This window comes from Schistocerca gregaria, chromosome 5 (assembly GCF_023897955.1).
Source record: "Schistocerca gregaria isolate iqSchGreg1 chromosome 5, iqSchGreg1.2, whole genome shotgun sequence".
Lineage (NCBI taxonomy): Eukaryota > Metazoa > Arthropoda > Insecta > Orthoptera > Acrididae > Schistocerca > Schistocerca gregaria.
Window position 1 is genome coordinate 343,935,232 of NC_064924.1, and position 144,179 is coordinate 344,079,410.

General features: G+C 40.9%; 1 protein-coding gene and 1 non-coding gene across 2 annotated transcripts; one reads left to right on the forward strand and one right to left on the reverse strand.

The window, feature by feature from the left end:
- Window positions 1–492: 492 nt before the first annotated feature.
- LOC126272916 (class E basic helix-loop-helix protein 23) lies at window positions 493–91,137 on the reverse strand. Its single transcript, XM_049976204.1, has 4 exons — window positions 91,058–91,137; window positions 83,612–83,893; window positions 45,106–45,394; window positions 493–2,530 (listed from the first exon to the last, which is right to left on the reverse strand). Exons 2-4 carry the CDS (start codon window positions 83,866–83,868, stop codon window positions 2,330–2,332), a joined length of 747 nt encoding a protein of 248 aa, XP_049832161.1. The 5' UTR covers window positions 83,869–83,893; window positions 91,058–91,137; the 3' UTR covers window positions 493–2,329.
- A 27,740-nt stretch (window positions 91,138–118,877) lies between these two features.
- Trnas-cga (transfer RNA serine (anticodon CGA)) lies at window positions 118,878–118,954 on the forward strand. Its single transcript has one exon. It is a non-coding gene; the product is annotated as a tRNA-Ser (tRNA).
- The last annotated feature ends 25,225 nt before the right edge of the window (window positions 118,955–144,179 follow it).

Genomic DNA, 144,179 nt, shown 5'->3' on the forward strand with positions numbered 1-144,179 from the left:
AAAAAATATCATGAAAGGATGAATTGCTACTCAATGTTTAGTGGAGATTTTTATTCGCAGACAGGCACAATAGAAAGACTGCTATACATTTTAACTTCAGCCAAAAGGCCTTCACCTGAAGTAGAACACACACACATGTTCATACGAGTGAAGCTCACACACACATGACCACTGTCTCTGCCCACTGCGGCCAGACTGAGTTGTAACTGCACCTGATGGGAGCAGCAATTCAGTGATGGGTATAAGGTGGTGGCATGGGGTGGGGAGGGAGGGGATAGCTTGGTGAGATGGGGGAAGGCTTTGTGCTGCTTGTGGGTGTGAGAGGGCGTGGTCAGGACATGGTAGGGCTGCTAGGTGCAGTAAGGAGGTTTTCTGGGGGGGCAGTGGGGGGGGGGGGGGCGGCGGAGGAGAGGAGAAGCAGTATGGTGGAATAGAAGGCTGTGTTGTGCTGGAGTTGGAACAGAAGGGGGTAGATAAGTGGAGAACAGAGACTATCTCAAGTTGAGGCAAAGAGGGTTACAGGAATGAAGAATATATTGCAGGGAGAGTTCCCCATCTGAACAATTCAGAAAAGCTGGTGTTGGTAGGAAGGCTCCAGATGATGCATGCTGTAGAGCAGTCACTGAAGTAAAGCACATTGTGCTGGACAGCATGTTCAGAAGCTGGGTGGTCCAGCTGTCTCTTGGCCACTGGATAGACAGTTCATTATTTATCATGCCCCTATAGAAAGCAGCACAGTGATTGCAGTGGAGTTTTTAGATCACATGAGTGCTTTCAAAGGTAGCCCTGAATTTGATGGGATAGGAGATGCCTGTGACCAGGCTAAGTAGGTGGTGGTGGGAAGATGCATGAGACAGCTAATGACTAACAAGCAGACTTTCCATTGTTTGATTAGTTAATATCACAGTTTAAATATAGTTATTGATACATCCCCACTATTACTTTCATCGCGGTTACTGTGATGAGAGAAAACCATGTGCACAGCAGGATTTCGACTGAGGAGCTACTGTAGTAAATTGCTTGTTACTTTGCCAAGAAAACAACTGTCACTAATAAAAATATGCTGCAAAGTTTTTGACAACAAGCTCATTAAATAATGAGAAGCTGTGTTATTGTTATATTGATTATGTCAGTATTATTCTCTCTATATCTTAAACAATAGCAGCCATATTGCTGGGAAAAGTGGTCAATTAACAGCAATCAATTATACCTTTCCACAACACTCATTCGGTGATTGAATGATATCACATTCTAATGTTGAAATAACTCTGTGAACCCATGTAAGCCATTCATAATTTTATCTGCAAATTGAACTTGTATTATAACTGGATGTGTAATTTTATACTGTACGGATGAAGAGAAGTTTTGCATTTAGAACTAAATCTCATTAATTAGAAATGTTTTAGTAGTGGTGAAGGCAATGAATAAACAACATTTTTTTTCCTTTATTCTACTTACTTACTTAATGAACCATTACTAGTTTTGAGACATTTAATGGTCTATTGGATAGTTCTATTTATCCACTAAATCATACAAGTATCTCTTTCACCAATCGTAATCCACTTTCAGCCACCACCATTCCCAGAAATCAGTCTGTCATCAAACCATCATTTTTTGCATAAACAGCAAAATGCAAGCTATGGTTCATTAAATTAGTAGTAAATTAATTTAAAACTACAAAAGAGGTAACAGGTTGTTTTTTGTATTCTGGCTATATTTTTGCAATGTTTACTGTACCAGGTACATTCATGACAGTGCCAGGCAGTTACAAAGACTTAAGCAGAGCATTACATTGTATAGAATACTGCAATTGAGTAGGTACTAAATATTTACATCTTATCTAAAACATGTGCGACAAAGTCACAGCCAGTGCCCTGACAGTAATTTTAGAAATTATCATAGTAATACACTACCAGCTTATAGACTGACAATAGTGCTTTCAGAATTTTCTGAGCACAGTTGAGGATTCATTAAAGTGATAACACAAAAATAGCTGTCCCATTCTTCACTCCTACAAAGTTATCAGATTTAAATGATGTCCCACATAGGCTTCAGCAAAATATGAGTGTATCAACTGAACACTTCCTAATAAAAATATACCTACCACTATTTTATTGCCTCCTAGATGTATTCCATTTCGATAGTTTTAAAAATTCTATTGAGAGCACCATGTCCTGTGACCGCTTACAATGGTACTTCATCATACAGCTATCACTGCTATTTGCCAACATTACACTAAATTCAAACTGTCCTTCGTATGAGCCTTGAATCCAAAAAGAAAGTACTGTGCACCACCTATGAGTCCACTTAGATCCACTTATATTGGGTCCTATCCACTGACTGCTGGTCTAGGAGCAGGTGAGCCTGATGAGGTAGAGACGGCAGCTGCTGCAGCCGCAGCTGCTGCTGCTTGCCTCTGCAGTTTGTTGTCAGTGGGTGTTGTAGGGAATCCAGGAGGCAGCTCATACAGGCTCCCAGCCTGAGCCTGAAGCCATGCCACCAGCCGTCGAAGCTCGTCAAGGGCATTTGCCTAAACACAAGATGAGACACTTGATTACTCTACACTTTTAGCTACTCTCTGAGTAATGTCCTTTCACTATGTGTGTGTGTGGGGGGGGGGGGTCTGTGTGTGTGTGTGTGTGTGTGTGTGTGTGTGTATGTGTGTGTGTGTGTGTGTGTGTGTGTGTGTGTGTAGAGAGAGAGAGGGGGGGGGGGGGGGGAATAATGGATGCAGATGTAAAGGTTGTTATCATGTGCAGAAGTACAATGTGTGCACTTGTGTAACTTCAGAATGCACTGTGTATCTTCAGAACAACTATTTACTTTTTTTGATGCCAGTTCAGTAGTGAGAAATTTGCAAGTAATATGTGCCAAATTTATGATTTCACATCCAACAACAATGTATGCAAAAAGCTATGAAATCAGAAGTAAGCTATTAGTTACTGCTGATACAGTCCTGACAAATATGGGCAGGATTGTGAAAGTCTTACTCTTCTCTTGAAACTTCATTCACTCATTCATTCATTCATTCATTCAAGGAGAGGTATGCATTAACAAAAGACAAGGAGATCATAGAAACATAATCTATCACCTTTGTTAACAATAAACTATCACTGAATTGCTCAATGTTATTTGTAGTTACGCCAGCTAAATGCAAGTAAACATTATAAATAAATCTGCTACTTTGGGGAGAAACTGGTGCCTACCCAGTTACATTACACAGCTGCTGTTTATCCCCAACTGGTAGCTTTTGTATGTACTTGATTACAATGATATTTTTCAAAGAAATACTTACATTCATTAATGCAGTGTCCTGTTTACAATATATTAATAACTGGTCTGTTCATAATATGTTACTTTTCGTCATGTAGCTTTACAATGAGTACTGCTACTTCCCATTTGGCTAATAGAACATTTCGGTCCTTGGATCAAGATAAACAAATAATTTGCAGAAGGGGTGACTAATGAGGTATGTTTCTAGTTTTTAGCTAGGTGGGATTTCCAATTTTTTGCTTTATGTTAGATGGAAGCCTGTTGAGTACCTTGCATCAGAGTACACAACACTACTCTGAACCCTCCACAAAGAAGCAAAGCCTACATTAGAATTACTTTTGCTGTCTTTTACTGTGTTTGTGCTGATCCAGTTCAGCTGAAACTGATTTTCCCTGACAATAAAAAAAAATAGTAGCACATTTATCTACTTTACTGCTGGATGAAATAGTTTTTTACTTTAGATACACTGCCCCAGACTTCCTTCAGAAAAGAGGATCTGAAAGTATTATTAACAATTTAACACTTTTGTGTTTAGGTCAGTACAATGATAGATATTTCTATGGGCAATACTTCAGCAAATGAGATTAGTTTATCTATGTATTGGTTCCATTTTAATGGGTTGGCAATTACACCCCAAAAATTTTACTCGTAGTATTCCATTTTATATGTGATCTTAAATGTCTATTTCTGCTATTAACAGCTCATTATTGCTCATATAAGTCATTTGGAGATTAAGGCTTAAACCATTATCTGTGAACCAACTATCATATGAGCAATGCCTCCTAAGTTTCAGTTTGGGACTATAATTAATATGTTTGTGTCACCAGCAAGAAAAAAATGTAGTTTTTGAATTGCTCTTTTAAGTTGTTGGAAAACATTTTTGTAAGTCAGGAATAAGAGTGGGTTCAGTACTGGCCCTTTTGGCATCCCACACATTATGTTCCCCTCCCTGAGGTTAGTTTCATGCCTATGACATACGCTGTTTACATGATCCTTTACTTTCTTTTATGAAGATAAGACTCCACCCATACAAGATAAATTCTAATGACACTACAAAACATTTTTTTTCTAAGTAGAATTTTGTGATTCATACACTCAAAGGCTTTAGAAAGGTCACAAAAAAAAAGAAAAAAAAAACACCACTCTGAGCGGCAATCAACAGTCTTCTCAGATTAATTAATCCATGTACAGCATGCTATATAGATCACTTTCTCAAAATCTTTTGAATAGACTGATAGAGTTGAAGGAATGCAAAGGTTTGTAATTAGAGGTGTTCTATTTACAGGTGATTATTACTAAGGCATGCTGAAATCTTTTGGGAAATATTCTTGGACCCATTGTTTACAAAAATAGCTTAAGTGTGGTCTTATCAAGTCAGCACAATATTTTAGTATTGTACTAGAAACACAGTCATATGTAGCAGAACTACTACTTTTTAGTGACCTTATGAATACTGTAATCTCCTTGAAGGTTATGTTTTTTTGAAAATAATATATGTTGATAGTTCATGTAGTGTCTGTGTAAATAAATTTAGTGTAGTTGTATTCTATTTATTAATGGGTTTAATGTTTGCTGCCACTGAATTTGTTTGACAGTGTTTTAAATGTTTCAATACATAAAGTAAGGGAAAGGCCTTTTGCCTTCTTCCTATTTTATTTATTCTTCCATTCAGGAATCTCTATTATTGTTGCACATTGTCAATTTGGCTCTCTTCCATCCCATACTCTTTAACTTTTCTTTACCTATGTACAATCAATTTTTGCCTTTCCCTTATTTTACATATTCTTCCACCCAGGAATTTCCATTATCTTTAAATGTGTCACCATTTCTGCCAAAGCTATACTGTGAGTGATCAATTTCTTTTGTACTGCTATTATAGCTTGTTTCTTTTTCAGTAGTCTTCTGGTAGGTTTCTGTCTTACTTGTAGTGTTTTAATTTTTGACCATATTCCGTGTACTTCACCTTTCTTCAATAACAGAATTTTAGAACAATAAGGTTCTCTGAATTAAACAAAACTTGCTCATCCTAGGATTAGATACTATAACACTAGAAGTTACGATCCCTTATAATTGCTTCTATTCAATTTTACCCTTGTTTCTTTTAGGGGAACACAAGACAGTTCTCTAGAAACATGTCTAAGAAAGAGATAATTTTTCCACATAGGCTATATGCTTTATAAATCTCTTGCCAGCATTGTTCTTGTTATTTCTCTCTAAATCCTGTGGTGGCATTATTATTTACACTTTTGGGATACAACACTTTTCCACTATGACCTGCAGCTAAAAGGTCATTAATTTTTATTGTTAACTTTTGACCTTCATTGACTATGATTTGACATTTGAATTACTGAAGATTGTCAGGGGAGAAACAAATTGTCAAAGACTATTGTACTATGTCTTTCAGTCCTTGTGGTGAATTTTATTGTGGTAAACAGTACAAAACTAAACTTAACCAACTTGAAGTGCCCTCAATCAGTACTGTCTGATAGAAAATTAACATTAAAGATTCAATAAACAATGATTTTTCAGTTTGATCTGCTTACGTTATTAAAATTACTTCTAATTGCTTTATGAAGATTAAGATATTTCATGCTGGCGGCCTTCCAACTGTCTGATCTACAAGCATGTGTGTTTCATGAGCCAGTATTGTGGCACAGCATTCAAAGAGTTTTCAACACAATCTTCATTGACCAGAAGGGTGTGGGACTTCACACAATTTTTTGCATATACAACCACTCATCTTTTCTTTTACTGGTACTATAGTAGTCCAATATTAGCTCATGGCCATTAAGTTGGATATGTTCAATTTCAGTAATTTCCTCAACAAGCTCTGATATTCACTACATATATGCTGATTTTACATTTGTCCTTTCATTCTTCTGTGAAGATTATGAGAGTTGAACCTTTATATCAATGAGCATTCAAAAGTTGTAACTGAAGGCAACAAATATGTTTTCTTTAATATCTATGGTTTTGTCCAGGCAACAATAGTTTGTTTTGCAAGTATCTGTTTCAAATGTACTGTATTTGTCGTGCAATTCTTTCTTACAGGTAAATTTACCCACTGCTTTGGTTAGCCTGTTTCCTGCATCCTCTACAACTGTTGCAGGATCTTTTTTTTGAAGGGCCTTCCCCAAAGACCTAAATCACGGGTGACACTACTAAGCCCTCCACTTGGTTTAAAAATATTAGTTACCTGGTAATCATTTCCTAGAGAGTTTTGTAACAGTTCTGTCATTCCCCTCCAATGATTCTGGCCACACAATAAGACAATCTTAAGACTTTGGTTCCTAGCCTTAACTTACACTTCGAATCCTGTACTTGTCAGACTGCTTCTAAATTTTTGAGTGTCTGGATGTTTTGTCCACAGTATCCAAATCACAGAAGCTATGAGTAATAGTAGCCTGTAACTATCAGACTTCTCAGTCTCCTGGAACACTTCACTGATTTTAAAGATTTTACTGTTATCCACACTTACGGTCTATCATAGACATTATTACTGCAACTTGCAGCTCACAGTCATGCTAATTCAACTTGCGCTACTGCCAAGGCAGTTCAAAATTGCAAGATAAGATGCTATTTTTCCTGTATTGCGTAGCAGTAGCGATAGTCTCTGGGTCTCTAGAAGTTGCTAGCGTCATTCCTCATATTGATTGTAATACAATACCCCATACAAATACTATGCTGCCATTCATCACACTGATTGTCATTTCTAGTGATTCTGCAGTGGTTCCTTAAAGCACAACTATATCCCGCCTGTCAAATGTCTACTCTCAGATATGCAAAATTTGCCAAGCTCTCTTTACCCTTACCTTTGCGCTCCTAATCCCATGATTACCTCGTGCTATTAACGTCGAAAGTTTTAAGAGCACATTATTTTCTGGCTTGGCTATGATTGAAACATATATCTTCTTCTCAAATATATAAATTGAAGTCACTTGCTGATGTTCATCCTTACATGCAGGCTAATTGGAGGAACTGTCATAAGGATTCCAATCCAGTTTTGACTAATAGATATGTTGAGTGATGAGAAACATTTGTGTGTATAATGTATAAATATTTCACACAATTTGTCTGACTTATGATGGATTAAAGTGAAGTTGTTAAAATGACGCCATTGCTACCACGTCAACAACCACTATAACTTGAGACAGAAGCACTGCATTGAGAGAGCAGCAGGCATGGTCAAATTTTCATCTGGTGTTGTGGTCTAGTGGTGACTGGATCAAATACTTGCTGGGTCCCTTTTTTTACTCTGTCTTTTAACCTAGCATTTACCTCTCAGTGATATGGAGATATGCATTTCAAAATAAGATGACAATTTCAGACTGCCAATTTCTACTTCTGTCAAATTAGCAATAACAACTTGCACTCTCTTAATGCACTGCAAATTCTTTGTAACAGTGGGCAGTAAGTTACTCAACTTTGAAGTATCATAATAAAAATAACCAATAACAAAAAGGTAATCACCTCATCATCAGGCTATGATACGAGATTTAGAGTTTGAAAGAACAAAATATTTTTAACTAATAATTTTCCTGCAATCATTTGAGAGCAGTTGGATGGTGAAAAAACATGTGAATCCAAAATATGTGAAGTTTTGTTTTTTATGCTATAAGCAAAAAAATTTCAGCAACTTTACAAACTCTGTTTCATTTACATACAGTACATTCTTCTGGAAACAGCAGATGACTCAACATTCAGCTTTCTGCCTTCCTTGAATCAAACCTAGGTGTACATATGGTTTTTTTGCATGGCACAGTGAAAACGTCTGCCATAAAGAGTCCTTGACAAAGAATTGTGGCAATGAGTTTCACCAGTGCATCACAATGTGTACTAAGCTTCATAAGTAGAATGGTGTAACATGAGCTAAACATGTAAATCATGCTTATTTTTTTCTTTTATCTCTGTCAGCTCATCCAGCCTCTGATACATATGCTGATACCCATTCTCTGTATATATAAATTGAAATTGCCTGCTCACTTCTGGCTGTAGATCTGGGCTAATTTCAGAAACTAATGAAGGAATTCTAATCTAGTTTTTACTGCTAGATTGATTCATGAGGAAAGTTCATGTATATGATTTACAAATACTTCATGGAAATTTGCTGAACTCTGATGAATAAAGCTCACCACTGCTGTGCAACTTTTGCTATGGCCATCTAGTGGTGAATGGTCAAACTTGGAAGCGCAGCTCCATGTGCCTGGATGTAGCCACAGCCGAACAGCACCCATGAATGCTGCAGCTGCTTTGATGTACTGACAATAGGTGGTTCATGTTTGGCATGGTGCAGTACAGTCAGTGTGGATGTGACTTAATTGTTCACATATTATATCTTTGGATACTTTGAAATTGTACATAGGACTGGTAAATGAATCTTCACATTTACAGGCTTATAAACATTGAGGGATCTGTGAGCTTCTTGAAGAAGGAAATAGACATTGGCCCGATCTTGACACCTTAAATTCATAGGATGAAACAGGATTCAGAAATTCCTTGTAGATGAAAGCAGACGACTTTTGGAAAAAGATGACTGTTTCATAATGTCAGTGTCAATTTACATTGTTTTTGTTGTTGTCTTCAGTCCTGAGATTGGTTTGATGCAGCTCTCCATGCTACTCTATCCTGTACAAGCTTCTTCATCTCCCAGTACTTGCTTCAGTCTACATCCTTCTGAATCTGCTTAGTGTATTCTGCATGCCCTTGGGATAAATTATGGCTGTAGTTTCCCCTTGCTTTCAGTCATTCGCAGTACCAGCACATCAAGGCCATTTTGTTTAGTGTTACAATGCCAGATCAGTCAATCATCCAGACTGTTGCCCCTGCAACTACTGAAAAGGCTGCTGCCCCTCTTCAGGAACCACACGTTTGTCTGGCCTCTCAACAGATACCCATCCATTGTGGTTGCACCTATGGTACGGCCATCTGTATCGCTGAGGCACGCAAGCCTCCCCACCAACGTCAAGGTCCATGGTTCATGGGGGTAGGCAATTATCAATCACAATTCACTCTCATAATTCACTGCACATCCTTCAAACAACAGGAAGTACCGTAACTTCGAAATGCTGCAAGTAATTCATCATGAGCAATTGCACAGAGAAAAAACTTGACATTTAGCGGCAAGACATGGTGAAAAAGTCAGCCACTAAGAAAGAATTGTAACTATGAGTCTCAGCAATGAATCATTGTGCACTAAAGTTTACAAGAGGAATGCTGTCATGGGCTACGTACCTAGATCAAGTGTGGTTTTTTTCTTTTCATTTTCATTTTTTTCCTTTGTGGCTTTCAGACATAATCACTCAGCCAGCCTCAGATATATGATACACTACAAATTAAAAGATGTATACAATAACACATACACACACATACAGCCATGAGTCACACAGAAAACTTACGTTGCTTGTAATGTATTAATTTCATCACATTATGCGTAAACTGACTGAACTATGATGAACTGAAGTCCCCTGCCATGTTTTTCTGTATGTATATGAAGTCTGGTCTCTACTGTAGGGATTTTGACATGGTTTCCATTAGTATATAGACTGAGACACGAGGAATGCTTCTGTACATCATTATTACCTCTACAATGGACAAGTCATCAATGTGCAAAGCTGAGGTGGGTTGCTGGTATTCCATAAATTGGTGACCTAAATTTATGCTTCACAGTTTCATATGTCACCACTGACTTCATTGTCATTAGCACTGGTGAACCAGAAGGGGCAGGAAATTGGTTGTGGTCTTTCCGAAGACACTACTTCTGTATTACCATAACATGACTTCAGAGGACCATGATAATCTTGATCAAGATAGTCACATGAGAACTGGAGCTCAACTCCTCTGAATACCAGTTGGTAAGGAAGATAAAGCAGGGACAGAAATTTGCAGAGGTCAAAGTTTTGGACTAGGGTAGGGTTGGGCTGATATACTGTGAAGGAGTCAATGGGCTTTATGGACTAGTGAAGAAAAGTGAAGCGGAGTACTCCAGATTTTCGAAAAAGAATTTGGAAAAATACAGCATTTTTGAAACACTTTATGGAGATAGGTTTTAAGCCATCATCATCATCATAATGTGCCCCCCCCCCTCTCCCCCATCTGCCTGTGCTGTTCCCTTTTAGCTGTGGCTCTGTTTCCATTTTTCCACTGGCTTATGAGTATACAAGCATACTCCACTAGAAAAAGTGTGATATATACCACAGTCTACCTGATAAAACTGCCATTTATTGTACTTCTTATTTCATCTTGCTTCTGATTCTTCAGATGTACTAAGAGAAAAAAGGGTTGGTTTTAAAATTATTAATTTGCCTCAATCTCTCAAATTTTAGTGTTTTGATACCTAAATAACAGATAAAACAATGGGGAATAACATATGTTTTGAATACTCTGTAATACAGAATCTCAGACTTTTAGTGTAGTCATTCACATAATCCAAAACACTTTAGTTGCATCAACTGCCAGTACCTTTTGATAAGCATTTCAACAGATTTTTCACCTTGAACAAATGATCATATAAACAGCCATTTCATTTCTTTGAACCTGATTTTGAAGCATCTTTCCAGCCTGTTTTGAATAATAGACTGAAAGCAATGGGTTGCACATATTTTTTGCAGGCAAACTTTTTAATAGCTTTATCTGACATTATATTAACTCCATCAATGAATCAAATAAATGAATGAACTCTGGCATTTGGCTCATTTATTAAACTCTTTAGAAAATTTTGGTCTGTACTCCAACATATACACTGAATGGGCAAAACAAGCATTGGTCGACAAAGAATGCAATACAGCAGCAGTTCTGCATGGCGTGAATTCAAAAAAACTTCGGAAAGTTTCTGGAGGTATATGCCACCATACATCTATATGCAAAATTAGGCAATCAGTTTAAATTACAGACCGACAGTTTTTGTGTACAGAGGTGGTGTCTACTAACACCATACTAGATGTGTCAGGTTCAGATCAAGCGAATTTCATGGCCGTGACAACCTCATAAGTTCACTATCAAACTCCTCAAACTGGCCTTGTGACATGGACAGTTAGTGTTCTGAAAGATGCCAATGCCATCAGGAAAGACATCAATTGTCAAGGGATGCAAGTGGTCTGCAATAATGTTTATGCAGTTCACAACTGTCAGTGTGCCTTCGGTTCCTGTCACGGGTCCCATGAAAGCTTAGATGAATTGGGCAGTCATTTGCCTTGACAATAGTGTATCAAGACACAACCACTGATCTTATGTAACAAGAAATGTGATACATTTGTGCATCCAACACATTTGTGCTTTACGGAATGGGAAGCCTCTGACCTCAATGTTCTGTGATAAGGCATGGACATCTCACACTACATCACCTACCTGTCCTTAACCACTTTCCCTTGATCCTCAAGACAATATAAAGTGAAAAGAAACTAGTTTCACCTTTTCCCAGACCCCTGTTCCAAGTTGCTGGGCCATAACAATCTGCTCTTTGTCAACGTCACTTATGTCAGTGTATTTCCCCATTTGCTAGAATGATTTCCTATTTGTCTCTGCTCTGCTTGTACACTTTCATTACTAAATCACATGTGTGCAATGCTGCCAAACAACATTCAAACTCTTGGTGGGCTGTGGTCCTAACATTTTGACTCATCAATATGTGTTGCCTTGATTAGGAAAGTAAATATACGTGGCTAACGAACAGCCTCAAGTAGTTTTTGATTTATGCTTTACTCAGTTAATATTAAGGCTTTTTCCTATTTATGTACATTACGTCGTATTGCATCAGTTTTTGTACTATTTTGGTTACAATGTTTTATTTATATATGCTTCCTGGATGCATTTTTTTATTACTAATATTTTGTTGTTTATACAACTCTTCTTGCATTGAATTTCACATGTTTAATTATGTTTATCATATCCAAAAATGAGTCAGATGAATCAGTAACTAAAAACTATTCTCATGGAAAGAAAAAACAGTGTAAAGCAGTATGTGAAAATTTGTAAAAGGCTACTAAATATTTCAGTGCACAATGCATTTGAAAAGGCAGAGGAAGATGCACATGTAAAATTGAAGCTGTGTATCATAACAGAAATCCTGGCAACTCATGGATAGAGCAGGACTTTGTTTCAAGATTTTCTCAAGGTATATTACACTGAAAGATAGTTTTTACTGATCATTTATGTTTTAAAAGTAATAAAGGTCTGTCATGAACAATTTCTAAAAATTCCCTAATTGTTGGCAAATAATTCCTGAACCAGTGCTAAATGAATAAAATGTTGCATTCCTATACCAGTCAGTCACAAGTACCAGCAGTAGACTAGCCATGAACATGGAAACTACCAGTTTGAAGGGTTAAAACAGTGTACCAGACTGAGATTCAAATTCTAAACCTTAGTTTTTGCAGACAAGTTTCTTACTAACTTAGCAGTCCAGTCACAGCTTAACACACACTCTCTTAGTTTAAGTTGTCCCATTCCCTCTCTCCTATTTTCAAACTTCACACAAGCTTTCCTGCATACACTGCTGTACAAGCAATGTCTTCTAGTCAACACACTGATAGGTACTTCAGTCTTTGTGGGACTCTATATTTTGTATTCTTCTGTTTCCCTGTTATGAGTGGTTGCATCAACAAGGCATAGCCTTTTGAAGAAATGAATGTGTTTAGTTTTCTCCCATGGTGCAGTTTGTTAATATTGACCATGCTTTATTTTCAGCAGGTAATACTCCATCTATATAATGGAATATGATTAATACTACTAACATTTTCTTTTTCTGAGCAAAATTTTATAGTCTACACAATCAAATGCTATAGTGCATACAAACAAATATTTTTTGTGGCTTATCTCTGCCAGAACTTCACATGTGAGGCATTTAATGATTTTCTATATGAAATATCAGACTAGGAGATACAGTAGTCCTGCTCTGAAAAATAAGGTAGCATCATATTGAACCCAAAATTCTCAAGAATTTTTTATATAGCTGGATGGAGTCAGATGAGCCTGTAAGCGAATATGAATTGCTGTATCTCAATTCTGATATATAATACAATGATAGCATATTTTCTCTCTCAGAAAGTGTGTTCTTAGACATTGACTGGTTACCAAGATTACTTTGTGATTACTCTTTCAAGCAAGCACAAAGATTTTAAGGTCCTGATACAAACACTGTCATAACCAGAAGTATTATCACTAGATAATCTCTTTATCTACAACTTCTGTCCCCTTGCATTCATCAGTAGCAGTGTCAGAAACTTCATCTGCTGATCACTTTCCATCAGTGGCTCAAGACCTTTCATCAATATTAGACCCTCCACAATCTTCAGCACTCCAAGCACCACCTGATGTGTCTTCACAATAATCAGTAGTAACAGAGGTATGCAGAAGAAGCACAAGAACCAGGAGATGCACAGCACTACAGGATTATTATAATCTCTAATTGCAATTTACGACAATACAGTGGCATCAGAACAAAGAGTTTAGGATACGGAAAACTTTGTATTTTTCACCAAAACATAATGGGCCTAAGAAACAAACTGAACCAGTTGTCTGTCTGCATTAATTACCATGATGCAATAGACAATGCCCATATACAGGGTGTCCAGAAAAGGGCTCCCTGATTTCAAAATTAAATATCTCGAAAACAAAGATTGATGGAGGAATGCAGTAAACGGCATGTTTATTGTGAAAGCTGTAAGAAGTTTATACAGCAGTTTTAAATAATAGTTACAAAAGCTGCCAACAGATGGCGCTGTAATCGCCATCCGTAATGCCTAGTATAAATTGTGATCTGAAGCCCAGAGTGATCAGTTCCACTATTGAAACGTGAAAGTAGGTTAGCGTACCAAAGGAAGAGATTAAAACCATGTACTCCATTGAACAACTTGTTTTTGTGGTGCTAGAGTACCGCAGGTTAGAAGAGAGTCCTATGGCAACAAGGCAAAGTTTTCAAGCACGATTTAATGTTCCAAAAGGACCTGATGCGAAAACCATTCGTACACTCTTTGCAAAATTTCAATGAATAGGCAGCTTAACTGATGATCTAGTGGGGCATGTTGGCCGCAAGCAAACCACAGTTATGCCTGAAAATGTCGCCACAGATTCTGGAATAATTCAGCGAAATCCAATGTCATCCATGCGTAGAATTGCATCTGAGACTGGTTTGAAGCGTTCTAGCATGCAGAAAATACTGAGAAAGAGCTGTACATGTTTCCATTCAAAATTCAAACGCACCAGGCCATACCCGTATGAGCTGTGCAACAAAGGGTTGCCTTTGCTAATCAGATGCTCACAATGATTGATAGTGAAAGATTTGATGTTGGCTGCATCTGGTTTACAGATGAAGCACACTTCCACCTGAATAGATACATGAATAAGCAGAACTGGCGATTTTGGGGTTCTGAAAAGCCATATTGGTGTGAAGCGAAACCCCTGTATTCTCCTAAAGTTACTGTGTGGGCTGCAGTATGCAGCAGAGGCATTATTGGCCCTTTTTTCATTCGAGAAACGGTGACTGGTGCACATTACATTGCAATTTTGGAACAATTTGTTGCCACACAGCAAGCATTAGAGGATCGACCAGGTACTGAATGATTTATGCAAGATGGAGCTCGACCACATCGGACCGAACAAGTGTTTCGCTTTCTTGAGGAATACTTCAGGAATCGAGTCATTGCTTTGGAATATCCCAAATTTACTGGTGCAGGCATGGATTGACCTCCATCTTCACTGGATTTGACTCCCTGTGACTTTTTTTTGTGGGGCTCACTGAAAGACATGCTGGACGAGCTGGAATCGGTGATCTCTGTAGCATGTGAATCCATTTCAGTTGAGACACTATGAAATGTGATGGCGAATTTCATTCTTCATTTGCGCCACCTCTGTAGTGCCAATGGTGAACATTTTGAAAACATTGTGATGTGATTGTTTGCAAAGATTGTTTTTGTAGGATTATTTCACTTATGTATGCTGATATGAGCTGTACGGCGTACACCGCCATCTGTTAGCAGCTGTTGTAAGTATTATTTCAAACTGCTGCATAAACTTCTTACAACTTTCACAATAAACATACCGTTTACTGCATTCCTCTACTGATCTTTGTTTTTGAGATATTTAATTTTGAAATCAGGGAGCCCTTTTCTGGACACCCTGTATTATGTTTTGCTGAACACCATTTGAAGGAAAGGACTGAAATTATGTAACTATACAAGTACAGCTTAGCAGCTTATTACACTAGGAATACAATCAATAAAGGTAGAGTAATAATGTGTGTTAAAAATAATATTGAAAAAAGTATTGTGCTGGTCAATCCTTTGAGGCTTGCTGCATTTAACTCTATGTTAATACCCTGGCTATTTATGTGATTACTGTTTACAGAGCTCCTTCAGGAAAACTTAGTATATTCATCAAGCAAGTAGAATCACTTATAACTCATGTGTTCTCAAAAACCAAGGAAATAATCATGCTTCATGACTTCAATGTAAATTTTTGTACTTTTAATAATGATAGAGCAGATTTTGAGAATGTAATCAACTCTTTTAACATGAAGATTGTTGTTGACTTTTCCAAAAGAGGAACAAAGGACTGCACAGGTCTGATTGACAAGATTTTTGTAGTCAGTAACAAAACTGATAACATATGTATAACAAAAATCTAAAATGGCCTTTCTGACCATGGTGGGCAGCTGTTGAAAATGCAACATGTATGTCCTGCTAACAACAACAGTTTTTATTAATAGATCTTTTAGACTAATCAACAGTGAGAATCTGGAAACCTTCAGCAGACATTTGCATCTGCTACAATGGGGCACAGCATATAATGTCAACAACAAATTTGACCTATTCCTGAATGAATTTATTATCATTTTTGAAGCTGTATTTCCGAAAAGAATGTCAAAAAATTCCAGCCTAATTGATTACAGGAGACAATGGTTTACTAAGGGAATCAAAACAGACTGTAAAACAAAGAATATGCTTTGTTTTTCACTCAGAAATTCTAACAAACCTCAGGATAGGGAGCACCACAAATTATAGTGCCGTATCCTAAAGAAGGTAATTTAAAAAAAATCAAAGAGCATGTTTGTTAAATCAGAAGCCGACAGTTCAAATGATAAATTAAAAACAGTATGGAAGGTGGTCGAAAGGGAGACATGAAAAATTTCAGAAGATACAGTGTCGAAGTGTGTCATAATGGAAGTGTGGCAGAAGATGATGATATAACTGCCAATATCTTCAACAACCATGTTTTGATAGAGTGTATCAAATTGATTGTAATGGGTCTATGCTCGAAGCCACTAACCTCCTACAAAAAGCAGTGCAGAATGAAATTAGTCAGATGTGTCTACTCTATTTTACAATTAATGAGACTGAGAAGGTTGAAAGCTGAATGAAAAATAAAAATTCCATTGGTGTGGACAATATGTCTATGAAATTACTGTAGCACTGCTGAAAATTTATTCTTAATGTTCTCTGACACATATATAATGAGTCTATAAATCAAAGTACTGATTCAAATATGCAATTGTTAAACCATTGTTCAAACAAGGTGATAAAGCTGAGGTTTCCAACTACCAGCCAATTTCAATGCTAACAAGTCTTTCCAAAATCCTAAAGAAATTTGTGTTCAAGAGAATCATAGATCATTTTAATAAACATAAAAACCTCAGTACAAATCAGTTTGGATTCCAAAGGGCATTTCACCTGAACTTGCCATTTTCTCATTTGTCAAACAACTCCTCAAATCCATAAATGATGAAATTTCAGCAGTTGGAATTTTTTGTGATCTGTCTAAAGTATTTGACACCATAGATCACAAAATTCTACTTACAAGGCTGAGCATTATGGCTTAAATGGTAAAGTAAGGATGTGGCTCGAGTCTAATCTAGAAGTCACAAGGCATAAGGTAATATTGAATAATTTTGCAGTGCCACCTGTCTGCTCTTATTCAGATACAGTGACATGTGGAGTACCACAGAGCTCAGTGCTTGGTCCTGTATTTTGCTAATCTTCATCAATGATTTGCAATAGTATTTGACACAAAAAGCAAACTTCTCCTTATTTGCAGATGACACACCCAGCTGATTGACAAAGCACCCAACTGCACAAGATAACTCTGTGACCACTACATTCAAAGAAGTTCTCCATTGGTGCATTTCAAATGATCTGTACCTCAATGTTAACAAGACTCAGTTCATTCAGATTCAAACAGCAAACAAAAAGTTGGAAAATATTGAAACAAAATGTGGTAACTAAGAAATGTTATGAGCTGATTCTTCTGAATCAATCTAAACTGGTCAGTTCATGTCACCGACCTATGTAAAAGACGGAAATCAGCAGCATTTGCCATCTGCTCGGTATAATCTGTTTGTGACTTAGAAACAATCAAAGTTGCATACTTTGGATATTTCAATTCACTTATGGAATTTGTGGGGAAAGCAATCATGAGCAAATAAAGTCTTTATTGCACAGAAGAGAGTCATCAGAATTATGGATAGAGTGCACTCTAGATGCTCTTGCAGAAAAACAGTTAGGGATCCTCACCATGCCATGCTAGTACATTTTTTTCACTAATGTGCTTTGTGAACAATAATCATACAATTTACAGAACAAATACTGAATACTATGATCATGATACAAGAAGTAAACACGATCTTCACAAAGATATAAAAAAATCTCAGCATGTTAAAGAAAGCAGTACATTATTCATGATAAAAGTATGCAATAAACTTTGAGTTTGGTTTAAATCAGTCACTGGGGATAAGACTAAATACAAAAACAGCTAAAATTTTATCTTTTGAATAGTTCTTTCTATTCTTTACAGGAATTTTTGACAGTGTGTAATAACTAGTGGAATGGGTTTAACTTTAAGCATTCCTATAAGAAATGACTATTAGAAATTCCTATAAGAAATGTCACACTGGAATATTAATTATTGAAAGAAAGCTTTTTATATGAATACAGTGTAAGCCTATAATTTTTTTGTGTAACCATTGGCGTTCTTATTTGAACACTTGAACCTGATGTATCAATTTACATTTGATTTAGATTGTAAGCCTCATGACCATTTACATATGGTTATTACTGTAATAATGTGACAAAGTCCACATCCCAGTGATACAATCACATCAAGGATCCATGGATGTCATAAATAAATAATGAAATAAAAATAAATCCTTGTTGTTGTTGTTGTTGTTGTTGTTGTTGTTGTGGTCTTCAGTCCTGAGACAGGTTTGATGCAGCTCTCCATGCTACCCTATCCTGTGCCGGCTTCTTCATCTCCCAGAACCCACTGCAACCCACATCCTTCTGAATCTGCTCAGTGTAGTCATCTCTTGGTCTCCCTCTACGATTTTTACCCTCTACACTGCCCTCCAATACTAAATTGGTGATCCCTTGATGCCTCAGAACATGTATGACCAACCGATCCCTTCTTCTGGTTAATTTGTGCCACAAACTTCTCTTCTCCCCAAACTTATTCAATACTTCCTCATTAGTTATGTGATCTACCCATCTAATCTTCAGCATTCTTCTGTAGCACCACATTTCGAAAGCTTCTATTCTCTTCTTGTCTAAACTATTTATCGTCCATGTTTCACTTCCATACATGGCTACACTCCATACAAATACTTTCAGAAATGACTTCCTGACACTTAAATCTATACTCGATGTTAACAAATTTCTCTTCTTCAGAAACAATTTCCTTGCCATTGCCAGTCTACATTTTATATCCTCTCTACTTCGACCATCATCAGTTATTTTGCTCCCCAAATAGCACAACTCCTTTACTACTTTAAGCGTCTCATTTCCTAATGTAATTCCCTCAGCATCACCTGAATTAATTCGACTACATTCCATTATCCTCGTTTTGCTTTTGTTGATGTTCATCTTATATCCTCCTTTCAAGACACTGTCCATTCCGTTCAACTGCTCTTCCAAGTCCTTTGCTGTCTCTGACACAATTACAATGTCATCGGCGAACCTCAAAGTTTTTATTTCTTCTCCCTGGACTTTAATAGCCACTCCGAATTTTTCTTTTGTTTCCTTTACTGCTTGCTCAATATACAGATTGAATAACACCGGGGACAGGCTGCAGCCCTGTCTCACTCCCTTCCCAACCACTGCTTCCCTTTCATATCCTTCGACTCTTGTAACTGCCATCTGGTTTCTGTACAAATTGTAAATAGCCTTTCACTCCCTGTATTTTACCCCTGCCACCTTCAGAATTTGAAAAAGAGTATTCCAGTCAACATTGTCAAAAGCTTTCTCTACGTCTACAAATGCTAGCAATGTAGGTTTGCCTTTCCTTAATCTATTTTCTAGGATAAGTGGTAGGGTCAGTATTGCCTCACGTGTTCCAACATTTTTGCGGAATCCAAACTGATCTTCCCCGAGGTCGGCTTCTACTAGTTTTTCCATTTGTCTGTAAAGAATTCGTGTTAGTATTTTGCAGCTGTGACTTGTTAAACTGATAGTTTGGTAATTTTCACATCTGTCAACACCTGCTTTCATTGGGATTAGAATTATTATATTCTTCTTGAAGTCTGAGGGTATTTCGCCTGTCTCATACATCTTGCTCACCAGATGGTAGAATTTTGTCAGGACTGGCTCTCCCAAGGCCGTCAGTAGTTCCAATGGAATGTTGTCTACTCCTTATTCCTCATATTTTTGTAAGTAATGTCTGCCTGTGGTGTAACCTGAATTTGTCAAAGTATGTTTGATACACTTCTACTTGGTTGTTTATTAGCAAGGGCAATGTTTGCTGCTGCTCCTTTTCATGACTAATGATGTCCCATTCCCCCTCCTCGTCCTTCTCTCTCAATACCTTTATCTTTCTTGTAACGTCCTTTTCCTTTTTTATTTATCACTTATTTCCTCTTTGTGCCAGCAATAAGGAATAAAACTACAAGTGGGTACAACACAAGGGAAGTTCTAGCCAAAACTTGTAGTGGTCTGGTTTGGCTGATAATTATAAACAAGCTGACACCAAATCTACAGAACAAGAGCTTCTTCTTCAATATTTTAAATGATAATGGTGAAAAGAAGAGACAAAGCAGAAATTAAAACAGAAAGAGTACTGAAACTGGGACAACAGAGCCTCAGAGTACAGGAATCAAATAAAAATCATGCAATGAAACAGAAAGAAAGAGAATGTAGCAATGTAAACTCTTAAGTAGGAGGCTACCACTCATTAAAAAAATTAAGCAAATAGCAGTGGGCTAGATAAACATAATTTGGAACTAGTGACATGAAATGCGAGAATAGTTATTAAAACAACAAATATAAGGAATGAGAAAAAAATAAATCCATGATGAATCCATAAATAAGACGTTAGTAGCTGAAATAGTATTAGTACTCTATGATTTCCATGGACCTGAATGAATTTATCAAAGAAGAGTGTTCATTACGGATTTGAGGATATTCACCAAAATATACAAATTTAGGAAGCACTTTAAGAAAATACTGAACAGCATTTCTGGATAAGCAGGAATTTTTCAGAACATTTAGAGTTACTACCTCAGGCACATTGTCTTTGTTATTATTTGTATATCATTGACCATTGTACCCTTTACATACTTAATTATGTCCACAATGCATTAACTGTATACAATAACTGTGAATATCAGTTCAAGCTGATTTACAACTTTTTCAGAACATGTAAGGTTTGTTGTTTCTGTTCTGTTTCTTGTTTCAAACTAAAGACAATTTTGCAAAACTTTTTTTTATATTTAATCAGTTTCATTATTGTACAGTGGATCCATAATTTTTAATGGTTACAAGTAAATCACATGCATCAATATTTTTTGGTGTAGTGATTCAGTAAAACTGAGAACACACACACACACACACACACACACACACACACACACACACACACACAAAGACTAATTCATCTTCGGAAAATAAAGCAACTCTCATGAATAACTGGTGTGAAAATGGGTTCTCAACTGCAAGAAGAGAACCAAAGTGCGTGAACAACAACCAGTTTATGGCCAAAAACCAATTTGACATTCTTTTCCTGAGTGAAGCAAATGGAGTGGAAAGTAGAAACAAACCTTTAAAACAATCGTAAAGTAAGATCTCTAATAAACAAAGATTAAAACAACACTGGTTAGAAATTATGATGGGCAAGTACTTCATTTGTCAAAAGATAAAAACAGCATCAAAAACACAAGTGCCCCCCCCCCCCCCCCCACAGCAAAAGCAGTAGCTTCATCAGAGGCAATACCATCAACAACAAACAATACGGACATGGAAGCTTGATTGGCAAATTCAGTATCAACACTAGCAGCAGCTTCATAGTCATCAATAGCAGTGCAGCGTCACATATTAATGGAGTGGCACACATGGGAAAAGAGTGCCCCTTCCCATCTGCTGAATTCCTTAAATGAAGCCACCAAGATAAGTAGCAGTGACTACAAGGCCAAGAAGGCAGGACACAAAGTAATACCAAAAATGTACAATGAATTGGGAAGGGGGGGGGGGGGGAGGAAGAAAAAAGAAAATGAAATAGAATCAGAACTGAAACTAAATTTGATTTTTAGATATTTGATCAAAATGTTCAATATGCTAAAAAAAGCAGAGGATGTAGAATTTACTGGGTTAGAAAAGTGTCATATTTTTGCAGAACTGAGCACAAAAGTGGTCCACCACTGTAACTGAGTGATTATATTGTCTGACTGCCATGTGGAGGTCCCATGCTCAATTCTTGGTACTGCCATGGATTTTTCCATGATGGGAGGACTGGAACAATGGGCCCTCAGCATCATAATGCCAATTGATCAACTATGTGATTCAGAGGTAGTGGTTCCTGTGCCTGAATGTTGACAATGACTGAGAGAGCAGTGTGCTGACCCGTGTCCCTCCATACCACATCCATGTGATTCCACATGGCAGAGGGGGTAACATGGTGGCCACCTAACATTATGTGGCCTTCAGGATTCGATTGTTGAGTTTAGTCTTTTTAGAACATAAAAGTGGTGGGTTAACATTACATGGGGGTAGTGGCATTAAGTCAGTGTGTTCAATGGCTAATAAAAATTTGTAAAGAAATGTGTTGTTAAGTAGCAGTAATTCAAACAAATTTTCAGAAGGGAAGAGTCTTGTTTTTGGTATATTTTGCACTTGAAGCTCTAGGATAAAATATTTTGCTACAGAACTTGAGAGTATTACTTGACAAAACTATTATAGAATGTCCATACTTAATAGTAGCTGATAATGTAAACAAAAATACCTGTACATTGAAAGGAAGCAGTGGTACAATATGTTTTCATCATATTGTAAATATACATAGTATGAAGCTGCATATAAACAGCTCACAAGGTGCACTGAATCATCAGACACATTAATAAGTTTGTTTTTTACAAAACTTATTCTTAAATAAATCAAAATGTAATTAACACACTCATTTCAGATCGCTATGATCAGTTAATTGAGCTACAGGATAAGAACATGAAACTGGTGAAGTAGTTGTAGAGTGTAGGCTGACATATGCTAGAAATCTCAACGTACTGAATATGTTATTCACATCAGAACACTGGAAGATTGTCTACAAAAATAATATAGAAGAAATCAGAAAAACTTTCATTTCAACTTTAAATAACCTTATGATTATAATTTGTACAAAGGTCTAAGGAAATATAAATGAATGACTTAGTAAGAAATGGACAGAGATCATAGATGATAGACTGGAACGATAGAGAGATAGCTTGAAGGTGGTTCGTTGAACCCTCTGCCAAGCACTTTATTGTGAATAGCAGAGTAATCATGTAGATGTAGATGTAGAACATTTAAAAGATTTCTATGGAATATATCTGGAATTTAACAGTCAAACAAACTGTGCGATGTACAAATGTAGGAAGAAAGAAAGTATCAGGATAAGGCAAGTAAAATCCAGACATTATAAACATCAAATTGGAATCTCTTCAAATTTGTTTATAAGACAGTTGGGTCATAGATAAATACAAACAATAATTAGTCTCTTGTAATGCCTCCTGACATATCAGTGGATCAATCAATAAAACTATGCATACGTTCAGTGGGGTCACCAATTGTGGCATGAAGTGATATATCAACTGGTGCCAGGTCTTGTTGGTAAAAAACAGAGACAGATTTACGGACTTGTCAAGGATCATCTTGGCTTCACTTGTCTTAGATTGCTGATGTGCACTACATGCTTTCTAGTGGCTTTATTTATGATGATCTTGTGATACTTGGCTATTTTCTGGAGACTGATTTTTCAGTGTCCAAGAGCGATTCCTATTCTCTACCAAGCCCTTCTATATACCTTGATACTTGCCACTCAATTTCTTGCTAGTCTTTGAGGATGACTTTAGTAACTTGCCACTGAACAGTAGAGATTTGACCTTGTCTCACTTACTTTTGTGATTTGAATTGCTCCCTGGACTGCTGTACTCGTATATGCTTAAGATGACCTTGTCAAGCTTTCCACTTTTAGAAAAATGGAAACAAGTACTTTCTCACAATGCATCTATTCCAGTAAAGCATGAATCCTGAGTTTCTAAAATTGTGGCAACAGCAACAACAACTGCACCCACAGCAACAGTTACAAAAACAGTGGGAACTCCAGCAACAGCAGCTGTATGAATAGTAGTGGGATTTCCACCAATAAAAGCAAGAATTCCTGTTACAACTGTAAGAAAACCAACAACAGGCTGCAGCTGGAGTTTCCTCACCCATTCATTTGCTTTGACACTGAAAAGGAGTGATGAAAGATATATTTATGTCATTTTGTTCTTCACTGCAAGGCAAGTCAAGTAACTGACTGGAATGCTTGTGTGCGCTCTTACTGTTGTGTGGAAATGAACTGTATGAAGTGGTGCAAAAACTAGACTGACCCTTGAACCCCAGTGATTTGTGCTTTTCCAATGTTTATGGTTTCCTGTTTCTGATGTTTATGGTTTCCTGGCTGACTATTACGGTCACCAAATCCATGTAGTTATAACTAGGCTCAAGTTTAATCAATGTGCTAAGCAATGTTTAAGTCATACACAGCATGAGCTGCTTACTTGCATGGTTTAGCATGCAAGTGTTGTTTTCTCTGTAAACAGTGTGGCATATCATATGTGGAATCCTTAATGCCTGATATAATTATACATTTTGCTCCTGATAAAGAAGTTAGTGTGAAGGCTTTAGCATCATCTGATCCAATCATGAGTGATGTGCCAAAAATTTCCATAGCTCATGAAGTAACTGCATCAGCACAAGCTATGTCCCATGGTTCCTCTGTGTCAGCTTTTTTCGTAGTATTAGTTGCTGTTGTGCTCTATGATCCAGTCAACATCATCATCCAATTTCCTGAGCACATGTTTGTCAGGTAGTCCGATTTAACAGTCATTGCAGTAGTTAACTATCTAACATCCTTGTCATTGATAAATGCACAAAAAACAGAAGTGCTATGTGCACTGTCAGTGTTCCCCAAAATGAGCAGAAGGTAATACACCAATTTTCTCCCTGTCATTGTTAACGTGTGCCAGGAAAGTGCATGCTGCCAAATTGTGTCTGGATAGTGGCTCACAATATCAGTGGTATCACTGCCTTTCTGTGACATCATCTGTTTTGCTCGTCTCAGACCAGTTCATCAAGCAAGTGTCACCCTCGGCTGGCATGTGTCAGTAACATCAGTCACCAGTGGGCTGCACAGTATCTTCCTGGTGCCTGTAGCAACAGGAGATGGGATGAAGAAGCCCATGTTGCAACTAGGGTAACAACGGGTTTTCATGTGGACACAGGTGTTGCTGTGTCTCTGATTTATGAGGACACATACCAGCACATTGGCTTATCACAGCTAAGGTTCCCCCAGTACAGAGTGATAACATACAATGACCAGTAGATTCTGCTGTGGGGTTAGATCATAGTCCATGCTAAGTATAAAAAGGCAGCTTGGCAATTGACTCGGCTAGTAGTCAACTCTTGGATGACAACTAACATATTTGGCTAGACACTTGTGTGCTTTTTGCTTTTCAAATTAAGGGCCAAGTGAATACAGTTTCAATTGCAATACCTTTCACAGAATTGATGTGTTATGTATGCAATATAACCAACTGTTTGAACCTACATTAGGTTGTACAATAGGGTTCCAGGCCCATGTATCCTTAAAGCAACAGGCAGTCCTTGTGTTTTGTAGGGCCTTTCCAGTGTCTTTCACCATGCATGAGAAAGATAAAACAGAACCAGGTAGGTTGTGAAGTGTGGGAGTTATATTTCTAGTATTATCTAGCCAGTAGTCTATACAGATAGTCATAGTTAAGAAACAAAGTGGGTCATTTAGAATTTGTGGTGATTTTAAGTCTACTGTCAATGCTAAAGCAAATGTCGATCTGTGTCCAGTTTCTTGGCTGGAGGAATTGTTGGTAAAATTGGCTGGGGGTCATTATTTTTCAGAGAGAGGTCTCACTGATAGCTCCTTTCAATCAATATGTCAATTGGGATATATTGTTCAAGAAGGTTGGGGTTGCAAGGGCTCCCTTGATATTTCTGAGATATCTTGAGCAACTGATTCAAAGTATCCTAAACTGTGTTAGTTATTTTGATGACTTGCTAATTACTGGGGCCTTACGAGAACAGCAACAGTGCAACATTCAGATGATGTTTGTATGGCTCCAGGCTAGTCGTTCCTTGACAAAGTAAATTTTTATGTGAAGTTCATTCCCAACATGGTCCAGATTTCCTAGCCACTTAATCAACTGTGTAAAAAAAAGTTTTAAATTTGCTTGATCAGAGGCATGCCAAAGGCTTTTGTTACAATTTTAAAAAATGCCTTAGTTTGGCCCCTTGCTTAGCAACATTCCATCCTGGCAAATGTTTAATGCTTACCACCCATGTGTCATATTATGATATCAGAGCCATGCTGTCCCACAAATACTCTGACAGCACATAACTGCCCAATATATTTGCAACTGAAACATTAAATTTGGCACAGAGGAATTATTTGTAAATTGAGAAAAAGGCGATGCCTATCAATATGGTGTCAGGAAGTTTCAGAGGAATTATTTGTAAATTGAGAAATAGGCAATGCCTATCAATATGCTGTAAGAAAGTTTTGGATGTATCTCTATGGTACCAAGTTCCACCTGATCACCGATCTCGAGCCCCTTACTTTACTGTTCAGTCACCATTTGAAACTTCCCAATAAGAAAGTGCAGCAGCTGCAACACTGGGCATTATTCCTAAGTAACTATATCTAAAACATCCATTACTAGCCCACCATACAGCACGCAAATGTTGATGCACTTTCTGGTGGGGTCCGGATGCAGAGTTTTTGACATCCATGAAGTGCTATGTCTTGCCTTAGATGCAAATCAGTGACACACTGTTGAAGAATTCCTGACTATGGCATGCAAAGTAGCAGCAGCAACATGCTGTGATCTGTTACTCTGCTGTATGGTGGGGTTGGTCAGAACACCAGCATAAGAGCAACAACTGGAAATTGTGTACCTATTTTTCCTTACTACTCAGGCTTAAGGCCACTGAGTGTACTATTTAGTTAGCTAGATATGATTCTGAATGCTGGGTGGTAGATTCTCCTGCCCTTTGGCTGCACATGCCGAAACTCCCCCACACTGACATTGGGGAATGTGCAGAATGAAGGCAATGGTGCAGCATCAAGTTTATTGGCATAGTCTTGATGCTGCCATGGAACCCAAAATCCAGAACTACCAGGCCTGCAGCCACAATCAGTCAGCCCCAACACAATGTTTCAACTCTAAGCAGTGCCTTGATTACTGCTGGCAAAGGGCGTATGTTGATTTCACTGGACCATTCCAGGGAGCAATTTGGATGATGTGGCATGGATGGCTATCATTACCACAGAAGTTACCATCTGTGCCCTATCCATCATATTTGCAATAGAGGGTGCACCTTCCAACATGAATTCTGACAATGGATTTCAATTCACAACATTAGCATTTCAGGATTTTTGTAAATGCAACAACATTGAACATCTGACCACCACTCCTTTTCATCCTGCAACCAATTTAGAATCCTTGCCTATGGTCAGGCCTTCAAGATACAGACGCACAACATAAAGATGGCACCCAACCATGGGAAAGCATTTACCAGCTTCCTCTTCACCTACTGATCCACCCCTGTAAATGGATGTAGTCCAGTTGAAATGACACATGGATGCAGATCCTGCACATTCTTTGACCTGTTGTACCCAGCTCCATGACCCCACCACTTAAAACACACAGCAGTATCATGGCATGGACCTCCATATCTGGCCTTGCACATTCAGTGAGGATCCTGGATGGACCAAAGGCTTTTTCATCAACACTAGGGGGTGGCCAGTCAGGATCTCTATCAGTCATCAAAATCTGCAACAAGGCATCCCTCTTTCCCTCAGCCAGTATCTGGGCATGACTTAAATGCAACCACGCCAAGGATAAGCCTGCCACCTACCACTATAATGTCTGCCCTCATGTTCAGTGTCAACAGGGTGTCAATAATGAGCAACAATGAAAGCCAACAGAGGTGGAGCCATGTCCACTCCCTAGGCCACTTTCAGCTCCCACCAATACCACTGACACACTCAGCACATAACCAACAGAGGTGGGTCCTTTTTACCTCAGGTGCCCATGGAGGCTGAATTGTTGTCTCCATCAGCTCCGCAGTTTGAATCCATTCTCCTGCAGGCAATCCCAAGCTGCACTCTTGAACCCATTGATCAGTGATCCCATTGATTACGCCAGCATCTGACGAGTGAATCATGTCGACCTTTCATGAGAGCCTTTGCCAGGCTTCCAGCATCTCTCTCTCTCGCCCTTCCTCAACGAAGGACTTCAATCTGGTTTAGTGCCCAGCAGAGATTTAGATTTCCCGCCCAGTATGGATATGGCGAACAGGTCAGAGATACTCAGGCTATGTACTTGAGTCACAGGTTGCTCCTATGTGAGGTACTGCCATGGCAAGCATGTCTGTGGGATCATCTGCTGACATGAAATTGCCTGTAAATACACTGGCCCAACACTTGTCCATTAGTCTCCTGCTAGTCTTTGAAGCCATTATTTATGCACCATTGAACAGCACAGTTTTGACCTTACCAGATTTATTTTTGTGATTTGTATTGCTCCCTGGACTTTTGTATTGCTTAAAATGGCCTTGCTATGCTTTTGAAATGTTTAGAAATGTGGCAATGAGCACTTTCTCACTGCCCAACTATCCCTGTGAAGCATGGATCCTGAGTTTCTAAAATTGTGGCAACAGCAGTTTCAGATGCGACAGCAACAATGACTGCAGCAGCAGTAACAGCTATAACAACAAAGGGAGCTCCAGCAGCAGCAACAGCAGCTGTACGAACACCAGTGGGACTTCCACCAGTAACCTTCCAAACATTTTTGGAACAAACTATTGCAAATATTCCACTTTTTTTAAATGAGATGCTATAGTTTGGTATTTATATCCTGATAGCAGCTATAGAGACAAATCCAATGATGTGTACCAGTGAGGTCTTTGAAGGGAAAGGTTACATATTATGACTGATATGCCTCAATTTGTGACAGTAACCCATCCACTGAATTAACTGTGGAGAAAAGGAATCCCTTTCCATTGAGAAAAGGAATCCCTTTCCAGTGGTCTGAGGATTGTCACCATACATTTCTTACACTCCTGGAAATGGAAAAAAGAACACATTGACACCAGTGTGTCAGACCCACCATACTTGCTCCAGACACTGCGAGAGGGCTGTACAAGCAATGATCACACGCACGGCACAGCGGACACACCAGGAACCGCGATGTTGGCTGTCGAATGGCGCTAGCTGCGCAGCATTTGTGCACCGCCGCCGTCAGTGTCAGCCAGTTTGCCGTGGCATACGGAGCTCCATAGCAGTCTTTAACACTGGTAGCATGCCGCGACAGCGTGGACGTGAACCGTATGTGCAGTTGACAGACTTTGAGCGAGGGCGTATAGTGGGCATACGGGAGGCCTGGTGGACATACCGCCGAATTGCTCAACACGTGGGGCATGAGTACTCCACAGTACATCGATGTTGTCGCCAGTGGTCGGCAGAAGGTGCATGTGCCCGTCGACCTGGGACGGGACCGCAGTGACGCACGGATGCACGCCAAGACCGTAGGATCCTACGCAGTGCCGTAGGGGACCGCACCGCCACTTCCCAGCAAATTAGGGACACTGTTGCTCCTGGGGTATCGGCGAGGACCATTCGCAACCGTCTCCATGAAGCTGGGCTACGGTCCCGCACACTGTTAGGCCGTCTTCTGCTCATGCCCCAACATTGTGCAGCCCGCCTCCAGCGGTGTCGCGACAGGCGTGAATGGAGGGACGAATGGAGACGTGTCGTCTTCAGCAATGAGAGTCGCTTCTGCCTTGGTGCTAATGATGGTCGTATGTGTGTTTGGTGCTGTACAGGTGAGCGCCACAATCAGGACTGCATACGACCGAGGCACACAGGGCCAACACCCGGCATCATGGTGTGGAGAGCGATCTCCTACACTGGCCGTACACCTCTGGTGATCGTCGAGGGGACACTGAATAGTGCACAGTACATCCAAACCGTCATCGAACCCATCGTTCTACCATTCCTAGACCGGCAAGGGAACTTGCTGTTCCAACAGGACAATGCACGTCCGCATGTATCCCGTACCACCCAACGTGCTCTAGAAGGTGTAAGTCAACTACCCTGGCCAACAAGATCTCCGGATCTGTCCCCCATTGAGCATGTTTGGGACTGGATGAAGCGTCGTCTAACACGGTCTGCACATCCAACACGAACGCTGGTCCAACTGAAGCGCCAGGTGGAAATGGCATGGCAAGCCGTTCCACAGGACTACATCCAGCATCTCTACGATCATCTCCATGGGAGAATAGCAGCCTGCATTGCTGCGAAAGGTGGATATACACTGTACTAGTGCCGACATTGTGCATGCTCTGTTGCCTGTGTCTATGTGCCTGTGGTTCTGTCAGTGTGATCACGTGATCTATCTGACCCCAGGAATGTGTCAATAAAGTTTCCCCTTCCTGGGACAATGAATTCACGGTGTTCTTATTTCAATTTCCAGGAGTGTATGATGAAGCAATGCCTGCTCCATGCCTAACCTTGTATCGGTCTTATTTACCACTTGTGTTAGCCACATATATATCACCGAGATGTCTAGGAATGGCCTATCATGTTTTCCTTTAAGATGCTGACTACAGTACAAGAAAATTATTGACAGTTAGAGAAGGAGGCACTGGAAATTATATTTGGTATCCAGAAGTTCTGCAGTTTCCTCTATGACAACAAATTTCAGTGGGTTACATATCATAAGCTGTTGTTGTCCATAATTGGCTTAAGTCAAAGTTGACAGGACAGACATTTCTAAGGTTATGATACTGGGCTCTTTTCTTATCAAATTACTTTTCTGATATTCTCTCTTGATTCCTCATCACATTTATAAGTTTGTCGGTTTCCTTGCAGAGAGTGGTTTCTACTTTTATTAAAGTGATTCCTGTAGGTATTTCATGGGTTCCTAGGACTTTGTAATTTTATTGACACTTGACTAGCTTCAATACTCCCAGTTACTTGGGTTATTCCGTCTTTCGTCCAGCAGTATAAAAGGGTGGTGTCTCATTCCCAGTGGGATTACATTCCAAAATTTCATTAAATTTATTCTTGCCATCCAGCCAGACTACCTTGTATAACTGTCAGCAAATTTCTCTCTTTAGTCTTATAAACTGTTATTTTAGGTCCATATTCATGAGTTTCTGTTTTAATTTTCTTATAAAATTTCCTGTTTCATTCCTACAGTAATGTTCTTCCATCTCTACCTTTCTCTCCTTATTATTCTCCTTTCATTGTGTTTTAGTTTGTCTCCATAACTGAGTGGCCAGTGCACTGACTGCCACGAACAGGGCCGACATTTAACTCCCAGCCAGGTCAGAGATTTTATATGCTCATGGATTGGGTGTTGTGGCATCCTCATCTTGAACTTGGTGGCCATTAACCCTAGATGGGGCTTCTGGCCAATAATGCCGTATGATCATTTCTGTTCTGTTCTTTTTTTTCATTGTATATTGCTGTCCCATTACCTGTCTGTATTCATCATCATACAGTCTTCATTTCTGAATCTACTTGATTCCCTCATTATTTCATGTGTCATTACCAGAATATTATTTTAACAGAGTTCATTCTGTATCTAAAATGGCATGCTCTACTGAGAAACCATTACATAATTTCCTAAACTCAAACCTATCAGAATTAAACAAGAAAAATTACCCTTTTGGAATATTATATAACCCTGACACAAGTCCTTTGATTGTGCAGGTAGTAAAATTCTCCTATGGAAACTAAAATTATATGATTTTAATGCTTTCTCCTCGAATGGATTGATTCTTCTTTTAACAATAGGAAATAGAGAGTCACACTAGCACATGATATGGCATGAATAAGATTAAATTCAGAATGGGGAAACGTTAAATACTGGACTCTGCAAGTCTACATAAATGATTGATCTGGGACATTAGACGACTAGTAAAAAATGACCATATTTACTGATGAGACAAGTATGTTGATAAAGTGCTCAAACACACCCATACCAGACACAGCCATGATAATAATAAAACAAGCTTATGACTGGTTAACATCTACCAAATTAACTCATAATCTTATAAAAATCTTACCATGCAGTTCCAAACAAATCAAAATGACCTACAGCTACCAGAAATAGAGATTAATGGGCATAAAACACTGGTGGTGCAGAAAAAAAGAGGAGAGGCGAAAATGGCCCAGAATTCTTCTGGTAAAGTAGGTTAAGTTTTCAAAATGAAGATTCAATTTATATGAAATGGAAAGTTTAGAGCAATGTGTGTTTTCATTTGTGACAATGAGACATTGACTTCATGTGGAATTCATTCAAAACCTGTGATTTTCTCAGTGGATAAAAGAACCTTTTTAGGAACCTTGGCATTATCACTTGTGTGTGCTGCAGTCAGCTGCAGTAATGACAGGTCTAGAACAGAAGCCTGCATTAAAGTGATGCTTTACAATTCAGTGAAGAGATCCAGCAGATGTTGCAAGTTCAATCACTTCAGTCTTGCTGACTCCCGTATTTTCACTCCTTCGGAGACTGAGTGATAGAGCATTCAGACAACCCAAGAAGTTCCAATTCAGTCTGACAGTACAGGTAATAAGGTGCAAGCTAAGTGTTTGGAAGAAAAATTTTAAAAACCAAAGAAGTAGCAGTGATAGGAAGAGTATGTCAGCATTGGTTCAGAGCTCTTTGCGCACTGATCACCAGGTAAATAATATTTTTTTAAGCCAGGTTCAGGACTTGATGACATTACCTTTGACTTAGCCTCCTCGGCCAAGGATCTTGGAAAAAAAGATGATGTAATAATAGTAGGGCGGGGGGGGGGGGGTGCAAGTAATGGTGTAACAGTTTAGACTAATTTATTACCCCACACATCACTCTTTCGTTTACAGTTCCGTGCTTATTGCAACATTGCCACTTCGGCTTTCTGTATTCTTGGTATTGACTGTGCTTCTGCATTGTGAAGGCACATGCTAAGCAGCAACCATTATTTCCATAGGTACAATCCAGTTGAGGCTGAAATTTACCCTATGAAAATATAAATGATACTTTTCTTATTTGTCATCATAAAGTGGTTTTCTTTGTTTTAGACAGAATGAAGCAACATTTGAAGGATTATCAGATTTTGGAGTTATTGTTAGCTAGTGAAGATTCTGATTCATTGGATACACCAGATTCTTTTCAAGTTGTGGCCAAGTCTAGTGACTACAAAACAGAAACATCTTATCATGAAACTGATGATGAAATACAGGACAATGAAGAGGCAGAGGAAGAGAATGTTCATTGAAAAAAACAAGAAATAGTAAGACAGTCTGGGTATCTTTATGGATAAACCATTACAAATAAGAATAGCAAGATACTGATCAAGATGTATAAATTTTTTTGGCATAGCATTGACCAAAGCAAATATCAAAGAGAGCAAAATGAATTCTAAGATTTTTTCTAGGGACACACGGATGAAAAAGAATAATGGCCTTTGCAAAAAATTTGAAAATGACAGCAGAGTTGACATATCTGTGGTGCAAGTTGAGGCTGAACCGAGTCAGCTAAAAAGTCATAAATGTCATATGTATGTGCACACATTAAAGACACAACAGCTACCAGAACATGTTCTAAATGTCAAAAATATGTTTTCCATTGACAAAAATGTATGTCTTACGGATACAGGGTACTTTTCTGGCTCAATATTATGTACAAATCAACATTACTTCTTTCACGCACTGTTTATAATGTATGTGTTTTACAGGTTTTTTTGTTGATATCAGGTAATGCAGCATATGTTTTAAACAAATTAGAAGTGTTTTGAATATTTTGGAACCTGCTTAGGGTTATTAAAAAAATTACAAAGAAATTGATGCAATTTTTGTCCCAAAATGCTTCCTCAAATTGAGGTACTATTTAATCAAATGTTATACATTTGAAGGAGACCAAATTTTTATCAGATATGCATGACATGATGGCTGAGGTACTAGACCTATTTAATTCCACATATTATATGTATTACAAGAATAAAAAATATTGCATCTTACATGTTAATTTTTATAATTTATTTCCTAATAAAAATGTTATTTTTTCTATAATTTACTTGATTCTGCAGTAAAGATTAGGTCTACCACACAAGTATGGACTATTGCAAGTTACAGAACAAAATCAAAGCAATGCTTTATAAACTTTAGGAAATATTTGTACCCTGAGGTTAGGTTAGGTTACGTTGGATTAGGTTAGGTTAGGTTTCGGAAAAATACAACTAGCAGGAAATTGCAAATGAAGATATGAGTCCAATTAAACTATGCCTCAGAACATTCCTAAAGATTAGTCTTCATCTTGAAGCATTTCTTCATCTTCAAGCTTCCTCTTGGCATTCATTTTAGCACTTCTTGCTTCTTTTGTAACTTGAAGAGTGAATCTTTCAGCTTCATGCACCAATTGTCTGTCACACACAAGCAATTGATCTTCCATATTTTATGCCTACATTTCTCAGAACTTCCAACCTGCCTATCACTCTCTCACTGAAACATATCATTGCATCTAGTACACAAACTTTTATTGCATATAGTCCTACAAAAACGTTCTTGGGTAATCTTTCCCATATGCAATGGTTGAAACTTTCATTTGTATTCTGAGAGCCCCCATGAAGACACTTACTAAGAAAAACAAGGTCACTCAGCTCTCTAAAAATTGGTTTTATTTCATTCATAAGAGGCTCAGGAAGAGAAAGCTTATAATGGTATATTTGACCACTTTCTTTTGCTTTTTGGTAAACACCAAGAATCTCCTCCTTTAGGGCAAAGTCCGTGAACAGGGTGGTCATCTGTGGACAACTCATAAAAGTAGGTGGCCCATACAGATTTTCTCATTGCTGTAGCATCATTCAGAGGTGCAGCTCATCTAATGGCCAGTCTGTAATAATGCTGAAGGAGGTTTATTTCAGTTTCTGTCAATCTGTCTTGGCCAGACAGAGATTTTCTATCAGATTGACCAATGTCCCTGGTGCCTCTAATATTTACAGTTTCTTCTACTGCACATTTCATAGATGCTTTATACACAACCGTCAAGGCACCTAAAAGTATTTTTCTGTTCTTACTGAACTACTGGGAGGAGGAGGAAGGTCCATCAAACAACAAAACGTTTGAGCAGACCCTTTTCCTTTTCCTATTGCATGCACTGCATACACTAACTTCAAATTCACATCATATCAATTATGCACAATGTTCAAAGTCATTTTTGAGGTAGATTTATTGCAGGATCCACACAGAACAACTAATTTTGACTCTAAACCCTTCCTACTACTTTGTTGTTCAGTTATTTCCAGACAGCCTACACCATCCCATTGTTTACATTTTGCCACTTCCTTTATCAAAGAAGATAAGATGTCCACATCATCAACAACAAATCCACTACAAACAGTGTCACTGTTAACACAAAAATTGAATAACCAGGCAGCATGCCATGTAGGAGTTTCTTCCCTGAAGAACTGATACATAGGTTACTTTCAACAGTGTGGCTTGCTTGATTTGTGAACTGGTGACCATGGAATTTACTTTTATTGAATTTCTTGATGAGTGGCATACTTCATATTTATTGCACACTAAAGGATACGTACTTCCACAAATATATGTAACACTTGGGCAACAAACATTCAGTAACACGTGACCAAATTGCTTTAGTGAAACAAAAGTAAATACAAGTAAATATAATCATTTACAGACTAAAAACCTGCACTGTTACCAACATATACAATGTATTATATGTATAATTGCTGGAAACACAAAGTTCACAGTTCTTTTCGAAATAATACTGGTTTTTGTAACAGAAATAAAGGGAACATGGCGGCATACATGACCGTAACTTTAAAATCTGACATATATAGGTCATTTTTCATTTGAAACCCTATAATATATATATATATATATATATATATATATATATATATATATATATATATATATATATATATATATATTAAAAACAAAGATTCCAAGACTTACCAAGCGGGAAAGCGCCGGCAGACAGGCACATGAACAAAACACACAAACACACACACAGAATTACGAGCTTTCGCAACTGGCAGTTGCTTCGTCAGGAAGGAAGGAAGGAGAGGGAAAAATGAAAGGATGTGGGTTTTAAGGGAGAGGGTAAGGAGTCATTCCAATCCCGGGAGCGGAAAGACTTCCCTTAGGGGAAAAAAAGGACAGGTGTACACTCGCGCACACGAACACACACACATATCCATCCGCACATCAATATATATATATATAATGATGATGTAAATAAAATAGAAAGAAATTTCCACATGGGAAAAATATATTAACAACAAAGATTCCAAGACTTACCAAGCGGGAAAGCACCGGCAGACAGGCACAATGAACAAAACACACAAACACACACACAGAACTACTAGCTTTCGCAACCGATGGTTGCTTCTTCAGGAAGGAGAGGGAAAGACGAAAGGATGTGGGTTTTAAGGGAGAGGGAGGGGGAAGTCTTTCCGCTCCTGGGATTGGAATGACTCCTTACCCTCTCCCTTAAAACCCACATCCTTTCGTCTTTCCCTCTCCTTCCTGAAGAAGCAACCATCGGTTGCGAAAGCTAGTAATTCTGTGTGTGTGTTTGTGTGTTTTGTTCATTGTGCCTGTCTGCCGGCGCTTTCCCACTTGGTAAGTCTTGGAATCTTTGTTTTTAATATGTAATCAGGAAAGACTATAGAATTTAATAAAGTCATGAAAATTTTTCGATTTTTCGACCATTTATAAGTACCCTGTGTCCTTAACTGTGATGAATGAAAATAAGTGCTTGGATGATTTGTCATTTTTACTGAAAGTCATTGTTTATTTTTTCTTTATAGTTTACTTAACTGATCACTATCTGATCTCAAAACATGCTTCTGAACATTGTTGGAGAACATTTTCATACTTAAGTTAGTTCCAAAAACCCCGTTTAAGAAGCCAATGTTAATGTAAGAGCCTTAATTGTTGGTAAGATCATGTCTTCTTTTCTTCATAAAGAGAGATTTTTCATAAATAGAAACTTTTCTTTTATTGAGTCCTTAACAGCAGCTTGTGGAAAAGCAGAAGTTAATAAGTTGGTGTTTTTTTTTGGTCAGAAACTTCACCATGACCTTAATAACATCAGTCTAAATAGTGAGAGTAGTTAAGGGTTAATTATATAGTTGAGCATTTCATGAGGCACATGAGGCAGATGAAAATACTCCTCACATTAAAATGAACATTGTCAGTTTTGAATTGTATGATAAGATTTGGGTGATGCATGGGATGTGTTAATTCAGAAGTTGGATTAAACTTTATTTTTAATTTACTCAATCAAATTTAGACAACATAAGTGTGAATATCACCAAGCAATATAGTGATAATGCAATGCTAATACAGTGTATAGATTAAGTTTCTAAGATTTCTTTGTCTTTTGCTAATGTATACCTTGACTTATTCCACGCCCCTTAAAGTTCTCGTGGTTGATGTGATCTACAGAGCATGATGAATGAATGAGTTGGGATTATTACACTTACTACACATTTACTCCCTAGTTAACAATAAGAGTGAATTTAGGATGAACTGTGAAACTCAAAATCACAGCAATAGAAGTAAAAATAGTTCCCATCTAGATTGCATATGGTTCTGAATGGATTTTTATATTCTGGTACAGAAGTCAATTGCCAGTTGCTGACAGGCATCTGATAGCAAGTTGTTAACCCCCAGATATTCAAAAACAAAGCACAAGAGTACTTTATTGCCCAGTCATTCTATAATTTATCACTCTATTTAGGACTTCACTTCTCATGGTGTTACAACCATGTGTGGGTCTTAGCCTCTTAAACAAGTTTCCTCCACTCTGCCCCCTCCAACGCAGTTCTCTACCATTCTCAAACTCTGAGAGATTTTATATCTTCTTCTACATTGTCTATCCCCTTCTTTCGTGGCCTTCCACTCTGTCTTCTTCCAGTTGGCTTCTATTCAAAAACCTATTTAGTTGTTTATCCAGTACCCATCCTAAGGACTTGTTCAAGCCAAGCTGTTCTCTTATTTCTTATCATTCTTACAATGTCAGCTCCTTGTATGAGGTGTTCCACCTCAGTGTTCATTCTCGATCTCCAGAAACCATTGTTATCCAGAACTGTCCCATAGATCTTGTGCAGAACCCTGCATTCAGGTATCTGGAGGTGCTGCTGATCAGCATGTTTCATATCTGTAGGTTACAACTGGCCTAACCATGAGCTCATAAATTTGAAGTTTCTGCTAGCTATTAATATTAGATCCCATGTAGTCCAAGTTCTGCACATGTTCAAGACTGAAACCAGCTGGCGTATAGTTTATCCAAGTTATTATTTTCCTTCCTGGTGATATTCACACTTTTAGTCCTCTTCTCATTAATAGCAAGGCCTCTAGGTAGGATGGCTTCTTTCAACTCACCTATTTTCTCTCTAGGGAAACTTTTCTCCTACTACAAGTTACTGCATCATCAGCATATACGCATATCTGGGCTGATTTTGCATGTATGTAACCAGATATTTGAAGCTTTTGATGGCTGCTTCAAGAGTTAGACTAAAAAACATTGGAAAGAGGGCTCCGTTGACTTCTTTACTAAAGCTTATTTACTGAGTTCTCCATCCATTTGCACTGCAGCCTTGCAGCCAGCCGATGTTGCTCAGTTAAGTGAAACATACTTAGATGGTTTACCAAGCAGTAGCAAATCATCCAGCATTTCTTCTAAATCAAGACTATCTATAGCCTGGTTGAAATCTACATAGAGGTTATGAAGCTTAATATTATGCTCAAATACCTTTTCATGTATTTGCCTCAGCACAAATATCTGATCTGTTGCTAACCTATTAGGCCTTTCAGAAGCAGGTTTGATAAGGCTAAGAGATGAAACAAACGTAATAAAAGTATGAGGGTTGCATAGTTTGCTTCTGTGAATAAGTTAAAAGACAGTAAGAACCTGTTTCCAAGGAAAATATCTACAAAGGAACTGGAAAAAAGCAGGAACAAATGAAGCAAACCAAACAGAGCATATTCTGTTAATGAAGACGTGGGCGTCTGGTATGGAAAATGTGCACATTTTTGGTTTGCTGCTTAGAAAAGGAGCTTGCTGCAAATCTGACCATTATCTAGTAGGAGCCAAAATGAGGCAGATACTTGCTATGGCTACCAAAGGAAGTAGTACCGGAATAAAGTAATGGAATCGTAGAACAACTGAAAGATAGGTCTACTGTTCAAAGACTGTTAGAGCTGATCATGACTGGAGTTACAAATGAAAGACAGTGAGCTATTAAAATTAACATTCTGACAATAGCATATGAAATACAGGGGAAAACAAGCAGATTAAGATACAAAGGCTAGTATGATGATTAATTAATGCAGACAGGCAGTGGAAAAGAAAAATTGAAGCAAGACTGGAATGCTTAAACTGAAAGACTAGATCAAATCAGGCATTATACAGGGTGAGTCACTAACTATTGCCACCAAGAATAACTCCAAATGTATGATAGGAGCTGAAAAGTTTGTGGGACAAAAGGTGCATGGGACAATGGTGGCCATAGTATGATGTTGGTTTTTTGTTGCTAGGTGGGGTCACTTCAGACATATGAAGGTCAACTTTTTTTTTTAATGAGATGCTATAGTTTGGTATTTATTTTCTGATAGCGGCTATCGAGACAAATCCAATGATGTGTACCAGTAAGGTCTTTGAAGGTCAAAAAGGCGGCATGAATGTCCATTTACAACAGAAGGTGTTCGAAGTGATGACCATTGGTATCAACACAGTGCTGCAATCTTCTTATAATGGATTGAGTTGTATTCCTTATCACATTGGCACCTGACAATTCTCTCTTCATATCTTCAGGTGTAGTTGGAATGTCTTTATAAATAATGTCTTTTACAAATCCCCACAAGAAAAAAATTCAGAAGCAGCAAGTCTGGCAAACAAGCCGGCCACGACATATCTCCTCTGTGTCCAATCCAATGATTTGGGAATTGTCTCTACAACTAATTTCTAGCCATCATGAAAAATGTGCAGGACACCCATCATGTTGATACCACATTCCGTTCCTTGTTCCTAAAGGTATTTCTTCCAATAACAGACCTAATGTTTCTTGCAGGAATGTGGTGTACTTCCTACCATTAAGATTTCCTTCAATGAAATAGGGGTCTATTATTCTGTCCTCCAGAATCCCACACCATACATTCACTGACCATGGTTTTTGGTGTGCAACTTGCCACAGCCAACATGGATTTTCAGTTGCCCAATAATGCATGCTATGCAAATTAACATTTCCATGGTTCATGAATGTAGCCTCGTCAGTAAATAAAATCAAATTAATAAATGTGTCATTCCTCTGAATCTTAAGTTGAGCCCATCGGCAGAATTCAATGTGATGGATACAATATGTACCAATTAATTCTTGGTGGAGACTGATATGGTAAGGGTGATATTTATGGTGATGCAGAACACAAACAACACTGCTTTGGTTCATGCCAGATTCCCTTGCGATTTGACGTGAACTAACACAAGGAGCTCGAACCACAGTGGCAAGAGTACCTATTTCTATTTCCTCATTAGTAACTTTCCTTTGCCGGATGTGTTAAAGCTCTAATTGTTCTCAATTTATCACACACATATTTAAATGTATGACATGTAGGGTGAGTACGTTGAGGATATCTTTCAGCATATATGAGAAGCATATTGACTTGTTCTTTGAAGGAATACTTCGAGCACATTTTCTTGATTCAATGATACTAGTCTTACTATTCCTATTAGTGTTGTATTGCAAAACCATTGAATGACATTTACATGTCAATGGCATGTGAGATGGATATGCTGTATTCGGCAAATATTTACTATTTGCACTATATACGAGAGAGAACTGTCGAAGCATGTGCTTCGATAAGTGCTGAAGTGATAAGATTTCCACTCAATCCATGAAAGAAGATTCCAGCACTGCATTGAGAACAATGGTCATCACTTTGAACATCTTCTGTAAATGGATGTTCATGCCACCTTTTTGACCTTTGTTGACCTTCAAAGACCTTACACATTGTTGGATTTGTCTCGATAGCCGCTATCAGAAAATAAGTACCAAACTATAGCATCCCATTTAAAAAACAAAGCCGACCTTCATATCTCTGACATGACCCCACCTAGCAACAAAAAACCAATGTCATATTATGCCCCCCCCCCCCCCCTCCATTGTCCCACGCAACATTTGTCCCACAAACTTTTCAGTGACTATCATACTTCCAGTATTATTCTAGGTAGCAATAAGTAGTGACTCACCTTGTGTAATGAAAAGAGTACAGAGGCAGCAAGGATATGCAGGAGAAAAAAAGGGAAGCATAAGGATAAAGATAGAGGAGCTGGAAGGTCACTATCAAAGGAATGAGAGCAGAATGTTTTATAAGAAAGTTAAAGAAGGAACTCAAGAATACAGACTGAAAATAAAAGCATGTAAGGACAAAGAGTAGAATTTTCTGATAATAAGTAAGATGTTCTGGATAGGTGGAGAGCATACTTCAAGGGGATTCCGGAAGGGAATTCTACCAGGTGTGTGCAGCCACTCTGGTGCACTGCAGATCCAAAGATAGAAGAGTCCATATCAGAGGAGATACAGAAGGTAGTGTGCTGTTTAAAAAACAATAAAGCACCAGAAATGATGGACAAACAGCAGAATTGTTGAAAACTGAGCGAATACACAAATTTATCAAATTAATATGGGATCAGAGAAGAATCCCAGACCTTAGGGATAATCCAACTGATCCATAAGAAATGAGACAACACTTCTTGCTGAATTACCAAGGAATTAACCTATTGAATCTAACTTATAAGATTTTCTCTAGTATTATCAATAATAGGCTAGTTCCATATGCAGGAGAGATTCTGGGGGAATATCAGTGTGGATTTTGGCCTAGTAGATCAACACTATTTAAAACTCATCAGTAGAAATTCTGGTTAAAACTAATGTTCTAATTAAACAGGTTTCTAGCTTTTTCCATTATTAGCTATAGTTGTCTTTGCAGTCAGTGGTTTCATGACTGCTTTACATGAATGTGACACATGAAATAATAGATAAAAACGACAGCTGTGTAGTTTTGGAGGAGGAACTGTGTATCTTGTTTGAAGTAACTGCTTTACAGAAGTAGACTACAGTGGCAGCTTCTCCCTGTTCTACAGACTTGACTCATTGTACAGCATTGAATAATCTCTTTCATAATGGAATTAATACAATGTGGTGTGAATAAATGAATGAATGAGATGCAGGTTTGGAATTACTAGGCAAGTCAGGAAAACAAATGAGAGAACAAGAGATAATTGCAATGAAAATGAAGTACAAGCAGGCAGGATAACTAAACAGGAAAGTAGATGGAAGATGAACCTAGAACATTTCAGAAAGTGACCTAGTGGAAAGAGGAAGATGACATTAAGCAGCATGCAGCAGCAGCGTGAATGCATACTGCTGAAAACCTTTATCTAGTAAAAGCCTAGAGGAAGCCTTTGCACAGAAGTGGATGTCAAATGGCATATAACCAACATAGAGACAGATTGAGAGGCCAGCACTTACCTCCAGGAGATGAAAATTCTGCTACTGGTGATAAAAATTTTCAAAATATAAAACAGTTATTCTATATGTATGTCTCATCAGCTATAGTAAGATTTTGTCCTCATAAAAGTAAGTACCATACAACTCAGCCCCCTTATTATTTTAGCTATGCAGCATCACAACCAAGCACAAAGATCACACAAAACATATCAGTGAAAGCATGAGAAATTTCTCAAAGATGGGAATACAGAGCAAATAAGAATAATGTTGTATAAAGTTGTCAGAAGGGCAATGGTGTCTTTTAATCACATTTTGTCTGCTATGTACTGGTAACTTAAGCAAACACGGAATATGAAAATTACATTATGAGATGAAGAATTAAATACATAACACATGTTATGCATGAGAATATCCCAGGATTAGCAGGAAGAACAAAATAAAATATCACAGATAAGCAATTCTCATGATGTAAATACATTGTCATATGAGTGGATTCAGGGTGTTTCTAAAAATATGTTGGATTAAAATCAGACAAAATGTTTCATAGGGCATATATCCTGCAGTGTGTCAGTAATGGTGAGGTATGGGTGTAGTAAAAATGTGGCACAGATATCCCAATTGCAAACATACTGCAGTGACAGATTTTCTGTAACAACACCTGTACAACCTCATATGAAGTACAAAAAATTTGCCCCTGCAATGTACCTCATCATTTGGTTCACAGCAGATGAGATCTTAGTCAACTTCAGTTTGCGTGTAATTTGCTTTTTTTAACAATACCTATCAAAGACAATACTGGTTCCCATAAGCTCACTGAAGTTAAGCACTGGAAGGCTTGGCTAGCACTTGGATGGGTCAGCATCTGGGTCTGCTGAGTGCTGTTGGCAAGCAGGGTGTGAAACCAACTGAGGGGCTACTTGATTGAGAACTTTTGGCACCAGTCACAAAAACTGACAACGGCTGGTAGAGTGGTGTGCTGACCACATTTCCCTCTGTAGCTGCATGTGGTGATGCCTAAGGGTTGAGGGTGACACGGTGGCCATTCAGTATCATTGGGCCTGCAAGGCCTTTTCAGACACTGTTTGTTTGTTTTTATACAAGACAATGGGACCCAGAACTGAAATCTTATGCATTTATCTGTTTAGTCTCCTGATATTAACCTACAGGATGCCTGGATATGGAGTCACACAAAAAAATAAAGACATGAATGATCTGAAAAAGTTATGTTAATACCTGTAGAGCTGTTCAAGTGGATATGGATATCATCAACCTGCACCAATTATAAAAACATGTTTTAATGCAGAGTGAAGATTTTGTGATTTTGTTTATTAATATGGAATTAAAGCAAAGATCAATATTGAGGTTAATTTTAATGCTATTATTAGTAATAGTTGCATTGGAGATGCTTTTGCCCTCCATTATTAAAATAAGCCAGTTCCAAAGGGACTAGTCTGATAAAGAATCTGCACAGTAGTGATTCTTGGCAATACTCCGCCTACATGAAACATTGCCAACACTCACATCCAGCATAAAAATGTTAGGACTGACTGTGACTTTGAACAGAACCCTTTGACAGGTTTTGTGTATGTGCTTGTGGAAACACTGTATACCAACACAGATGAAAGTTTCAGATTTACAAATTGCACCAGCCATCCAAAAAACCATAGTAACTGTGGTGGCAGCTCTAACTAACAGCTGTAAATAACAGATGTGCATTTGACTACTCAGTTTTTAAGTACATGTTGTGTGGCCGTATTATGTCAAGATTGTTGTATCACAAATCACAATGGAATAACACATCTAAATCAAGTGTTCAAGGCATTCTCCAGAATGTTTTGAAATAGAAGAAAGTGTGTGTACAAAGTTTGCCCTGCACACCTTGACTTCTGAACAAAAACAGTGATGCATTGACACCTGCTGTGACTGATTGCAATGCAAAAAGCAGACATTTTTTCTATAAAAATCATAATGGGTGATGAGATGTGGTGCTATCAACATGAACCTACCATAAAAACATGAAGTGCAGAAATTCACATGGAGGGTCAACACTTTGACAGCTTAAGAGACATTCAAGCCAGTGAGACGTGTAAGTTGAGCAATATGCCAAAGAACGACTTTTCTCACATTTTCACAATGTATGAATGTCCTACACATTATAGTCAAGTAGGGGGAAACTATGTTGAACACTTGAAGCATAAAATTACCATCTTAACTTTTCTCTATTTTTTATTAATCCATTCTGAAAACTTTTTAGACTTACAGGGTAGATAATAAATTATCGTATTATAAGCACAGTGCTACCAGTAACATAGAATAACTAGGTACAGATCTTAGGCTATTAGGACTGAGGGCTTTTTTTAATTAAAAATCTGAGAAGAACTTTTTTTGTGATATTTCTGGTCTCATCACAACCACTCATGTTACCATGGGAACAAGGGTTTTTAAGTTATAGGGTAGGGTGTTTAATGAGACAGAACAAATTCTACTATCAAGAACAAAAAGAAATAACAAAAGTTATCTTGTTCATTTTTTTACACTAAAGCTATTGTTAGCATTGCTCATTGTTCTTCTACATGTGGAATGAATTCAAATCTGTGTGTAAACTGAGTTGCTACATGTCTAATTGTTTGCAAGACATCATTTGACCATTCATAAAAAATTGTTTGGTTGACTATGAAAACAGTTTTTTTTATGTGTGCAAGTCTTATGAATTATGGCTATGTACCACTAGGTATCTAAAGGCCTTATTTACAAGTCAGTTAAACTTCTAATCACAGACCTGCATTAGTATATAGTTTTTAGCCAATAGTAGAGTGGCTATCTTGGACAGCTTCCGGACTGATGGTGAATGTGCATAGGGGATGACACTACGAAGTTCATCCAAGGCATCATTAAGATCATGCATGCGCCGTCGTTCACGTGCATTGATGTTCAGTCGCACCAGCTTTCCCTGGCGGGCTTTGGCTTTGTTGGCAGCCCCAGAGGAGACACCTACACCATTATTGGGGATCCCTGGAATGTTCCCACGTTGTTGCTGTTGATTTTGGTGTTGCTGATGGTGATGTGACCTACAAACATACAAATTTTATTGAAGTAGTATATTACTAAATTATCTTTGTGTTTCTAAACAGTGAACACTAAAATAACTTAAAAACTATGGAAGTGAAGTTTTCATTCTGAAGAAAGTCTATACTTTCTGGAAACTTTTATTTCATTTATGAGTTCTTTATAACAAGTTCACATGTTTCAAAGATAAAAATTAGTATGATATCCTGGAGTTCAAATTTATATGTAAGATGAAATTACCAGATATCAGTTCAGAGAAAATCACCAGATGTCTCCTCAGGTTTAAATATTCACTGAAAACAGTATGATGCAAGAATATATGGCACTTATGCTGATTATATTCTAAGAACTTCTTTAAATAATAAAACAATGGAAATAGTGGGGGTAATCACTCATTGTATAGTTCTGGGACTGAACAGCAGACATGCCCATGAATGAGACCAAGCTCACTGCAAAGTTTTCAGGCCAAGTCCTCCCTCAGAGTTAAAAGACCAATAGTCACAAATACTGAGACACACACACAGACCCTGAAGGGAGCAGAGGGTGATTTTTTAATATAGGATACTAGGTATCTCCTAGATGGAGATGTCATAACTCCTGCATTGATTTTTTAAAAAATGCAACAATACACTTTTTTAACAAAAGGTCTTGAAAAGAAGAGTATAGTGATACAAACCTTGTTAATGTTAGCCTTCAAACTTTTCAAAATATCAAGGAAATTGTAAGGCAAGGTGGCTGGAAGAAACTATTATGGTATAAACATCAACAAGAGGGGCACTCATGCTATAATCTGTCATTTTACCAAGCTTTTTGACTGCTATTTCCTTCCACAATAGCTGTTCCCTAAAACATAAGGATGTACATACATTTGAAAGAGTTTTTCTAAACCCCTTCTAATCCTCAAGACATTAGTTATAGCTCCATTTACAATAATCTTAGCTGAATCTGTATTTAAATTGTATGAAGTAAGGCCAAGAGGAAATATGTGTTACCTTATTAGTGTAACTCTTATCTTGTTGCTGGCAATAGCTCATGCTAGCTGCTGTGGCTTTCAGTTGTAGAACACCGTCTGAGTCTTTTTGCAAAAGGATTAAATCCCAGATATAACAAGCACTTTAATGCTGTACCCATATTTTAAACAGCTTTTGAATGCCATTAAAAAGTATGCCATTCCATTTTAAAAGAAACCCTACTTGTATAAATATTTCAGTTGCTAAGAAAGTTACATAACCTGTATGTACTATCATTTCCGAAAAACCTCATTTTCTTATCTGGCAATGGTCATGAAATAAAGGGTTGCTGCATCTGTTGCAACAACATGTATTATTTCATATGTTCCACTGCCTTTCATGTTGCAGAATTTACCACCGGAGGAGCTGGAGTGAGTGGCAAAAAGACAAAAACCAAGAACAATGGAGAAAAAAATCAAAATTTCATGAACAAAGCAAGGATTATTTGTAAAATTGTTAGGTATTGAAGCAATAAGCACAGCAATGTACATGATATTCTTTTCCATGATGACAATAGCTGCAAGAGAAATTGTGTGTAATACAAATCATTGGCTGCTAAATTCAGTGAACTATTCCTAACAGTACTTGAAAGCCCAGGAACAAGAAAGCACCTACCAAAGGCACATCTGCTAAAGTTGCTTTGTCAAGCATGTGTACTCCACCACAGCAGATGCCAAATCCTCTGTCAGAGAGGTCACAAAAATCAAGTCACTACAAAATAGTAGCTCTCTGGCAGACAAGATATTAAGATCATCTGATGACTTGGTAGTGCCACTAGCAAGTTATCTATGAAAAACAATGAGTGTAGACTGTAAGACTGAAATATGAAGTAGTAACAACAATTTATAAATGTGGAGCTAAGCAACTGATCTCTGATTATAAACCCATCTTCTTCCTCCCCTGTTCTCAAAAAGTGTCAATAAGGAATTTTACAGAAGAATACTGAACCATCTTTCTGAAAATAGTTTTCAACAATAGCTCAGGTTGGCTACCATAAAGGTTTCTCTACTGAGAAAAACAATATACAGGGTGAATCATCTAAAACGTGCAACGCAAATATTGTGGAAATTGGAAGTGCTATTGATGTACAGTTTTCACAGAATGAATTGGTAGCCAGGGGCTCATATTGTCAGCCAATAAACAGATAGCAATTATACTTAGAAAGTATTTTTTTGTCCAGACATATACTTTTTTTTAATGGAACTATGCCTATTGATTTAAAAATCTAAAAATTAGGTAAATTAAAATGTCAGTGTGCTTGTCACAGGATTCTAGTACAATTCATTTTTGAGATATCATAGTTTGAAAAGTTTCCACAATGATACTTGTTTGTGCCATTCAACTTGCATAGCTGCTAGGTACGGTGTTGTTATGTTTGCTTACAGTGTTCTTATGTGTCCCTGTGATAGTCCAACCAGTACATCATGAATGGACGATGGGATTTACCAATGCAGAGAAATCTGACATGCTCATGGTGTATGGGGAATGTAGGAAGAATGCAGTTCATTCTTGTACAGTGTATGCGACAAGATATCCCAGTACATGTCAGCCATCTTAGCAGTTATTTATCAGCTTCTTAAAGAAGTTATGTGAAAGCGACAGTGTAACACCTAGACAACATAAAAAAAGGGGGTCATGTGACTAGGGCCTCCCGTCCTGTGCATTCTCCATTGACAAAGGTTGCATCCCTGTCACATCTCTCTCTATCAAGAGCTGCATGCAAATAACTGTGAGAATCATGGTAACTTCTGTGTATTGGCTTTAAGACAGGATACTAGAGATATATCATGTATCTTGTTTAGCGATGAAGCCACATTTGTCAGTCATGAACAGGTAAACGCTAGAAACAAGCATTATTGGCCTGCTGATAATCCCCGTTAATCTTCATCAAGTGGAATGTCAATGTCCATGGAATGTAAATGCGTGGTGTGGGATAGTGAACAATCACCCACTTTTCACACACACAACATAAGTATCGCAGCCTCCTAACAGACCATCTTCTACAGTTACTAGAAGACATTTCTCTGCAGACTAGGAGGAACCTCTGGTACAAACATGATGGCTGTGCACCCCATAGTGTACAAAGTACTGCAGAATGTCTTCACAGATTGTTTCCAAATTGTTAGATTGGATGCAGAGGACCTGTAACTTGACTGATCCGTTCCCCAAATTTGACAACTGTAGACTTTTTTCTGTGGCAAAAGCTGAAAGACATTGTTTACAAGGACATATATACTACGCCCTATGATATACAATGACATATTACTGCAGCCTGCTTGGACATGACCGCTGAAATGCCAGCGTGTGTGCAACAATCGTTCCATACCAGAATGTTCAAGTTTTCAAATTTGTGTGAATTCCTAAGGGGCCAAACTGCTGAGGTCATCGGGCCCTAGACTTACACACTACTTAAACAAACATATACTAAGAACAACACATACACACACCCATGTCCGAGGGAGGACTCGAACCTCCGGTGGGAGGGGCCGTATACCCTGACTCATTATCGGTCAGAATCCACATAACATTCTATGCACTTGTGGTTTTCTTCAGTGTGAGTTACTACGCGTATTGTACAAGTGTTGGTGCGACAATTTTTCAAAATAGTATATCTTCTAAATTACTTGCACTTGGGTCCTGCAACCAACACCTCTGACGTTCTAATTTACCCTACATTCAGTTTGTTAATGTCAATAGGCATTGTTCCATTTAAAAAATGTATGTTTACTCAAAAAATGCACTTCCTAAGTGTTATTAAAATCTGTTGATTGGTTAACAATATGAGCCCCTGACTACCAATCCATTCTGTGAAACCGCACATTAACAGCACTTTCCACCTCTGCACTATTTTTGGTGGAAGTTTTACATAATTCACCCTGTACAATCTCATGAAGTAAATTCTAGCAGAACTAAAATAAACAGTTGGCATTTTCTGAGGCCATGCCAAGGTCTTTGATTGTGCAGGTATTAAAATTCTACTAGGAAGAGTAAAATGGTATGGCTAATGTGGTATTCTTTTATTTTGTTTTTTAATATTTTTGGATTTTCAGTTTACTGCAAGATGTCTCCTGGCAACCTGTTATAATATTTTGCAGCAGAGTATGAAATTCTTATCTTATTAATAGAAAACAGAGGGCCACATTAACAAATGACACAACATGAATACGATTAAATTCAGAGTGGAGCATTGCAACATGACTGCGAAGGGGTGACAAACTGTTCCTGCATTCAACAGCAGATTGACATCATAGAGATGGAAGTGGTTGTCAGCCTGAAGTTCAGGTACTGTAGAGCAAAAAAACATATTCCAAGTTCAAAACTACTTATTTAACATGCTGGCAAAGAGGAACATTCCAGCCAGCAGTCCTGAAACCCAAAGTTGTCAAATCAGGGCTTCTGAAGAACCTTGGTAAACAAGAAAACTGGGACAAATGAAGTCCTTATCGCTCATTGGTGACACCCTGCCATTCCATTCTGCTGTGAGTTCTGGGATGAGAGTGCTGCTTTTGGAGAAATACTGACCAGCCAGCTCACATATATACCCCCCTCTCTGCCCCCTCCCCCAAGTCAGATTCTCATTTTTGGATGTTAATTGTATACAACAGTATCTAGGTGCAGTCTGTGCCAGATGATGACCATGAGATAAAGACCACTTGCAGTACAATATGATGCAGCTACTCGCCATCTTCGGACTTTGTTGCCAGTAGCTACAGGCCCCCACCTGATCTGAAGTCTGCATGGTGTCAGGTTGGTGTCTCTGCATCACTGGATCACATGCTGGGTGACTACCTTCTGTTGTCAGTCCCCTTTCTTGTGGACAGTGCATTCAAGCCTAGGCCAACTTGTTACTCAGCTACATGGTTCCTGTCATGCAACCTGTAGGAGCCTCTGTTGGTGTCACACCATCATATTCTGTCACACTGGGCACCAAGGTTTAAACACTGTCTATCTTGTTGCATTGTTGCTGTGGCCACAGAGCAGCTGAGCTACAAGGAACTGCCATTGTCATCCCTTGCTGATGGCACGGTGCTTCTGTCAGGCCTCTATGAATGTGCAGATGTCAGGAGCTGCAGCTTCCCATACATGTCACCTGACAGGTAGGCAAATCACTGATGCTGGCATGCTGCACACCTGTGGCCTCCTATGTCATGAGGTGAACTACCTTCTCTTCAGCTGTGGCTCCATCCTTGTAATTTACACGAATAAAAAACTATTATAAACAGTGATGTTTTGCTGGTGGTTCACCATATGATTCCTGTCACCACCTACCCGCAGCCAACCTCCAGGCAGGGAATGGCACTCTATCCTGATTTGCCATAAGCTGATTAACTTTTTACTTCAGGGTCATGTCCCAACCCCTGCATTTTGGCATCAGAAGTGGTCACTGCAATACAAAAACTACCAACTGTGGAGGAAAAATTGGGTTCTGAGAGCTCTACATTTGGATGTCAGAAGTATTTCGATGTCAGCAGCTGCCATTCGTTGTGAGAATGCTCCAGCTATGACATCACCTCAGCTCTGAGTTGCATCTTTGATGGTACTAATATGTTGACTGAACTTGTTATTTTTATTGCCTCTTATGTTCCTGTGCTAAGGTGTAGGAATCTGGAGGTACAGTTTTGAAAGTAGAAGGATGTGTGGATTTACCTCAATTCAAGGGTAACACTAGAGAAGACTATTTATGGCCAGTGGGATGCAAGTAGTGTAAGTTGTCAGGTCAATAGTTGCCATATACTCGGTCAGTACCTGTGACATGTAGTATGTGCTGCTGTTATGGGCTTCAGACACATCAGAGTTCGGCGATGAAATGGTTGCTCATTCATTATTTGAATTATTTCTATTCTTTTGTGTGTTCTTTGTTGTATCTTTTTTTATGGATAAAGTTTTCACTGATGGCATGTGTCTAATTGTATTTGTATGTGCAGTGTGAAGAAAGACAGTGTTCTGAAAAGCATAAAAATGTGTGTTAGTTTAAAATCGGCAATGTCTAACATGGTGAACAAGGAGTATGGCTCATCATTGTGAAGCATGTAAAGTAATAAGTGTGAGCAGCCATTAAGGTGGAAAGATACCACAGGGGGCTACCCTGGATGAAATGTTACAATTTTTAGTGGCCCAAGTACCATGGTTACAAGCAGAAAGTGCAAGTATGTCTGAGGAAAGTAAAGGCTGTGGGAGCAGACCAGGCAGCTATAAAAGAGAAAGTAAAAGTCGAGGAAAGGAACATAGTTTGCACAGTAGAATTACTCCAGAGTATGGGGAGAAAAAGCAGCAGGAATGGGACAATTGGTTGGTTGAAAACAGGCACATGTATGGTTTAAGATGGCTCAGGGCCAATGCCTACTGCGCAGTTTCTCTTAACTCATGTGTCATTAAAATGTCAAGAAGTATGTATGCCCTGACTAGAATCAATAATGCAGATAATAAGATTAAAACTATATGGGATGTTGTCAAATGGGAGACAGGACAGCTAGCTGCTGTAGAAGATACCACAACAATTCAACTAAATGACTAATGTTGTGACTGATAATTCACAAGTTGTGAGCACTTTTAACCATCGCTTTCTAAATGTAGCAGCAAAAATATGATTAAAACAGCCCTGCTTAGTGATAGACACAATGAATCACTGGCACAGGGAAATTTTTCAAAAAGGTTAAAATATGCAGTCGTTAAATCTCTTCATAAGAAAGGTGACAAGAAAGACTTAAGTAATTGTCATTCAATCTCCTTACTGACATATTTTTCCAAAATCTTCAGAAAAGTAATGTACACAAGAGTAGTTGCACATCAATTCCAGTTTTGTGACAGGCTTCAAGTCTGAAACTTATTTGTTTGCCAGATGTAAACAAACTGCACTCTACACACTGTTGCTAGGTGGAACTGATGTACAATGCAAAACACTGGTTTTAAGTACCCTTTCAACATATTCATTTTGTACAGTGGACCAAGTAGAATAGGTACCAATGATTGAGTAAGCAACATGAAATATCGTTTCACAATGGAATGAGCTGAGTGACATGCACTAAGCCTATTTCACTGCTTATGGCAATGCAATGGCAGCTAATAGAATTTACCAGGAATGTTATCCACTTCACAGATTGCCTCAGAATCATATTTTTGTGTCAGTTGACAGATGTATGAGAGAGATCTTTTTGGGCTAATAAGTATGATACAGGCAGGAGATGCACTATTTGTACAATCGAGTTTGACAAATGTGTGTTACACTGCGTACAGCAAGACCCAATGGAAAGTATCAGATGAATCGCTCATGAACTTGACATGGACTATCGTCATGTATGGCATGTCATTATGAGACTGGTCTAAATCCTTTCCAGTAACAAGAGGTACAAGCTGTAGGCCCAGGCCCTACGTGTCTGGAATTTGTTGATTAGTCCCTACAATGAGTAGCATGACAGTCACATCTCCTTGGACAAGTGATGCTTACTGACAAGGCCTGCTGCATCCATGAAGGCATTTACAATTCACAACAGCCAGGTTTGTGGCCTATCACCAATGGTACTCATTCTGTACATTGAACAAGCACTAAATGAAACGAAAGAAAAATGTGGAGTACGAATTAAAGTTCAGGGAAAATAAATAAAAATGTTGATATTTGCCAATGACATTGTAATTCTGTTAGAGACTGCCAAGGACTTGGAAAAGCAGTTGAATGGAATCGACAGTCTCTTGAAAGGAGGATAAACGACGAACATCAACAAAAGCAAAACAAAGATAATGGAATGTAGTTGAATAAAATCAGGTGAAGCTACGAGAGTTAGATTAGTAAACGAGACACTTAAAGTAGCAGATGAATTTTTTTTTATTTGGGCAGCAAAATAACTGATGATGGGTGAAATAGAGAGGATATAAAATGTAGATTGGCAATTGTAAGAAAAACATTTCTGAAGAGGAGACATTTGTTAACATCGAACATAGATTTAAATGTTAGGAAGTGTTTTATGAAGGTATTTGTCTGGAGTGTAGTAGCCATTTATGGATGATAAATAGTTTAAACAAAAAGAGAATAGACGCTTTTGAAACATGGTGCTACAGAAGAATATTGAAGATTACGTGAGCTGATCAGATAACTAATGAGGAGGTGCTGAATAGAACTGGGGGGTGGGGAGACAAGAATTCTGGAGCACAACCTGACCAAAAGAAGATATTGGTCGATAGGACACAGACTTCAATGGATCACCAATTTAGTACTGGAAGGAAGTGTGGAGGTTAAAAATCGTAGATGGGACAAAGAGATGAATACAGTAAGCAGATTGAGAAGGATGTAGTTGCAGTAGTTATTCACAGATGAAGAAGATTGCATGGGATAGAATAGCATGGAGAGCTGCATAAAACCATCAGACCACTCCAACAACAACTGTAATAAACATTCAGATGGACACAGACTATATTTTTTAAAACTGTAATGTGCAGGTTTTCTGTTAAAACTGACTGCAAAAAATAAAATGCTATGCTACACTGTGATGTGAAAATGTGCAGTTTCATTTTCTGTGTCGCTGTCAGTTTTAATTACTGGGTAAATTGTTTCTCCCACATATACTGTTTCTCCTTATACATATATATATATTTTTTAAATGTATACACAACTATATGCTATTCTGTTTACTTCCTCGCAGTTGGTTTGAACAGTAAACAGAAAAGCTGCATTTATGATTTACTGACTTATGATTGGAATACCACTATGAAATCTGAATCACCCAAAACTCTGTAATTATTCCCCTTCTTAGATTAAAACTATGCGAAATACTGTCATTGAAGCCAATATCCTCAAAGATCCAGCAGGAAGAGAGGTCTCTCTCATGTCCAGTACACCAATGATCCCATCCGATGTACACATTCATTTTAAGCGACTTCAGTTCCAAATAAAAGTTCATTTGTAATAACAATAAACAAGGCTGAAGCTCAGAGAGAGGGGTGAAAAGCAGATTGACAAAGAGGGGTGAGAGAGGATATGGACATAGAGAGGGGGAAGAAGGGGAGGATCAGAGGAAGGGGGAGGAGGAGGTGGAGAGAGATTGTGGGTTGGGGAGGAGGGAGATGGACAGAGAAATGGAAGAGGAGGATATAGACAAAAAGAGAGGAGGGTGGAGGAGATTAGCACATATGTCCAATTGCCATATATATTCAGCAATTGTGAAGTGTTGCCAGGTTTGCTAGTGTAATTATAATCACACGGTTATTCAACAACACCTAGACAAAACCATTACACTTCTTCGAAACACATAGGACTAATATGTTTATTCTGTTACATTACTGATAGCACATTGTGAGCTGAGCTATAATAATGTCGGTGTAGATTGGCTGAACACCTAGAAATAATACGTTCATTATGTTCATCTACATCAACGTTATGCAGATGATATTGCTATAGTCACGGAGACAGAAGAAGATCTAGAGGAAGTCCTCAGAACAACGGAAAAAATTTTATACAATCAGTATGGAATGAGAATAAACAAGAAAAAGACTAAAGTGATGGTATGCAGTACAGGAGCAGAATATGAACCTCCGAGAATTAGAATTGGAAGAGAGGAGCTGGAAGTGATACAGGAATTTACTTACCTGGGAAGCAAAATCACAAGGGATGGTAGAAGCCGGAAAGAAATTGCGACCAGAATACAAAAGGCCAAAATTGCATTTAATCGGAGAAGGAACTTACTCACCAGCAACAACATCAGTCTGAAAATAAGGAAACGCATCATGAAAGGTTTCGTTTGGAGTGTGGCCCTATATGGATGTGAAACTTGGACAGTTGGAAGAGCAGAGAGAAGACGGCTAGAGGCCCTGGAGATGTGGTGCTATAGAAGGATGATGAAGATCAGCTGGACAGACAAAGTAATAAATGAAGAGGTGCTTAGAAGAGTACAGGAAACCAGATCTCTGTGGAGGCACATCCAAACAAGAAGAGACAAACTTGTAGGGCACATCCTACGACACAACAATATCATTAGAACAATAGCAGAAGGAGCTATTGAGGGAAGGAATCGGCGGGGGCGACCAAGGATATCATACATGCAACAGATCATGAATGACGCTGGATGTAACACATATGTGGAAATAAAGAGGAAAGCAGACAGAAGAGAGGAATGGCGCTCTGCTGCAAACCAACCTCAGGGTTGAACACTATGGTGACACTATGATGATGACATCAACGTGATTACTCTGCTATTCACAATAAAGTGCGTGACATAGGGTTCTATGAACCACCTTCAAGCTGTCTCTCTACCGGTCCACTATCTAACGGCATGCAGGAAAAACGAGCACTTCAATTTTTCTGTGCGAGCCCTTATTTCTCTTAGTTTATCATGATGATCGTTTCTCCCTATGTAGGTGGGTACCAACAGAATGTTTCCGCAATCAGAGGAGAATATTGGTGATTGAAATTTTATGAGAAGATCCGGTCGCAACGAAAATCGCCTTTGTTTTAATGATTGCCACTTCAATTCACGTATCATGTCTGTGGCACTGTCCCCTATTTCGCGACAATACAAAACAGGCTGACCTTCTTTGAACTTTTTCGATGTCATCCGTCAGTCCCCACCTGATGCGGTTCCCACACCGCACAGCAATACTCCAGAATTGGGTGGACAAGCGTGGTGTAAGCAGTCTCTCTAGTAGACTTGTTGCACCTTCTAAGTTTCTGTCAACGAATCGAAGTCTTTGGTTTGCTCTATCCACAACATTATCTATGTGATTGTTCCAATTTAGGTTATTTGTAATTGTAATACCTAAGTATTTAGTTGAATTTACAGCCTTCAGATTTGTGTGACTTACCGCGTAATCGAAATTTAGCGGATTTATTTTAGTGTACATGTGAATAACTTCATCCTTTTTTTATTCAGGATCAATTGCCACTTTTCGCACCATACAGATATCTTATCTCAATCATTTTGCAATTCGTTTTGGACATCTGATGACTTTACAAGGCAGTAAACGACAGTATCATCCGCAAACAACCTAAGAGGGCTAGTCAGATTGTCTCTTATGTCATTAATATAGATCAGGAACAATAGAGGACCTGTAACACTTCCTTGGGTATACCTCGGATATTACTTCTGTTTTACTCTACGTCTTTCCGTCTATTACTACGAACTGTGAGCTTTCTGACAGGAAATCACGTATCTAGTCGCATAACTGAGGCGATACTCCATAAGCACGCAGTTTAATTAGAAAACGCTTGTGTGGAACGGTGTCGAAAGCCTTCCGGACATCTAAAAATATGGAATCAACTTGACATCCCCTGTCGATAGCACTCATTACTTCATGAGTATAAAGAGCTAATTGTGTTTCACAACAACGATATTTTCTGAATCCGTGCTATGTGTCAATAAATCGTTTTCTTCGAGGTAATTTAGAAATAATATTCGAACACAATCTATGTTCCAAAACCCCACTGCAAATCGACGTTACTGATGTGTTGTTGTTTGTTGTGGTCTTCAGTCCTGACACTGGTTTGATGCAACTCCCCATGCTACTCTATCCTGAGCAACCGCCGTCTTTTTAAATCTGCTAGAAGCTTATCTCACTAGGGGTAAGATAGATACTGCCTACAGGAAAATTAAAGAGACCTTTGGAGAGAAGAGAACCAAGTGTATGAATATCAAGAGCTCAGATGGCAGCCCAGTTCTAAGCAAAGAAGGGAAGGCAGAAAGGTGGAAGGAGTATATAGAAGGTTTATACAAGGGCGATGTACTTGAGGACAATATTATGGAAATGGAAGAGGATGTAGATGAAGACGAAATGGGAGATACGATACTGCGTGAAGAGTTTGACAGAGCACTGAAAGACCTGAGTCGAAACAAGGCCCCCGGAGTAGACAACATTCCATTAGAACTACTGACGGCCTTGGGACAACCAGTCCTGAGAAAACTCTACCAGCTGGTGAGCAAGATGTATGAGACAGGCGAAATACCCTCAGACTTCAAGAAGAATATAATAATTCCAATCCCAAAGAAAGCAGGTGCTGACAGATGTGAAAATTACCGAACTATCAGTTTAATAAGCCACGGCTGCAAAATACTAACGCGAATTCTTTACAGACGAATGGAAAAACTGGTAGATGCAGACCTCGGGGAGGATCAGTTTGGATTCCGTCGAAATTTTGGAACACGTGAGGCAATACTGACCTTACGACTTATCTTAGAAGAAAGATTAAGAAAAGGCAAACCTACGTTTCTAGCATTTGTAGACTTAGAGAAAGCTTTTGACAATGTTGACTGGAATACTCTTTTTCAAATTCTAAAGGTGGCAGGGGTAAAATACAGGGAGCGAAAGGCTATTTATAATTTGTACAGAAACCAGATGGCAGTCATAAGAGTCGAGGGGCATGAAAGGGAAGCAGTGGTTGGGAAAGGAGTGAGACAGGGTTGTAGCCTCTCCCCGATGTTATTCAATCTGTATATTGAGCAAGCAGTAAAGGAAACAAAAGAAAAATTTGGAGTAGGTATTAAAATTCATGGAGACGAACTAAAAACTTTGAGGTTCGCCGATGACATTGTAATTCTGTCAGAGACGGCAAAGGACTTGGAAGAGCAGTTGAACGGAATGGACAGTGTCTTGAAAGGAGGATATAAGATGAACATTAACAAAAGCAAAACGAGGATAATGGAATGTAGTCAAATTAAATCGGGTGATGCTGAGGGAATTAGATTAGGAAATGAGACACTTAAAGTAGTAAAGGAGTTTTGCTATTTAGGAAGTAAAATAACTGATGATGGTCGAAGTAGAGAGGATATAAAATGTAGACTGGCAATGGCAAGGAAAGCGTTTCTGAAGAAGAGAAATTTGTTAACATCGAATATAGATTTATGTATCAGGAAGTCGTTTCTGAAAGTATTTGTTTGGAGTGTAGCCATGTATGGAAGTGAAACATGGACGATAACTAGTTTGGACAAGAAGAGAATAGAAGCTTTCGAAATGTGGTGCTAAAGAAGAATGCTGAAGATAAGGTGGATAGATCACGTAACTAATGAGGAGGTATTGAATAGGATTGGGGAGAAGAGAAGTTTGTGGCACAACTTGACTAGAAGAAGGGATCGGTTGGTAGGACATGTTTTGAGGCATCAAGGGATCACAAATTTAGCATTGGAGGGCAGCGTGGAGGGTAAAAATCGTAGAGGGAGACCGAGAGATGAGTACACTAAGCAGATTCAGAAGGATGTAGGTTGCAGTAGGTACTGGGAGATGAAGCAGCTTGCACAGGATAGAGTAGCATGGAGAGCTGCATCAAACCAGTCTCAGGACTGAAGTCAACAACAACAACATAGTGTATTCATCTCTTGGTCTCCCTCTAGGATTTTTACCTTCCACGCTGCCCTCCAATAGTAAATTGGTGATCCCTTAATGCCTCAGAACATGTCCTAGCAACCAATCCCTTCTTCTGGTCAAGTTGTGCCACAAACTTCTCTTCTCCCCAATTCCTATTCAATACCTCCTCATTAGTTATGTGATCTACCAATCTAATCTTCAGCATTCTTCTGTAGCACCACATTTAGAAAGCTTCTATTCTCTTCTTGTCCATGTTTCACTCCCACACATGGCCACACTCCATACAAATACTTTCAGAAATGACTTCCTGACGCTTAAATTCGATGTTAACAAATTTCTCTTCTTCAGAAACAATTTCCTTGCCATTGCCAGTCTACATTTTATATCCTCTCTACTTCGACCATCATCAGTTATTTTACTTCCTAAATAGCAAAACTCCTTTACTACTTTAAGTGTCTCATTTCCTAATCTAATTCCCTCAGCATCACCCGACTTAATTCGACTACATTACATTATCCTCGTTTTGCTTCTGTTGATGTTCATCTTATATCCCCTTTTCAAAACACTTTCCATTCCGTTCAACTGCTCTTCCAAGTCCTTTGCTGTCTCTGACAGAATTACAATGCCATCGGCGAACCTCAAAGTTTTTATTTCTTCTCCATGGATTTTAATACCTACTCCGAATTTTTCTTTTGTTTCCTTTACTGTTTGCTCAATATACAGATTGAATAACATCGGGGAGAGGATATAACCCTGTCTCACTCCCTTCCCAACCACTGCTTCCCTTTCATGTCCCTCGACTCTTATAACTGCCATCTAGTTTCTGTACAAATTGTAAATAGCCTGTCGCTCCCTGTATTTTCCCCCTGCCACCTTCAGAATTTGAAAGAGAGTATTCCAGTCAACACTGTCAAAAGCTTTCTCTAAGTCTACAAATGCTAGAAACGTAGGTTTGCCTTTCCTTAATCTAGCTTCTAAGATAAGTCGTAGGTTCAGTATTGCCTCACGTGTTCCAACATTTTTGCGGAATCGAAACTGTTCTTCACCGAGGTCGGCTTCTACTAGATTTTCCATTCGTCTGTAAAGAATTCGCGTAGTATTTTGCAGCTGTGGCTTATTAAACAGATATTTCGGTAATTTTCACATCTGTCAACACCTGCTTTCTTTGGGATTGGAATTATTATATTCTTCTTGAAGTCTGAGGGTATTTTGCCTGTCTCATACATCTTGCTCACTAGATGGTAGAGTTTCGTCAGGACTGGCTCTCTCAAGGCCGTCGGTGGTTCTAATGGAATGTTGTCTACTCCTGGGGCCTTGTTTTGACTCAGGTCATTCAGTGCTCTGTCGAACTCTTCACGCAGTATCGTATCTCGCATTTAATCTTCATCTACATCCTCTTCCGTTTTCATAATATTGTCCTCAAGTACATCGCCCTTGTACAGACCCTCTATATACTCCTTCCACCTTTCTGCTTTCCCTTCTTTACTTAGAACTGGGTTTCCATCTGAGCTCTTGATATTCATACAAGTGGTTCTCTTTTCTCCAAAGGTCTCTTACCCCTAGTGAGATAAGCCTCTACAACCTTACATTTGTCCTCCAGCCATCCCTGCGTAGCCATTTTGCACTTCATGTCAATCACATTTTTGAGACGTTTGTATTCCTTTTTGCTTGCTGCATTTAATGCATTTTTATATTTTCTCCTTTCATCAATTAAATTCAATATTTCTTCTGTTACCGAAGGAGTTCTACCAGCCCTTGTCTTTTTACCTACTTGATCCTCTGCTACCTTCACTACTTCATCCATCAAAGCTACCCATTCTTCTTTTACTGTATTTCTTTCCCCCATTTCTGTCATTTGTTCCGTTATGCTCTCCCTGAAACTCTGTCCCATCTTTTTGCAGTTTCTTCAGTTTTAATCTACAGTTCATAACCAATAGGTTGTGGTCAGAGTCCACATCTGCCCCTGGAAATGTCATACAATTTAAAACCTGGTTCCTAAATCTCTGTCTTACCATTATATAATCTATCTGAAACCTTATAGTATCTCCAGGGTTCTCCCATGTATACAACCTTCTTTCATGATTCTTAAACCAAGTGTTAGCTATGATTAAGTTGTGCTCTGTGCAAAATTCTACTAGGCGGCTTCCTCTTTCATTTCTTAGCCCCAATCCATATTCACCTACGTTTTCTTTTCTCCCTTTTCCTACTCTCGAATTCCAGTCACCCATGACTATTAAATTTTCGTCCCCCTTCACTACCTGAATAATTTCTTTGACTTCATCATACATTTCTTCAATTTATTTGTCATCTGCAGAGCTAGTTGGCATATAAACTTGTACTACTGTAGTAGGCGTGGGCTTCCTGTCTATCTTGGCCACAATAATACGTGCACTATGCTGTTTGTAGTAGCTTACCCGCACTCCTATTTTCCTATTCATTATTAAACCTACTCCTGCATTAGCCCTATTTGATTTTGTATTTATGATCCTGTATTCGCCTGACCAAAAGTCTTGTTCCTCCTGCCACCGAACTTCACTAATTCCCACTATATCTAACTTTAACCTATCCATTTCCCTTTTTAAATCTTCTAACCTATCTGCCCGATTAAGGGATCTGACATTCCACGCTCCGATCCGTAGAATGCCATTTTTCTTTCTCCTGATAACGACGTCCTCCTGAGTAGTCCCCGCCCGGAGATCCGAATGGGGGACTATTTTACCTCCAGAATATTTTACCCAAGAGGACGCCATAATCATGAAATCATACAGTAAAGCTGCATGCCCTCGGGAAAAATTACGGCTGTAGTTTCCTCTTGCTTTCAGCCGTTCGCAGTACCAGCACAGCAAGGCCGTTTTGGTTAGTGTTACAAGGCCAGATCAGCCAATCATCCAGACTGTTGCCCCTGCAAGTTCTGAAAAGGCTGCTGCCCCTCTTCAGGAACCACGCGTTTGTCTGGCCTCTCAACAGATACCCCTCCGTTGTGGTTGCACCTACGGTACGGCTATCTGTGTCGTTGAGGCACGCAAGCCTCCCCGCCAACGGCAAGGTCCATGGTTCACGGGGGGAGGACGTTACTGATATGGCCCTGTAATTCAGCGGATTACTTCTATTTCCCTTTATGGGCTATTTGTGTGACTTGAGCAATTTTCCAGTCTTTAGGTACGGATCTTTCTATGAGCGAGCGGTTGTATGTAATTGCTAAATATGGAGCTACTGCATCAGCATACTCTGAAAGAAACCTGACTATTATACAATATGGACCGGAGGCCTTAAGGAGCTTTGCTACACCGAGGATATCAGCTTCTATGTTTCTCATCTTGGCAGTTGGTTTTGACTGGAATTTAGAAATATTTTCGTCGTCTTCTTTGGTGAAGGAGTTTCGGAAAACCAGTGACTTCACCGTTGTTAATGCGCAGTGAAGATATTGATTGCGTCTTGCCACTATTGTGCTTTATGTATCACGAGAACCTCTTTGGGTTTTCTGCCAGATTCCAAGACAGAGTTTCGTTGTGGAAATTACTAAAAGCATCTCGCATTGAAGTAAGCGCTAGATTTCGAACTTCTGCAAAACTTTGCCAATCTTGGGGAATTTGCGTACTGTTGAATTTGGGATGCTTTTTTCGTTGCTCCTTGAACAGCGAACTGACCCGTATTGTGTACCATGGGGGATCAGTACCACCACTTATTAATTTATGTGGTATATATCTTTCGATTACCGTCGTTACTATCTCTCTGAAATATTACATTTATTAATCGGGCACTGTGAGCCGATCCGAAGCAATGTCCATGTAGCTTACCTGAGCAGCGAGGGACTTGAGTGTGCGCGGCTGTTGGTCACGGGTCGTGTGCGTGTTTTTCTACCACAACAGATACAAAGTAGCTTCGGGGGACGGGGGGGGGGGGGGGGGGTATGTAATAATAGAGAGTTACGGGATGTATCAATAATAGTACGTTATTGTTTTCTCACTCTACGGGAGTGGCGAATGTATATGAAAGTGCGTGAAGTTTGCAGGTAGTATCTAAGTATAGTAATATAATATAGAACATTGTCTGCATGTTTTACAAAAGAGCTTCTGTCCAGGCCGTTTCCTGCTAATTCTTCCTTAGAAAAAAAGGAGATAATGAAAAATGGACGGCCAACTTGAGAACTACCGTCATGGTTTCCGCGCGGGATAGCCGTGCGGTCTCAGCGCGTCTTGTCACGGTTCGCGCGGCTCGGAGGTTCGAGTCCTCCCTCGGGCATGGGTGTGTTTTCCTTAGCGTAAGTTAGTTTACGTTAGATTACTTAGTGCGTAAGCCTGGGGACCGATGACCTCGGCAGTTTGGTCCCATAGTCCTTACCACAAATTACCAATTTTTTTCCATTATGGTTGACGAAACGTCTATTGTGGCAAGTGAAACACAGTTTTCTATTGTCCGAAGGAGGGATAAAGAAAATATTCTTGGACTTCTTTGATGTAAGTATTGAGGAACACACTAAGGCTTCTGCAGAACTTCGCCGGCACTTGTTATCAGAATTCGGATGTAATGAAAAACTGATTGCACAAACGTTTGACGGTGCGGTGACTTTGGTGGGAAATCTGAATGGGGTGAAGCAACAATCAGTCAACAAGCTGAAGCCATACTTTTTCATTGTTACGCCAATGTACTAAACCTCGTTTTGTCTCAAAGCGCCAGCCAAAAAGCCGAGTGTGAAATATTTTCTAGTTCTCGTAATGAACTTGCAGCTTGCTTTTCATGATTACATTTTGGAAATTCCTTCGACGCCATTTGATTGAAAAATGAGCTGATTGTAGCGTAAAGTACAGAAGAGTTCAGAAATAAAACCATGAGCGAACTTGCAAAACTACTGAGCACTAATTGAATGCTAAACAAAGGTTTTCAGCATCTTAATATGTTACAATCGCTGTGAGTAGTCCGTTTTCAGTGGAAAGGTCGTTTTCAGCGTTGAAGAGAATCAAAAACTGCTGTAAAAATTCTGTTGGTGATTCGAATTGTTCCATTTTGGAATTACTTCAGTCGAAGCTCGCCTACTAGGAGAACCCAGAAGGTTCAAATGATTCAAATGGCTCTGAGCACTATGGGCCTTAACATCTGAGGTCATCAGTCCCCTAGAACTTAGAACTACTTAAACCTAACTAACCTAAGGACATCACACACATCCATGCCCGAGGCAGGATTCGAACCTGCGACCATAGCGGTCGCGCGGTTCCAGACTGAAGTGCCTACAACCGCTTGGCCACTCCGGCCGGCAACCCAGAAGGAAGGAATATTTCTTTGAGGAAGTAGTTACCACATTTGCTTCACAGGAGAGAAGAATGGAATTTCAATTTTGTTGATCTTGCAGAGGTGATCTACACGAAGTGTTACGGGTGAGTTTAAAGCCGCAAACTACCTACTTTCTATAAAAGTTTGCTTAAAGTAATATAATTTGATATTATGTCCAGTGGTTCAAATGGCTCTAAACACTACGGGACTTAACTGCTGTGATCATCAGTCCCCTAGAACTGAGAACTAGTTAAACCTAACTAACCTAAGGACATCACACACATCCAGGCCCGAGGTAGGATTTGAACCGTAGTGGTCGCGCGGTTCCAGTCTGTAGCGCCTAGAACCCCTCGGCCACTCCGGCCGGCTATGTCTAATCATTTATATAAATAATGTAATTATATAATATATAATATAACATTATATTCACTGCTTCGGCTATCTGATGGCCACCGTACGCCACTGACTAATCGCATACTTGCTGACGTGAAGCATAGCTTTTATATCGCTCTCTAACTGTAGATCATGTACATTCTTAATTTGGGGGCAAGGGGAATGGCACGAACCATTGTACGTAGTGGTGGAAATTTAAAGCATTGTTGAAATTATTACAGAAATGCGTCATAACTGGTAGGAAAAATACTACAAATAAGTACACATTATACCTGAATTCAAAATCAGTGTAAGGAACAGAAAATGAGACTGCACAAGCATATTAAATTAATTAGATTACCATATTATAAACTTTAATCTGAAGCGATCAGTGTCTGGGACAAGACATACCAAAAATGACTTTTGACGAGTTTTGTTAACAAATTGGCGCAAATGATTTCACACTATAGTACTAGAGAATAATTTTGTATTAATGAGTTGCAGGCCAAATTGGAACGGAGTGTGCAAGTAAAAGTCTTTTGTCAGTTTAGTGGGTTTAATAAATTAGAGTTATGTCGAATGTATTCTTCAAACATTCGAAAATACACACAATTTTATGCCAGTGATTATTCTTTCCAGTGTTTTAAAAACACTCCACAATGTTGCGCACATAATCCTTAACACTGTTAGCACTTTCATTTCGCATAAAAATTGGCAGTGCGAGGCGGGGCTTTTGGTAATGTGGGGACCATAGCATGTGTTACATGTGCTAACAGATAAACCGCATATGATGCCAGTGCTTGACTTGAGAATGTCAATGGCTTGTTGGAGTGGTGTATTGTGGCTTTCAAGGCCTTTGTGATTTTGGGGACATATGTGGATAGGTGCTCCTAAGGTTTTTAGAAGTGGGAGCTGCATAGTTTTTAGAAGTTGGAGCAGCGTAAGTCAGATACTAAGAGGAAGATACTGCAGAGAAGAGGATACTGCCCGGAAGATTTGTTTGTGCGTAAGATCTGTAGCGTAGTCGTGTGAGAGGAAAGTTTGGATGAGGTTGTTGGTGTAGATGTTGAATGGTACAGTAGTGTAGCGGATACATTTGCCACCGATACCTAGGTTATATGGAAGGGAATGCTTGGTGTGTAAAGTGGCAGCTGTCAAAGTGCAGGTATTGTGGCTCATTAGTAAGTTTAATATAGAGTAAGGCTGGGAGGGTCAACACCGAGGAAGTTGGCTTCGGATTTAGAGGAGGACCAGGTGGATTTTAGTTGGAAAAAGAAATTACGTTGTTGCAGGAAGCGAAGGAGTTCTTCCTCATCTGAGTGTAGATCTCGATAAACCTGCAGCAGGCCAGGGGTCCAAATTCTCGATCTTGAGGCTGAGCCTCTAAGGCGGACTGTGGAGAGTTCACGTACCTCTGGGCAAAAGGCGAATGCAGGAATAAATATGCAATTCTTCTCTCCTGAACTTGTAACACATATGAACCAGCACGGTATGCTCGTCTGTTGGGCCAGTGGCTGATTTTCCTCTAAAGTCCGGAAAAGCACAGAGGGTAGCTATGTTAGTCTTTAGAAGCTCCAACGGTAGGCGGGTAATAGCAGGTGGATCAGGAAAGAAGGCCTACGTGCACTCAGTGTGCTTACGGAGAGATGTCGTGCGATATGTGGAGGAGGATCTGCTGGCGACTGTAGAATGTACTGAGTGTGACCGGCTGCAAATCGTATCTCATGTCAGCACGAACGTCACTTACCGCCAAGCTTGCTTCCTTTAGGCCACTTGTTCGCAATCTTTGTGGGAACATTACCGCTGAGCGTCATCAGATATTAGCTAGTACCCCTCCAACCCTTTCCCCTTCTTCAACAACATTAGTGCCTAACTAAACTCAGGGATGAAAAATAATTTTCTTTGAACACTTCTATTTTTAAAATGACGAAATATTAATGATTTTCAATGTTTGTAGGAGTTTTATTGAACAAAATGCTTATGAATCAATGAGGCAATTGGTACTGTTTATTTATAACAACCTTCGCGATTGGTACTTACAGTTCCTCCCCCGAATAGAAAGCTAACTTTCCATACTGATGGCAGGCGCTTGTTACGAAACATGCTCCCTCTGCAGCATTCCTCTCCCTAACGGCATTTGTTTCACCCGCGCCCTGCACCCTTATTTAAAATCAAGTTAAAATTTGTACACTATACTTATTGTTCGTAAATCACTTAGTTGCTAGACTCCCAATTTCTATCAGTCAGAAGCATGAAGACTTGAGGCTGCCAGTGTTTGCGTCCTACCGCTGCCATTAAATAACAACAACAATAATAATAACAACATGTTGGGCTTACAACAATTTAGCCGCCATTGTACAGTTATTTTTGCGTCTCCATTGTGAAGTGAACAATGAAGCAATTTCTGATCCATTTGAGTTATTTAAGCACATGTGACGCATATGTCTCAATTTTACTGTCATAAATGCATGGCATGAAGTACAAAGTATGTGTGATGGATTGACTATATGGGGAAGACGTTGATCATACGTTTCTTTCACAAGCTGTAACTACCCTGTTCTGTTTCACGCGGCAGTGCTAGTATTTCGGGAAATCGGGGGGCGGAGGGGGGGGGGGGTGGACGGTGACGACACAGGAGAAGTGTGGGTAGGATTCGCATTCTGAGAGTTCCATACAAACTTAATTATGTATACAGAAAATAATAACAGTTTCGTGTGGGCCAATAGCCTGGTGCAAGTCTTCCTGTTGGACGCAACTTTGGCGATTTGCGTGTCCCTAACATACCCCAGTGCTCCAGCCAGGAAAAGGGGAGCTACAGTTTAACTTGGAATCCGAACAACGCATTTTTTTCTGGTGACTTCTCACAAAGTTGAGAGATGCAGCTAGATTAAAATGAAGGCCGAAAAACTTTAGATCATACCGAGATTCGATGACAAGACGTCTCGGTTTCCAGGCATACGCTTTACCACTTTTTTTTCCTCTAACGGGCAATTTTAAATTTACAGGGCACGAACCACACCGCTTTATTTATTTATTTTTTATCTTAGAAAGACACCACCTTCTTTTTTCCTCTAGACCTCTTCCACTTCAGGCTTTGGTTCCCAACGCCCATAGTACCCCAAAATTTATCTTACCTACAAACAAAAACAGTATCTAATGACCGAGCATGGTGGCGAACTGGTTAGCACACTGGACTCGCGTTCAGGAGGACGACGGTTCAAACACGCGTCCGGCCATCCTGATTTAAGTTTTCCATAATTTCCCTAAATCGCTTCAGGGAACTGCCGGGAGGAAACTTTGGAAGAGAACGCCCGACTTCCTTCCCCATCCTTACCTAATCCGATGGAACCGACGATCTCTCTGTTTGGTCCCCTCAGACTATCATCAACCAGCCAGTACCTAATGCCACTGCCACTTTCAGCCTAAAAACTGTAATAGTCAAATTGGTGTCTGTTCCTTCAGACAAAATGATTCAAATGGCTCTGAGCACTATGGGACTTAACACCAGAGGTCATCAGTACCTAGAACTTAGAACTACTTAAGCCTAACTAACCTAAGGACATCACACACATCCATATAACGTGAAGATACAGACACTATATAACACTGACGTTGTAACCATCAATGACGTGTCCATGCCTCGACCTGCTAAAATGACGATAAAATATTTGTCTCCCCCTGCTCTCTTTCAAATTCTAAAGGTGGCAGGGATAAAATACAGGGAGCGAAAGGCTATTTACAATTTGTACAGAAACCAGATGGCAATTATAAGAGTCGAGGGACATGAAAGGGAAGCAGTGGTTGGGAAGGGAGTGAGACAGGGTTATATCCTCTCCCCGATGTTATTCAATCTGTATATTGAGCAAACAGTAAAGGAAACAAAAGAAAAATTCGGAGTAGGTATTAATCCATGGAGAAGTAATAAAGACTTTTAGGTTTGCCGATGACATTGTAATTCTGTCAGAGACAGCAAAGGACTTGGAAGAGCAGTTGAACGGAATGGATAGTGTTTTGAAAGGGGGATATAAGATGAACATCAACAGAAGCAAAACGAGGATAATGGAATGCAGTCGAATTAAGTCGGGTGATGCTGAGGGAATTAGATTAGGAAATGAGACACTTAACGTAGTAAAGGAGTTTTGCTATTTGGGGAGCAAAATAACTGATGATGGTCCAAGTAGAGACTGGCAATGGCAAGGAAAGCGTTTCTGAAGAAGAAAAATTTGTTAACATCGAATATAGATTTCAGCGTCAGGAAGTCATTTCTGAAAGTATTTGTATGTAGTGTGGCCATGTATGGAAGTGAAACATGGACGATAAATAGTTTGGACAGGAAGAGAATAGAAGCTTTCGAAATGTGGTGCTAAAGAAGAATGCTGAAGATTAGATGGGTAGATCACATAACTAATGAGGAGGTATTGAATAGGAATTGGGGAGAAGAGAAGTTTGTGGCACAACTTGACCGGAAGAAGGGATTGGTTGGTAGGACATGTTATGAGGCATCAAGGGATCACCAATTTAGTATTGGAGGGCAGCGTGAGGGTAAAAATCATAGAGGGAGACCAAGAGATGAATACACTAAGCAGATTCAGAAGGATGTAGGTTGCAGTAGGTACTGGGAGATGAAGAAGCTTGCACAGGATAGAGTAGCATGGAGAGCTGCATCAAACCAGTCTCAGGACTGAAGACCACAACAACAACATATGCAGGAGTCATGAAATGTGCTAGGGTAATAGTTGTGAACTCCACGAAATATGGCAGTTTGGATCGATCCTGGAGGCGTGCTCGGGTAGCCGTAGTGGTTAAAGCGACCGCTTGTGATAAATGGAAAATGTGGGTTCGAGTTCTGGCCCATATAGACGTGCATGTGTCGCAGACATCTGACGTCAATCCAGATTCGCAAAATGTGAATCCATTTCGTTAGATGATGTGAACGGGGGCTGTTGTTAGTATTATTGACAATTCATGTGCGTGCGCTGCGCGTACTGATACGCTACAGTGGTACAAATCTTGAGGCGAAAGCAACATAGATTCGTGAATGTACATTACAGGAATGGCCATTGTCAAATATAGTGCACATATGTTGCAAGGAATATGAACTTTAATTAAGTCTGTTGTAAAACAACGTAATGTGTAGAACAAATGATCTTCAAAACATTTAGTAAAAGTTCCTGATCGTGTCTCATATTGGATTTAAATACAAATGCAAATACTGTTCTTAATAAAATAATCACACTTCGTAATTACAGTGTTATACTATTGAGGTTGCTGAGGGTGGCAGCACTTTGAAACAGAGATCGGCAGACAAGGAATATTCTGAATGGTGCCAACTTTTAACTATCAGTACTTGGGGGTAGTCAGCCAACTTACACGCCCTTGCTATAGCTACTAGCCTACTGGGGGGCTCGTAACACCCTGCTTTATGTAGGTTACCAATTAATAATAAGATCGGTCCGAGGTGCCGCCACACAGGTTAAGTATTGGCTCTGGAGCAAAAAGTTTAGACGACCACTAACCTGTAACCTTAAATTATTTACACCGCCAAGGAACCGTAGACCATAGTATGTGACATAAATTCCATTTGATACCTATACCAGATACAGATAGAGAGACAGACGGACGACAAAGTGATCCTATAAGGTGTTTTTTTAAACCCTAATAAACGTAACTGTTTGTAATCTATGTAATCAGTAGCGCAGTCTCATGATGTAGTGATAATAGCAATGGTACTTCAAAAATAATTTGGTTTCGTGGCTGAACACTTTCATTTTTATCATTTATAAAATTTCATTCTACCCCTGAGGGAGTAGATAAACCGTGGGTTTGGAACCACTGATTTAGTAAGTGTGAGGTGAACTGGATGTAGCCGTGGTCTAGGGATAGCGTCTCTGATTCATAATCAAAACGTCTTCGGTCCCGGGTGCGATTCCCCCCCCACTGCCTAAATTTTGATAAATAATCAGCATTGGCGGCCGAAAACTTCCGGCATAAGAAGTCAGCCTCATTCGACCAACGGCCTTGTCAAAGAGGGCGGAGGAGCGAATAGAGGTTCTGGGCACTCTCTTGTCCTAGGGATGGGAAATTGCCCCTAAAGGCGGAAGAATCAGCAATGATCAACGACATGAGGACGCAGAAGGCAATGGAAATCACTGCATTAAAGACATGTAACGTGTATCCACAGGACATGTGGCCTGTAGTTGAAGAAGTGTCATGATGATCTCTCCATTGGTAAAAGATTCCGGAATAGTCCCCCATTCGGATCTCCGGGAGGGGACTGCCAAGGGGGAGGTTACCATGAGAAAAAGATTGAATAATCAACGAAAGGATAATGTTCTACGCGTCGGGGCGTGGAATGTCAGAAGCTTGAACGTCGTAGGGAAACTAGAAGATCTGAAAAGGGAAATGCAAAGGCTCAATCTAGATATAGCAGGGGTCAGTGAAGTGAAGTGGAAGGAAGACAAGGATTTCTGGTCAGATGAGTATCGGGTAATATCAACAGCAGCAGAAAATGATATAACAGGTGTAGGATTCGTTATGAATAGGAAGGTAGAGCAGAGGGTGTGTTACTGTGAACAGTTCAGTGACCGGGTTATTCTAATCAGAATCGACAGCAGACCAACACCGACAACAATAGTTCAGGTATACATGCCGACGTCGCAAGCTGAAGATGAACAGATAGAGAAAGTGTATGAGGATATTGAAAGGGTAATGCAGTATGTAAAGGGGGACAAAAATCTAATAGTCATGGGCGACTGGAATGCAGTTGTAGGGGAAGGAGTAGAAGAAAAGGTTACAGGAGAATATGGGCTTGGGACAAGGAATGAAAGAGGAGAAAGACTAATTGAGTTCTGTAACAAGTTTCAGCTAGTAATAGCGAATATCCTGTTCAAAAATACAAGAGGAGGAGGTATACTTGGAAAAGGCCGGGAGATACGGGAAGATTTCAATTAGATTACATCATGGTCAGACAGAGATTCCGAAATCAGATACTGGATTGTAAGGCGTACCCAGGAGCAGATATAGACTCAGATCACAATATAGTAGTGATGAAGAGTAGGCTGAAGTTCAAGACATTAGTCAGGAAGAATCAATACGCAAAGAAGTGGGATACGGAAGTTCTAAGGAATGACGAGATACGTTTGAAGTTCTCTAACGCTACAGATACAGCAATAAGGAGTAGCGCAGTAGGCAGCACAGTAGAAGAGGAATGGACATCTCTAAAAAGGGCCATCACAGAAGTTGGGAAGGAAAACATAGGTACAAAGAAGGTAGCTGTAAAGAAACCATGGTTCAGTTGATTGATTAAAGGAGGAAGTACAAACATGTTCTGGGAAAATCAGGAATACAGAAATACAAGTCCCTGAGGAATGAAATAAATAGGAAGTGCAGGGAAGCTAAGACGAAATGGATGCAGGAAAAATGTGAAGACATCGAAAAAGATATGATTGTCGGAAGGACAGACTCAGCATACAGGAAAGTCAAAACAACCTCTGGTGACATTAAAAGCAACGGTGGTAACATTAAGAGTGCAACGGGAATTCCACTGTTAAATGCAGAGGAGAGAGCAGATAGGTGGAAAGAATACATTGAAAGCCTCTATGAGGGTGAAGATTTGTCTGATGTGATAGAAGAAGAAACAGGAGTCGATTTAGAAGAGATAGGGGATCCAGTATTAGAATCGGAATTTAAAAAGAGCTTTGGAGGACTTACGGTTAAATAAGGGAGAAGGGATAGATAACATTCCATCAGAATTTCTAAGATCATTAGGGGAAGTGGCAACAAAACGACTATTCACGTTGGTGTGTAGAATATATGAGTCTGGCGACATACCATCTGACTTTCGGAAAAGCATCATCCACACAATTCCGAAGACGGCAAGAGCTGACAAGTGCGGGAATTATCGCACAATCAGCTTAACCGCTCAGGCATAGAAGCTACTTACAAGAATAATATACAGAAGAATGGAAAAGAAAATTGAGAATGCGCTAGGTGACGATCAGTTTGTCTTTAGGAAAAGTAAAGGCACGAGAGAGGCAATTCTGACGTTACGGCTAATAATGGAAGCAAGGCTAAAGAAAAATCAAGACACGTTCATAGGAGTTGTCGACCTGGAAAAAGCGTTCGACAATATAAAATGGTGCAAGCTGTTCGAGATTCTGAAAAAAGTAGGGGTAAGCTATAGGGAGAGACGGGTCATATACGATATGTACAACAACCAAGAGGGAATAATAAGAGTGGACGATCAAGAACGAAGTGCTCGTATTAAGAAGGGCGTAAGACAAGGCTGAAGGCTTTCGCCCCTACTCTTCAATCTGTACATCGAGGAAGCAATGATGGAAATAAAAGAAAGGTTCAGGAGTGGAATTAAAATACAAGTTGAAAGGATATCAATGATACGATTCGCTGATGACATTGCTATCCTGAGTGAAAGTGAAGAAGAATTAAATGAACGGAATGAACAGTCTAATGAGTACACAGTATGGTCTGAGAGTAAATCTGGGAAAGACGAAGGTAATGAGAAGTAGTAGAAATGAGAACAGCGAGAAACTTAACATCAGGATTGATGGTCACGAAGTCAATGAAGTTAAGGAATTCTGCTACCTAGGCAGTAAAATAACCAATGACGGACGGAGCAAGGAGGACATCAAAAGCAGACTCGCTACGGCAAAAAAGGCATTTCTGGCCAAGAGAAGTCTACTAATATCAAATACCGGCCTTAATTTGAGGAAGAAATTTCTGAGGATGTACGTCTGGAGTATAGCATTGTTTGGTAGTGAAACATGGACTGTGGGAAAACCGGAATAGAAGAGAATCGAAGCATTTGAGATGTGGTGCTATAGACGAATGTTGAAAATTAGGTGGACTGATAAGGAATGAGGAGATTCTACGCAGAATCGGAGAGGAAAGGAATATGTTGAAAACACTGATAAGGAGAAGAGACAGGATGATAGGACATCTGCTAAGACATGAGAGAATGACTTCCATGGTACTAGAGGGGGCTGTAGAGGGCAAAAACTGTAGAAGAGAGATTGGAATACGTCAAGCAAATAATTGAGGACGTAGGTTGCAAGTGCTACTCTGAGATGAAGAGGTTAGCACAGGAAAGGAATTCGTGGCGGGCCGCATCAAACCAGTCAGTAGACTGATGACAAAAAAAGGTGAACTGATGATGTCAGCTAGCCTTGCACGAGTGGAAACAGGGTCCACCATTTGCAGCATTATACACAGAATTGATCGCAGCCTTATGGTCTGGAGACACGGAGCCGCCCGCATTGCCACCCGCGCCGGGTTGAGCGACATGATGCTGTTACTTAATTCACAGCTGACCTCGGAATAGTTTGAAAAGTTCTTAAAGAAATACAGTGCTGGAGGGATAGAAAAACGGCTACCAAAGCCAATATTCTCCTTCGAGCTGTCTCTAATTGCGAGTTTACTATCACTCTGTTTACACTGAGTGACATTATGAGCATAACATATCCAGTCATCAAAACCTTACAAGGCCCTAGCTTGGACGTAGCGATGGCAAAAGCAAATTTAGATTCGACGCTGAAGGTGTACGACGGCATGAGAGCTAATGCTGATAGCGACTTTGCTCGTATTGTAGAAGAGGCGAAGGCAGTTATGGAAGGATTGGACGTGGAGATGAGTGTTCTTCGTCTTACAGGCAGACAAAGACACAGGGAAAACTGCGATCATAGTTGTGATGCTATGACATATTGGGAAAGGATTATTTTTATTCCAACACTGGACCATGTTACGACTGGCATGAGAGAACGTTTTGCTGAAGAAAATATATATCATTTAAAATTCAACATACTTTTGCCGTCACAACTACTGAAACATGACGGTAATGATCTGGCACATAAATTGAATCAGTGCTTAACTGAAATACCGTTCTTTGAAGAAGAATCAATCTTTGTGATTAAAAAGAGACTAATGGGAGAGATTCTTCAAAACAAGCAAACGAGCATAGACGCCTAAGATCGTAGTTCTGTTATGCAAGCGTTGTCAGTTTGTCCTAGATCTGACTGTCCTACTTTACACACGCTGTACAAAATATTTGCTTGTCTACCTGCATCTGTTACTACAGTAGAAAGAAGTTTTCCCAACACTGTGGCATTGAAAGACATGGCTGAGGTCGAAAATGAAGGAGGATCGACTTAATGGTTTAGCTCTGTTGAACACTCACCTTGACACTGATTGCCCTATTGATGATGCAATTAACCAATTTGCCAGGAAGAATAGGCCCATATAATTCATCATTTTATATCATAAGATGGCATTTTCTTGTATATGGGTATAACCAGTTTAAATAAAACTTTCTTAAACTTTGCACGTGACTAGATTATTTTTTATTACAGTAAAAGTAAAGGTAGCTCAACATATCTTTAGCGCCCCCCCCCCCCCCCCCTTGAGGTTTTTCTGTATCCGCCACTGTCTGGAGATGATGGGAAGCTCTAAACCACAGGCCAAGAGATTTACAGCTGCTACATGGATAGCAAAGTACACGTTGCGTGAATTGTTTTAAAAACTTCTTCATACTGTTAATGGTGTATCACCTGCCGTAAACGGAGAAATTCATCCGCGCGTTACTCTAAAAAGAGAACTTTCGTCCTTGTAGATTGGAATGAGAAAAATTAATGTGATACTACTGCAGCAATCAGCATCCGTGGTAAGGTCACCAAATTAGTTTCGCTTATTAAAACTGATAACGCCACAATAAATTACGAACAGACAGCCGGCTCTAGCGGGAAGCGAACAACATCGAAAGCCAAAGATAAGCTACACGCCAATGGTGGCGGCACATTTTTTGCCGTAAATTACCCGAGTATGTCCAAGGAGGTTCCTAATCTGAAATAACATAGGAGAAGGTAAGCTCAAATGTGGGTCAAATATGGTAAGTGGGCAGATACTTTTACAGATTATCTGGCTATGGAGCCTTAGGGAACAGAGCTTCAGAGAAAAACATCGCGAATAAGTTTTCTGATCCTGCTATTGTAACTGGAAGAGATTTCAATTACGCAATTAAAACTGGTTGCTGAGACAGGGCTTTTGTGAGATTGTCGAAAATGTCTTATCAGAAAATTACTTCGAGTAGCTAGAAAAACGACTCGGGAGGACGACGTGTTCGATTTCCGAGTAACAGATCTGAACCTATGGAAAAATTTAACACAGAGGTGGGCTTCAGCTATATAAGACTCTTACAGCATCAATTGGTTAAGTGTTGCATAAATTTTAGGCAAGAAAAAAAAAGAACCACAGTAATCAATTTCAAGATTATGAGTGGTCAGTACCAAATATTCAGCTATGGGGACAGCGACTTGGACCATAAATTGATTAAAAAAACGTTGTACAACACATCGTAGACTTGTTATACCAAGCAAGGTTTGGTGGCTCCGAAAGACCCGTTTGGTTCAACAGCTAAGTTATTAAGTTGCTGCGAAAGTTAACAGACCTCGATCACAGCTTTAACCGAAATCAGAACTTTGTTGACGAACAAAGGTTGAACGAAGCAAAAATGAGCGTACGGAGAGAAATGCAAGAAGCGTTCAATGAATTAGAAAGTAAATTTTGGTATTGCGTAAAATCAGTCAAATATTGTCAGTTCAGACACTCAATGACCGCAATGACACTGAAACGGAAGATCTACATCTACAACTACATACTCTGAAAATCACATTTAAGTGCCTGGCAGATAGCTTATCGAACCACTTTCACAATTCTCTGTTATTCCAATCCCCTATAGCCCGCGGAAAGAAAGAAAACATACATCTTTCCGTACGAGCTCTGACTTCCATTACTTTATCTTGATGATTGTTTCTCCCTATGTAAGTAAACGTCAAAAAAAAAAAATTTCACATTCAGAGGAGAAAGGAGAGAATTTAGTGAGAAGATACCTCCGCAACAAAATATGCCTTTGTTTTAGTAATGTCCGTCCCAGATCCTGTATCATTTCAGTGACACTCTCTCCCCTGTTTCTCAATAATACAAAACGTGCTGCTCTTCTCTGGACTTTCTCGATGTGCTCCGTCAATCCTATCTGGTAAGGATCCCACACTGCGCAGCAGTATTCTGAAAGAGGACAGACAAGCGTGGTGTAGGCAGTCTCCTTAGTAGACCTGTTACATTTTCTAAGTGTCCTGCTAATAAAACGCAATTTTTGGTTAGCCTTCTCTTCAGAATTTTCTATGTGTTCTTTCCAGTTAACATTGTTCATAATTGTAATTCCTAGATATTTAATTGAATTTACGGCCTTTAGATTTGACTGATTTATCGTGTAACCGAAGTTAACGGATTCCTTTTAGCACTCATGTGGATGACCTCGCACTTTTCGTTATTTAGGGCCAACTGCCAATCTTCGCACCATACAGATATCTTTTCTAAATCGTTTTGCAATTTGTTTTGATCTTCTGATGAATTTATTAGTCGATAAACGAGAGCGTCATCTGTAAACAACATAAGACAGCTGCTCAGTTTGTTTCCCAAATCGTAGCAGAAAAAGGGCCTATAACACTACCTTGGGGAACGCTAGAAATCACTTCTGTTTTACCCGATGACTTTCCGTCAATTACTACTATCTGTGACCTCTCTGACAAGAAATCACGAATCCAGTCACATAACTGAGACGATATTCCATAAGCACGCAATTTCACTACAAACCGCTTGTGTGGCACAGTGTCAAAAGCTTTCCAGAAAACCAGAAATACGGAATCAATCTGAAATCCACTGTCAATAGCACTCAACACATCGTGCGAGTAAAAAGCCAGTTGTGCTTCACAAGAACGATGTTTTCTAAATCCGTGTTGACAGTTTGTCAATAGACCGTTTTCTTCGAGGTAATTCACAATGTTCGAAAACTATATACGTTCCAAAATCCTGCTGCATATCGACGATAATGATATGGGCCTGTAACTAGTGGATTACCTTTCTTGAATATTGTTGTGACCTGTGCAACTTTTCAGTCATTGGGTACGAATCTTTCGTCGAGCGAATGGTTGTATATGATTGTTAAGTATGGAGCTATTGTATCAGCATACTCTCGAAAGAACCCACTTGATATACAGTTTGGACGAGAAGACTTGCTTGTATTAAGTGATTTAAGTTGCGTCACTACACCCAGAATATCTGCTTCTACATTACTCATGTTGGCAGCTGTTGTTGATTCGAATTCTGGAATATTTACTTCGTCTTCTTTGGTGAAGGAATTGCGGAAGGCTGTGTTTAGTAACTATGCTTTGGCACCACTGTTTTCATAGTATCTCCGCTGCTATCGCACAGGGAAGGCTTTGATTGTGTCTTACTGCTAGCATACTTCGCATACGAGCAGAATCTCTTTGGATTTTTTACCAGGTTTCGTTGTGAAAACTGTTATAAGCGTCTCGCCTTGAAGTCCGCGCTAAATTTCGAGCTTCTGTAAAAGATCGCCAATCTTGGAGATTTTGCGTCTCTTCAAATTTGACATGTTTTTTTCGTTGTTTCTGACAAAGAGGAGGTCGAAATACTGAATTAAGTTTTCAGAATTGTTTCATTGCGGAAGATCTCAGTAGTGTTCCTATTTTCAGTCAGCGGATAAATGCAGCAATAGCGTGTACTGAGATAAGCGATCGCGCAATAGAAAATGAACTAAAATCGCTGAACAAAAAGGAAGGAATATTGGTGTTTAACGTCATGTGTACATCGAGGCCATTAGAGACGCAGCACAAGCTCGAATTGAGAAAGGGTTGGGAAGGAAATTGGCTATGCCCTTTAAAGGCTTTTGCCGTAAGCAATTTAGGGAAATCATGGAAAACCTTAATATGGATGGCCAGACGGGGATATGAACTATGGTCTCCTCGAATGCGAGTCCAGAAATCGCTGTACAGTGAAAAGGCATGACGATGCATCACTATTTCCAGTTCAGAACGGAGCTTTATATTCTGATACAAAAATCTATAAAAGGTTAACAGTAGGTATCAGACATTAATCTAGAAACCTAGAGATATCAAACAACAACGTTAGACAATACTAGTACTCATTACCTACTCTTACAATTTTTTTAAAGATTTAGATTGAGGTACAGTCTTTGTCTTCTAGAGGTGTACTATAGCTCCCTATATATCACTCCCGTAGGGACAGCAAAGCACAGATTACACTAATTACATTGCAGACAGAAGGATTTATTCAGTTTCTCCCCTGTTCCTTTTTGCAAAAGGAACGGAAAAAATCCTACTATGTGGCTCAATGGAAATTATTCTCTGCCATGCAGTTCAAAATGGTTAGCAGAATATGGGTGTAGAACTAATTGACCGTGTTATTGACAATGCTCTCATGATTAGGGAACGGTAAGGACTATAACGCCCTAGGGAGCCTCACTGCAGTAGCCTGGCTAAGGCAGCCAAAATGTTGAGCAACCGGGTTAGTGAGCCAGCTTTAGCAGCCAGCTGACGGTCAGTCTGTGTATCACTATTCCCAGTCCAAACTAGAGCTTTATATTCTGTTGCAAAAATGCTTTATATTCTGATACAAAAATCTGCCTTGGTTGATGGTGTGCGGGCAAGCTTTGAGAGAATGCGAGAAACTTTAATATAGTATCAATTGAACTGTTGGAAATTAAACTTTCGTGTGAAATGCAAATAATTGGTTGCCCCAGTCGTTTCGGTCTCGCCGGTTTTTGTGTGCTGCTCGCATTCTGAATTCCCGTAGCGTTTGGAGCATTAACACGTTTCATCTTTAGGAGAGCAAACTGTCTTTTGAGTTACCCGAGCAGTGTGTGACAGCCGAGACTGCAGGTTGCGTTGTTGTATTCGACCACGAACGACACCTGTGCAGTGCCCTCAATACTTTGTGTCAGTCGTGATTCTAACAGCTTTCTGTGTATCTGTGGGTGCATTATGTCAGCATGAAGTGAATTAAAACGTGGGCAAATTGTTGGGGTTCGTATGGTGGGTGTTCCCGTAACCAATGTTGCCGAAGTGTTTGGTGCTTCGAAAGGCACCACACTGAAGATTTACACCGCATGCGGGGAAATCGAGAAAACATCATCTGGTAATTCACAAAGCGGACTAAAGGGTGTGTTGAGTGATTGTGACAGACGGCCATTGAGGACGATTGAGACAGAAAATAAAGGACGAAAGCTGCAAAAGTCACGGCAGAACTGAGTGTCGCGTTCGCAGACCCTATTAGCACCAAAACAGCACGAAAGGAGCTCCATAAGCAGAAAATTGCAGGGGCAGCTGGAAATCCAAAACAACTGATCAGTGATGCAAATTCCAATAACAGGAAAAGGTAGTGCCGAAGCCATAATTTTCCAACTTCTGGCCGATTTCACGTCCCAAGAGTGAAACGTGGTGTGGTTTTGGTGATGATTTGGGCAGCCATATCGTCGTATTCGATGTGACCGATGGGTTCTATGCAGGGTAGCAATACTGCCAAGCATTATGTAACCATTTTGGCTGGCTGATCACGCCCATCACATTACAAACCTTTGTTCACTAACGGTGATGCCATGTTTCAGGGTGACAGCGCACATGTTCAGATAGCTCGCATTGTCGCATTTTCCCTGGTCACGAGTCACCAGATCTCAGTATTATTGAGTCTTTGTGATCTACTTCGGAAAGAAGGGTGATTGTTGCTATCCTCTTCCATCATCGTGACATTATGCCATTACTTTGCAGGAAAAATGATATAAGATACCCTTGAAAACAATACAGAACCTGTCTTTATCCATTCCGAGACGTCTGTAAGGTGCTTTGACTGCCAACGGTTTTCCTATACCGTTTTAGGCATAGTGATGTGTTTCTGGTGTTTCGATATTTCTGTTCACCCCAGGGTGATTTCCACAAACGTTCAAACAACCCCGAAGCGACGTTTATGATGCCGAGATAACTAATTTAATACGGTATATGATACCGTATGAGGAAGTATTGAATAGAATTGGGGAAAGAGGAGTTTGTGGCACAACTTGACAAAAAGAAGGGACCGGTTGGTAGGACATGTTCTGAGGCATCAAGGGATCACAACTTTAGCATTGGAGAGCAGCGTGGAGAGTAAAAATCGTAGAAGGAGACATGTGTCCGGAAACGCTTAATTTCCATGTTGGAGCTCATTTTAGTTTCGTCAGTATGTACTGTACTTCCTCGATTCACCGCCAGTTGGCCCAATTGAAGGAAGGTAATGTTGACTTCGGTGCTTGTGTTGACATGCGACTCATTGCTGTACAGTACTAGCATCAAGCACATCAGTACGTAGCATCAACAGATTAGTGTTCATCACAAACGTGGTTTTGCAGTCACTGCAATGTTTACAAATGCGGAGTTGGCAGATGCCCATTTGATGTGTGGATTAGCACGGGGCAATAGCCGTAGCGCGGTACGTTTGTATCGATACAGTTTTCCAGAACGAAGGTGTCCCGACAGGAAGACGTTCGAAGCAATTGATCGGCGTCTTAGAGAGCACGGAACATTCCAGCTTATGACTCGCGACTGGGGAAGACCTAGAACGACGAGAACACCTCCAATGGACAAGGCAATTCTTCGTGCAGTTGACGATAACCCTAATGTCAGTGTCAGAGAAGTTGCTGCTGTACAAGGTAACGTTGACCACATCATTGTACAGAGAGTGCTACGGGAGAACCAGTTGTTTCCGTACCATGTACAGCGTGTGCAGGCACTATCAGCAGCTGATTGGCCTCCACGGGTACACTTCTGCGAAAGGTTCATCCAACAATGTGTCAATCCTCATTTCAGTGATCAAATTGTAAATTTTCACAATCAACATCTGTGGGCTGACGAGAATCCGCACGCAATTGTGCAATCACTTCATCAACACAGATTTTCTGTGAACGTTTGGACAGGCATTATAGGTGATGTCTCGATTGGGCCCCATGTTCTTTCACCTACGCTCAATGGATCACGTTATTATGATTTCATATGGGATACTCTACCTGTGCTGCTAGAACATGTGCCTTTACAAGTACGACACAACATGTGGTTCATGCCAGATGGAGCTCCTGCACATTTCAGTCGAAGTGTTCGTACGCTTCTCAACAACAGATTCGGTGACCGATGGATTGGTAGAGGCGGACCAATTCCATGGCCTCCACGCTCTCCTGACCTCAACCCTCTTGACTTTCATTTATGGGGGCATTTGAAAGCTCTTGTCAACGCAACCCCTTTACCAAATGTAGAGACTCTTCGTTCTCGTATTGTGGACGGCTGTGATACAATACGCCATTCTCCAGGGCTGCATCAGCGAATCAGGGATTCCATGCGACGGAGGGTGGATGCATGTATCCTCGCTAACGGAGGACATTTTGAACATTTCCTGTAACAAAGTGTTTGAAGTCACGCTGGTACGTTCTGTTTCTGTGTGTTTCCATTCCATGATTAATGTGATTTGAAGAGAAGTAATAAAATAAGCTCAAACGTGGAAAGTAAGCGTTTCCGGACACATGTCCACATAACATATTTTCTTTTTTTGTGTGTGAGGAATGTTTCCTGAAAGTTTGGCCGTACCTTTTTGTAACACCCTGTATATAAAAACTGCTAGGTAAAAACTGAATAAACCCTTTTAGAGGTTTACAATTAGCTCAAAATGTATTGCTGGAACAGTGCTCATGAAGTTCATTAGATAGTTACACTTACAGATCAACAGCACAAGTGGTTCCGAGGTACCGGGTATCGACCCATGCTGAAACACCCATATTAGTACGTGGTGTAGCCTCCATGGGCGGCAGTGCAAGTGCTGACTCTGGCGTCCAGTCGATCGTACAGATGGCGAATACTGCCCTGGGTTACGTTGTGCCACGTCTGCTACAACTGCTCACGTATATCTTTGTTGGTTGATGAGTCACAGGAGTAACTTCTCGTGCCATCTTATCCCACACTTGCTCCATTGGAGACAAGTCCGGAGATCGTGTTGGCTAGGGAAGTTGTTGCACGTCTTGCAGAGCATGTTGTGGTTACCGAGGAGTATGTGGGCGAACATTACCCTGTTGGAACAACACATCACCTTTTTGTTGAAAGAACAGAAAAAGAACAGGCCTAACAAAATTATGCACGTTCTTAGCGCTGGTTAGCGTCCCTTCCAGAAAATCCAAAGGTGAACGAGAGTTGTAAATTACCGCACCCCAGACCACAAGGCCTGGGATAGGGCTAGTGTATTTTGGACGAATGCAGTCTATGAGACAGCACTGACCAGGTACACGTCGTATGCGCTAACGACCGTCACTTGTGTTAGGCAGATGCTGCTTTCTTCGCTGAAGATCACGGCGCGGCATTCCACATCTTCCAAGTGTTCCTCTGACGGCACCAGTCGAAGCGTGCTCGTCGGTGCTGTGGCGTAGTGGAAGACGGGCTAGAGGTGTTTGTGACCTAGTCCTACTGCTAATAACCGGTTCGCCACAGTTCGTGTACTGTCCCACAGATGGCATATGCCGTCATCGGCTCAAAATCGACGTCGTTTTTCCAGACGTATTATTTTTTCCGGCAGTGTATACGTAATAAACAGTGGATTATCAGTACACATACTACCCCCAGGTGGCATATGCTGTTATCGGCTCACAGTCGATGTAGTCTTTCCAGATGTACTATTTTTTCCGGCCGCGTATATACTCGTGTAATAAACAGTGAAATTTTAATTTTCGCCGTACTCATTAGCTCCCTTAAAGTAGAAAGAGTTTAATTTTCAGCGCCCACGAGTTGAAAGAGAACTGCAAATTGGTATTTCGGTTAAAACTACTTCCAGGTGGCTCATGTCGTAATTTATAGGCCTTGACAACAACACTGTATGACCAATAAACCCCTGCCACCCCACAAGCCAAATGATTTCCAAATGAATATTATACTTCACGACAACTGCGCGACGCCAAATTACGAATCGAACAAAGGAAAACTCAGTGTTTTCGGCTGGAAGATATTTCAACATCCAAACTGCCTACAGGGACTTTGCACCAAGCAACTCTCGTCTCTTCTCTCAGGTGAAGGCCTGGCTGCCTACTCAGCATTTCATGATTGACGATGAGCTCAAGGATGCTGTTAACAACTGGCTGGAGCACTAAGTGATACTATTCTTTGATGAAGAGATAAGGAAGCTGATCTCACGTAGGACAAATATTTGTACTTGGGTGGCGATTATGTGGAGAGCTAATGTCAATATGTAGGCGCGCCCTATATATAAAAATTATCTTTTTTTAAAATAACCAATTGGAAGTTAATTTATGAATAGCTCTGGTAATATTCCTCCCGCAACACCCCGTACAGTGATGGCTAGCTGTGGGGTACTTCCCGCCCCTGTCTAGCTGCATCGTACCTGCGCGCCGCGGCGGGGCTGTTCTCGTCGGGCGCGCCGTGGTGAGAGGCGAGCAGCCCGTGCGCCAGCGGGTGCTGCTGTGCTGGCGGCGGGTGGTGGGGCGGCACCGCCGACGGCTGCGGCTGCGGGGGAGGTGGGGGCGGGAAGTAGAATCCGGGCACCGCGCCCAGCGGCGTGCGCCGGCCCGCCACCGCCCCCGCCACCGACACCGCGTCGCCGCCCTCGCCGCCGAAGCCGAACACGCCCGTCGCCTCCATGGACGCCTCGGCTCCCCTGGCCTGTCTGCAACAAGACGCCTTCTGTAACTTGCAGCCTGCCCGTAAAGCGCAACCCTGCTGCGAGTCACATCTCTACATCTATATTCTCTGAATAAACTTTGTCCAAAGGGCAATTTTTTTGTATCTCATACATGCAGGATTTTTCCCGTAACGGTTCACGAATGCAGCCCGGGAACCGTGAGTGCTTATACGCCTATATGGGTGCGTCAGTATTAGTAGCGAATATTGTGAGGACGTCACATCGTATAAGTACTTACGGGTAAATCATTTCAGTCAGGGAGATGCAGTATTCTTTGATTTCCGAAAGATGTTTTACTTAGTACCGAAAATAGTCATCTTATTACTACCGAAATTAGTCATATGCGGCATCAAGCGAAATTTGTAACTGAGCTGAGGATTTCTTGGTAGGGAGGGCGCAGTATGTTCGATGAAGAGACATCGACAAATGAAGTAACTTCAGGTGTGCCCCACAGAAGTGCATTGGAACCCTTGCTATTCATGTTGTATATTAAGGAACTCGCAGACAACATTGATAGTAACTTCAGATTTTCCTCAGGTAATGCAGTTATCTACGAGGGCGTCCTGAAAAGTAACGCTGTTAACACTCTACATCTTTATTCTTGATGTCCATATATCTGCAGCCCTCTGCCACGTGAGGGCCTCGACTTGTAGCTTCAACATACCGATGTGTAACGCAGCTGTGTCGTTGTGTGAGAAACAGCCTCCTGTAATAGAGTTCCAGATTCGAAGATTTCGCCCGCAAATGGAACGACACCTTGGGTTCGCTGTCATCGACCATCCTCCATAAAGTCCCAACTTGGCCCCATCCGATTTTCATCTGTTTCCAAAATTTCTAGAGCACCTCCGAGGGCTTCACATTGTGATGACGTGAGGCTGTTGCTCCGTCAACGAAGTCAAACATTCTACAGTGACGGTATCAACAAACTGGTCTCTCGATTGGAGAAATGTGTTCGTGGGCAGGGTGGATATGTTAAGAAATAAATATGTAGGCACGAAGGATAAAGGTATAGAATTTTAATAACGTTGTTGTATTTAAAAAGCTTTAGTAGATTACACACAAAAATTAGGAGTCATTACTTTTCAGCAAGCTCAAATGTAATGGACATTGTATAAAAAAACTGCACAGATATTCAGTCGAATCTTGATAAGATTTCAAAGTGGTGTAAAGATTAGCAACTCACTTTCAATGTTCAGAAACTTAAAATCGCGCACTCCACAAAAATATGAATTATAATAAAAAAAGCGGACAAGTGCGATTAGGAATCGCGCTTTGAGGGTTCCATAAAAACTTATGTTTATAGATAGTTCATCTACAGGTTCTGATGAGTGAGTTCGTGAGTATCAAAACCTGTTCACATAAGTGGCCTTTTCTTTTGATTGCGCAGGCTTAGAAGCTTAAATTTTTTACACTGGCAGGGACCGTAGACCTTACCATTTGACATAAATTTCAACTTGATATCTGTACGAGTTTCTGAGAAAAACCTCTAACAGACGGACAGAGAGACGAACAACAAAGTGGTCATATAAGACTTGTGTTTTTACCAACTAATGTACGCAATCCAAAAAACGTAATACTCTATGATTATAATATCAACGAGTAACAATAAATTGCAATCGGTCAACTCATACAAATACCTGGGTGTTAACAATTTGTAGGGATATGGAATGGAACGATAACAAGGACTCAGTCGTAGTTAAGCAGGTGATACTCTTCGGTTCATCGGTTGAATTCTAGGGACATGCAGTAAGGCTGTAAAGGAAACTACTAATAAAACACTCCTGCGCCCCACCCTAGCATTTTCTAAACTGTGTGAGACTCGTACCAGATAGATCTAACAGAGGGTAATGAACGCATACGAAGAAGGTCAGCACGAATGGTCACAGGTTTGTTTGGACCATGGGAAGGCGTCGCGGAGAAGCTGAAGAAACTGGCAGGCGCTTGAAAATCAGCGCAGATTGTCGTGAGAAGGCTTACAACAAAATTTTCTGTGATCAGTTTAGCTGATGAATACCCTACTTCAAGCGCGCACAGAGGCGTTTACAGAACAGCTTTTTCCGAGGTGTTTAAACAACAGATTTTGCCTCGCTCTATTCTTGAATGGAACGGGAAGAAATCCTACTAACTGGAACAATGTGGAGTAACCTCTTCCATGCGCTTCGCAGTGATTTATGATTTACATGGCTCGGTATTTGGTCCTATACTCTTTCCATTGTATGTCAATAATGTGTAACCTAGTGCAGAATCTCATGCAGGCTGAATAACTTCAGTTGTATGTAAGTGCAAAACCAATAAACCTGAAGACAGCTACCGAAAATTTCTATACCGACCTGTTTGCACTATCAAAATGGGTGCAGGATACCCATAACCAAACCCATTCTAGGCTCATTAGCCCGAAATATAGGGAATCCTTACCATCTTTAACTATAAATGGGACAAATATCAACTTCTCTCTCTCAGCAAAGAGTGTAGGAGTAATAATAGATGAAAATCTGAATTGAACTGAAAACGTAACTGGAATGTGCAAGAAGATAGCACCTCTCCATCCTCCAGAATAAAAGCTCTTCCCTCTTCATCCTGAAAAAAACCTTGCTCAAATACTTATACTTCCAATTATTGATTACAGCGATGTTATCGTGCAAGGTCTTTCTGAGGAAAGCTCAAGGTGCCCGAAACTGGTTATGAGTGCCTGTATCCGTAATATCTGTGATGTTCAATCTCTGATTATGTTTCAACGTCATAGGCACAGCTATCCTGGCTGGGTGCATACAGTAGCACAGATTACGGTACCCTCTGTGTCCTCTACTGTCTTATCAAATTCCATCATGCCTCCCCTCGACCTTCGCGTCCTTGTCTGAACAACACGACAGAAACACCCGTTCCCATCAGAGCAAAGTCTTTCTATCCCACTGCATCGCACAGCCACTTCCTTGAAGTCATTCTATCGAGAAGGAACCCGACTCTGCTATAACCATCGCATTATACTGGAGAACTGAATAATATCTCAAGCTTCAGAAGACGATGTAAGATGCAGAATTCTAGAAGCGATACAAACTAGAAGAATCACTTAAAAATGAGCGAAGATGTATGGAAGACTTAACAGATTTTTCTAAGAAGGCTTTGCGGCCATTATGCAGCCACCATCGTATGTCTCACGGTGAGATCATGAGAGTAAGGTTGGGGAGATTCGGGCAAGTACAGAGTCATTTTCTTCTCACTCAATACGCAAATGGAATAGGGAAGAAAATCGATAACATGTACCGTGCGCTACGCACTGTTCTGTGACTTGTGGAGTACATTTATACATTGCCGGAAAAAAAATACAACACACTTTGTCAGCAACAGTGTTCTGTTACAGCAGGATAGAATGTGTGTATACTGAGGAGTTGAAGCTGGAGTGGGTATGGATGTATTACCCAGCTGTGACGTATGAAAATTTGGCTGAAATGGTTAAGGTGACAGCTCGTAATAAGCGGCCAATCCGGATTGGGGTCCGGTTTGGCACAGATTTTCATATGCCAGTTGCGTAATACATCTATATCCACTGCAGCTGATGTCATGGAATTCGCATGGATAATTTTGAGCATTATTTCATACAGCTGCTGATCGTCAGATGCTATGTATGTTGTAGGGTTAGTAATTCATTTGTCACGGTCAAAGACGATCAGATGGTGCTCAGTAGGCCTGTCTGTCCATCCTCTGTTTTGACTCTTCAGGCAATAACTGCGCTGAGTTTAGAGGTGAACAGTGTTTGCGATATTCATTTTAGGGTGCAGTCATGCCCCACGGAGGAGTACGTACTACTGTTGAATAGCTTCAGTCATTTGAACGGAATCGGATTGTGGGCTTGCACGACGTATTGACGGATTGCTTCTCATGTTGACTACAATGTATCGGCGTGTGTCGCTGCCTTCAACAGCGGTCTGTGGAGCATGCCTACACCTGAAGACCGGGTTCTGCACGTCCGAATAGTACAGACACACGTCAAGATCGACGCACTGAGCAGCAGTGGCCGACCGAACATCATCCGTGGACGAAGTCCGTACACACGTTGTACCAGCTGTGCCATCATCTCTGTGTCAACAGTGGTGTTTGTTTATTGAACAGCCACATGTTTGGTTCGCAGATGACAAACTAACAGTACAGACACCATACAGATGGTTCTGCGAAAATACATAATGTATACTCAGGGTAAACGAACAAAAACTAACTTTAGGCCTCATTTTGTTCGATCAGTTACAAGCTAAAATGTGTTCTTTTTTACAGTTTCAATTAAAAAACTCACTGGTTATGTACAGAGGTGCCGAAACATGTTTGGGTAACAAGAAAATGTTTTGCATAAAAAGCGGAACCTGTATCCAAGAGTTTAAATTGCAAAGACCGAAAAACATACAACTGCTGTAAATTCAAAAGATGAATAGTGCTATGCTGGATAATACTCGTAGATTCCCGCTGAAACCCGGTTTTTGCAAATTCCTAAGCAGAGCAGGTTTTTAAGAAATGTGATGTCTTTGTTAGAGGGTCTGCTTTTTGAAGATAACAGTCTCTTTCAATCAAATAAACCTGCGACCAACTGTGCCGCTCTTTCCTGTGGACCTATGTCCCCTGCTATATAGCCCACGCAATTGTGCTCTATTCCAGCATCGGGCCAACACGTATTCTGCAAGCAGTCTCTTTTGCAGGCCAACTGCAATTTCCTGAGATCGCACCGATCAACTGAGAGCCACAATTTCTCTTCCTACAGCGGAACTTATGTGATCGTCGCACTTCTTATCTATGCACGTTTTACTTCCACATATTCGTAAAACATTATTAACTTATGACTCACTAGATTTATAATCAGCGGGCTATTGAGTCTCGAGAAGTGCACAATGTACCATTTCTCTGTATCGCAACTGGCTGATGTCTTGCCAAGATCCCACTTGATATTACTACAAATTCTATCACGTGAGCCTTCCTCACAAAATAATACAGTTCCTATCTGCGATAAAACTGTATTTACAAGTAACAGTCCCACCATCTGTTGCTAGAGGAGTAAAACTTTGTTATACTGTGCTATGATCTCAGTTCCTCTGGACGTGTTTGTATCTAGCAGTCGGCAAAAGGAAGTGATGGAAAAAAAAATGACGTAGCCGAGCGCTCGCGTCAAAATATGTGTGCAGAGTTATGTCGTATGCATCACAATTCACTGTAAAATGTAGGCTGTTGTTTTAGGTTCCTGCCTATCCAGCACGTCGGAAATCGGGTCTTTTCGAGAGTATGGCAAAATATTTTTGAAACCGTCATTTTAAAAGCCATTGCCGTGAGTGAACGAGCGCTCGGCTACGTCAATTTTTTCATCACTTCCTATGGCCATTCGGGTGGAAACAAGGTCTCCCCACCATTTTCCCAGCAGCATAAACATATAAGCTATAAATGTCGTACACATACTAGTGATATAGGTAGATTCAACGAAAGAAACTGGTAGACAGCTTCTGCTATAAAACATAAAATAATCACTATTACAACATACTTTAATATCTTCTACAATCCGTCTTACAGTTTAGTTATTGCTGGTTCAGCTGTGCGACTTGAATTTTTGCTATACGTTATGTTACAAAACTAAGTATGGCAAGTCAATAAATTCTCTCTGCGGAGTGCATCCTTCTCTTCGTTAAGTAAAAAACACAAAATTCGCTAAAAATAACGTCTTTTTGGAGGCGATATCTGTTTTCTGTCCGAGTTGAGCAACTCCCATACATAACATCAGAGAAGAGAGGAGATTCTAATCAACAGTTATTATCGTACTGCAACCAAAACAATACTAACATAATAGATTAAAGAGTTTTGTTATAAAAAAGAAAGCCGATGCCAGCGGAAGCAGACTGCCATCTGTACAGATATGGAAATAAGACATAAAACTGTCTGAAAACGGTACACTATCGAAGCATGTGTACTGAGATGCGAAAACAGCGAAGAATCAGTTTTTCTCAAGACAGTAACCTCAAAATAAAAATACCAAATAAGTTCGTTATTAAGAAAATTATGGCACAAAATACTGAACTTTAGTCTTCCAAGAGGACTGTCAAAGAAAAAAAATTTTAGTTATCTTATTTAAATGTTGGAATTTGTATAAAAATATTATCTTCGATTGTTATACGATTTCGTCCATTCCTGCTCAAGTAAGTGCTAGTTAGGAGCACGAGAAACTGAATAGTATCTCAGCATAAAATGCGGCATTTGTTCCAGACTGTACAAGATGTTCACATAGCAGAACACAGGCTACTGCTTGTTTTGAAAATGACACACATCATTTCAGATGAAAACAAACAGCGAAACGTTTCATAACGTATTATAAAACATGTAAAACTCAGGATCTGTCACATGTCTACTTTACGGCAATAAAAAGGAAGAAACAGAGCCCAATATAGACAGAAAGCGCACATTTTCATTAACGCTAAGTTTTACCTAAAGGCAAATTTGCCGTATACGCACAGCTACGTTTTTAACTCTTACCAAAAAACAAAGAGCCGCGACAGATGTGCTGAAGAGGTTGTGGAAGCACGACAGCCCTCAGAAAGCTCTGGCGCCGGTGAGTCACGTGCGTCCCCCAAAAGCAGCCAGCTGCGCTTCTCGACCGAGATCGATGGATGCCGAACTCTTTGTTTGCATCATATGTTTTTCGTTCATCTCTCTCTGCTTTAATGGTGTCTTAACCCACGGCGCACTTCCAAAAAAACTAACTTATTGATAGTGCCCAAGCATTTTTCGGCAAGACAAAAAAATATTCATATGTAAACAGCAGGGATAATTTACCACACAGTTATTTTTATTATTTTGCATACAACTTTGTGACAGTACTCACTTCGTATGTAGACTGATGCGTCACGTAGTCTGCTGTTTATTGGCGTTAAGAGATAGCAGTGGTCGTTATTCACTGCATCATATCAACAATGATACAACAATAACAACTATGGCTGACCGCACTAACTGATGTTATGCTCAGAAGTTGTCACGCTGAATTTTCAACTCACAGACAGCACACCTTCCACCCGATACAGTGCAGTCAGTAGCATTTGCCGAAACAGAATGAGAAACAGCGCAGAATTCCGTATTTACAAAAATCGCGCACTTTCGACTTGTTGTCGGAAAAGAATTTTTGTCACTCACCGATGCGGACGCGTCGAAGCGATCCTGCTAGACGCGTGCTGCAGCGTCACCTTCTTTGGTCCAAGCGCCCTCCGCGAGATTGTTCATGCACCCTCCGCCAGATGTCATACAAGTGGCACTAGGAACTGGTCGCAGGATACCAAAGGTTTTTATGGTAATTTGTCGCTTTATAATTTTCACATACTACATACTATCTAGGAAGGTGTGTAAGAAATTGTTTTGGCTGCTCGTTGTTTGAAAAAAATATGACTCTGTTCGGAAATAGGCTGTTGCGTTACAGTGTATACGCTAGATGGCAGCACCGTCGTTAATAGCGAGAACTCCCGATAGATGGCGGCTGTCGTGGACGCCGCGGCGCATGCGGAGGAAGAGAGGTCAAGGGTCGGGTTCTGGTAGCTGGGCGACACAATAGCAGCATTATCACTGGCACGGCGTCGGCGCAGCCGCACAAAAGAGAGCGACAGGAAACAAAGGACCACCGACGGGATGGCGGGGAGGGTGGTTGCCACGGTGACGCAGCTTCCCGCACCGTGCTGCCCTCTGCTAGTAGGGTGGTGGCTCCAGCGCTCTTCCAGTATTTATGCGCCTTATCTGTCTACTTCGTTCTGCGTCGCCAGACGAGACCGAAGCACAGAACGCAGGTTACGGAGAAAAATGTGTGTTGGGGGAATACTAAAGCGACCCCAGCAGGCTCGTAGGAGAGAAGTCGTAACATGTCATCCCGTAAACAGACGCCTCTTCTTCCACCATTTGTATGCTGAATGGGCAATCTGTCATGTTCTCTTTCCCTCGTAGAGAAAGCGCGCGGCGCGCCGCATCCTCAATGATTTGTCCCCTCTTTTTCTTGTTTTAGCAAGGTACTTTGATACTGACATGCAGTCTCGCTTATGAATTTATGAAAGGAAATTGGTTCAATTTTTTTTCTTTTTCGACGTGTGTTTTCGGACATTAGATTCTTCCGTCATAGCAATGAATCCAGCGAGAAGCAGCATCCCACTCCATAAAATGCCATTCAGAAAGATGCAACAAAGAAAATCGATACCAATCTATGGTATCACTTGTTCAGTAAATAAAAAACAGTGGGCGTCCCCAAACCACAACACTTTGTTGAGTACAAAATAGATAATGTGTCTGTCGCAAAGAAAGCACAAAGGGAGATTCAGAACATCAAAGTTTTGAGACGTGCAAAGCTCGAATCAGATCATTAACTCTCAAAGACCAAGGTTATGCCTCACCCAACTAACACTAAGAGAGCCAATCAGGCAGTTCGACACAGAGAAATTCAGATGTAACAACGAGGTCGCTCAAAAGCTGCAGTTCCAAGAGCCAGATAACGCAGCAATACGCAAGCAGCACCAGTGAAGACAACTAACAAAACAGCTCCACGAACAATACCGAAGAAACATCCGGGGGGTGGACCTGCGCATGTGATGTGGTTTTGAGACAAATGCAGCTTGCGTGGCAAAAATAGAGGTTACAAAAAAACGAAGAAAAATGGACGATATTCCTGGATGCGAGAAAACACGCTGCTAAAACTGCCCGCAGGGTAAAACGTATTTTCGACAAGAAGCACCTGGTGTAGATTGAGGATGACTTTTAGAAGGGCAACATCTGAGGCTCCTACAAGACTTCCAAACGACATCTCAGTGAATGCAACAGCCTAAGTCTATGCCTCAAAGGCCCCGTTGGAGAAGTTGCCTCCAGAATCAAGTTTCAAGTACGAAAACAGCACACACATCTATCCTGATTCATCACCTCCTACGAGAGAAAAATTAAGCAGACCATATTTTCATTCGAGAACAACAAGGCACTAAGCGAAGACTCCATAACTGTCGAAACGAGGAAGAACGCATGAAACAAGACTACAGATAAACCAGCTTAGAGAATCCGCAACATCTGGGAAACTAAGGGACTTCCATGTGGTTCATCCATTTCGCGTAGATAAGTACCGTGGTATCGCTCTTCTCTTAATAACTTACAAGATTCTTGCGAAATAACTTTCGACAAGGGCAGAAAAAAGTTGCACTTACAACTTGGTGAATACCAAGGAGAGTAGCAAGGATATTCACAAAACGACGTTCATGTACGGAACAGTTCATGTGTTTTAAATGTGTTCTTCTTAATGAAAATATTTTAATGCCATTCTTGTAAATACAAGAAAGTTCGTGTCTTTGTCACCAAACGCGTTTCATTTGCAAAGACGGTATTACAGTACCTTCAATAATTAAAAAGCCACTACGAACAATATAGTCTCATAAACGAAATGTTATTTATTATTTGAAACGTAGGAGTAAAAACTTCGTAATTACCTACTTATATTTCAGAAAGGCTTTGGATTCGACTGATCGATAACTCTTCTCGAAGTCGTTAAAGAATTTGGCTTAGATGACAAAACGAGGGCTGTCATTCAAAGTCCCTTATTGTCACCACCTCCAATGTCTATAGTTGAAGTTTCAGATACTTTTGAAGTCAGGTCGAGAATGAAGAGCAAGAGGTGAAATATACCTCTAATTTTCAACTGAGTACCTGAAAAAGTGATTCGTGAGTGCAGAAAAGGATTGAGTGGCAAAGGTGTTGAAAACGAAGTCAATCTAGGCTACAGAAACTTGAATTTTACAGTTGACTTTCTGCCTTTCTAGATGACCTAGTAATTTCTTTCTGATTTGCTGGACACAGCTGCAGAACATACCAATGAACCGAAGACACATGTAGCAAAGGCGGGACTCCAGATCCTCTTAGAGCAAAGTGAATTTATTACAAATCACAAATTACCACCTGGAGTACTAGGTGTAGAAAAATTGGGAAATTTAAACATCTCGGACAGTGGACGGAGCCAAACACCTCTGAGAAAGAAGCCTTTGTATCACGGATGAGAGCAATGGAAATAACGCACCAACTAATCAAATATGTCTACAAGAAAAACTAATATCGACTGACGCCAATATAAAACATTACAGTAAAATAGTAAGACCGGAGGTCCTATTTGCCACAGATTCCATGTTATGAACAGAAAGGGTCTGATAGAGAAATTGCAAATAAGAGAATGGTAGATCTTGAGGAAAATCCTAAACTCGATCAAAGGAAGTGTTGATTTCAGGAGATGGCACAACCAAGAACTCTACAGACATGTAAAAAAGATCACAGACCCACTCGCAGGAGGAGGACTGTTTTCAATGACGACGTTGCACTTATGAGTCCTACGAGATTGAGCAGTAGGATATTCCATTACTTTCTCAACAAGAAAACCAAGGAGGCGAGGTTCACCGAGATGGGAAAAGACTTGGGGATAAGACTGGAGGATATCCATAAACGCATTCCGCAAGAGAGTAAAATCCAAGAGCACTTTGGTTTCCAAGAAAAGCCAAAACTAAAACTTAGTATCATCACCGAATGCGCACGTCGACATCGGGATGAACGCTCCAGTTTTGGCTGTTCAGATCTGTTTGGTTTCACGGCCGAGCTGTGAGCGACGAGGACTCCGCATCAGTTGGCAAGGCGCTCTGGTGGCCCAAGCTAGGAGGACAGTGCATGCGGTTTCCCCGTCCACTTGTGGTGACGTAGACGAAGCTGTCCGGTGGCTTGCGTTACTATTCGCACATAGTTACACGCTTTCTCTTGGTTCTTTCCGTCGATTTACTATTGTGGTGTTGTTTGTACGTTGTTGACGATTTTTACCTTCCAAGTTCGGCTTCTTCTACATTTGTCATTTCGGGTTTGTGTACGGTTGGCTGTCGTCGACTCGGCCCGATCGGCCACTCGCCGTTTTCTCAGAAACCACCTCGTGGCACTCTTACACCAGGGTAGTGCGTTACAAAGTAAAAACTGGCAAGAAATGGATTGAGGCGAAGCCCAGGTACAAGTAAAAGGAAAAGTGCAGCTGAAATAGTATGGTCCTGAGAGAGCCAATACCAAAAGAAAAAGAAAAAGTGTTAAATACATGTGATTTGTAAGCTAAATTAATCCTGAATTTCTTAGGGTTTTTCTTAAAGTATGAGAATCATGTTTTGATTAGTTAATAAATAAAATTGCTATAGCATCTCCCACTGGTCATTGGCGTTATTGAGGGTAGAAAGTAGGAACGGATTAGCAACGGGATGTGCTGATTTGAGAAAGAAGTGAGTAATAAGTGATTAGTATTACCGTGGGAGATTGTTTCCGGCAAGATGTGGGGGACAGAGGGGGAAATGATAGATAAGAGGATAAGAGAACCCCTAACCAAGCTGCTGGAAAGGGAGGGAGCAGAGTGTCGAGAAGAGTAGCACTGTCATGGAGACGACAACAAGTAATTTCCTCAATCTGGGAGAAAGGATGGATCTCTGGCCGGATTACATGGTCAGGTACGGGATGGTAGTTAAAATTTTATTGGGATAAGATGCAGGGAGCATATAAGGCTAAGGTTGAGAGGGAACTGCTTTTACACGGGGCTCGCAAGACTGGATTTCGTAAACCAATTTCCCAGTACCGCTTCAGGGTGGTGATATGAATGCTTCAAAATCGATTCCGGAAACCCGCTTCTAGTTGCAGGTTTCCCAATTTCGCAATCTATTTTCCCTTCCACATAAACGCAACCTGTTTTGGAATGTGCTTGGGTTGTTAAGTAATCTCTTGTTTTCAGAATATTCAGGTAATATGTGCAGTGACAGAGAAGCAGAAATATCAGACTAAGCTTGAAGCTGTCTAACTGCAATATTTAAGCGAAGAGAAATAACGGTTGTGTTGACTGAATCAGGATCTGCATGAGCTGTTTTTCAACTGGGCTAACAAATCCGTTCCAAACGTTAACATGTAGAAACGACAGTGAAAAACGGTTTCCGAAATTCGGTTTTCGTCATTCGGAGGATGTGTCGTATGTAAACGTAGTGAATATCGCGTCCAGCAGTAGTGAAATGGTGGTAGTAATTTGACGAAGGCCTCGCAGATATGCGAGATGCTGACCAGGAAGTCCAGATCTTGTACCATGCAATTTTCATCTTGTCGGTAAGCTGGAAGAACATCTGGGAGAAATAGATATTCCCACGATTGAAACGTTCAGACAGCGGTTCTCAAATGATCCCGTGACCAAGGAGCGGATTTCTATCGTTGATGAACAGAACGATGGGCACAACGCCTCAGCCTTTGTTTATTAATGACTATGCTGAAAAATAGTGTCGTGTATCTGAGTCACCATGAAGTTTTGTGCAGCGGTTAATAAAACGGCATCATGTATGTAACTTACTTTTTGAAGTACCTTCGTGTATCAAGTTTATGAACCAACGTCCAAGTAAAGCTATGAGGTAGTTATAGTAGATGGAGAGAATAGAAGGTTCAAAACTGCAAAAATGATCAAGCAAGGAGAATCCATTTTAACAACACTAATTTCTGCAGCCTTGGATGAGGTTTTCGTTTTAAGAATGGATGTTATCTGAATTACCTTCAATTCGCGGATAGTATGGTTTCATGTAGAAGGAAACAAAGAAGGAAGGAAACCTTAACCTCGTGTCGACGGCAAGGTCATTACAGACTAGCACATCCTCGGACTGGGAAAGGCTAGTGAAGAAATTATCGTGTCCTTGTGAGGATCCTGTGCTGCTACATGTCAAGTTATTTGTCATTGTGTGCAACATTCAAGAGTAAACTAATCGATCAGTTTCGTCACAGTGACTGTGTTGCAGCTAGCTCTGATTTAGCCGGGCAGAATTCCAAAGTAATGGCTGCCCGCTGACAATGTTTTGAATAATGTCTTATTGTTGTTGATGGGTGAGAGCCCTTAGAGCGGCAGTCGAGCAAAGATTTAGTCTGAGGGTCCGAGGTTAGCGGGTGAGTTGAGACGATGAGCGGGCTGGCACTTTGCGTATGAAATTGGTAATTCGTTTGGAATATGATTATCCGCGCCGCGTTTGGTCACTTTAGACTTTTAGTGTGAGAAAATTGATGTATGCTGGCATGTGGATTGATGCTAAACTGCGCATATTTAACAGTTTTTTGCTTCCGTGGGGATTCACAGCCTCTACATATTTAATAAAAGTATACGTTGTCCTTTGTAGGCTGTATTGAGCTTTACTAAAATCGTGCTATTTGCTAATTTCGTCCGTGAGTCATTATGAAGCACCTGAAATAAACGAACGTGGAAGAGCGTCATATGTCTCCATAGATCGTCATGTGTAAATAAAGCGTTCTGTAACTCTTATTAACGAAGCCAGATTTACAGTGCAATAACGTTACTTACATTTGTTATGTCATGTATTACATACCGTGCTCATCACATTCTTTTATGTTGCATACGTGAAACCAGAAGTCAAACTCCATCGTAACATACTCTAAGTGCTGCAGCATGACAACCAAAACAATTCCAAACATTGTAAACCTGTTGACAGCCATGTGCAATTATATTACATTTACTGCTGCGTGGCAGGCTTTGTTGAAGTATTGTGTACTCGGTAATCAGCTGCCAAAGGTCACTTAAGGCATGTACATTCTTTACAGTACATTAAAATCATGTATGAAAGTATTAATATCATGAAATACTTTGCAAAAATATTGTAAAGTAAGTCATCAGTTACTTAAGGTTACATGCAGATATACAGAGACCAGCTTATTGTACAGACGGATCAGATAGATGATTCATATATACAAGGTGTCTCACCTAACTCTGCCACCTCAAATATCGCTGGAACAACAATAGATGTACACTGAAGGTAGAACGTGCTGTGGTGATATTGGCATGTTTACGGCAGGATACAGACGCCAGTGCAGGAAACCCCAGCTCTGAGCACAGTACTACATGCGATGCATTACGTCAGAAACTGTGACAAGCCACATACTTAAGAACTTATGAGGTTTATAAACGTGAAACCAAGTGTGTTACCACTAATTGTACCTCTAGTTGTCATTTACTAACAATAAACATTATGCGCAGGACATCCATCATTCTGATCCCGCATTATTTGACACATCATAAAGAGGGGGACCGGTTCAAGTAAGGTACAGCTCAAGAAGGGGCTAAACTTCCCCCTTTAGGGGTGCCAGCAATGATATATGGGCCAACGATGTGTTGTCATACAAAAACCACACCATACATTAACACTCCACAGACGTTGTACGTCAGTCACATCAGGTGCACGCTTGAGTCTCGGGACGTGCGTTAGCTGTGCGCTTCGTTTATTTCATACGTCAACTTTGCTTCGCAATATCTCTGGATTTAATGTACGTATTGCGATGCAACAACGCCATTATTTTTGTGATTTTTCATGCTACTGATTGAATACGAAATAATAGGCGCTGGCCATTTAAAAATACACAAATTTGTGTCGAAAATAATATTTGTTCACGTTTTAAAATGTCTTATAGTATTTGGTTTCCTAAGCCCCTGCCGTACGTTCACCCTGGTGGAAACCGTTTCTGGACATCTATTGTTGTTCCAGAGATATCTGAGGTGGCATAGTTTGGTGAGACACCCTGTATATGTGGCTAACTGTATAAGTAGTGTTTTCAGCAATAAACACTAAAGTTCCTAATATGCCAACAATAACCATTCTTAATCGAAGCCGTTGTTATCTGGTTTCTTAAATTATAAATCATTGGAATGTGTGTCTTTTAATTATTGGAGTTGGGACAGGCAGTAGAAAAAGTCTTCAGAACCGGAGCCCGACTGCCAGCATCAACGTATGGTGAGGGAATTTGGATTTTTCAGCAACGCCTCGATTTTCAAGCATCATTGGATGGAAAAAGGAATATAGACAATAACAGTTACTTTGATTATAAACTGAGTGCGCAGTATGTATTTGAATAATGATGTCTAGTGAAACTTAGAATAGTGATGTAATTATTGGAGAGGACAGATTTAATGAGGAGAATGTTTCTGTGGATCTTATTAATGAATCGGAACTAATTAACAGTATACAATATTTAGATGCAGCCGAAAATGAAAAAGTAAGTTTGGACGTAAATATTGAATCGCGTGAAGCAGGAGCAGACAACAGTCATGTTAATACTGTAGGAGGGAGTGATACGATATTGCAATTGTTAAAACAAATAAGAGATGATAATGAAAAAACTGATAATAATAAAAAATTGGGCATTGATTTGAACAAAAAATAATAAAAAATTGACTAAAATATTGGATCAAAATATAGCAGATCTTCTTAATGAATTTCAGGTTCAGTTCATCAGATTTGCACAGGAATTGGATAAAATGTTGGACCAAAATGTAGTAAATCTTCGTAATGAGTTGCACGGTTACTTCAACAAATTTGAGCAGGAATGTAGAAAATCGCTCTACAAGAAACATGATTTCATGTGAGAAAACATGATACGTTGTCATCTGGTGGGAGAAGAGGTAATTATGGTACAACAGACCCTAGTGAACACACAGCAGGAAGTCGTGAACAAGCTCTGCTGGACAAGCGGTAACAAATAACTAGATAAATCGTGCTAAAGATGAGTGCGAAAAAAATAAAAAGTCCGTTATCAAAGTAGTATCGATTGTGCAACAACAATGTTCCAATTTACAATCAAAAGTGCAGTAACTAGAAGAAACAATGAGGACGGTCAAAATTTACAATTCTGCATTTTATACGAATATTGTTCGGCATGAAATAGAAATGCTAATGCAAGGAAATAGTGGTGAAGGTTGTTGTACGAATATTATGCTCGGCAAGGACTATTTAAGGTATTTGGTTGACACAAACAATTATATTCACGGATTTTATGAAACAGTTTAAAGTTGTCTTTGCACAAATTCAGAATGAATCAGTAAAAAATCAACATTTGTGTGTAACACAGAGTGCAGGTGCTAAGACGTGAGGGTAATGTGTGCCTGGTCATTACCCACATTTACGGAGTTCGAAACAGCATTCCTCGGCAAATATTGGTCGCGAGAGAAACAATGATGTATCAAAGAAAAATTATTTTCGTAGCACAATTATCATCGTCACGAAGGGCCAATGCATCAACTTTCTTCAGAAACATTGGAAACGTACAAGTTATGTGGAAGATCATATTAGCGACAATGATTTAAGGGGAGATTGTATGTCAAATTCGATGAAATTTGATATTTTCTGTTTTCTATTCCTTGACGTACCGTAGATTGTCCTGAATATTTTGGTATATCGCACACTAAGAACTAAAAATTTCAAGACTTTCAAATAATGTTTTTAAACCTGACATGAAACTAACAATTTCACCACCTCGTATACACTGCCAGTGTTGAACAGCCATATCTCGGCAACCACCTAGTCTAAAATGCTGTGGATTGCCCATTTTGATACTTGTCTTGCGTCTCAAAAAATTGGCATTTCGAAAAAGGAAATCAGTCCTCTTTTTGTGGCGCTAGTTTGTTAGAAAATAATGTGTTAGCCAGCAATTTCTGTAGTGAACCTGAATATAACATTGTTTCATACGGAATAAATCGACTAAGCTTAAAAGAAGCTTAAAATTGAGGGGTTCAGAAATGTGAGCTCTTAATTTGCGCCTGAAGTTGTAGAAGAAACATGCGCAAACAATGAATGGAGCGTAAATAAACAAAGTTTCTGAAGTGACCACGCCCTGTAATGAAGGGAAGCTGAAATTTCTGATAATGTAAATGCATTTACAAATTAACTTCCTCTTCCTTTGATAGTAATGGAGGCAATAAAATCTATATTCAAAGGTTTGGCAAATTCAGAAGTACTGAACAAATGTTTGCATGAGAACACCCAAAATATGAAGGTTTCATCAACGATGATGTGAGGTGCCTTGTGCCGACTAATGTTTTTGTTGGCCCTGAGATTATAATGTTAGTAGTGTCTGATGCTGTGACAACGTTTAACAGTAGGATATGTAAGTCTAAAGGTTTCAGAGAAGTTATGGTTGAGATTAGGGCAAAACACAACTAGAGGACTGTGAGATCTGGATGTGCTTCTTGTACGCTGAGGAGAGTTTGCTACTCAGCAAATAACGCCTGTCTTGGAATCAACAAAACTACAATCAACTGTGGTACAGTGACATGCGAAGAGATGAACACTCGCGAAATTATGAGAGCGATGATGATCAGTTTCGAAATGACGAAAGGAACGAATATGATTTTGGTAGACAGAACCAACAGGTAGTAGACGATAGAATAGCTCGGTATCATCAACCGCTCTGAGATATGGACAACAGACACCGACACAAGAGCGATTACTGTTACACTAAAATTAATTTCGAATGGGATCCTCTCCGGAACCCTTGAATAGTGTAGAGGGTCATACGTGAGAGTACAAATGATTAGATGCGAAACTGAAGACATTAAAGCTGAACTACTAAGAGAAGATGTGCAAATTATAGATGAGGCTTTGAATCCAGTGACTGAACTCACTGTAAACGGTCGGAAAATTACAGCAGTTTTAGATTCTGCCATTTTCTGCCTTACCTACATTAATAAAGAATAGCTCAGTTTGGTCAAGGGGAACCGATCAACAAGAAGCGTTTGATGTGTGCGGGCAGACCATAAGGCACCGTCTTTTCTTCTTCACTGTAAATTATTGCGTAATCATCATGATAGATGGGCTCTCGCCCTTCAGGAATTCAATTTTTAGATGCAATACATTCCAGGGAAACAAAAGTAATAGATGATGCTTTGTCATGTCTTCTGCAATATTTGAAATATATTTATACCGAAACACAATGTGAATAGGAAATCGAGATTAATTTCATAAGAGCAGAGGGAGACTAAAAAGTTTGTATGTTTTTACGTAATATCAGAGCAGAGCAAGAAGCAGATGAGATATTAAAAATGATAAAGACAATATATAATAATGAAGTGGAGATTAAAATTCGACAATATTACATAACTGATAATGATGTCGTTTATCAAAGAACAAACTCAGATTCATGGAGGCATTCCATAGCAGAATATGTTGTCGATGATCTGTTCAAATATATTTATAACAGTTTCGCACAGTTTCATCCAAGGAAATGTATACAATAACTTCAAAAACAAGTGATTTTTGATAACAAGCACATGAGTCCAAAGAACTATTAAAGAATGTGAGTTATGTCAGCGTACTAAATGTTATCAATATTTTCCCCCAGATGATTTCATTGGTTTTGATCCTTTTGATCCCTTCCAACGTATCATAGGCTTTCTCGCTAATCTTGGTTGTGTTGGAATTATTTTTAAAATCTGTTCGCTTCTTTCCAGTGTGAAAAGCTAACAGGAAGATCATAGTTAAAAAACTAAAGGAGACTACGCTGACGAAAAATAAATCGTAACACCAAGAAGGAGTTGTGCAACATAAACGAAAGTTGGTAGGTGTGTCTACATCTGAAGTACGATGTCTATTCCAATTTCGCGCCTGTCGCATAGGAGAGGTGCTAGTAGCGCTACTAAAAAGGATGCAAATCAGGTTTGCTTCAATTACACTCACTATCCGTCAGGGGCGTAAGTTACCTTTGAGATTGGACGTGATGGGTTGATGTTAGTCAAGAAAGCAATATGGCTACGAGAAGCTGATGTTGCTTCTGCGATATTGCAGAAAGACCTGAAAGGAATGTAGCCACTGTATATGATTGCTGTCAGCGGCGGTCACAAGAATGTACGGTTGCACGAAGGCCGGGCTCCGGATGTCCATAAGATACTGCCAAGAGGGAAGATGTCCATCGTGTTTGGCGTACGACTCTGGCGCATCGTACTGCATGTGCAGCAGCAATTTGATCAGCAGCTGGCACCACAGTGATACAACGAACTGTTACGAATTGGTTACCATTGGTTACTCAAAGGATAGCTCCGAGCCAGACGCCCTGTAGCGTGCATTTCACTGACCCTAAACCACCACCATTTGCGACGTGCTGTCAAGTGAGAGCTCACTGGAGGGCAGGGTGGAGGTCTATTGTATTTTGTTACGAAAGCTGGTTCTGTTCGGTGGCAGTGTTGGCCGTGGACTGGTTACAAGGAGGCTAACTGAGGGCCTAGAGCCAACCAGTCTGCGTTCTAGACACATTTGAGTTATGGTCTGGAATGCGATTTCGTATGACAGCTGGAGCACTCTCGTGGTTATCCCAGGCACCCTAACCGCAAATTTGTCCGCCAGTCTCGTGATTGTGCTGCCATTCATGAACAGCATTCCAGGATAACTCTTGCTCACATACAGCTGCTGTAACCCAACACGATCTACAGAGTGTCGATATGTTGCCTTGAGCTGCTTGATCACCATATCTATCTTCAGTGGAACACATATGGAACATCATCGGACGACAATTCCAGTGTCATCCACAAACAGTATTAATCGTCCCTATATTGACTGACCAAGTGCAACAGGCATGGAGCTCTGTCCCACAATTGAGATCAAATGGTTCAAATGGCTGTAAGCACTATGGGACTTAACACGTGAGGTCATCAGTCCCCTACACTTACAACTACTTAAACTTAACTAAGGACAACACACACATCCATGCCCTAGGCAGAATTCGAACCTTCGACCGTAGCAGCACCGCGGTTACAGACTGAAGCGCCTAGAACCATTCGGCCACAGCGGCCGGCAAATTGATATCAGGCGCGTGTGCAACACAATGCATGCACAGCTGCATGCTTACATTCAACATTTGGTGGTTACGGCGTTACGAGGGCTTTTCGGAAAGTAAGGTCCGATCAGGTGCAGAATACAAACCACAGTGAAAATCCGATGAAGCTTTGCATAGATGTGTTGGGCAGTATCTCTAGTATGATCTTCGATCGTGTCACGTTGTTCTTGTCAGTTCTGAGCGCACAGTGAGCACCTAAAGTTGCCTATAGAATAGTGTCTTCCACCAAATATGAGGACCTCGTGAGAGATTTCGCCTGGTGTAATGCAACCCACATAACATAATAGTCTGTGTTTCCTTGTTCATGACCACTCTCGATCGCACACTGCAGGGGCAGTGAAGATGCTCCTGCAGCGTTTTCGATGAGAAGTGTTTGATCATCCACCACACAGCCCGTAATTCGCTCTCCCCTGAGATTCACCTCTGCTCTCAAGAACAGCTGGCTTTGAAGGCAATATTTTCGCACAGATAACGAGTTTTAGACCACCGTAGAGGATTGGCGGAAAGCACAGGCGGCTGTCTTCTGTGACAAAGGTATTGGAAAGTTGGTACAAACTTACGACAGATGTCTAAGTTGGAGCGGCGACTATGTAGAGAAGTAGCTGTAAGGTGTAGGTAACTGTTGCAAATAAAACCTTTTTAATTTTCACCATGGTTTCCATTTCGCTTCCGATAGGACCTTACTTTCGAATAGCGCTCGTATTAATGTACCAGCATTCAATATTTGCAATGGCTTACATCGCGCTTACATTAACCTTGTCAAGTCTTCGAAGGAAGCACTCGAATAATAAGTTCACGGTATCCAGATACTAATGGCGCCAGTATGCTAGTATCGGTACATCTGATTGTTTATATATGAAGTGGATATGGGGCCTGAAGATGGGATATTGAAATGCCTGAACTGGTTGTCAAATTGAAATATATAGTTTATCAAAAGTTTGGCTGTTTGGCGATTTTCCTTGGTAAATACACTCCTGGAAATTGAAATAAGAACACCGTGAATTCATTGTTCCAGGAAGGGGAAACTTTATTGACACATTCCTGGGGTCAGATACATCACATGATCACACTGACAGAACCACAGGCACATAGACACAGGCAACAGAGCATGCACAATGTCGGCACTAGTACAGTGTATATCCACATTTCGCAGCAATGCAGGCTGCTATTCTCCCATGGAGACGATCGTAGAGATGCTGGATGTAGTCCTGTGGAACGGCTTGCCATGCCATTTCCACCTGGCGCCTCAGTTGGAACAGCGTTCGTGCTGGACGTGCAGACCGCGTGAGACGACGCTTCATCCAGTCCCAAACATGCTCAATGGGGGACAGATCCGGAGATCTTGCTGGCCAGGGTAGTTGACTTACACCTTCTAGAGCACGTTGGGTGGCACGGGATACATGCGGACGTGCATTGTCCTATTGGAACAGCAAGTTCCCTTGCCGGTCTAGGAATGGTAGAACAATGGGTTCGATGATGGTTTGGATGTACCGTGCACTATTCAGTGTCCCCTCGACAATCACCAGAGGTGTACGGCCAGTGTAGGAGATCGCTCCCCACACCATGATGCCGGGTGTTGGCCCTGTGTGCCTCGGTCGTATGCAGTCCTGATTGTGGCGCTCACCTGCACGGCGCCAAACACGCATACGATCATCATTGGCACCAAGGCAGAAGCGACTCTCATCGCTGAAGACGACACGTCTTCATTCGTCCCTCCATTCACGCCTGTCGCGACACCACTGGAGGCGGGCTGCACGATGTTGGGGCGTGGGCGGAAGACGGCCTAACGGTGTGCGGGACCGTAGCCCAGCTTCATGGAGACGGTTGCGAATGGTCCTCGCCGATACCCGAGGAGCAACAGTGTCCCTAACTTGCTGGGAAGTGGCGGTGCGGTCCCCCAACGGCACTGCATAGGATCCCACGGTCTTGGCGTGCATCCGTGCGTCGCTGCGGTCCGGTCCCAGGTCGACGGGCACGTGCACCTTCCGCCGACCACTGGCGACAACATCGATGTACTGTGGAGACCTCACGCCCCACGTGTTGAGCAATTCGGCGGTACGTCCAACCGGCCTCCCGCATGGCCACTATACGCCCTCGCTCAAAGTCCGTCAACTGCACATACGGTTCACGTCCACGCTGTCGCGGCATGCTACCAGTGTTAAAGACTGCGATGGAGCTCCGTATGGCACGGCAAACTGGCTGACACTGACGGCGGCGGTGCACAAATGCTGCGCAGCTAGCGCCATTCGACGGCCAACACCGCGGTTCCTGGTGTGTCCGCTGTGCCGTACGTGTGATCATTGCTTGTACAGCCCTCTCGCAGTGTCCGGAGAAAGTATGGTGGATCTGACACACCGGTGTCAATGTGTTCTTTTTTTCCATTTCCAGGAGTGTATTTGACCAGCCGCTATCCTATGTCCACGATGTATCAACAGAGGGGGAAAGCTACCGTTAGTGAAAGACCTTCAGTGAAGTAAAACAATGTTAAAACCAAAAGCAACTTATATTGAGGTAGTCCTGTCGCACAATTTCATTTTCCCACTCATAATTACTGGCGATTTGACAAGCTGTCTTCCTGCTGTAGGCCATGTGTGACACATGAGAAACACATCAACAAGTTCAATAACGACAGCGAAATCGAAAACTAGAGAGGGAGGGGGAAGGGGAGGGGGCTGGGTGGAGCTAACTGCGATAGCTGAACTTCGACAGTGTGAGATGCAGGCCACGGGAATCGAAATGCAGTAGCAGAAACAGGGGCAGGACGTTGAAGCTTACTGCATTACTGCAGATAGACTTACATTGCTGAATGTGTGCGAAGTTATTGGTGTGACTGCATGAGAGCAACCATTGCATTTTCTTCAGTTGATTGAGTTAATTAGGGGACTTTTTAGTTACGCAGTTGATAAGTTTGTGTTTGATTCCAATAACTTCGGCGTCTCATAAGCAACATGAGCCTGTAATCGGATTTTATGGATTAATTTTATTTCATTCCGTCTGTTTGTTTTCTGGTACAGAAAAGGGAAGTGGTAGTGGCTTCGTTATGTGCTGTGTCTGCCAACGAAAAATGTATGTGGCTTACAGCTGCCCACTCCATGGTACCATTTGCGGTCCTGTCCTTTTCGGAAATCACAACTCCTTGCTAACCAATACATACATCAGTGTTGACCAAATATCTGATATGTACACTCATAAAGTCCACAGCTCGTGGTCGTACGGTAGCGTTCTCGCTTCCCGCGCCAGGTTTCCCGGGTTCGATTCCCGGCGGGGTCAGGGATTTTATCTCCTTCGTGATGACTGGGTATTGTGTGATGTCGTTAGGTTAGTTAGGTTTAAGTAGTTCTAAGTTCTAGGAGACTGATGATCATAGGTGTTAAGTCCCATAGTGCTCAGAGCCATTTGAACCATTTTTTTACACTCACAAACGAAAAATAACTAAGACAAGGAAAATCAAATAATCTTTATACATTTAAAAGAAGAAGTTACTCAGGGCCTACTTCATTACAGTTCGCACTTAACAAGAAAAGGAAAACTTATTTCTATTACAAAGCTGGAACGACATTCCGCTGGCGGCTCTTAATACTCTGGGAGAATTTTATTTTCAGGTGAAATTTGACTTTGACCAAATAAATACCAGTATGAAGTTTTACAGAATTCGTGTGATTTCAATGAACTCACTACTTTTTTGTTCTATTCTTTGTAGACAGTTTCTCCCAGGAGGGACGCTCATTCCAAAAATTGATGCTACGCTTATATCATTGCTCACTGAGCACTAAACTTATCAGACCCCATTGACATTTTGTACTCCAGAATATTAATACCCATAGCGGGTATGGTTGCTTAGAAACTGTTTTGGTGGACTTTCACTTCCTGAGGTGCACTTTTTAGTCATATTATTTCCCTCAAGCAGATGTGGGGGGGGGGGGGGGGGGAGGAGGGGGAAGAGAGAAGGGTAGGGGCTGGCCACCATGAAATGGTCAGTTGTGCGGCCTTAGCAGAGGTGGGGAGGGGTGTCATAAGGTATTAAGCACAGCCCGGCTCATTGACTAGGGCAGGCCATGGCCATTGACCTTCCACCAACTGGTGGGACACACCAGGGGGAGCTGGACGTCAGCAACCAGTTCCAGCGGACGGCTATTGTCTGTCGTCTCGCTGCGCATTGTTGCCAGTGCGACAGCCAGTGTAATATAACCCCTTTACGTTTCAGCGAGCTGTCCGCACTTTCCCTGAGGCCTGTGGCGCCCGCTCACCCTCAGCTGCCGTCGCCTGAACTAACCAGTCCTTATCACAGCCTCAGTCCCACAGATGACTGACTGGGTGGACATTTCAGAAGGAAACATCTGCGACACACTGCCGTGATGGTTCAGTTGACGGCCAACTTTGCTCAAGCTCCAAGTTCATTTACACAGTAACACAGCTTATATTAAAAAGTGGTTGACATAAAGTAATCGTAATGAAGTAATTACGAGGATAATTCCAAAAGTAGGGTCTCCTATGTTTTTATAAGTACATAGACCTGTTTATTTCTACAATGCTTTACATCAGTTTACAGCTTGAACATTTAGCTATTTTTGAGATAGTCACCATTTCTGTCGATGCATTTTTGTAGACGCTGTGGCAGTTTTTGTATGCCCATGTCATACCAGCTCGCCGCTATGCTGTTCAGAAAGTTATGAACCTCTTCTTTCACCTCGTCGTCAGACCACAATTAACGCAGACAGGGACTGTGAAACTCAGAAAAAACTCAAACGGGCAATGCAGAACCGGAGAAGAGGAATGTTGAGCAAGGGCGTACACATTCTCCATAATAACCCTCGCCCACACATCGCTCGGCTAACCGTTGCTCTCCTGCAACAGTTTCAGTGGAACATAATCACCCACTCACCCTATAGTTCTAACTTGGCTCCCAGTGACTTTTACCTGTTCCCTAGGTTAAAAGAACATTTGGCCAGAAAGCGATTCAGCTCCAACGATGAGGTGAAAGAATAGGTTCATAACTTTCTGAACAGCATGGCGGCGAGCTGGTATGACATGGGCATACAAAAACTGCCACAGTGTCTACAAAAATGCATCGACAGAAATGGTGATTATCTCAAAAATAGCTAAATGTTCAAGCTGTAAACTGATGTAAACCATTGTAGAAATAAACTGGCCTATGTACTTGTAAAAAATAGGAGACCTTACTTTTGGGATTACCCTCGTAGAAATTACTTTTTTCTTTTTCCAGCGATCTCCTTCTTCCTCATACAGGTGCAGCCTCAGTTAGCGAATTGTTTTTCTACTCTTTCCTTTACCTGAAATAGTATGCATCTCAAGATTATCGTTAAAAATAAAAATAAATCAATCTTACGTAATTCACTTGTCGGCCATCGTGAGTGTTCAAGTCTGGGAGTGTGAGATAGTGGGCGTGTCACAGTGTACTAGGTTTGTGGCCAATGGGCCTGCCTACCAAGTTTCGAGGGTGTGAAGGCGTCATGTTTGCAGATCTATCCGCAGATCCAGTCTGTCTATGGCAAGTACTAGTGTGTGTGGGTTGGGGGGGGGGGGGGAGGAGGGGAGCGGGGGAGTTATCTGAGCACCAGTCAAAGCAGACAGCATGGCAGGCACTTCTCAAGGTGCTCCTGTCACGTAGGGAACAGGCTTGCACTGTTACTACCTTTGTGATCTTCTAATCCACTATGGTACAATTTCACATGCAGTTCTGAATCGCTCCTCAGCTACTTCAGAAATCTGTCTTCTATCGAGGCCTCACTTCCTTTCCACTTTGTTCTCATCTACTAACTTCAAGTGCTGGACAATTCTTTTACCCAACTACGTGTTTGTACATATGTGACAACAAGAAAAATAAGTATATAATCCTAAATAGACACATACATCAAGAATACAAATTAATACTTAATTTAAAAAACCTGAGAAGACGAAGAAAATTGCTGGCTATGTAAGAACATAATAATAACAATAACACCCGAAAATGACAATAGGACATAAATCTAAAAGCGTTAATGTTCTAGCTGATAAGCAGCTTATCATTACTGATCGTCTGTATGCCTTTTCGTGCCCCAGTATCCGGGTCAACTGCTAAGTAGGAGTGGTCGCCCTGTACCTCTTTGACTCTAAAGGGACTATTATATAACAGGTAGAATTCGGCAGTTTCCTTTTCAATCTGGTCCGATTTATGACGGTTTCTTACCAGTATAACATGTCCATCCTCGATGGTAGGTTTCTTGGCAGTTCTAAGATATCTTGCGTCCCCCAAAGCTTTCATTTGCCTACTCTTTCTTAAAAACATTGCTAGATTGGTTCGAATATCTTGCCATTGCTCTCGTGGGAATAACTAACGATCTTTAGACCGGGGTAAGGCCGGTGCAGCTGTGAATTACGTTGTTCACAATTTCCTCAAATTGAGGGATGTATTCAACCCATCACCAGTGTTTAGTCGAACCTTGGATTTGAATCGGCTTCCCAAATTCCTTGAAGAATCATACAACGTGGTTTGCTGACTCATGGTGTGTTGTTACAGCCCGCTGACCTTTCCAAGTGACACAAATGTGAGTAGTGAACAGGTTTGTGTCAGTTAGTTTTCTGGAATGATCCCACTGAAGGAAGCGGTCATCACTGGTGGCGCTCTTACGCTATTATTCTACAGGAGTGCATACCACATGGTTAACTCTGTGCTTCCGCCCTCTATTACACGAAAATTGTACTGACAAGACATTCCTGTCGTCCTGTTTCTACTGCTGGTGGTTACTACTTTGTTTCCCTCTCAACAGTTCATGTGCTCGACCAGATGTGTTCTGGTTTTGACCACGGCTAGCTGGTGACCAATTATTTATTTAATCTCTCATGAATAGGCATTCGATGATCCCTTTCTTCTTGAAAGTCATTTAAATTCCACAAAAATTTCGAGGAACTGCTCGATGCTGATAATGGAAACAGTTGACAGTTGTCGCCGTGCCCTTTTCATTCACTGGTAGATTAACGAAATCATCTCCTCGGGTCCATGGAGGCTTCAGGGGCTACACTGGTGACACCTTGCACTGGAAGATTTCGCTGCGCTTCTTGCCATTAGAACTGTATCTCAGGTCTGTCATTAAAAAGAGTTTAATATTTTGCTGATGTGCCCAGTTTCAGTACAGGGCCAAAGACTCCCAACTCAGTTGTGTGAAGCCCACACGTTATTTACCACCACAAACTATTCTGAGAGATGAGACGCTGTCCAAAGGCTCGCATGAATTCGTACCAATCACAAACATTCTATAAGAATCAACAAGGTGGACTGAGACCACTAAACTGTTCCTAGTTTTCAGGCGAATTTGGACTGGAGGGTGCCAAGACTGTAAATGGTCGGGATGCTGGTTTTAGTGGCTCTCCCCTGCCTAAGTTTTGTGAGGAAACTCCCACAGGAACTTTTGTTGCCCTGTTTGATGTGCTGAACGACTCTACTTGTTTTGCTTTCCTCAGTCCTGGAGTGGCTACGGCAATGGAAACAAATTTAACAGTTCTGCCGTGGGATGCGGGCTGAAGCTGACCTCACTTGCGTGGGTGCGTCAATGAAGCCGTTTTTAGTGCCACCTGTTCCAGCGCACCCCTGCCTTACTGATGTTGTTACGTGAAGCGAGTGCTCGAGGGTGGGACACAACCCTAGAACTTGGTAACAATGGCGTTCCTGTTTCAGAACCGGAATTCTGCCAGTCAACCGTTCCGCACTGCAACTTATCACTAATCTTATATACTAGCCTTATCTCTAGTTTTGCATACTGCGCCGCAGTCCTTTCGCTAACATCCGACTGAAACTGCTCTGTTTTTCCATTTCTTAACTCTATCCATGTCTCTGTAGCTGAAAACCATTTGGTGTGCCAAGAAAGAACAGTGCTCATCTCTCCCACTCTTTCGCTCAGCGACTCGTGTGTAGTTTTCTGCCCATTTATTTGGTTAGCAGTGTTAGTCATGTGTTCATCAATTCCTTGAAATTTCTCATGTACAGTACTTAATTTTATTTCCAAATTTCGCCATACTTCCTCATTTTACTCAAGGTATTTACCCTGGATCTCTCGCTGTTTCTGAAGATCAGAGGCTGAGTTTCTAGGCGACAAGTAAATTCCTCATTATGTACCTGATGGACTTCTGTGAATGAACTGCTCACAGCTTCAAAAGTTCGTGACAAATGATAGAGCTGGGTATTTACACTCCTGGAAATTGAAATAAGAACACCGTGAATTCATTGTCCCAGGAAGGGGAAACTATATTGACACATTCCTGGGGTCAGATACATCACATGATCACACTGACAGAACCACAGGCACATAGACACAGGCAACAGAGCATGCACAATGTCGGCACTAGTACAGTGTATATCCACCTTTCGCAGCAATGCAGGCTGCTATTCTCCCATGGAGACGATCGTAGAGATGCTGGATGTAGTCCTGTGGAACGGCTTGCCATGCCATTTCCACCTGGCGCCTCAGTTGGACCAGCGTTCGTGCTGGACGTGCAGACCGCGTGAGACGACGCTTCATCCAGTCCCAAACATGCTCAATGGGGGACAGATCCGGAGATCTAGCTGGCCAGGGTAGTTGACTTACACCTTCTAGAGCGCGTTGGGTGGCACGGGATACATGCGGACGTGCATTGTCCTGTTAGAACAGCAAGTTCCCTTGCCGGTCTAGGAATGGTAGAACGATGGGTTCGATGATGGTTTGGATGTACCGTGCATTATTCAGTGTCCCCTCGAAGATCACCAGAGGTGTACGGCCAGTGTAGGATATCGCTCCCCACACCATGATGCCGGGTGTTGGCCCTGTGTGCCTCGGTCGTATGCAGTCCTGATTGTGGCGCTCACCTGCACGGCGCCAAACACGCATACGATCATCATTGGCACCAAGGCAGAAGCGACTCTCATCGCTGAAGACGACACGTCTTCATTCGTCCCTCCATTCACGCCTGTCGCGACACCACTGGAGGCGGGCTGCACGATGTTGGGGCGTGGGCGGAAGACGGCCTAACGGTGTGCGGGACCGTAGCCCAGCTTCATGGAGACGGTTGCGAATGGTCCTCGCCGATACCCGAGGAGCAACAGTGTCCCTAACTTGCTGGGAAGTGGCGGTGCGGTCCCCCAACGGCACTGCATAGGATCCCACGGTCTTGGCGTGCATCCGTGCGTCGCTGAGGTCCAGTCCCAGGTCGACGGGCACGTGCACCTTCCGCCGACCACTGGCGACAACATCGATGTACTGTGGAGACGTCAAGCCCCACGTGTTGAGCAATTCGGCGGTACGTCCAACCGGCCTCCCGCATGGCCACTATACGCCCTCGCTCAAAGTCCGTCAACTGCACATACGGTTCACGTCCACGCTGTCGCGGCATGCTACCAGTGTTAAAGACTGCGATGGAGCTCCGTATGGCACGGCAAACTGGCTGACACTGACGGCGGCGGTGCACAAATGCTGCGCAGCTTGCGCCATTCGACGGCCAACACCGCGGTTCCTGGTGTGTCCGCTGTGTCGTGCGTGTGATCATTGCTTGTACAGCCCACTCGCAGTGTACGGAGCAAGTATGGTGGGTCTGACACACCGGTGTCAATGTGTTCTTTTTTCCATTTCCAGGAGTGTATTTATGAACTTAATTTTCTGCTTCTGGTTTCTAATGATGCTCATAACTCTGCAATCCGAGAATCTAATTTGCCCTCTGGGAATCTAATTTGGCCCTCTGGTAATTAATTTTGCATTTTGTGCTGCAAAGGCGGCCGCCAACCGACCCAACAGAGCTTGCATGTCATTACTGACATTAGCCGGTTGCAAAAAAATGGGACTTAACATCTTAGGTCATCAGTCCCCTAGAACTTAGAACTACTTAAACCTAACTAACCTAAGGACATCAAACACATCCATGCGACCGTGGCGGTAGCGTGGTTCCAGACTGAGGCGCCTAGAACCGCTCGGCCACACAGGCCGGCAGCCGGTTGTAAAACGGTATTTGCCTTGTATGTAGGTGTCTCTGCAGCTGTTGGTGCCGACTGCCATGTGTCATTTCCCTTGATGTCTGTGTTATATGGTGCTACTGCAACAGCGTTGGAAGCTGCGAGACTGGCGGTGCTCGGTTTGAGGAGATGCAACGTGCCGTCGATAGCCGTCAGTTGCACAAGAGAAGCACCTTGGCGTACTGGGACATTGGTGATGCCCACCACACTACTCCGTGGGTCGTTAACCTAACACAACTATCTGTGTTAGGTAGCTGTACCGACCTCTACAAAAATGTCGGATTCTGCGAAGGCCAAGAGTTGGGCCAAATTGACACATGGGACATCCTAACAGTCTCTTCGTCGTCAGCCAAACCATCTGTCCAGCTTAACAACTTCTCCTTCTTTGCTGCTCGTTTGCGAATAGGAACGCAAGAAAAGAAAAATCTCTCAGAAAACTTAAGTTAATCAGTAAAATGCGGTCGATACCTACAGTGCGGCTAGTGGCCAACGGATTGTTCTGTTACCGTTTCTGGCTCAGCCAAATACGACCAACAACAAACCTGACTGCCTGTTCATGAATAGGACAGCCTAGTTATTTCTGCAATAGTTAACACAGAAAGCAACAGTCCTTCCGTGCCTGACACATTCTGTAGTACAGGGAATGTATTCGCAGTAGCGGATACGGGCAACCTTAAACTATGGAATATAATGATGACATTGAACATTTGTGACGGACTGATACTCGAGCTTGAATTTCTCGTTTCTCGCCTTAAGAGGGTAGATCAGGATGACACTCCATTTTGGAACCGATATTTAAGACTTTGTTTTTCAATAAAAAATTACAAAACTGACTTTAGAACTTTATTGAACACCCATAATATTGTATTTCGTAATTTTTTAAAATAAAGTATCTTTCACCCAGAGGACGCGACACGACGTCGACGAAATGCCTTTGCGGAATGTGAGGGCCGTTGTTGGGAGCTCTGAAAGCCACAATTGTCGACCTATAACAAAAATTAAAAAAAAAATCTGCTTTGAAACTAACGATATTGGCTAACGTAGTACGTAAGGATAGTAAAAAAATGTTTTTGTCAAAATGACGGAACTCTGAAGTGAAGGTCAGTTTTTTTCGACAAATAGGCCGTTATAAAATTGAACACCACATATCGAAATTAAAATATAGAGCAAAAATTCCACGCAAAAGAAACACCGACTCCAAAGTTACAAAAATGTGTAGTGTAGTTGCATATGTATTCATGAGTTATATCTCCCGCCAACTTGGCAAACGTTGTTTTGAAAATATAAGCGTTTAAAGTTTTAATTTGTATTTTTTAATAGCGAAGCTGAACAAACCTTTAATCGCCAGTGCCAGCACGATACAGTTGGCCTTCTTTCCGCCGGTGTCGAAACACTCATTTTGACGAAATTGTATCGATTAACTGGCTTCCGCTTGCGAATTGAAGCGTTTTTTTGCACGGCTGGGAGTGCTTTTCCAACTTATTCTATCCGTATAAATACGTTTGCTTGTCATTTTAAAGCACTCCCGTTATACTTCGTATAAGAAACAAGCGAAGTGGCAAAATATGCAGACGTGAGACAAGCATTTGCTTTCAGCCGTTTACCGTAAACGAATAATGTTACGCAGAGAAATCTTGAGAACAGTGTTTTAGTTGATGCTAATGCCCTCTGTGACACTATCCGGAACTAACAGGTTGCAGAGGAGCACTCGGATGCGCCAGACTCCCATGAAGTAATTCTCAGTTTTACCATACTTTAACAACGGCGGAGAAATGCTACTATCGGAGCACAAAAAAGGCGAATCTGCTCCTCTTTATTAAAAGACTGTGACTGAAAAGTGGTTTAGCAGCTGCCTCATCCTACCTTCCTCGGCACTTTAAAAATTTTTTTTGCGAGATATTGGCATGCGAACATATTGGCGCTCTTTTTAAAATGCAACTCACATCTCGCTCCCACAAGCTACCCTAACCGTAACTCGCTCACACACATTATTCCTTGCCATGAGTATCTCATGCCCATCCGGTAATTTCCAAGAATGATTGCCTATCGAAGGTGGAGGGGTCCATACGATACATATCGAACATGTGATAGTAAATCGATTACGAAAGTCTCTTGGCACTTTTTATGATCAATTATTTGTGATCGTCATTTTTATCAGTTTTCCGTCGTTTCTTCAGTTCGTGTGCATTACATCCCTCCCTCCCCCCCCCCCCCCCCCCCTAATCACACGGTTTCTGTTGGTAGCGCGTGTAATGTCTGTTGTTTCTCACGTTTCTTCTGCGGATTGTCTGACATGGAAAACTTTGCATATCCAGCATAGACAAATGTTTGACTTTTTGGCGCAAATATGGACTTCTACGGGACGAGGAAAGGAGGGACTGTGTCGACTGTGTGCTGCGAAGTCTGTAAAGTTTCGTAAGACGAGTGTCAACACTGAGATACCGTTGCAATTTCATTGCGGACTTTGCGGAAAGCGAACCAGCATCAGGAAAAATACGTGGTTCAAATGATCGATTCAGACGAGCGTAATTCTTGTGTCGTGCTGGATTCGGGATTACACGTTGCAAGCCACAGCATCAGAAACTGGGTTATCGGCAAATACCATGTGTGACTATTTCGTGTTCTGCCGAGAAGTCTTTTACGTGATAGTGACAAATGACAGTGTGCCAATTGGTGGACCGAATAAAATAGTAGAAGTAGACGAATCTCATATTGCTAGATGAAAGAACCATAGAGGAAGACATTCTAAAAGTGAAGTAGATCATTTTTGGGTTTTCGGTAGGTTAGAAAGAGAGTCCCGCAAGTGTTTCGTTGTGAAGGTATCGTTCCCAGACAAGATGACTTTCGCGGGTCTCATAAAACACTTCATACTGCCTGGGACAAAAGTCATCACAGACGGATTTCAGTCGTATAAGACTGAAAGCTGAAGGGTTGGACCACGAATTCGTGAACCATTCTCTGGTGTTCGTCTCTTCGAATGACGCCAGTGTCCACACCCAGAATATAGAACGGCTATGGAAGTCTGTCAAGTCTATCGTAAAAAGAGAAAGGCGTCCAGGACAAAGGGACGGACTGTATTTGTTCCAGTACCTATACTTCCACAACTTGCGTTTGCAGGGGAAAGTCGACGCATGCGACACCCTGCCGATATTCCTACGCGATATTGGCAGAGTTTACCTTGGCTACTGGAAAAAAGGAATTTCCCTTGTAGCTTATACATCACACGGACTGTCACAAGACGACAACAACGACGACGAGTAAGGTAAGTCGTCTCCTTTGAATTTACAAGTGCTTCTGTAACGCTTTTCTTTTGTCTTTCCTGTAGTGACAACTTGAAACATACTCATAACACGCGCCACGAGACTTCCATAATCGATTTACTATCGCACGTTCGATATGTGTCGTTTGAACCCCTCCAACTTTGATAGGCAATCATTGTTGGAAATTTGGTAAGCATGTTGTCGCATGCATACCTATTTATGGCACACTTCATATGAATGAATGTTAAAAAAATAGGCTCTCTAAGAAACAATTTAACTCAATAAAAAATTTAGGCTAAAAAGTTGCACCCATATCCACACCCTTTACCATTTTGGACTGTCCGTGCATGCTTCATGGCCAGACCCAAATCTGCTCTCCTATACTAACTGTGAACCCCGCAATGGGAGACATTTAACCGAAAGTCACTAACCTGGTATTGGCGGATAAGCACAATATTGCAGTGCCCGTGTTTGTAAGAAGTACGGTGCAATGTTCCTTCGAACAGGCTTGTGTGAAGTTAAACATGTTAAATGGAAAAGAGAGAGAAAGAGTGAGATGGGAGGGGGTCGTGGTTGGAGCTAATTGCGAAACAGAACCTCGAAAATATGAAATGAAAGTCACGGGAATCGAAATGCGTTAGCAGAAACAGGGGTATGTTGAAGCTTACTACATTACTGATATCACGGTGCTGAATGCGAGCGAAGCATTAGTGTGTGACTTCACGAGATCAACTATTGTATTTGCTGCAAGCTCCCGATCATCACTTATGTAACTGGACAGCTATGTGATCTGTACATTGTTTGCTTCCAAGATGATGTGGACTCAGCCGTGTGCTAAGAGAGTAACTTTTGCATTCCAGCTACTCACGAAGCGACGTATCTAACAACTTCAAGTGACTGTGTACGACTGGGGCCCAGAGATCGTTTCTGGATGCATTTGTTACCTTGGGCGCCACCCTCTTTCTGAGAAGGGCAGCATTGGTGGCTTTGCCACGTGCTTTGTGTTGCCCGCGGAAAGTCTATAAGTTACACGTGTGTACAATGGGTTCCAGCTTACATCGGTAAGGCAATGCATAAAATATCGGGAAAACAAGGGCTGTATACTGATTAAGAGAAAGGTGCATGTTGGAAATAACGATTAGGAATTGGGGAGCATTTAAAACCAGACCAGGAGAAGAGGCAGGAAATGTTTAAATATTATGTAAATAGAAGGTGAAGGGAGGGGGAGAAATGAAAGGAAAGAGAAGGAATTCACGATGTCATCTGCATTGGGACTTTATGTCGAGTAAGCGCCTATGAGTGAAAATGTGTGTCGGACTGGGATTAGAACTCACGATCTCCTGCTTACTAGGCAGTTGCTTTAATTACTGCACCACCCAGACACAGTGGTTATCGTTATTTTTGTGTGCTGTAGCGGCATGCCCCTTGGGCGACTCTCACTCCTACCTACTGCAACATATCTAAAGTCCCCATCCATATTTCTCTTGCTCGCCATTTTGAGATTCCAGCAGTAGGCCTAACATATTGAGGTTTCAGCAAGAGATCTAATGTGGTTGTGCATCCGCACTGAAGGTGGTGGATTCATAGCCCATTGAAGTGAATCAGTTACATGAATGCGTGATGTCTGTACTTTCAGACATCTCCGAAAGAACAGACACCACCCAAAACCTGCAACTGTGATACATATTATGTAAATTGAATGTGGAAGGGCGGGAGACAGAAAACGGAAAGACAAAGAATTTACAATCAAGTTCGACCTCCTGTGGGAATCTCAAAGTAGAGAGTAGGGGGGAATGGATGGCGACTGCGGATAGGTGAAGCTATGTGGGTCGACCAATTCGAGGCTCAGCCCCGCACACTGTTTTAGTCTGCCAGGAAGTTTCATATCAGCGCACACTCCGGTGCAGAGTGAAAATCTCATTCTGGAAACATCCCCCAGGCTAAGGCTAAGCCATATCCTTCCTTTCAGGAGTGCCAGTTCTGCAAGGTTCGCAGAAGAGTTTCTGCTAAGTTTGGAAGGTAGGAGACGAGGTACTGGCAGAATTAAAGCTGTGAGGACAGGGCCTGGGTCGTGCTTTGGTAGCTCAGTTGGTAGAGCACTTGCCCTCGAAAGGCAAAGGTCCCGAGTTCGAGTCTCGGCCCGGCACATAGTTTTAATCTGCCAGGAAGTTTCAAACATGTGAAAGTTTCCGCAAAGATTGCACTGCATCCCATAATACTCACATAACCCCTCGAGCTCACATCAGTTGATGTCAATGGTCCCCACCCAACATCTTGTGATAGAGTTAAACATTTGGTAGCAGTCTATAACGTTTTCTCGATGTACTGAAAGTTGTACCCCACAAGAACCACTACAACAGCTCCTATTATACCAAAATTACTTAATGATTATTTGACAAATGTCGTCTGACAATACGTCCTACTTCCTCAGTGCTAATTCGAAACTTTTCTTGAAGGTACAGAATGTTAAACAGGTATTAATACCAAGAATTCATCCGCATAGTAGCCCAGAAAATAGCCCGTGTTCAGAGTTTAACTGCCTTATGTGAACCGAACCGACAACCCTAGACAACGTACAAGATGTGTAAACTATGTGGGTGAATTTTAGCAAATACACAACGATTCGCCACATTCTTCCACTGGGAACACCACAGCGGAGATTATGTTAGTTGCTAACGAAGAGAATGAATGGACTACCCTGATACATAAGATAGTCAGATTAGAAGTAACTGGGGAAGCAAAGAACAGACAAACTTTAATTAAGTCAACTCAAGAAGCAGAAAAATACAAAAGGAAGTGTGACAATAATGCAAGGAAAGTAATAGATAATGGAATTAGAGAATTAGTCTTCCTACAAACCCATCCCAAGGCTTAACGCCTAATATGGCAACTTTTGTACACTGGTCCCAGCAAAATTGTAGAGATAACCCATGGGAGCAGCTAAAGGCTGGCACAAGCTGACATTATGACCGCCAAATGTCTGTACCCATATAGAAACTTGAAAAAAATTGTAGAATAACTTGCAAAAAGAAGTGTTAGATTTCTCTATGATAATGTTTGTTTTAATTTATATTTATTGTTGTTCATCATCTAAATATCACTAGTATGTAAGTAGTAGATAGTAGATTTTTGTGTTATGTAACATTTTAAATGTAGTTGTTAATATAATTCCCAACGGGCAACTAAAACAGAAATCGGTCTACACAAATAATGTATATTGCATTTAAGAATTTAATCGGAAAAGATTTTCAAACCTTTTTCTGATCAGGGATAGAACATCATTAATTGCTATTTGCTTGAAATGAGAATTGCTGATAGATAATCCATATTTAATTCAGATTCAATGAAAATACCAATATATATATATATATATATATATATATATATATATATATATTGGTATTCTCATTGAATATATATATCCAGATATATATATATATATATATATATAAACCTAGAATTTAAGAATCTTAGGATAAGTTTCATTTTGCACGCACAATTAAACAATGATTCATTATTTACTAGTGTCCTTGTATGCCCTGACAGACATTACAAGATGCCCCATGGATAGAAACTTGCTGGCAGATTAAAACTGTTGGCCGAACCGAGACTCGAAGTCGGGACCTTTGCCTTTCGCGGGCAAGTGCTCTACCATCTGAGCTACCCAATCACGACTGACGCTCACCCCTCACAGCTGTACTTCTGCTAGTACTTCGTCCCCTACCTTCCAAACTTCACAGAAGCTCTCCTGCAAAAAAGTAGGGCACTTGCCCGCGAAAGGCAAAGGTTCCGAGTTCGAGTCTCTGTCCGGCACACAGTTTTAATCTGCCAGGAAGTTTCATATCAGCGCACACTCCGCTCCAGAGTGAAAATCTCATTCTGGAAACATATCCCAGGCTGTGGCTAAGCCATGTCTCCGCAGTATCCTTTCTTTCAGGAGTGCTAGTTCTGCAAGGTTCGCAGAAGAGCTTCTGTAAAGTTTGGAAGGTAGGAGACGGATACTGGCAGAAGTAAAGCTGTGAGTACCGGACGTGAGTGGTGCTTCGGTAGCTCAGTTGGTAGAGCACTTGCCCGCGAAAGGCAAAGGTCCCGAATTCGAGTCTCGGTCGGGCACACAGTTTTAATCTGCCAGGAAGTTTCATATCAGCGCACACTCCGCTGCAGAGTGAAAATCTCATTCTGGAAACATATCCCGGGCTGTGGCTAAGCCATGTCTCCGCAATATCCTTTTTTACATGAGTGCTAGTTCTGCAACGTTTGCAGGGGAGTTTCTGTAAAGTTTGGAAAGTAGGAGCCGAGTTACTGGCAGAATTAAAGGTGTGAGGACGGGGCCTGAGTCGTGGTTGCGTAGCTCAGTTGTAGAGCACTTGCCCGCGAAAGGCAAAGTTCCCGAGTTCGAGTCTCAGCCCGGCACACAGTTTTAATCTGTCAGGAAGTTTCATATCAGCGCACACTCCGCTGCAGAGTGAAAATCTCATCTGCTCCATGAATTATCAGAGTCTGAATTGCTTTGAGGTAAAAGTTTTTCTTACCGGATCTAATGGCAGTTTTGCTGATTAGTTTCCACCATTCTAATGTTGTCTCAGCAACAACATTATTCGCAATTAGGCACCGGGAGCTTGCTTTCCTGAGTAAACAGGAATATGCACTTGTGTTCTCTCACATGTGATTGTATTCTTGAATATGAAAAATTATACACTGACCATTATTTTGTAAAGGTCAACCCAGAACCTTAATTGGCAGAATCCAGATGGTCAATTGGTCATGGAACACAGAGTGGAGAGATACATATGTAAGCTTATGCGAGCACATTACGTATCCAGAAAATGTTATGTACACGTCTGTATGATTATAACATTCGACAATAATGTACAGATGAGTAATATACGTATTTCATGGAATTATGAACTGTATGTAAAAAGATGTCATAAGTGACGTAAGAAAAATGGTATGTTTGATGTATAAAGAACCAACAGTGCTAGTGTCAGTGACACTGAACAAACTCAAAAGCGAGTGTGAAATGTTCCGTTGAGTGTGATGCATTAAAAACTGCAGTGCAGCAGATGTGTTGAGACTTGCACAACAGACTGTTAGAATGACAGCGCAACACTAATTCGTAGACCTCTGGGTAACGGCGTTGCTGTAAAAAAGATTATGAAAGCTTTTGAATGAAAAATAAACATTTCCGCGGCCGATATGGCAATGCAGATATTTGCAGCCGCCATTGAGTATTTCAGTGTTTTCAGAGTAATAACTAATTTTAAATATATGATCGAATGCCTTGAAGTGGACCCAGCTGGTACGATATTTCTACAAATAAGCTGCACAAACATCATACAACTTGAAACTTCCTGGCAGATTCAAACTGTGTGCCGGATCGAAACTCGAACTCGAGACCTTTGCCTTTCGTGGGCAAGTGCTCTACCAACTTTTTTTACCTAGAACCGCACGGCGACTTTTCTTCTTTTTTTTTTTTTTTTTTTTTTTTTTTTTTTTTTTGCCCGACCGCGACTCGAACTCGGGACCTTAGCCTTTTGCGGACAAGTACTCTACCATCTTTTTTTTACACCATTTTTTAAATTTTTTTTAACTGACCTCTTCCACTTCAGGCGTTGGCTCCTATCACCCTTATCACCCCCAAAATCCTATCTAACATAAAAGAACAATCTGTTGCCATCGCCACAATCACCCTAACTTAACCTACTCTCTCTTTTTTGTAATTTTTTAAAAAATAATATATAATGAAACTGAATAAATCTTCTTTCCGTGGCAAACTGCCCAATACCCGTAAAACAGAAGAACACGAAATCAAGCAAGCACTTCTGATTTCTTTTATGTTACAGCTTCTGGCAAAATTAGTTTTCCTGAGACACTTTCATTGCCGTACTACAAAAATAAAATAAATAAATAAATGCCAATTTAATTATAATGAAGCAAAATTAGTATCGACTCGCTGTAGTGTTGTGCATCAACCAAAATTGCCGCTTCATTATGGCAATACGTGAAGTAAGAAATTTTGAAACAAAACTTTGTATTTTCGACTCGTTTTAAGGTTGTGGTGCTCTTCCATTATATACTGTATGTAGTCGTCTATACTCGTATGCGTATTCGTAACTGCAAAATATGCAAACTGGCCGATGATCCAAGTGTAGCTATTGTGCTTTGTTGCAGGAAAGAAATGCTATTCTGGTTGAAGTACATCTTTAAGTGTTATAGCAGAGTCTGCAGTTCTAGTAATTATTGCGAGTTTTTTCCTAGTCCAGTTCCATATGTGGTATTGGTCTGGGCAAATGAGAATGTGTGCCAAGGTATCTACAGTATGGCAATGATCGCAGTATGGACTCTGCTTCATTTTGATATTGTGCAGCTTTTCACCTGTTGTGACCTTCTCGTTTACAATGTCATACCATGTGGACACAACTTTGGAGTTGAGGATGGGATTGTTAATGTTTTTCCAGACGTTACTCCAGTTGACCGCTGGATATTTCTCTTCCATTGGGTTTTGCCTATGGTGTTTCGTGAGGTGGTAATAGGTGCTTCTGGTGTTAAGCAGCTGTGAAGTATTTTGAATATAGCTCATTTCCAGGTAGTAAGTCCGGATGTGATCGAGTTGAGCGCTGATGCGACCAACATCGACTGGGGCCTTTGTGCTCGTTGGGGCTAACCTGTTGAATAACGTTTTCGTAATGGTCGGGTGGGGTGTCTGCAGTATTTTGGGGATTCGGTCCATATATATGCCAGTGCATTGTTTCTTGATGTCTTTGACGCCCAAACCGCCAGCGGCGGTGACTTTAAAGATGTTTCCGCTCCATATGAACCAATACGCTGCAGCTAAAAGCTTTTGGGCTGTATCCTGGGGTACTGGTAACACTGCTGCGACGTGATATATTTTGCTTAGCGCATAGCTGTTAATCAAGAGAGCTCTCTGTATCCGATTGAGCGTTCTGGTTTTGTGTTCACGGAGAGTAGCCCTGAATATATTTAGTTTATGGTCCCAGTTGGCTACTGTCATCTCTCTTGGGTTTGCCATTAGAATCATACCTAAGTGGTTCGTCTTCTCTGTCCTTTGTAGCCATGTTCTTTGAATTGTCTCCATATGGGGTCCGACAGGTAAAATTTTCGATTTGTGTTCATTGAGTTTGGCTTCGGAAGAAGTGGCGTAAGCGTGGATTATTTGTTGAACGACTTCCATTTCTGAGTGCGTGTTAACGACTACACTGATGTCATCAGCATAAGCGTGACACACGGTTTTTGTACCCAACACCTGTAGACCTTGTAAACTGTGATGCAGGGTTAACAGTAACGGTTCTAAGGCGATTGCGTATAGTGCCATAGAAAGGGGGCAGCCTTGTCTCACTGATTGCTTGATTGGGACTGGTGAACTTAGCTGACCATTAATTTTGATTCGAGAGGAAGTTCCGACTATACATTTGCGTATGATCTGAATAAAATGAGCACTGAATCCCATCCGTTGCATTACAGTTAGTAGAAAGTGGTGGCTGAAGCGGTGAAAAGCCTTATCGAAGTCTAAAAACATGAGACCAACATTGCATTTACATAGCCACGACAAATATATTATGTCCCTATACTCACATAATGCATTCGACATTGATCTCCCTGGGACAGCACTCATTTGATAAGGTCCAAGTACTTTCGGCAGTACCGTCTTCAGTCTAGAATTGATGAGTCGGATGAAGATTTTATAGTCGGAATTGAGCAGTGTTAGTAGTTGAAAATCCTTCAGCGTAGTGCTACGTGGTTTTTTGGGAATCAGGACAATCAGTCATTCGGTAAAATGAGATGGCATCTGCACGTCTCTCAATAATTCATTGCATATTTTGGTGAATTCCGGTCCTATGATGTGCCAAAAACAAGCATAAAATTCTATGGGTAGGCCATCTAAACCAGCAGATTGCTTTGTAGGCGAATCTTTGATTATGGTACATACTTCGTCCTCTGGTATGTGGGCTACAAGGTCGGCGTTGTCAGTCAGATGGACCGTGTATTGAATGTTGGATAAAAGCGTCTCACTTGCAGTGGCATCAGTCGCCGACGCGGCGTAAAACTCTGTATAATGTTGCACCTCGTAGTTTTTCACTGTGACTTGTTGATCGTATTCGTTCCTCTGTTTATCACTGAGAGTGTGGATTAACTTTTGTTTACCTCTCTTGGCTTCCCGTATCATGTGATATACGGACGTATTCTCCTGCGTCAGTTCAATTGGAGGGCGTGATCGAACTTTTTTTCCCTCCAGTGATTGTCGTACCAACGCCGTTGTTCTTGCTTTAGTGCGTTTTATTCGAGAGCTGTTTGCTACTAATCCCATGGGATCATCATATAGTTCGCGGAGGTAAAGAAAGTGATACTCCAGGGTGCGTTTTCGCCAGTATGCTTTCATGCGACCGTATCGTGCGATGCATTTTTTTTATCTGTGGTTTCGCAGACTGTAGCCACCACATGATGCGTGTTGGATATCTGGATTGCGTCCGAAGACAACGCTGCCATGTATCATGGATCTCCTGTTTCAGTACGGCGTCCTCCAAAAGTGACACGTTTAGCTGCCATACGCCCCTTCCCAGGAATGTTTTTTGTTTAGTGTGCTGCGCGGTTATATGAAATGCGCAGTGATCCGAGAAGTTAAGAGGCCAAATTTCGCAGTCAGTTACATTATGGATTAAGCCTTTCGTTACATAAAGCCTGTCTAGTCTGCTTGCCGAAGTACTGGATACGTACGTGTATCCTCGGGTGTGCGGGCGAAGATGGCACCAAGCATCTATCATGTCTAGTCCGTTAGTTAACAACAACAGCTCTTCACAAAAGTTGAAGTGCGGGACTTGATCTTCTGGATTCAATACGCAGTTGAAATCTCCACCCAAATTATGTGCAGTCGAGGATCCGTTATTAATGGGACAATTTCGTCCCGGAACAGGTTGCCCCTTGCTCGTTTTCCGCTGGACCCAGAGGGAGCATATATATTAACAAGAAGCAGATCATATATTTGTGCAGTGGTGCCTCGTCCAGACTGAAGTATTGCTTTTGCTGTACATGGTATGCCGCGTTTGAACAATATTCCCGTTCCACATTCATTGCCTATGTTTAAGATCGCCTTATATCCGTACACATCCGCTAGTTTGGTCGTAGCGATTTTAAACGGCTGCGTCATTCGGTAGTCCAACTAAGCGCATTCAGTGTCGCCAGACCATGCTATCCCCGTATCAGGTCCACAGCGGTCAACAGTGTCCATTGGTTCTTCATTTGGAGGGGCGAGGTTCATCTATACATCCTCATTCGGGTTGGGGATGTCTGGTTTTCCGATGTCTGCCACGCCTTGATTGCCGCTTCGATCTGTTTTAAGGATTTTTTTGGTACGGGAGAGTTTTTTTCCAGTTCTTGAGTCTCTTCAGGGCTCTGTTTTCGTGTTTGCCATTTAGGTTTCACCGTCTGCTGTCTGATGTTGTCTTCCTCAGCATGCTTCACATCTTCTAAGGGGGTGGTGTTTCGAGCCAAATTGTCGACCGTGCTCTTGGTGGATGACGGTGTCAATAGAGAAATCGGTTCACTATGAGGTTGCTCATTCCGGGATGGTTCTTGCATGTCATTCTCAACGGCAGAGGATTCGGAGAATTTGCTGTGGTTCCCAATATCTTTCGGTGTCTGATGTGTTGAAACCGTTACCGCTGTCACGATTTCCTTAGGTTCGGGTGGTCTAGCTTCTGTTGTGTCAGTGGTGGCAATCTGGGCTTCTTCTCGGGGTGGATGGTTCTCTGTGTGCACATCAGGGCTTGGGGTCAGGACTTGGCCGCGGGCAGCCGTAGCGTAAGTCGCTGGAAGCTCAGTCATAGCCGGCGGTCGCGGCGCCTCGCCAGCCGGCAGCTGTGCCACTCGCCGCTGTAAACACTTCGCGCGGACGTCCTCGGCTGGCCGTCGTATATAACGATACCTCGGTATCCACATACGCTGATGTATGACGGTACATGTTTGTGCAAATAGACCTTTAATTGTCTCACTCCGTTGAGAACTTGGAATTTGTGCGCGTTGTACACCGTTCGGTAACATTGCTGAGAACTTTACCGTACGGCGCTATCACTGCGTTTATTTGTTTCGCCGGTACTTCGAATGGTAGTTCGAATATCCTGATAGTTCGTATTCCAAACCCTGCATGTGTTACGGTGACTTCCCCTACGTTTCCATCTCAATGTTTAAACTTTATAATTCCTCCGCAAGACACAACTATTTTGTCACATAAGTTAGCATTCCTCAATTTCACAAATACAACGCTGCTCACTATCGAAAGATGCATTCCAATGACATCCTCTGAATCAACTCTCACTTCGTATTCCAACCAATCTTCGATTTCGTGTAGTTTAGGTCGGGCGTAATTACGATCAAACGAGAATTTCAAAGTATCTTGTCTGTTCAAGTGGGCCATCACGAATTCGTATTTCAAATTTCAATATTCGTAGACTTTCTGCAACGCCGCAAGAAGCACTGCGACTTACCACGCCGAAGCACAGCATACCGCGGCGCACGAAACTCAGCACACGTCCGCACAGCACGGCTGACGCGGCGAGACTGCCACCAACCGAGCTACCCAAGCAAGACCCAGGCCCCGTCCTCAAAGCTTTAATTCCGCCAGTACCTCGCCTCCTACCTTCCAACCTTCATAAAACTTCACAAACAAATGTGATAAACATTTCTATGTGACACTAACAGTGTATTATTATGTGTGGGAGCTTTCCAGTGGGTATTATGTCAAAAGACATTCTGATGCCACTCTGTAAATGTTCTTGTTCGCAGTTCTGCAGGATCTGTTCCCAAGGTCAGGAAGAAGCGGTGATGAACTTCTGCAGCCGGTCCGGATGCTGTGTTCCTAACTTCAGACTCACCGCCAATGGCTGCCCACTGCGAGATCACTCTCCAGGAGAGCTACAGACCCAATCACCAGCGGGGCGAACGATTTCTTCCAGATCATCAACGACACATGGTGACGTCCGGATTTTAAAACTTGTTGTTAATGTATTAATCTTGTATATTAAGAACTTAGAACAACGAATTATATTGTATAACGACTTCAACATTACTATCACGTGAAAAACATATCAACGACAAAAGTTTTAAAATGAACTATATTCTGCTAGTGAGCACTGAACAGTTTAACAAATTTATGAGTCGATAATCAAACTTTAACTGTAACTTACTGTGCAAATGGACTATATACCTTGTTATTGTACAAAGAACAATTTAAAACATTTCTTGACTTGTTAAACAAAGTATAATTATACATTAACATGCGCACTGATTACATACTATGCCAGGTAGCACTGAACAAGTTAACCATTTTAATGAATCCTTCATAAAAAATTATACACTTCTGGAACTTTGAAAATTAAACCCACACAATCAAGCAGTTACAAAATGGTGTGTAGCTCATACAAAGTTCTCTATTTGGGCCAAACTGAGAGACTTCCCAGAAAGATGAAACACATAAATGTCTACCACAAAAACAGTTAAGCTAAATAACCAATATGCAATCACAATGACACTGGTCACCCATTCCATGTCATCAGGAATATCTTCATATATTACATAAATGGCCAGAGGACACAAAACGCACTTATACGAATAACTAGAAACATGACGCAGTACACGATAACAGGAAGCCCAGTGACAAACTAAAAAGTCATGATGTAAATCTCTTCATAAGTTTCTTCCACGTGAAATGCGTGTTTTATGAATATAAATGGACTTAGTTAACTGAAAAGCGTTATTAAAAATGCTGAATATCCAAAAAATACTAAACATGCTATACAAATGTACCCTACCACAAATATGCTTATAAATATTAAATTTTTATAGTATGTACTGACGAGCAAGTGACAGAAGTTTTATCTCGGAAGTTAAGAAACTTCCGAATACAGACAACTGAATGTGTAAATATTAGATCCTGGTGTTGTGTATGTTATTGTGCTTTTAGTGCCGGACAAATACATATGTACCAATGATGTAAGCAAAAATATCAGTGAGATATTTAGATACAGAACTCGCTTAAGTTACACACTGAAATAAATTAATCTAGGTAAATAAGATAATTCTCACTTACTGTTCTGTTCCTGTTGCACACTTTTTTATTTCGACTACATATTTCGATCACTCTGGGTATTCTTCAGGTCTAAGTAATTGCATCAGCAACCCGTCTTGTCTACTCAGAACAACATAACAGAGTACTATACCCTGATATATTGTTCTGAGTAGACAAGACAGGTTTCTAATGCAGTTACTTCGATCTGAAGATGATCCAGAGTGATTGAAACATAATTGAATTAAAAAAGTGTGTAACTGGGTCGGAACAATAAATGAGAAGTATTTTAAATACCTGCTCATATACAGTTGCTGAATTCTCTCAAGACGATTATGTCAACTGTAATGATAAATTTATCTTTCTGTACACAGAAATATTTCGGTACATAGCGTCACTGGCACACCCAGCAAATAAACCTCAAGCTCCAAAATAATTTACAGTTAAAAATTAACGTTCATGTAACTGTAAAGTACTAGTTGCCGTCAGCATACTACCGAATCACAAAGTGCTAATGGGTATCAGTAAAAAGGGACTGAAACAGAAAAATTATTTTATAAATTGTGTCGGTATCTTGCAACTGTCAGTAGAAAAGGGAAGGTTTTTAAAATGTTTTCAAACTCTTATTGCTAATAAACAGTTACGATGGATCTTGTGTAGTGTTGTGAAAAGTCCTGAGAGATTAAAAACTGATGTCAGTGTTCGAGTACTGATTCGCCACATCGTTTTAATCTGTCAGGAATTTTCGTTCAGCAATTGGTAGTAATTCAAAAAGTAACTAGCTTTCCGGTAAATCTCATAAGACTACATGATAGCGACCTCCTCTGCTATGGCCAACATTGAAAAATAGTACTGAAGGGGAACGCGGTCAGCAAGTTCCTTCCCCAGACGATAATGATGATTCGCGACGCGAAATTGGAGCAGTCAGTTTTCCCTCCTATAACGCTTCCGAGGGTGAGTGCACGCTGTTACAGTCTTCTACGAAAGATAAATTTTTGTCGGTCGTGGAAATCGAACCTGAGACCAGCACGTAGCCAGACTATACAGTCGCAGTCGCATAGTCAGACTATACTACACACAATGTTGCAATAAAACAAGCGTGCTGTGGTGATAGCTTATTTGAGGGAGGTGATTACTTTGACGGGGAGCAATCAACTTCTGGAAATGAACGCTTCTATGGATATGCGCATTTGGGCAGCAAATGGTGTTGGATAACGAAATAAACAGCGGAGTGGAATGGAAGGTGTGTAAGTTACCAATTTTAAATGCACATTAAACTGAAAGGGATCGTTTCGCTCATTAACTGACATGGTCACGAACTTTCACATTTATGCATCGAAATGAGGATAGTAATTTGTACACTAATTGCTAACTGTTAAGAGCTGTTGACAATGATTAGTTTTCTCGCAAGCAATAGGCTTACGTTGCAGAGAAATCGCTGAACGTGTTTCTTCCAGTGTTGTACTACGTATGTACGAGGTGGCACTTTCAATGCATATTTCGCAACTCAGTAATTGATTATGGTCACCAGTAAACGCAATTCTCCATATCAACACATCAAACAAATATTTTGTGCAACTTACGGGATTTCGAGATTCAGGAGCATTTCTTAACGTACGTTAATCTCATAGGAATGTGCAGCGGCTTTGTTACCAATGTGTTTTCTCATTCTGGGAAGTGGAAGTAAGGAAGACAAAATGGTTAGAGGAAGACCGCAGAGAAGTGCTGGTCCGCTTGGAGCTGTCGTGTGATCCCCACTTTCATTGTCTATATTTGATGAACTAGCTCAGTATAGGACTCCTATAACATGAGCTGAACTGTCCACCATCTTTTCCCGAAAGTTTAGCATATTCAGATTTGTTCACATGTGAGTAACGATGATAGTGGATATTTTTGATTAAACATATTGAAGAATTTATCGTACATTCGGGTAGCTGCCCAGCTGTCAACTGGACTAACCATTGCAAAAATTTTTCGCATGTTTAGGTTTCCAAGTGACGCTGAACGAAGAAAGTGATGGTCCATAAATTGCTACAGAGAGAATTGGAAACCAGGACCAGCCGCTCAATTGTGTGTTGTAAATATATGTTAATGAAAGTAGTTATAAACATGAAACCACTCGTATACAATTTCGTATCTTCTCCCAGTCGAAAACCATACTGAAGCAGTTCGTCTCGGAGTTTTTCGATTCCTGAAGTATTTTCGGAATCGACAAAGTGGAGAGGAATGTTTATTGTGTTGTAATTATATGTCGGTATCTCAGACATACATATACAAATCTCGCTTTCGAGCAAGAACTAATTTAATGAACAAAAGATGACATAACATGTTAGTTTTGAGTAATATGCTCATATGAACATATTTCTAGGGATGCGTTCATGCATGGTACAATTCTGGGGCCTTTATAGTGATACGGCCTTTCAGTTTTCACTGTGATTAGATTCAAGCTACGAGTAGGGAATATTGTGTACTTAATCCCCACGATTACATTTTCAACATCGCCGCAGTTGTGACTTATTAATATTGCACCTTGATACTTAGTTAAGAAACTGCACGCTTTACGCTTGAACATGTGAGAATACTGAAAAAAGTTAATGTAGAGCGTCCGTTTCATTTTTGTTAAAAAAGTTTATAAAAAAATCTGGGACAGTTAGAAAAAAATGGAAAAAAAATTATACTGACAAAGTTCAATGGACATAGAAGTTTACCTTTGCATCATGGACTCAGATGATCCCAAATGATTTTTGGCAATTATTCTGCCGCTCTGTCAACATACTTTTAATTTTTATGTATTTCATCAAGATGTGCATTTTCTTGTTTTGCAAATCAAACTGCCTTTTCCTGCTGCTAGTTATTTTATTAATCCCATACGCGTATCGCCTTCTCCTTTTCTAAGGCATCATCAGCGGGATGATTTGCTGATCTGCGTTTCCTCACATCTGGTCTGGAGGTCGCACTACCACTTTTATCACTGTTCTATATTTACATCTTTGTGTTTTCGCCATCCACACACTGTTCACCGTGTCTCTCACTCTTTTTTGTGGTGGAATATCGTTCCTCTGTCACTTGATACAACTATTTCGTAGTACACTGCTTTTCACAGCGTGAATATTGCGACTCCAAATCATCCCACTGCTGATGCCTTAGAAAAGAAGAAGGCGAAACGCGTATGGGATTAATAAAATAACTAACAGCAGGAAAAGGCAGTTTCATTTGCAAAGTACTTATATGCTTGCTGCCGAGGGTGGCCACACAAACAAACTTGTTATGTGCATTTTCGTTTGAACACTCATACATTGTTTCTTCGGTTTAACGTGAGTCACAGTATGAGAACTTCCACCATATCAATAGTGAAATTTGATTTGGACAACGTACATACTGCTGCTACTCCACTACCAGTGATAAAACTAATCTCACTGTTGTATAAGTGGCTCTACCTAGCGCATATACTTGCGGAAAGCGCAGTTATTAACTGTATATCAGACATCCGACAGCAAAAAATACTTTAGCCAAGGGGAATAAAAAAGCGGGACATTTGAGAGTTCCCAAATAAGCTTGTGAGATAGCGGAACATTTTGGAAAAAAGCGGGATTGTCCCGAAAAAAAACGGGACGAACGGACAGCCTAGGTTAACCACCCACAAGGCAAACATTGGCGAATTCTCAGAGTTGGGCAAAACATGAAGGACGATTCAGCTTAATATCTGGAAGCTCTAGGTCAGTATGAGGTGTCATAGGACTCCTCCGGAATTCAGAATTGTAGGCGATGCTGGCGCACAATTGGGGGAGGAATTTTCTCAAAGTGAACACAATAACAACACTCGCCTACACAAAGAGGGGAAGTTCCCTTCCGCTCCTGCCTCATATAGAGGGTATCAGCTGGAAGGCATACTTCGTCTCGGATTGACGTGAGTTTTTCTGTCAGGCAAGTTCACCCAGCTAAACGGACTTAATTCTATGAACTAAAACGAGGACATTTAAATGCATACAAATAGGATAGCAAAGACCCTATTCTACCATAAATTCTTACATATTTTTTGCACAGTGGATTGCAATGCTAGACAATCACACTGCAGCAATGACTATTCATGTTCATATTTAAGACTTTGTTAGCAGAGAGTATCAGCGACCACATTCACTGTCGCTGTATTTCAGTCAGTGTTCCCCCTCTCTATATCTCCCTCTTTCTCGGTCTGTATGTCTGCCACATCCAGCCATCTATATCTGTCTATCTCCTACTCCTCACTTAGTATGTCTCTTCATGGTTCAAATGGCTCTGAGCACTATGGGACCTAACATCTATGGTCATCACTCCCCTAGAACTTAGAACTACTTAAACCTAACTGACCTAAGGACATCACACAACACCCAGTCATCACGAGGCAGAGAAAATCCTTGACCCTGCCGGGAAACGAACCCGTGAACCCGGGCGCGGGAAGCGAGAACGCTACCGCACGACCACGAGCTGCGGATTATGTCTCTTCATCACCTCCTCCCCATCTTGTCCATTTCGTGCACTCCCTTCTATCTGACCATATCTTCCTCCTCCTCCATGTTAATCATATCTTCCTTCCCCTCTCTCTTTCTTTCCGCATCTCTTCGTTTTCCATCTGCCTTCCACCCCTCTCCTCCTTCCACTTGCCTCATGCATCTTCCCTTCCTCCCCTTTCCCTGTCAATTTCCTCCCCTCGCTCTGTCCACCCACTCCTCTATCTGTCTCAACCTGTCCCGCCGATACTGTTCCCTCGTCACTTCCCTCTATTGGGATAATTCCAGAGCTACTTTTACATAAGGCAAATTCCCCTGATTAGGAATGACATGTTGGGTTATGGTTGCTATGGAGTTCTGAATCCAGTGACTGAGGGAGTCTGATATCTTTTAAACCCATTTGTTATTAACTAGACATTGTAAAGGACTGTAGAGAATATTTTGCGGAAATGAAGGAATACGATGTTAACGATTTCAGGGATGAATAGAGCAGATTGAGTTTTGGAAGACAATTGTTTCCAAAATCTCGGTTGTTTCTTTCTATTTCCGTTCTCTAAAAGGATTAAAATAGGTGAGCATAACTGTGTTGCATAATTCCACAACAGGTTGACACTAGCGATATACACCTATGAGAACACTATCTGACCAAAAGTATCTGGATACCTATTCGTTCACATGGTTCAAATGGCTCTAGGCACTATGGGACTTAACATCTGAGGTCATCGGTCCCCTGGACTTAGAACTACTTAAACCTAACTAACCTAAGGACATCACACACATCCATGCCCGAGGCAGGATTCGAACCTGTGACCGTAGCAGCAGCGCGGTTCCGGACTAAAGCGCCTACAAGAGCTCAGCCACAGCAGCCGGCATACCTATTAGTGGACATTAATATGGAAACTAGGCTACAACATCAGAATCGCATGATCAAACGTGACTTGGTAATACTGAAGTTTGCTTGAGTCCACTGATTCTGGCAATAATCTACACACAATACACTACCATTTAAGTATCACTTTGTTACATTACAGAGTCCACAGTAAGTACATCATCAGGTGAGTGTTCTACGCTGTACTGTAGGTTCTGCCTTTTGTAGGATGCCTTCAACCGCAAATCGAGAACTCTGCCTGAGTGATACCCAAAGGAAGCGTTAATTTGTTCGCGTTCTTCATGATTTAATCTAACGTTTGTAGTCGTGTAATCTTCTTTTAGTAATTTCTTGATTTTTATCGGTTTCAGTGAGGTGTTACTGGATGAGTGATTTATTAACCAACATGTTCTTTTACCTTTTCTCGTGTTTGTATATTGTGGACGCGAGTTCCTGTATCTTATCAGTAAAATTTTTTTAGTGTAAACCTCTTTGCTGTAATTGCATGATTATGGTGATAATTAATTTATCTCCGAACATTATCGTCTTGTGTAAATCTAGTCTGAGTGCATAAAGCTATATGTTCCTTTTCGTGCTCTTGCATCTTCCATGCGATTAATTGAGATGAACAGAGTTGTGTTATTTTAACGTGACCAGTAAGCTGTTTCATGCTCAGCCGCAGTCAGCTATTGAGTTAGGATGTTACACCTTATTTCTCATCCATGAATTTAAAAATAAATTTTCTCACTGAAAATTAAAACAGTATGTTCCGTCAGATTTTTTCTGACTTACCATGCTGTTCCCTTTATTGCAATATACAGTAGACTGAATGCTTATGTTTTTTCAGAATATTTAAGTGTTGTTTTTAGAAGCTGCACAAAGGGGCAGCGATAGTATTGGAACATAATCTGAGAGTGAGCGCTCAGCCTGGGAGTGCATTCCCCACGTTTCATTAATTTACCACATATTTTATCGTGTGATTACGTGATTTGATTTTGTATAGCTTGATTGAATTAATTTAAGCCCTTTAAATTTAATTATGAAATCATACAGAATTTTCAGTTCAGTCTGATCTTTAATGTGTAAAGAAAGACTTGGGCCTGTAATTTACACAGAGGTGACAAAAGTCATGGGACTCCGATATGCACATATGTAGATGGTGGTAGTACCGCCTTACACAATGTATAAAAGAACAGTGCACTGACGCAGCTGTCATTAATAAGTTGAATCATATGTAAGGGTTTCCGTAATGTTTGTGGCTCACGACAGGAATTAAGAGACATTTAATGTAGAATAGTACTTTGCGCTAGAAGCACGGTACATGTCCATTTCGGAAATCGTTAGGAAATTCAGTATTTCGAAATCAACACTGTCAACAGTGTGCCAAGAATACCAAATTTCTGGCATTACCTCTCACCACGAACACAGCAGTGGCAGACGTCCTTCTCTTAACGACTGAGAGCAGCGGCGTTTGCATAGAGTTGTCAGTACTAACAGACAAGCAACAGTACAGGAAGTAAGTGCAGAAATGAATGTGGGACGTACGAGGAACGATCCGTTAGGACAGTGTGGCGAAATTTGGCGTGAAGGGGCTGTGGTAGCAGACGACCGACGCGTGTGTCTTTACTAACAGCCCGACAATGCATGCCATCTCGGTTAGGCCCTAGGATATTGGACCACCGTGCCCTGAGCTCAGATTTCAGTTGGTAAAAATTGATGGTAGGGTTCGGGTGTCGCGCAGACTCCACGAAACCATGGACCCAAGTTGTCAACAAGGCACTCTTCAAGCTATGGTGGCTCCTTAGTGGCGTGGGATCTGTTTACACGGAACAGATTGGTTCCTCTGGTCCCATTGCACAGATCATTGACAGGAAATGGTTACGTTCCACTACTTAGAGACCACTTGCAACCATTCACGTTCCCAAACAACGTCGTCATGGCACCGGGCCATAATTGTTCATGATTTGTATGAAGAACATTGTGGACGATTTGAGTGAATGATTTGGCCACCCAGATCGCCCGATATGAATCCCATCTAACATTTATGGGATATAATCGAGAGATCAGTTAGTGTGCAACATCCTACTGTGACAATATTTTTGCAGTTATAGACGGCTATATAGGCAGAATGGCTCAATATTTCTACAGGGAATTTTTAACGACTTGTTGAGTCCATGTAACGTCGAGTGGCTGCATTACGCCGGGCAAAAGGAGGTCCCACACGATATTAGGATGTATTCCATGACTTTTGTCAGCTCAATGTATAGCAGTTCATACCTTACGTAAGTGGCTTAAACATCAAAAACGCATGTGCACTTGTACTCTTATCATTGAGGCAAGAGCGTATTTTACAGTCTTAGTGCCAACATTAGATTCTGTTGTTTGTTGGATCTTAGCTTGGTTTCCAACCCTCAGCCAGTAGAATGTTCTCATGTGTCTAGCCCTGATATCCACAGGAAAGAGTCTAATTGACAAAAGCCGGCAGCTGTGGCCGAGTGGTTCTAGGCACTTCAGTCCGGAACTACGCGGCTGCTACGGTCGCAGGTTTGAATCCTGCCTCGGCCACGGATGTGTGTGATGTCATTAGGTTAGTTAGGTATAAGTAGTGCTAAGTCTAGGGGACTGAAGACTTCAAATGTTAAGTCCCATTGTGCTTAGAGCCATGTGAACTATTTTCTAATTTGACAAACAGTGCGCCAATGTGACTGGTGCCAAAGGCTCCGCTCATCAGCAAGAGCACACTCATGGGCGGCTGTCACTGAATGATTCTGCACGACTGGTAACACAGCCGGTGCGCCCATGCGCTTGCCATAGGGCCAACTGTTGAGGACAAAATGGCATTGTGGTAAAGTCTCACGGCATGCAGCGGAAGCTTATAGTTGATTGTACAGGCACGTGCTGTCTTCTGCAAAATGTTCTGCGCCTTATGCGTAGCTTGAACTGTATGAGTCATCACAGTTTATATTTCATCCAGCAGTACTCTCAAGTAACGTGTTGTATTAGTACGACATATCAGAAAACCGTCCGAGGTTGCTGTAGGATTTCTTGTGGATGATAGGCGCCCTTTCAAGAAAATGTAAGTGGCCTTAGGTGCAGCTGTAATTAATTCCTCTCAACGACATAATAAACATTGTATAACCATTTACGCTTCTATGAGTATTATTTTTTTATCTGAAATGTGTGTATGGGATATACCTGTATATAGTTCAAATATAAAAATAATAGTCATAGCGAAGTAACTGGTTATACAAAGCTTATTACGCGCTTGAAACACATTTATTACGCAGCAAGCTCAGAGGATTACAAATTGTGATTAAGTTATTCGTGTTGCACCACCACTCATCCGGGAAAGAGCATGGCATGCCCTCTGCCCCAACTTAGCTCTGAAGTTTTCAGAAACCACAACTACCGCGACAATGGCGTAAGCTGCAATACCATCTACCTCCTCTTGACCCTCGAATAACTTTAACAGTGGCTCAGAGTCAGATCCCAAAATACGGGGTCACAAACTGACGCCTGAGGATAACCTTTACTTGTTTTCTTTAACGTCTGTTTTCCAAAAAACTGCAGTTTCACTATGCGATCTTTAAATAATATAAGAGCCTGTAGTGTAGGCATTTAGGTGTCTGTAGTTCTCTTAAACATTCGAAAATAGCGGGCCACCATAGATTGTAGAAAGCGCCAGAGATGCTGATTAATGTGGTCATAGAGAACTTGTGTCTGAATAAGGCCAGGTCTTGAGAGCCTCATTTGTGGCATCTTCCACTGACTTCCCCTACAGAATCTGAAATGGCATCGGCTAAGGCCAGTGAACTCGCTGTGAGAGTCAAGCCTACGATTCTCCCTCACCTTAGCCAGTGTGTTGATCAAACAGAGAGGTCTGTAGCTCTTGAATTTTATAGGGTTCTTATTTTCTTGTTTCGTAATAATTACTGCATCTGATGTTTTTCATTGTTGTAGGATTCTACCGTTAAGGAGAGCATCGTTTATCAGTGATGTTAAGAAAGGTGTTATGTAGGGCGCCATCATGGGTAAGACTTCCGTATACACCAAATCAAGACCTGGTGCCTTGCCCTTCTTTAGTCTGTATATAGCCGTACTACCTTTTCTCGAGGAACGAGAAAACACATGTATTATTTTTACATTCTGTACAAAGAGCAATCCTGAATTGTGCTTGGGATTCAGTGTCCCTTTCAGGTCTATTACACAGTAAAAGTGTCCTCGCCAGATACTCTGCTGAGTCTATCATTTAGTCATACTTCGGTCCTCCATTTGTAGTGTTGATAGTACAAAAGGAGAGTTCACTTTCTCAGTTAAGCACTTATACGGTTGCACCCATACGTTCAGCTCAGATTACTGTAGTTCCGGACGTTTTTTCCATGTTGCGCTGCTTAATCTTGCTATTCAGAACATGCAGGTATTTTCCGAACTTCTGTAAAAAGCCAGTCTTCGTTCTCTTTCTTCTACAACAGCAGATCTCACGTAGTGCCGTCTCGTTGACCTCTTAGCTCTTCTGAGGTTTTTAAATTCCAACGTCCAGGATGTCATTGTTTTAGGCATCCGTACTTGGCTGGTATTACTTGTTTCTGTGCGTTTTGTAATACCACCGTTAAATAATGCACCCTCAAATCTGCACTGGCATTGAAAGTGTTCAACACCGACATCACCGCCACATTAAGCACTCAGGGCATCTTTCGTGTACAGTGTCAGCAGCAATAGCGCAAAGAGAAACTGACCTACTTCTTGCACTTCTAGTTAACTTTGAATGTAGATTCTGACTGATACATAATGAAAGCAGTTATATTTTACAGTGAACATTTCAAGCTGATTATTCACTAATCGAAACCAATTGCGTTAAGTCAGTTGTACAAACGGAGCCATTTTTACATTATTGTTAGTTACATAGTTACATGTTACATTGGTCAATTGCATGACACAGCGAAATGATGTGGAAGGAATACAATTATGAGCTTTGAAATTAGTTCATATTTATCTATGTCAGATTGTTGTTTACAATTGAATTCCCACAACAGAAAAATAGTTTAATGAGAATGGTTAATACGTCGTTCCGATAAACTATATCAACTACAATTTTCAAGACAAAAATATTGTTTCGACTAGAAAGATTATACAGACGGAACAATTTTAACTTACTTTAAAATTTAGATTTGCTATCTTTCAGGTGTTTAAGAACGTTGGGTGAGCGGTAAAATGTTTTAATAGTAGTGTTATTCACCCATTTCTGCGCTAAAGTGAGTTTTAAGCAAAAGTAATGAAGTACTTCCCCCCCCCCCCCCCCCCCCCCCCCCCGCCCCCCATGAACCATGGACCTTTCCGTTGGTGGGGAGGCTTGCGTGCGTCAGCGATACAGATAGCCGTACCGTAGGTACAACCACAACGGAGGGGTATCTGTTGAGAGGCCAGACAAACGTGTGGTTCCTGAAGAGGGGCAGCAGCCTTTTCAGTAGTTGCAAGGGCAACAGTCTGGATGATTGACTGATCTGGCCTTGTAACAATAACCAAAACGGCCTTGCTGTGCTGGTACTGCGAACGGCTGAAAGCAAGAGGAAACTACAGCCGTAATTTTTCCCGAGGGCATGCAGCTTTACTGTATGATTAAATTATGATGGCGTCCTCTTGGGTAAAATATTCTGGAGGTAAAATAGTCCCCCATTCGGATCTCCGGGCGGGGACAACTCAGGAAGACGTCGTTATCAGGAGAAAGAAAAATGGCATTCTACGGATCGGAGCGTGGAATGTCAGATCCCTTAATCGGGCAGGTAGGTTAGAAAATTTAAAAAGGGAAATGGATAGGTTAAAGTTAGATATAGTGGGAATTAGTGAAGTTCGGTGGCAGGAGGAACAAGACTTTTGGTCAGGCGAATACAGGATCATAAATACAAAATCAAATAGGGGTAATGCAGGAGTAGGTTTCATAATGAATAGGAAAATAGGAGTGCGGGTAAGCTACTACAAACAGCATAGTGAACGTATTATTGTGGCCAAGATAGACAGGAAGCGCACGCCTACTACACTAGTACAAGTTTATATGCCAACTAGCTTTGCAGATGACGAAGAAATTGAAGAAATGTATGATAAAGTCAAAGAAATTATTCAGGTAGTGAAGGGAGACGAAAATTTAATAGTCATGGGTGACTGGAATTCGAGAGCAGGAAAAGGGAGAAAAGAAAACGTAGTAGGTGAATATGGATTGGGGCTAAGAAATGAAAGAGGAAGCCGCTTGGTAGAATTTTGCACAGAGCACAACTTAATCATAGCTAACACTTGGTTGAAGAATCATGAAAGAAGGTTGTATGCATGGAAGAACCCTGGAGATACTAAAAGGTATCAGATAGATTATATAAAGGTAAGACAGAGATTTAGAAACCAGGTTTTAAAATGTAAGACATTTCCAGGGGCAGATGTGGACTCTGACCACAATCTATTGGTTATGACCTGTAGATTAAAACTGAAGAAACTGCAAAAAGGTGGGAAATTAAGGAGATGGGACCTGGGTAAACAGAAAGAACCAGAGGTTGTACAGAGTTTCAAGGAGAGCATAAGGGAACAATTGACAGGAATGGGGGAAAGAAATACAGTAGAAGAAGAATGGATAGCTTTGAGGGATGAAGTAGTGAAGGCAGCAGAGGATAAAGTAAGTAAAAAGACGACGGCTAGTAGAAATCCTTGGGTAACAGAAGAAATATTGAATTTAATTGATGAAAGGAGAAAATATAAAAATGCAGTAAATGAAGCACGCAAAAAGGAATACAAACGTCTCAAAAATGAAATCGACAGGAAGTGCAAAATGGCTAAGCAGGGATGGCTAGAGGACAAATGTAGGGAAGTAGAGGCTTATTTCACTAGGGGTAAGATAGATACTGCCTACAGGAAAATTAAAGAGACCTTTGGAGAAAAGAGAACCACTTGTATGAACATCAAGAGCTCAGATGGAAACCCAGTTCTAAGCAAAAAAGGAAAAGCAGAAAGGTGGAAGGAGTATATAGAGGGTCTATACAAGGGCGATGTACTTGAGAACAATATTATGGAAATGGAAGAGGATGTAGATGAAGATGAAATGCGAGATACGATCGTGCGTGAAGAGTTCGACAGAGCACTGAAAGACCTGAGTCGAAACAAGGCCCCGGGAGTAGACAACATTCCATTGGAACTACTGACGGCCTTGGGAGAGCCAGTCCTGACAAAACTCTACCACCTGGTGAGCAAGATGTATGAAACAGGCGAAATACCCTCAGACTTCAAGAAGAATATAATAATTCCAATACCAAAGAAAGCAGGTGTTGACAGATGTGAAAATTACCGAACAATCAGTTTAATAAGCCACAGCTGCAAAATACTAACGCGAATTCTTTACAGACGAATGGAAAAACTAGTAGAAGCCGACCTCGGGGAAGATCAGTTTGGATTACGTAGGAACACTGGAACACGTGAGGCAATACTGACCTTACGACTTATCTTAGAAGAAAGATTAAGGAAAGGCAAATCTACGTTTCTAGCATTTGTAGACTTAGAGAAAGCTTTTGACAACGTTGACTGGAATACTCTCTTTCAAATTCTAAAGGTGGCAGGGGTAAAATACGGGAAGCGAAAGGCTATTTACAATTTGTACAGAAACCGGATGGCAGTTATAAGAGTCGAGGGACATGAAAGGGAGGCAGTGGTTGGGAAGGGAGTGAGACAGGGTTGTAACCTCTCCCCGATGTTATTCAATCTGTATATTGAGCAAGCAGTAAAGGAAACAAATGAAAATTTCGGAGTAGGTATCAAAGTCCATGGAGAAAAAATAAAAACTTTGAGGTTCGCCGATGACATTGTAATTCTGTCAGAGGCAGCAAAGGACTTGGAATGGACAGTGTCTTGAAAGGAGGATGTAAGATGAACATTAACAAAAGCAAAACGAGGATAATGGAATGTAGTCGAATTAAGTCGGGTGATGCTAAGGGAATTAGATTAGGAAATGAGACACTTAAAGTAGTAAAGGAGTTTTGCTCTTTGGGGAGCAAAATAACTGATGATGGTCGAAGTAGAGAGGATATAAAATGTATACTGGCAATGGCAAGGAAAGCGTTTCTGAAGAAGAGAAATTTGTTAACATCGAGTATAGATTTAAGTGTCAGGAAGTCATTTCTGAAAGTATTTGTATGTAGTGTAGCCATGTATGGAAGTGAAACATGGACGATAAATAGTTTGGACAAGAAGAGAATAGAAGCTTTCGAAATGTGGTGCTACAGAAGAATGCTGAAGATTAGATGGGTAGATCACATAACAAATGAGGAGGTATTGAATAGGATTGGGGAGAAGAGGAGCTTGTGGCACAGCTTGACTAGAAGAAGGGATCGGTTGGTAGGACATGTTCTGAGGCATCAAGGGATCACCAATTTAGCACTGGAGGGCAGTGTGGAGGGTAAAAATCGTAGAGGGAGACCAAGAGATGAGTACACTAAGCAGATTCAGAAGGATGTAGGCTGTAGTAGGTACTGGGAGATGAAGAAGCTTGCACAAGGTAGAGTAGCATGGAGAGCTGCATCAAACCAGTCTCAGGACTGAAGACCATAATAACAACAATGAAGTACTTCGTCTAGAAATTAATTATGGAAGTCATTATTTCTTCTCAGCTTAATTATTTACAATTTCCATTAGAAATAAGTAGTGAAATGCTGTAGTTAAACTCATTTTGTCCTTAAACACTTTACTACAAGAGTATCGTGGATGAGCAACATTTTTCTTAAGCCTCGCAGTCGGTGAAGGAAAACTTCGTTTCTTAAAGATCAGTTACCTAGTATGCAAGTCTTTGAAACATTACTCAATAAAAATAAGCAAAGTGCGTTCCCTTACTGTTCTGTTTCCCTGCAAGACCTATAATGACACTAATTACGAAGGTTGCGGAAACGTGCAGGTCAAGACGCCCTAAGTATGTTTCCTCCTATTTCATTCTCACGTACTTCCCCGAATGCAAGGTTTAAGAATAATCTTGCTCATCCACGATACACATGTAGTCGAATGTTTAAGGAGTAAATGAGTTTGACTACATCATTCCAGCACATATTTTCGGTCGTGGAAACTGTAAACAATTGAGGCAGTGACGCACCAACTCTCAGCTGATACAGTTCTACAGAGCGGAACCGGCCGGTGTGGCCGACCGGTTCTAGGCGCTTCAGTCTGGGACCGAGCGACCACTACGGTCGCAGGTTCGAATCCTGCCAGGGCTTGGATGTTGCGACGTCCTTAGCTTAGTTAGGTTTAAGTAGTTCTAGGTTCTAGGAGACTGATGACCTCAGAAGTTAAGTCCCATAGTGCTCAGAGCCATTTGAGCCATCTACAGAGCAGTAAGTTAAGTATTTATCGTTTCCTGTCTTTTTGCGTGCTTTTATGTTTCAGAGGTTTAATCTTCCGTTTTTGTAAGTGTAAATTCATTCAGTCTGTAGCCCAGTAGTTGCTCATTTGTTTTGTTTTGGAGACAAACGTCCGTTCGTTTAGTAAGCTAATCAGTGAGGCTCCGCCTCTCGGCTGATACAGGTCTACAGAGCGGAAAAGTGAGTGTTTATCTTTTCCTGTCTTTTCCCCGTAGTATATTTATTAAATTTCGTGCGTTTTTCTGTTTAAGAGGCGTAATGCTGTGTTTTGTAAGTGTAAATTTGGGCAATCTGTAGCGCAGTTTTCTTCTGAACAGCTACCTGACTAAAGCATCTGCGTCCATTGGTAACAGGTAAGGACGGTAGCAAATTGTATATCTAGGGTTCTGTTTGTTTTTATAGTTTACTTGTTTTCAGTGAGGCTTGATAATATGAGTAGTATGTGTGCTCGTTGTGTGCGGAGACAGGAGGAGCTGACCGCAGTTCGCGAATAGCACAATGCGATTTTGACTACTGCTAGTCACTTTCAGGGTGCTGCCTCAGGGTGTAGCGGTGGTGGAGGATCTGG

Coding starts and splice junctions, on each gene's coding strand:
- LOC126272916 (XM_049976204.1), bottom strand. CDS start 83,868: ATGGAGGCGACGGGCGTGTTCGGCTTCGGCGGCGAGGGCGGCGACGCG. Junction 45,395..83,611: donor AGCCCCGCCGCGGCGCGCAG/GTACGATGCAGC, acceptor GTATGTTTGTAG/GTCACATCACCATCAGCAAC. Junction 2,531..45,105: donor AAAACTATATACTAATGCAG/GTCTGTGATTAG, acceptor TCTTGTGTTTAG/GCAAATGCCCTTGACGAGCT.